General features: G+C 47.5%; 1 protein-coding gene and 1 long non-coding RNA gene across 3 annotated transcripts; both read left to right on the top strand.

The window, feature by feature from the left end:
• The first annotated feature begins 4,139 nt into the window (after positions 1 to 4,139).
• Positions 4,140 to 25,014, top strand: LOC142830644 (uncharacterized). The gene is made up of 3 exons (XR_012906080.2): positions 4,140 to 4,517; positions 23,368 to 23,782; positions 24,647 to 25,014. It is a non-coding gene; the product is annotated as an uncharacterized LOC142830644 (long non-coding RNA).
• Positions 25,015 to 28,054: 3,040 nt separating this feature from the next.
• On the top strand, positions 28,055 to 69,565 carry MKNK1 (MAPK interacting serine/threonine kinase 1). Of its 2 annotated transcripts, XM_075935913.2 has the most exons (14): positions 28,055 to 28,208; positions 31,981 to 32,043; positions 39,339 to 39,444; positions 44,978 to 45,079; positions 46,522 to 46,619; positions 48,154 to 48,233; positions 49,367 to 49,440; positions 54,734 to 54,838; positions 58,311 to 58,366; positions 58,493 to 58,588; positions 61,816 to 62,010; positions 62,448 to 62,612; positions 63,346 to 63,389; positions 67,667 to 69,565. In XM_075935913.2, exons 1-14 carry the CDS (start codon positions 28,182 to 28,184, stop codon positions 67,896 to 67,898), a joined length of 1,443 nt encoding a protein of 480 aa, XP_075792028.2. In that variant the 5' UTR covers positions 28,055 to 28,181; the 3' UTR covers positions 67,899 to 69,565. The 2 variants fall into 2 exon arrangements, with proteins under 2 accessions (XP_075792028.2, XP_075792030.1); XM_075935915.2 differs by lacking the exon at positions 39,339 to 39,444.
• Positions 69,566 to 121,896: the final 52,331 nt, after the last annotated feature.

The following is a 121,896-nucleotide window of genomic DNA, read 5'->3' as shown; positions in this document are numbered from 1 at the left end:
GGCGGGAGCTGGTCCGTGAGGGGAGCCAGTTTAAAAACCAGCTCCCTTCGTGCACCAGCTGCCTGTCCCCCGTGCAGCTGCCTCTGACACAGAGGGGGCAGCAGCTCCTGTCCAGAGGGGCAAGCAAGGTCTCAGCTCCTGGACCTGGCGTGAGCCAGAACTGAGCCAGACTTCCCGCTGGCCTACCTCTTAATACACTTTAAATGCAGAACCGCAGCAGGGATAGGTCCCCAACCCGTCACAAGCCAGGACTGAGGCAGGTTGCTGGCCAGCCTGCTAAAAGATTGACTGGCCAAGCGGGGGAGGGAAATGCGCGTAATCGTTAGCAGTCACTATTACGCTTTTGCTTATCGGTTAACCGACTCCACTATTACATCCCTAGTCTAGAGTTCTAATCCATGCTGTGACACGGATTCCCTCAAAGGCCCTGGGCCAGTCGCAACTGCTCTGTATTTTCCCCATGCCCAAACCCGGACGTGAGGTACCTCCCTGTGACAGGGGAGATCCAACCTTGCACCCCTAAGGAAAAGGTTAAGCAATTGGTTGAAGGTCTGAGACTTTGATTATAATGTATGGGCTTTGCTTTCCTTGTGGGGAAAGAGGCGATCCAGTCAGGCAGCAGTATAGCACTTCGGTGGGGCAGGCCTTAGCTGCTTACACCGGGCCCCGGTTTGGAACCGGGTGGAAGGATGGGCCTGGGTTCCCCAGACAACCCTGGGGAGGGGCTGAAGGTAGGAGCAGACTTAATGTGGGGAGGCTTTGAGGATTGAATGGGCCAGATCCTGAGACCTCAACCCAATGGAAGACTGGAGACATGCACCTAACCCACAGGGCTACCCCATGGCTGGACTCTATGTACCTGGAAAGGGCCAGACATAAAGCACATTCTGTGATTGTCCAGCTCTAGGGCTACACGTAGTCTACCCCTGTCACAGAGCTAGCGGTGGCTTTCTCCAGCGCTGGTGCTGGAGACGTACGATTGTGCAGCTGAGGCGCCAAGGTTTGATGGGGACTTCAGCGAGGAATTCACATCCTGCGGCATGGAATCGTACAGCTCTTTATCTCTACTGGCAAAGCCACAGGGCATCCTGCAAGGGCCTTCACTGTATAGAAATATCTTCTACAGGGTGAACCTCTCTAGTCCAGCACCTTTGAGACCTGACCGGTGCCAAACCAGAGAAGTTGCCGGACCAGGGAGGCCAGTATCGTCTAGCAGCATGACCAACACTTCCACTGCTTGCTAGGCTCTTGGGAGACATTTACGAGTAAATTAGTGCTAAAGAACAGCACAGAACACAGAGCCAGGACCGGTGGCTGTAAACAAACTTTATGAGACTGCAGAAAACTTGGCCATGCCCACGATAAGTGGACATCTGTCTAACTAAAATCATGCCGGACTATGGATGTTGCCAGACGAGAGTGCCGGATTAGAGAGGTTCAACGTGCACCTGAGACTTATCTGTCCCCCATTATCAGAGCATCTGAGCATCTCACCATCTTTCAAGTACTAAGTCATAAAAAGCCCCTCTGACAGAGGAGTGGTTTATGGAGCAGAAAGTGCGGATGATATTTTTCCCCTTTGCAGGAGAGTAAAGAGGCCAGTAGTCCCCGAGAATATATCCCCATCCCACACAATAGCTGTGTGCATCTTAGAGCTGCTCCCCATCATTAGTTTCACTTGCAATGTATTTTGAAGAGATCCACAGCCCGCTAGCCGTCGAGTGGCGGTTTGGACCCTCTGAATGATTCATCAGTTGGGTTTTCCTGGTGATTAAACCTCTGGGAACTGAGAAATGTTATTTATTTTGTGCAACTGTTGCATTCTTCAAACAGGATGAAGTTTAATAAAGACAAATGCCAAGTGCTCCACTTAGGAAGGAACATTCAGTTTCATACATACAGAATGGGAAGTGACAGTCTGGGAAGGAGTACGGCAGAAAGGGATCTAGGGGTTATAGTGGACCACAAGCTGAATATGAGTCAGCAGTGTGATGCTGTGGCAAAAAAAGCAAACATGATTCTGGGAGGCATTAACAGGTGTGTTGTGAGCAAGACATGAGAAGTCATTCTTCCGCTCTACTCTGCGCTGGTTAGGCCTCAGTTGGAGTATTGTGTCCAGTTCTGGGCACCGCATTTCAAGAAAGATGTGGAGAAATTGGAGAGGGTCCAGAGAAGAGCAACAAAAATGATTAAAGGTCTAGAGAACATGACCTATGAGGGAAGGCTGAAGGAATTGGGTTTGTTTAGTTTAGAAAACAAAGACTGAGGAGAAAAGAGAAATTGAGGGGGGACATGATAGCAGTTTTCAGGTATCTAAAAGGGTGGCATAAGGAGGAGGGAGAAAACTTGTTCATCTTGGCCTCTGAGGACAGGACAAGAAGCAATGGGCTTAAACTGCAGCAAGGGAGATTTATGTTGGACATTAGGAAAAAGTTCTTAACTGTCAGGGTGGTCAAACACTGGAATAAGTTGCCCAGGGAGGTTGGGGAATCCCCATCTCTGGAGATATTTAAGAGTAGGTTAGAGAAATGTCTATCAGGGATGGTCTAGACAGTATTTGGTCCTGCCATGAGGGCAGGGGACTGGACTCGATGACCTCTCGAGGTCCCTTCCAGTCCTAGTATTCTATGATTCTTTTGTACTATTCTGAGGCCCCTTCCTTGACTCAGCTCAGTTGGCTATTTGGGGAAAATTGACTCATGGTATAAAGAGGGGCTGGTCTACATATTGCTGAAAAGACCTGGCTTCTTGTCTGAAGGCCTGGAAAGAAGGTGCAAATTGCCTTTTCTAAAGCAACTCCATCTTACAGCCAGGGGGACGTGAGCCAGAGAAAGAGGTCACGGCTGGCTTAAGGCACACTGCAAGTTATTGGTCCCGCTCTGACAGGAAGGTGGCTCTCTTCCCTCCCTCGGTCTGAAGCGTAGCATGAGGACCACACTGCCTTGCTTGGCCAAGGGCTCTCAAACACCAGCGTGCGGTGACGGTTGGGGAATCCCTGCGTGCTAATGGCCGCCACAAGGACAGTTGGGGCATGTTCTGCTTATTTTTGTACCTCCCCATCTCCTCACAGGGATGGAGCTCAGCCTCACGTACAATCCTCTGGAAAACTGAGATTTACCGGATGGATCAATTCACAAGAGGTTTGTATAAAATGGGTCTGGTGTGGGCTCCTGGGGATGGAATTCCGCAGGCGGGTGTCGGGTGAAGCGTGCTGTTGGCCTCAGTTCTGATGAGTTTGCTTCCCTCACAACCCTTCTTGAGCATTGCAAGGCGTTGGGGAGCCCAAAACGCAGCGCCAGAGGCAACCCAATGAAATCGCTGAGTTCTTCATGGCTGTCGCCCAAAGTTAAATCTTGGTCTCGGTTAGCTTGGAAGGCGGCCCAGGCTTGACATAAGGGTTCGCGAACCTTGGCAAACCTTTCGATGAACCTGTTCCGACTTTGGGGTTGATAGTGGAATCCGAAAGCAGCTGTTGCTGGCTAGAGGACGCCACATGAACTGGGGGCTGTCCAAAGAAATCACGCACTGTCGGTGAGTGAGGACGTGGCAACTGGACCTTCAATTATGCTGGGCCCTTCTGTCAGACGGGAGCAAAAGGAAAGTTACTGTGGCCTGCAGATTAGGGCCTAGAATCCATCTCTCCACCCCCAACCACTGCAGCAGAGCTGCGGGCTGACCGGGCTACCGCCCAGGGCGCCCCATTGTAGAGGGCGCTGCGCAGGGCTGCCGGGCCGGGCGGGGGCGGCGCTGCGCATGCTCCGCACGCCCAGGGTCCGGGGCGCACGAATGGCTTGGGCCGGCCCTATACTGCAGAACTCCTAATGCGTGGACTACGTCTATACTGCTTCCTTCTTGCGCAAAAGCCTTTGCAAAGGAAGCGTGGATTCGCATATTGCCCGCACTTCATTTGCATAATTAATTAGGATCCAGTTTTGTGCAAGAGGCTTTTGCGCAAAAAGGAGCCATCTACACAGCTCCTTTTGCGCAAAAACAGCTCCTAATGAATTATGCAAAGGAAGTGTGGCAATATGCTAATCCATGCCTCGTTTGCATAGGCTTTTGCACAAGAAGGAAGCAGTATAGACGTAACCTTGGGGTTTGTGCGGCTGGGGCATTGTGACTGCCTCACTCTGGCTGGAAGAGATTAACACAGGCCACAGTGAGCCTGAGCAGAGCCCTGGCCAATGAGGAATAAGCTTTTAAGCAGCCAATCAGGGTGCAGCTTGCTGGGGCAGCCCTGTATAAAAGGAGCTGCTCAGCAAAGAGTAGTTAGTTAGGGCCTGACTGGGGAATATGTAGGATCTGGTTCCTGGAGAAGTGCCTTTGGGAGAGCAGTATTGGGCAGGTTTGGGGGGGCTAGACGGGGAGGCTCCCGCCTGATACCAGCCGGGCTGGACACCTTGTGCAAAGAATCACAGGGGAAGTGGCCCAGGGAACAAGAGGCAGTGAAGGGGAGCAGAGGAAGGCAGGACAAAGCTGCTGCCAGAGAGTCCCTGGGTTGGGACCCAGAGTAGTAGGTGGGCCTGGGTTCCCCTTTCCCTCTCGTACCCGGAAGGACTGTGGCTTGCCCCTGAAGTGAGCGGCTAGACTGAGGCTGTAGAGGGCCACAGTGGCAGACGTGCTAGATGAAGGACTCCTGATAACCCCCCCCGGAGGGTGAATGAGAGACCCCAGTAGTGGGCACTGCCCGGGTATGTCTACACTGCACACTTATTTCGAAAGAAGCTATTCTGGAAGAAATGCTCCGAAACAGCTTATTTCAAAATCAGGCGTCTACACTACAGGGAAGCCTCAAAATCTGTCCGAGACAGGCTCCCCTAATGTGGACGCGCCCCCTCAATGTCGAGCCGCAGGAGGCACTGGAGAGTAATTACTCTGAATGGCCCTGGGGAGGGGCTATTTCGAAATAGCAGCAGCGGCACGTCCACACTACCGTGGAATGAGGTTTCCAGAAGTCAGAATAAGCCATCTGTTAGTTTGAATTTAGTTCGAAGTAACGGAATTGCGGTGTAGGTGCATTGTTATTTCGGAGTAACAGCCATTAATCTGGAATAACGCTGCTGTGTAGACTCCGTGGTCTGGAAGCGACTCAGGTCTGGAGTGAGAGCGTGGAGTGCCGACAGGGAAGACATCTTCCAGAAGGGGGCGCCCTGCTGAGAAAGGACCAGTTCCCCAGAGCTACCAGCAGGAGGCGCCACAATGGTGAGTCCTGCTCCATGACAAGCATGAACTTTGCCCCTCGGAGGGTTAGCATTAGGCCTACACTTCAGGAACACGGCCTGTAGCTGAGCCTGGGACCCGTTAGCTCTATCTCCAGACAGATTCATGAACATGGCCGAGCTACCCAGAAGCTGGCTGGAGCTGCTCAGCGCTCATGCCTACGGCTGTGATTGCTTCCTGTGCTTACCTGGCCTCCCAGCCCTGCTCCTCACCTGCTAGTTGCTGGCGCTGACCCTTGGCAACCTGCTCCCGACTGCTCCAGCCATTGGGCCCCACTGCCCACCCCTCACTTGCTGACACTGGGAGAGCAGCTGTTCCTAGTGATCGGATGTTTATTCATCTGCCAGGGTGCACTCTGGGTTCAGCTGAGTAGTATTCACTAACTGCTGTCCTGGGAAAGGCCACCAGATGTTACTCTAGGAGCAATGCAGGCTTTTGAGCATGCCCCCGTGTGGCACGCCGTGCCACTGCACCCCCCTGCCTCAGTTTCCCCTCTCAGTTTCAGCACCCCACTCACAATCAGAGCCTGCAGAACAATTCTGCCTCACTCCTGGGATCTAGCTCAGTAAGTATCACCTGGCTCCCCCAAAGAGCCCCCTTTTGTCCCCCACTTACACCGGGAGCGCCACAGTTGGCCTTCTTGGGGCTGTCCATGGCTTCCCCAGCCCGAAAGCTCCATCCAAAGTTTTCCTGGGCCTCCTTCTGAGGACTGAATGATCTGGCTAAGTCCTTCCTCTCACTCTCCTTGATTGGGCTTGGAGCCTTCTCTTTGTTTTCCCCTTCTTCCCAGGCACCTGGCCACACCCTTTCTCCTCCCCAGCTGGGTTTCATTGCCCCAAACTCTGTCTGGGAACTAGAGGAACCTCATAGAATCCCAGGATTAGAAGAGCCCTCAGGAGGGCATTGAATCCAACCTCCGGCTAGAAACAGGACCAACCTCAACGAAATCATCCTAGCCAGGACTTTGTCAAGCCAGGACTTCCTCTCCCCCCGTCCAGGCCTTGTTTTAGTCCCTTACAGCATCATAACTTGGGGAATCCCATTCCTCACCTTCCCAGACACTAAGGCTATGTCTACACTGGCATGAATTTCCAGAAATACTTAAAACGGAACAATTTTCGGTGATAAGTATTTCCGGAAAAAGAGCATCTACATTGGCAGGATGCTTTTCCAGAAAAGCGTCTGTGGCCAATGTAGACGCGCTTTTCCGGAAAAAAGCCCCGATCGCCATTTTCGCGATTGGGGCTTTTTTGCGGAAAAGACTACTGGGCTGTCTACACTGGCCCTTTTCTGGAACAGTTTTCCGGAAAAAGGACTTTTGCCCGAGCGGGAGCAGCGTAGTTTTTCCGGAAAAGCAGCTGATTTCCTTCAGTAGATCGTCAGTGCTTTTCCGGAAATTCAAGGGGCCAGTGTAGACAGCTCGCAGCTTATTCCGGAAAAGCGGCTGATTTTCCAGAATAAGTGGCCCAGTGTAGACACAGCCTAAGGCTATGTCTACACTCGCGTCTTCTTGCACGGATAATATGCAAATGAGGCGAAGCGTTGAATATCGCCGAGCCTCATTTGCATACCTAATGAGCCGCCATTTTTTTCAGAGGAGGCTCTTGCGCAAGAAGGAGCGTCTACACTGCCCCTTCTTGCACAAGAAAAACCCTCTTGCGCAATGCCGTTACACCTACTACTTTTCAGGAAGAACGGCATTGCGCAAGAGGGTTTTTCTTGCGCAAGAAGGGGCAGTGTAGACAGCTCCTTCTTGCGCAAGAGCCTCTTCTGAAAAAAATGGCGGCTCATTAGGTATGCAAATGAGGCTCGGCGATATTCCACGCTTAGCCTCATTTGCATATTACTCACGCAAGAAGCCGCGAGTGTAGACATAGCCTAACTGTTCCCCGCAACCATCTGCCTCTTGCTCTCTGTCTGCTTCAGCTAGTCCTTTGGCCTCCATTTGCTTTCCCTGGCCACTTGGAGCGGGGTGACTGGCTTCCCAAATTGCTGACTCCTCTCACCTGATGTGACGTAGTGGGGGTACTTGCTGGGCTGTGGTGACCCCTGCTGTCTGGAGCAAGACCCAGCAGGGAAAACCTCATTATGCAAAGCTAATGCCAAACTTGTTGAACCAGTGGCCAGACACCCCCCATGGAGAGGAACAAAGGAAGGTGGAATGCTGCCCTGACTGGGGGGCAGGGCTGGAAGGGAATTTAGTTAGTTCTGTCTGAGAGCATGGAGGAGAGCCTAGGGGAAGGGGCTGGAGTTTAGGGGCCCAGTCTCCCCCATCTCAAGGGGGCCTGAGGCATCCTAGCCCAGCTCTGTGACCAGACTACATCTGTGCTGTGCTGTATCCTGGAGAGGCAATAAACTTCCTCTATTCCACCGGCTGGTGCAGTCTGTTTGTGCCATTTCGGGGTGCAGGAGACGGGGGACCCCCAACGCGCCGTCACACCTGAATGTGTCAGCGCTCTGTTACAAGTTACTCTGCAGGGAGCTTGGTTTAAGACCATTGTAGAGCTCCGTTATTAAAATAATCTTGGCTACCTTTTGTTTATTTAGTCCACGGTTACCAAGCATTAACATTCCAAACCTGAAAGTTTCTGGCATTCGCTCCCTTTGAGGGAGAATGGAAAACCCAATCTTATAAAGCCGCAACATCTGCTGCAATCGTTTTACAAGCTTTTCTGCTCGGCTATGCAGTAGGGGGCTGGTGATTGATTACCTTTACTCCCCCCGAGGAGCAAACCAGAAGTCAGTGGGAATTCAAAAAGGGTTTCCAGGGAAATGAAGGGCTAATTCAATTAGCAGTAAAGAAAAAGAGACACTGTTACAAGATGGAGCGCCTGTGTCTTCTTGGGCGATATGATACAAATTCCTGCCTGCTAATTTTTAAGCTTTTTGTTGTAGTGTTATTTCCCTTGCATGGTTGTCTTGTATTTTTCCTGCATCGGGTCTACGTCTACACTGGCACCCTTTTCCGGAAATGCTTAAAACGGAACAGTTTTCCGTTATAAGTATTTCCAGAAAAAGCGCGTCTACATTGGCAGGATGCTTTTCCGGAAAAGCACTTTTCTGGAAAAGCGTCCGTGCCAATGTAGACGCGCTTTTCCGGAAAAAAGCCCCAATCGTCATTTTCGCGATCGGGGCTTTTTTGCGGAAAAGACTACTGTGCTGTCTACACTGGCCCTTTTCCGAAACAGTTTTTTCCAGAAAAGGACTTTTGCCCGAACGGGAGCAGCATAGTTTTTCCGGAAAAACACTCACAATTTTACAGTAGATCTTCATTGCTTTTCCTGAAAAGCAAGTGGCCAGTGTAAACAGCTGGCAAGTTATTCCGGAAAAGCGGCCCAGTGTAGACACAGCCCAGGTGTAGTTCTTGCTTTTATGATAGATATGGTAGATGAACAAGGCTTCTGATTTTAGGTTTTAACCAATAAACCCAGCTAAAACACCCTTCCCCCCAATAAAAATAATCAGTGTTTATGCAATAAATTAGTGCACTTCAGAAAGCAAAATCCTGCAATCTGCATTATTGTTCCATGTAGATAAACCCTTAACTACAACAGCAGTGATATCGCTTGTAAACAAACTGCCCAGCAAAAGGGATGAAATTAACACAGATTTGGTAGCCATGTGATGTCTGCAGTTTGTCTGGTGTTATGTTAACTTCATCCCAGTTGTGTCTACGGCTACGTCTAACTAGCCCTATTCCGAAATAACTTAGTTGGCGTCTATGCTGCAGGCAGTTATTTCGAAATACTGTCAAGCTGGAGGACTTCTTACTCGGACTCCTGTAACCCTCAGGCTGTGTCTACACTGGCCACTTATTCCGGAAAATCAGCCACTTTTCCGGAATAACTTGCCAGCTGTCTACACTGGCCCCTTGAATTTCCGGAAAAGCACTGACGATCTACTATAAGAAATCAGCTGCTTTTCCGGAAATACTATGCTGCTTCCGTTCGAGCAAAAGTCCTTTTTCCAGAAAACTGTTCCGGAAAAGGGCCAGTGTAGACAGCACAGTAGTGTTTTCCGCAAAAAAGCCCCGATCACGAAAATAACGATAAGTGCTTTTCCGGAAAAGCATCCTGCCAATGTAGACGCGCTTTTTCCGGAAATACTTATAATGGAAAACTGTTCCGTTTTAAGCATTTCCGGAAAATCATGCCAGTGTAGATGTAGCCTGATTGTACGAGGAGGAAGGGAAGTCAGAGGAAGAGTGCTCTATTTCATAAGTACTGTGTAGGTGCTCCCAATTTCAAAATACGTTATTTTGAAATAAGATATACAATTGATGTACCTTAATTTGCATAGCTTATTTCAAGTTAAGCCCTGCTGTGTAGATGCACGTAAGGGCGTATCTGCACGGAGCAATATTCACAGAATACAGGCATATGCTTTCTAAAGCACATTCGTGTGTTTCACATAAATTGGTCCATGTAGACCCTTCTGGTGTGCACTGAAGGTTCCCTAGTGTGCTTTAATTAGTGCTGTTTGATATAGGGCTATGTGTATATGTAACCCAGGCCTGCTCAGTGTGGTGGTCTGTCCCCCTCTAGTGGCACTTAGCCCAGCTAGCGCATTATGAGTGTAGCGGCCTTTGCTAAGAGTCATGAGGCTTTCAGGTCATGCAATAGACTAGAGGCTTGTCAACTAAGTTTCCAGAGTCCCACATTTGATCTTGCCTGGGGTCTATCAGTATTAGATATATATATATATATACACACACACAAGCCCTGACTCCCTCTGAGTTTTGTACAGATATATAGAGCTCAAACATTGCTTAAAATATACTCCCTTCCCCAGCAAATGAACTGAATAAACCCTGCAAAACAGAAACCCTTTACCTGGAATAGGATCATAGACCACTAGAACTGGAAGGGACCTCGCGAGATCGTCATGTCCAGACCCTTGTCCTCATGGCAGGACCCAGTACCATCTAGATCATCCCTGATAGATGTCTATCCAACCTGCTCTTAAATATCTCCAGTGATGGAGATTCCATAACCTCCCTAGGCAATTTATTCCAGTGCCTAACCACTCTTGACAGTTAAGAAGCTTTTCCTAATGTCCAATCTAAACCTCCCTTTGCTGCAGTTTTAGCCCATTGCTTCTTGTCCTAGCATCAGAGGCCAAGGAGAACAATTTTTCCTCCTCCTCCTTCTGACACCCTTGAAAACCACTATCGTGTCCCCTCTCAGTCTTCTCCTTGCCAAACCAAACAAGCCCAATTCTTTCAGTCTTCTCTCATTGCTCCTGTTTTCTAGATCTTTAATCATTCTTGTTTGTCTTCTCTGGACCTTCTCCAGCTTCTCCACATCTGTCTTGAAATGCGGTGCCCAAAACTGGACATAATACTCCAACTGAGGCCTAATCAGTGCAGAGTCGAGCGGTAGAATGTTCAGACCTGGGGCAGGGAAGTGGGGTATGGAAGGGGCTGCTGGGTGCTGGCCGGGAGGCGCTTACCATAGGCAGTTCCCGGCAGATCCATCAATGAAAAGGAGGCTACAGCCCTTTTGGCCTTTCTTCCTTTCCCATTGACGTAGATAATTCACCCTCCCAAGAGGCAGACGCTGGGGTGTGGGAAGAATTCTTGTGTCACTCTCGCGCTGTCTTCACAGGGACTTAGCACGGCTTAACGACACCACTTAGCCGGGTGGACTTTTCACACCCAGACCAATGTCGTTTTAACAGACCTAATTTTCTAATGTAGACCAGGCCTTAATGACTTAGCCTTACTTCCTGCTCTGTACAGTGGGGAAAAGAGCACTTCACGGGGCGTTAGGACGGCGTTTCCGACTGTGAGGTGCTCTGATGCTACAGGAATGGGGCAGGACTTTCAAAAACTTGGACAGACTTTATGCTTATCCACCATGCAGCACCTTGCAGGCTCTAAGGAAACACCCCAGACACAAGGCATTGTAAGAGTTTGCACTGCTTTCTTGAGCAAGAACAATCCAAGAGACCTGCCTGCCATGTGTCCAGTCACAATCCTATTCTAAAGAACCCCTCTCCTTGGTCAGCATCCCTCGGATCTGGGAGATAACAGCCGTCGGTACAATTCTCCGAGAGCAGGCAGACCGCTGCGAAGAGCCTCTGTTGCTCGGGAAAAGGGGGCTCTACCTGAGTGGGTGGGTACTGAGCTCATGGAGAAATGCCGGGAAAGGAGGGGGTGTGAGTCATTGAAGAATCATAGGGCTGGAAAAGACCTCAGGAGGTCATCAAGTCCAGCTCCCTGCCCAAGGCAGGACCAATCCCAAGGCACAGCACACAGAGTCAGGATGCCTGGGTTCTCTTTCTAACGTGGATGCCGACTCCCTGTATGACCAGGCTCTGTATAACTCATGTCACCTCCGGGCCTTGTTTTTTCCCATCTGTAAAATAGGAGTATGCCGTTTTCCCACCATGGTAGGGCGCTGGGTGGAAAGAGTGTTAGGAGCACCACACCCGGCTTGACTTTATATCCATGGCGGGTTTCCATTGATTGGAGCATCCCGAAGATTCCTGTCTGTCCTGGCTTACATGTCGTGCCCACGCTTGGCCTGTCTGTCCTCGGGCAGGACCCCTTCTTCGGTGCGGCAGCCCCGTCTCGGGGTTCCCACTCCAGTCCAGCAGCAGTGTGACAGCCCTTTCTCAGGGGGTCCACTCCAGGCGGCAACCCTCTTTTGGGGGGCCCACTCTTACCTGGGGGGTCTGCCCCTCTGCCTCCAGGATGGCGCCTCTCAGTTCTTTTCCCCTCTCCGCCCCACCCCTGACCGTTCTGGCATGAAGGAGGCATGCCATGTGGCATAAAGGAAACAAGAACATGTGAGAGCCGGGCCCAAGGTAAGAACAATAAAGTCGCTTTGGGAAGGGCTGACACAGTGATGTGGTGACTCATCCGTGTTCTTGCTGTCACGCTGGGGATTTGGCTGGATGGCAGATGCCTAATTAGCGTTCGTTTGCAGAAGCTCTAGCAGGGCTGACTTCAGCAGCAGTGTCACCGGGTGCCAGGCCGGTCACCGTGAATGAGCGGACATGTTTGGGTCAGGCGGGGCCATGGACCCAACCCCGGAGCGCGCGCCGGGGGGTAGTCAGAGCAAACCGGAAAGGAAACCGGCTTTCCTAATGTGGGGAGGTGAAAGGGGTGGCAGGTGGGTGGAAACACAGACCCTTGCAAAAGACCAGCTGGGAGGGCGGCCCTGTGAACAGAGGGGAAGGCTGGTCTACTGCAGTGTTTCTCAAACTGTGCTCTGTGGAGACCTCTCCGCGAGGTTGACAAATTGAAACATCGATAGGTACAACACATACAATCAGTGGACCGCTGGGGCTCCGCTTAAATTTTTATGTATGTAAAGGGCTCTGGAGCCCAAAAAGTTTGAGAACCGCTGGTCTAGTGGCTTCAACGACCGCTGGGGCGTCAGGAGACCTGGGTTTGATTTAGGGCTCTGTCAGGGGCTTCCTGTGTCACCGTGGGCACGTGTCTTAGAGCGGGATTCACCAGAGTACCTAGATTTGGGCACCAAAAGCTGGAGTTGAGGTGTCTCCGGCCGAGCTCTGGCTGCACCAAGTTCCTGTCAAACCCTGGCGGTTCCTAAATGCACTTGGTGCCTACGTGTGAGGACACGGAGGGACACCCGCCAGAGGGAGGCGTGTCCTGCTGCCAAGCTAACTCCCAGGGCTACCAGCAGGAGGCGCCGGGGTGGTGAGTGTCCGACCCGCGCCACGAATATTGGAATTTCAGGGCCAAAAGGACAAAACCCATTGCACAGTCACAGTCTCCTGTGATGGTTCTAGCAAATGTAAGAGCCAACCGTGTTGTGAAGGAGAATCATAATGGCATTTGACGTGATTTGGTTTTGGAATGGTGGAATACTTTTCTCCTGTTTAGGGAGCTGTCAGCCGACGGTCAGGGCAGTGAGTCCCTTATGACCGGCTGAAGTTCTTTTAAATTGTGCTTGGTTCTGTTACAGCAACTGAAGGAGTCAGGTTAAAGCTTAAACAGTTACTATTTTATTGTTACAGGGTAAACTTAGTTGTTAAATGCTACTACTGTGTTACAGATAACACAGCCACTACAAAGGACAGGACAGAAATTACACTAATAAGTCACTTACAGGTACCACGAAACCCTTTGGTTCTCTGAGCTCTTATTAAATGCATGCAAAATAGACACATAGCAGGTATATATTCTCACCCCTGCGTTCCAGACTTGGCGTGGCCAGCGTCTTTCTCTCAATCCCTCGGGAAGAAGTAGGGCGAGGTTGGGCGTCCCACAGACCTTGGGAGACAATCAATACCTGCCAGCAGGTATAGATGATTGGAGCTCAAATGGGGTGGGCGGCTGAACCTCTTTTTATACCCCTTGGGTCATGTAGGCTTCTTCCTGGTTTCAAGTGGCCAATTAGGAAAAATGGCTTTGAATGCCAAGTTTCCCACGAAGGGTGCAAAGCATAATTTACACCTGGGAAAATGCAGACAATGGGCACCTCTGGTATGTGATGGGCGAAGATTCCTCTCTGGGACAGTGCAGGCGTGTCAATTACTGGTACTAGCCATCAGGGCGACGGGAGGCCCCGGGTCATCAGCTAGCCCATTTACTGTCTGGTTTCTGTTTATGGTAGAGTCAAGGACAGGCAGCAAACCTGTGTTCCCAGGGCATCAAAGGCTGACTGCCTTTCTCTTGCTCTCTGGGGGGAGGGGGGGGAAACAAGATGGGGCTCGTGGAAAAACAAGATGGGGTTTTGTGTCTGGCTACAGGAGCTAAGAAAAATGACACACGATTAGCCCCCCAAACAAGTTCCTCACACGTCTAGCATTACCGAGCTGATATCTGCCAGGCAATCAATTATTCATTTAGCTCTGAAGCTGGCTGGCTGCTTCATGAGGCAGGAAAGATGGTGACATGAGAAGAATTTCTTTTCATTCCCTGTAGAATGAAGTGTCTCTCTTATCTGCTGACTCTCCCACGGCCGCCTATGTCATTGGAGTTTTCTTCTTGTGACAGGCTTGTTCACCTGTAATTTGCCCATTCAAATCCAGGCCAGTGGTAATTGCAAGTTTCCACCAGCTCGTAGCTGTTGGGTGACTTATGTTTCTGAGGGAGGCAGACTAGGTGTCGGGTCAGGCCAAACTAGATTTATAAAATTGGATTGAGACCTTAGGTAATGATTGTAACTGGCTGCATGCATTGTTCGCTTATATCTGTGCCCCATGTTACAAGGTAATATTGTAATATTTGCTCTGTAACTGTAAATCACCTGTCGGGAGTGACGGGTGAAATAGCAGTGTGAGGCAGTAGGTGTTATCTCCTGCCTAGCACAAAGCCCACAGACACCAGACACCCCGTGAGTGGGACATCAGAAAACAAAAGACTTTGATTGCTGCCCCTCCACACCTATTCAGAGGAGTGTATGTAGATTTGCCCCCCATCAGCGTGAAATCTGGAAGGAGGGAATATAAATCCCTGAAAAGAAGTAACTCTCTTCTCTATGCTGGTCGGCGTCTCCGAGCAGATCTGTCCTTAAATCATTGCCTTGGTGCAGCTGCACTGATGGAGTTGCGTCCTGTGGCACCTAAGGAGGGCTGGGCAATAATTTTTTATGGGGGGGGGGTCACTCCAAGAATTTGGTAAGTGGTCAAGGGCTGCTCTTTTCCATGATATTCATGGGAGGGAGGTTGGGTGCAGAAGGGAACGCGGGGTAGGGGACTGGGATGCAAGAGGGGGTGCGGCGCCTGGGAGGGGGTTGTGACATGGGTTGGGGTGCAGGAGCTGGTGCAGGGGGTTGGGTTGGGTTTTGACTTAGGGCAGGAGGGGGTTGTAAGCAGTGTTCCCTGTAACCTGGGCACTTGGGCGGCTATTCAGGAGAGATTCAAATGCCGCCCAGCTGATTAGCAGAGCGCCCCCAGTACCCACAGCCGGCAACCTGTGTTTCTACTGGTGGTGCACATCCGCACATGCCTCTGTGCACACAACAAAATTTATTCTGCACATGGGTGGAAAAAATTAGAGGGCACATTGGTTGTGACCTGCGGCAGGAGGTTGGGGTGCAGGGTCTGGGGGGAGGGTATTGCTGCAGGGGTGCAGAGGGTTTGGGTTGTGGTCTGGGGCAGAGAGTTGAGGTATGGTAAGGGCTGAGGCACCAGATATAGGCTCTAATTAGGAGGCATTTATCTAGGTGGCTCCTGGCAAGCAACCCTGCAGGACAATCAGGCAGGCTCTCTTCCTGCTGTGCTCCCACACACCACTCAAAGCTATGTCTATGACAGCTCCCATTGGCTGGTTTCCAGCCAATGGGAGCTGCAAGATTATGCAGGGGGCAAGGCAGTACATGGACAGCCCCCACCCAGGAAGCACATGGTGTGCAGAGATGCAAATGGTCTCTGTAGCCAGCCACTTTGAGAGGCATGTGGGGACATGGCAGGCCTACTCAGGTCTCCTGCTGGGCCACAGGATGGGGGCATGCCGGATCCAGCCTACGGGCCATATTTTGCCCACTCTTGGCATAAGTGAAGATGCTCCTATGTCCACACCCGAGTGATATAGTTATATGGTTATAAGTCTGCAGTGTAGACCTAATCTGATGGGCAAGGATTAGTAACCCTAAATAAAAAATCCCCAGTGCTTGAATTGGGTTTGCCCTGTTGGACATCTAGAGCTTGTTGATTATAGAAGCTTCTATTACAGACATAAGTTTCAAAAGGGAACTCATTTGTTTGTGTCGGGTTCCCTGCTATAACCCTGTACATAACCTTTATTTCTTTACCTTTCATAAACGAACTAAAGGTCTATTCATTTAGGGTTGGCTCCAGGCGTTGTCTTCAGGGGTGAGATGTGAAATGCAATTGACCTGGGTCTTTGAGAACAGGGAACCACCTGAAGTATGTTAAAAACAACAGGTAGTCCTCTGGCACTGTAGAAGCTATTTTATGTTTAGCTAGAAGCCATCTTGTATATCAGAAACCATTTCAGCTTTTCTCTCAAGCACGTAGACCAGAGTGAACTTTCTGTCACCCTGTGAGAAGAGGCCTACAGGATGGGCTATTGGTATGTGTTAAATGGGCTGGTTGGGACAGGAGATGTACTCCCTTGTACCTGTCCGCCATCTTGTTGATAAGGCTTTGTTTTCCAAATTTAATTGAGGATTTCTGTAACTGGATGCCCTGACGTCAGACTGTTTGGCTAAGGGTATAAAGATACTAGGATTGATTGTATTAGCAGCCTTACTGGGCCTGGCTTCGCTGGGACCACGTTTGGCTCATGCTGTGCTTTATTAATTAATAAAGCTGTTGGTTAGCTGCCTAAACAGAGAGGAACATTTTTTTTTGTTTCAACAGCACCATAGGGAGTGTCTAAACTACATGGCTCTGTCGACGGAGCCATGTAGATGAGGCTGATCGGCAGAGGGAAATGAAGCCGCGATTTAAATAATCGCGGCTTCATTTAAATTTAAATGGCTGCCACGCTCTGCCGACCAGCTGACGATCAGCTGTTTGTCAGCCGATCGGGGCAGTCTGGACGCTCCCCTGTCAACATGGAAGCCCTTTGTCGACCTCCCCCTTATGCCTCGTGGGATGAGATTTACCGGGGAGGTCGACAAAGGGCTTTCATGTCGACAGGGGAGCGTCCAGACTGCCCCGATCTGCCGACAAACAGCTGATCGTCAGCTGGTCGGCAGAGCGCGGCAGCCATTTAAATTTAAATGAAGCCGCGATTATTTAAATCGCGGCTTCATTTCCCTCTGCCGATCAGCCTCATCTACATGGCTCCGGCGACAGAGCCATGTAGTTTAGACATACCCTTAGAGACTAACACAAATATAGATGTAGGGTCACGAGCTTTCCTGGGTGAAACCCACTTCTTTAGATGAACTGGAGTGGAAAAAACAGGAACCCAGAATTTATAGCAGAAAAAGAAAGCGGGGGAGGGGGGCGGGAAATGTACCTACCTGTCAATTGTAGGCCTGGTGCTAATGAGGCTAATTGAGTGGGCTGGAAGTGTCCCATACTTCGCTTTTGATGTAAAAATGAGGTGTTAAATGCAGGGAGGTCTGGCTTTATAATGCCACATCCAGTTAATGTCTTTGTTCAAGTCCAGGGAACAGTGTCAAATTTGCATATTAACGTCAGTACCTCACTCTCCCCCTGTAATTGGCTGGTGACATTCCTTTGTAGTCACAGACTAACACGGCAACCCCTCTGAGACTGAATATTGTTGTGATTTTTTTGGTGTAAGGGACCATCTGTCACAAAACCAAGCATGCCCAGGTGGCAAGATGGACCAAAGTACCCCACGGGGCTGTCTGTGACTCCGTATCAAGGCTGTTACAGAGCTTGGAGGGGGTTTACACTTGCTGATCCACTGGGGAAGATAGAGTGTAGAGATGATTCACAACCCATTTGGGGGTTTGTGCCCTGCTTTGTAACAGTCTGCCGAAGCTGGTACTCATGTGCTTGCACCACTGCAGGACAGCTTGACAGTGTAAAATGAGTTCATGATACACACGTATAGAATGGGAAGTGACTGTCTAGGAAGGAGTCCTGCAGAACGGGATGTAGGATTCACAGTGGACCACAAGCTGAATATGAGCCAACAGCGTGACGCTGTTGCAAAAAAACCTGACATGATTCTGGGATGTGTTAACAGGAGTGTTGTGAGCAAGACACGAGAAGTCGTTCTTCCACTTTATTCTGCACTGATTAGGCCTCGGTTGGAGTATTGTGTCCAGCGCTGGGCACCACATTTCAAGAAGGATGTGAAGAAATTGGAGAGGGTCCAGAGAAGAGCAACAAAATGATTCAGGGTCTAGAGAATATGAGCTGTGAGGGAAGACGGAAAGAATTGGGCTTGTTCAGTTTGGAAAGGAGAAGACTGAGAGGGGACATGAGAGCGGTTTTCAAGTATCTAAAAGGGTGTCACAAGGTGGAGGGAGAAAACTTGTTTTCTTTGGCCTCTGAGGACAGGACAAGCCGCAATGGGCTTAAACTGCAGCAAGGGTGGTTTAGGTTGGGCATTAGGAAAAACTTCCTACCTGTCAGGATGGTTAAGCAGTGGAATAAATTGCCTAGAGAGGTTGTAGAATCTCCATGCCTGGGGATATTTAAGAGCAGGTTAGACAGACATCTGTCAGGGATGGTCTAGACCAGTGGTCCCCAACCTTTTGAGGTTGTCGGGCGCCAGGGGGCGTGGCCATTCGCCCGCCGGGCGCCAGGGGGCGGGGACACTTGCGCGCCTGGGGGCGGCCCCCCCCATAGCTGCATGCCCGGGGCCGGGGCCCCCCCATAGCCACGCGCCCGGGGCCGGTGCCCCCTCCAAGGGCTGCACGCCCGGGGCTGGCGCCCCCACCCTCAAGCGCCGCGCGCCCGGGGCCGGCGCCCCTCCCTCCCCCCCCCCGCAACGCCGCGCGCCCGGGGCCAGCGCTCACCGTGCGCCATGTGCCCAGGGCCAGGCCAGCCCCGAGCACCTGGCGGGCGCATGCAAATGCCCCCGCGGGCGCCATGGCGCCCGCAGGCACCGTGTTGGGGACCACGGGTCTAGACGGTGCTTAGTCCTGCTGTAAGGGCAGGAGACTGGACTCGATGGCCTCACAAGGTCCCTTCCAGTTCTAGTGTCCTGGGAGTCTACGATTCTATGATCTCAGGCCTGGCAGGACCCAGATAGGAATTTCCATCAGGGGAACCAACACGGTTTGCTCACTAATTAATACAGCTTTGGAGAGCGTTAGCAGAAAGGCCACAGCGGAATAGGCCACCAAAACAGAACTTTCCCAGCAGCCTCGATGATGGCAAGTAACCTCCCCAAAAGCACCTTGCCTAGCTCCCCACCACCTCTGCGTGGAACACAAGAGTCCAATTCAAGGTCTCTGGGCTGTTGGGCCTTCCCACCATGGGCTGTGACTAACGAAGGGCAGTGCCGTAGCTGGGTTTGTGAATGACCACTCATGTAGACACACCTTTAGCTAGCCACACTCTCGCTAGCCGGCTAAAAACACAAGTGAGGATGGTGCCGTGCCGGCTTCAATACCAGCTGCACATATGGGTGCACAGTGCAGGGATCCCTGGAGCATCCTCGCTTCTATTTTTAGCAAGCTACCAATCGCACAGCGAGTATAGATACATTCGCACGAGCTTCCTGTGTCCGGCTGCAGCATGGATGTTCCCCGAGACATGGCCTCTCTCCACAGCAGCTGGGAAACCGATACTGTAGACCAAGGGTGGGGAACCTTTTTGGGGTGGGGGGCGACTGACCCACAGAAAAATCAGTTGCCGTGGCTGCAGAAAAGTGAGAAAGGGGAAAAAAAAACACCCACCTCCCTGACATGGCCCCCCGACTGAGAAGCAGACAGACACTCCCTTGTGAGGGGACCGTGAGGCAGAGCCTAGCAGGGCCCGGCCTAGTAGATTTTGTGGGGGAAAAGCCTCCAGGCAGCGCTTTCCTGCACCAGCTGAGGAGAGGAGGAGCGGCAGGGGGTGCTAAGCTGGAGCACCAGCACTGTTTCCCAATTCTGGGGGGAGCCCAGCGCCTCAGGGGCCGGTTCCAAGCAAGCCAGGGGCCGGATGCAGCCCCCAGAACTTGTGTTCCCCACTCCTGCTGTAGCTCCACAGCATTAGGCTTTTGAATGCAAGACACCGAACAGGGTCCTCGTTGCATCCAGGACTAAAGAGCTCAGATAGTTTCCCCTGAAATCCCTATTGAGTCTCCTAAACAAATGGCCTCATTTTCTGAGCTCGTAGACTCTATGCTCTACATCCCTCGCAAAACCAGGCCAAATCTATTGAGGTGCTTTCTTATAGACGCCCACGCCTGGTTTTAGGCAGCAGAGAAAAGGCAGCAGAAAATTCTGGCCATCAATTTTTTTTTTTTTGTATTCTTTGTAATTGCAATAGGTCGGCCATGGCGAGGCTGTTGCTTTTCGCTGTTGTCCACAGCAGAGTTGAAAAGCCACCTGCAAAACCATTAGTGGCATAAATAGAAGGGAATGGCCCTATGAAAGATTAGTTATTTTAGCACCCTCCGTAGAGGGCACATTATCAAATTATCGTAATTGTTCTCTTGGCTGCTATTTTGTCAGATTAATTCCTGGAATACTGTCGTCATCATTTCCTGGAAGCAGAATCCCCCTTTTTTAGGGAGAAGCATGCGTCAGAAAGCTACCGAGAGCAAAAAACCCAAGCACAAAAGATGCCAAAGAAAAGTTTCATTCTTGTATTTGTCGGGTCAGATTGCTACGACAATACTGGTGCTGCCAGGACGTAGCTGTGCTGCTGTTGGGTAGGCACTTCCTACAGAACAGAAGGGATTTTTCCATCTGAGGGAGTAATGGGGGTAGCTAGGTGAGGCCCACACAGGTCCACAGATGTTGGCGGAATAGAGTCCCGGGCTAAGGAGGTTCAACCTGTAAGAACATAAGAACGGCCATACTGGGTCAAACCAAAGGTCCATCTAGCCCAGTATCCTGCCAGTGGCCTATACCAGATGCCTCAGAAGGAATGATCACACGAGGAAATCCTCATGTGATCTCTCCCCTGTTTCCCGCTTCCAGAGAAACAGAGGCTAGGGATACCATTCCTACCCATCCTGACTAATAGCCATTGATGGACCTAACCCCCATGACTCTATCCAGCTCTTTTTTGAACCCTGTTAAAGTTCTAGTTTTCCCAACATCCTGTGGCAAGGAGTTCCACAGGTTGCCTGTGCGCACTGAGTGAAGGAACACTTCCTTTTGTTTGTTTTAAACTTGCTGCCTATTAATTTCATTTGGTGATCCCTAGTTCTTATATTGTGGGAATAAGTAAATAACTTTTCCTTATTCTCTTTTTCCACACCAGTCATGATTTTTTAGACCTCTATCTTATCCCCCCTTAGTCTCTTCTTTTTTAAGCTGAAAAGTCCACGTCTTTTTAATCTCTCTTCATATGGGACCCATTCCAAACCCCTAATCATTTTTGTTGCCCTTTTCTGAACCTTTTCCAATACAATATGTCTTTTTTGAGACAATGGGAGCTGCGATCGCCCGTGCCTGCAAAGACCCAGGTAAATGTAGCGGCAGCAGCTCACCCTGGTGAACCGCCACCGTTTTATTGCCCACCGTTGGCTTACAGGGAACACTGCTCATCACCATTGCTGGAGATGGCATTGCACCAAGAAACACTGGCACTTGAATGGGCTTGTTCTCCTCCGAAGTTTCTCTGCCTTCAGTCACACAGGCATAGCACACAGGCTGGCTGTGTCTAGACTGGCAAGTTTTTCTGGAAAATCAGCCTCTTTTCCGGAAAAACTTGCCAGCTGTCTACACTGGCCGCTTGAATTTCCGGAAAAGCACTGACGATCTACTATAAAATCATCAGTGCTTTTCCGGAAAAACTGTGCTGCTCCCGTTTGGGCAAAAGTCTTTTTCCAAAAGACTTTTGCGCAAAAGGGCCAGTGTAGACAGCACAGAACTGTTTTCCGCAAAAAAGCCACGATCACGAAAATGGCGATCGGGGCTTTTTTGCGGAAAAGCACGTCTAGATTGCTCACGGACGCTTTTCCGCAAAAAGTGCTTTTCCGGAAAAGCGTCTTGCCAATCTAGACGCGCTTTTCCGAAAATGCTTTTAACGGAAAACTTTTCCGTTAAAAGCATTTCCAGAAAATCATGCCAGTGTAGACATAGCCGCTATGTCTACACTGCAGCGATACTTCGGAATAACTGACGTTATTCCAAAAGAACACGATCCGTGTCTACACAGCAGTTATTTTGACATAATGTCAAAATAACGTCAAGCTGGAGGCCGTCTTACTCGGACTCCCGTCACTCTCACCTGATGAGGAGTAAGGGACGTTGGAGGAAGAGTGCTCTAACTCGGACTTCCTGCTGCGTAGGCAGCGCCAAACGATGAACTAGGCTATTTTGACTTAAGCTCCACAATTGACCTAGCTTAAGTTGCGTAGCTTATTTCAGATTTAGCCCTGCTGTGTAGACACGCCCATAGATGCACTTTGAAGTATATGGAGATTTAACCACTGTAGTGATCAGATGCAGACCACACAAGATGGAGAACTTGTGACGGAAGATTTGTCAGTTGACCATAAATGCAGCGGGCCGCGTAGGGTGTGTCTACACAGCAAAGTTATTTCGGAATAAAGGCCGTTATTCCGAAATAACTATGCAAGCGTCTACACAGCCATTCTGTTATTTTGAAATAATTTTGAAAGACGTCTTCTTCTGACTTCGGTAAACCTCATTCCACGAGGAATAATACCTATTCCGAAATAGCTATTTCGAAATAAGACATGTTTAGACGCTCCACTGCTGCTATTTCAAAATAGCCCCTCACCGGGGCCATTTTAAGTTATTCCTCCTGGGGCTCTAAATCGAGATGGCGTGTCTACATTAGGGGAGCCTGCCTCGGACTAATTTTGAGGCTTCCCTGCAGAGTAGACGTGCTATTTCGAAATAAGCTATTTCAGAATAACTATTCCAGAATAGCTGATTCCAAATAACTGTGCAGTGTAGACACAGCCATAGTTTGAGACTGAATCCATGAGTGGATGCTCCAGGCAAACAAGGATGCACTCTGCTAATTTTATTTTTATTGTTTCCTTGCTTTTCTTCTTCTTCTTAATCTGATCTACTTGGAGGGATATTTGGTCTACGCCATTTCTGGAGACATAACACAGCTCCCACTGACTTTAGACATACAGCTGTGAAGGCGAAAAGTTGGAAGGCTTGTGCTTTGTGTTATCTGTCAGATGCCGACATGCAAGCGCCTCTGTGGATCCTGCGGCCAAACTGGAAATCTCTACGAAAGCTGTGGTTTATTGTAGCCCAGCACCTGGGAGGGTGTGATATGAGCGGAGGTGGAAGTAAGCTGGCTGAGCTGTGGCAAAAGCCAGCAGGGAACTATTTAAAGAGCTGGAAGGGACCTGGATTTCAATAGGACAGTAGGCTCTGGCCTACACTATGAAGTTATTTCGAAATAACTCTCCATATTTCGAAATAACAAGCAGAGCGTCCACACTACCAAGCCCGTTATTTCAAAATAAGGGGCTGGTTATTTTGAAATAATAACTCCTGCTTTCCACGAGGAATAGCGCTAATTCTGAAATAGTAATTTTGAAATAGCGGACGTGTGGATGCTCCATTGCTGCTGTTTCGAAATAACGACTCCTCATACATTCAAAGTGATTACTCTCTGTGACAGGGCAGCACCTGCGCCCCGCACTAACCGGGCGCCATCCCCGGCACGCTGGGGTGAAGCGGCAGCTCCGCACCGGCTCCTGCCCTGCGCGGCTTGTTCTGCTGTGGGCGGGGCCAAGCGAGGGATCCGACCAGCTGCACCCGGCCGCGCCACCACGGCCCCAGCCAAGCAGGAACGATGGGGAACCGACCCAGCCCCACGGCGCCCTGGCGGGGCAACACCACCCGGCGGAGGAGGCGGCCCCGCCCTGCTACGGAGGACGTCATCGCGGTAGGACGCTCAAAAGGAGCGCCGCCACCAGAGCAAAGGGTGGGGGGGAAGACGCACAACAGGACGGAGGGCGGACAGACAGAGGCACCTCGGACCCCGTCTGCAGAGACCCTCGGGACCAAGCCGTCACGGCGATGCGGCAAGGGAGGTAGGAAGCGACCCAGAGCAGGGTGTTGGAACCCGGGGGGTTGGTGTGTTTAGGGGACTCCCTCCCCCACCAACCAGGGCTGGGGGAGCAGAACCCCCCCAGACCTTAAGGCCCTGGGTCGGGGCTCGGAGTGAGGGTGGGCCCGAGCCCCTCTACCTCTCCACGCCGACGCGGATGACACTAACACCCTACTGAGTGTGGACCGACCCTGCTGAACTCGGGGCAGGGCTCCTGGGTGATCGGGGAGCACCAAGGGAGGAGACCTCGGGTGAGGGAAGACGGAGTGGAAGGGCGGAGGATCCTGCGTGGCCCAAGGGGGGCGGGTCGTGCCGATGCCCCTCCAAACTCCCCAGTGCTTCCTGGGGCTTTAAGTCACGGTAGAACATCCACATTGAGGGAGCCTGCCTCGGACTAATTTTGAGGCCTTTCTGTAGTGTGGACACGCTATTTCGAAATAGTTATTGCTGGAGTTATTATTTCAAAATACATTAATTCCCTTGTCTAGATATGCCCTGCCTTTCAGTTACTTTCGCTGCTGGATATGAGAGAAAACTGGTGGAAGAGATGTGTAGGGGATGCCACAGGCATAAATATAATACGGTATTCACTTACTGGGAGAGTACTTGAGCCAAATAGATGCTCTTGAATGAAAGATTTCCGTGAGATAAATGTCCTTGCTACGTTCTATTGCATAACCAGAACATACGTTCGCTATTGTCTGAAAAGTTCAATTGACGCTGGCACTTTGCATTTTCAGAACTTGACTGGACATTTTCGGAAGCTATAGGAAGCATATTATGAATTTTGTTTCCTTGTTCATTACATTTATGTGTAACTATTATTTGCATTACTGTGTGCATCTAGGTTCCAACCCAGCTTGGATCCTATTGTGCTGATTGCCGTACAAACTGCTCTGCCGACCTTCCAATCTAAATAAAAAAGACAGAGTGGGGCAGAAAATAGAGGCCCCCAAAGGGAAAGTGACGGATCGAGGTCACACAGCAGCCGAGCCAGGAATAGAACCAAAGCCTCCAGACTCCTAATTAGGTTTTCTGTTCCTCTGCTGTTTATAACGATCTTTTCTGCTGCGTGATTTTCCCCTTGCAGGGGAAGCAACAAAGCTCCATATCGGGCTCTTCCATCCATACACGTTCCTGACTGCCAAGCGGCCTGTATTTCACATAACGATCATGCATGTAGGAGCCTGGTCACGCATGCCAGCAGCGGAGCCGGCCACCACCCTGGGGAGGGTTGCCAGATGTCCAGTTTTCACCCGGACTGTCTGTTATTCGGGTCCCCCAGCTGGTAAAAAAATCAGAAATGTCCGGTATTTCCTGTTTCCCTCGGATGGAAGCCTGGCGGGGACAATTTTCCCCTGCTGCAGGGGAGTGAGGAATGCGGGGCCATTGAAAGGTGTAGCGTCCCCCCCCTTTTTTGCTCAATAACTTTGGTCTGTCCTCCCCCTCCCCTTTTTTTTGCTCAACAGAATTTTTTCCCATTTTTGGGGAGGGGGGATTTGGTATTTTTTGTTAAACCATCTGGCAACCGTAACTGTGGGGCCCTAGGCAAAGTGTGTGTGGGGACCCCAGCTCCATGTCCTCAAAGGGGCAGGGCCTCAGGGAGTCAGTCCTGCCCTCATAGCTGCGCAGACTGGCGGAGTGGTGCGCCAGCTCTGTCTCCCCTCTCCCCTCCGTCGGCGGGTCGGCATTCCGCTATCTCAGCTGGATTCTCACGAATCCACTTGAACGCTGGGAAGGTTGCCGGCGTTTGTCTGCAGACGAGCCTTTTGGCCACTGGAAGCCACACGGGTGCCTGCCAGGCTGATAACCAGAACCCTCATCTCCCTCTCCAGCTGGATCAGGGCAGGAACCAGAATTGTGGAGTCAGTGACAGTGGCTGGAGAAGGATTTTGGGACAGCAGCACTGGAGTGTAAGGGCCTAGGTACCTTTAAGGATCTGGGTTAAGGGATCAGGTTCAGTACTGGCATCAGGCTTCTTCCCTTCTGAGCTGCAACAGTATATTATTTATTTGTACGGTCTTGGCATCTAGAAGCCTACTCTAGCTTCTAGGACCCCAGAGTGCTACAAACACAGAACAAAAAGGAAATCCCTTCTCCAAGGAGCATGCACTCCAGGAGACGGATACAAAGGCTGACGGGAGTACAAGACACTATATCAGGAGTGGGCAATAATTTTGGATGGGGGAGGCCACTCTACGAATTTGGTAAAGTGGTCAAGGGCCGCTCTTTTCCATGATATGAATGGAGGAGGTGCGGGGTCCAGGATGGAGGTTGGTTGCAGAAGGGAGCTTGGGGTAAGGGATTGGAGTGTAGGAGGGGGTGTGGGATCTGGGAGGGAATTTGGGTGAAGGAGGGGGGTTGTGAGCTGGGAGAGTGGACTGGAGTGCAAGAGGGAGGGCAGAGATTTGGGCTGTGACCTTGGACAGGAAGGTACTGTGACTTGGGGCAAGAGATTGGGGTGCAGGGTCTGGGAGGAGATATGCGTGAACATAGGAGGGGCAAATGGCTTGGGTTATGTGAAGTGGGGGAGGGCAGAAGGTTGGGGGGAGGAAGAGTCTGGAGTGCCAGTGGCAGACTCTGGCCAGGAGATGCTTACTTGGGTGACTCCTGGCCAGCAGCCCAGCAAGTTCCCTGTCTTCCCTGCCCTGGCAGGCCACTCAGAGCAGGCAGCTGCAGGGTCACATGCATCTGTGAACAGCTGCAAGCCTGAGGGGAGGAAGAGGGAGGGTCTTCAAACAGGCTGCTGCCATTGGCTGGAAAGCGGCCAATGGGAGCTGTAAGATTTTGCTGGGGAAGGCAGTGCATGAAGCCTCTTCTCCCCTCCTCCTAGGCTTGCAGCTGCTCACAGATGAACAGGCCCCACCATTGGCTTTTCTGAGTGGCATGCAGGGGCGGAGCAGGGAGAGAGCCTGACAGGCTCCCACTGTGACTTCAGGCCAGAGCCAGCAGCTTGGCGGGCAGGATTTAGCCCACAGGCCATATTTTTCCTGGCTCTGGACAATATGGTCAAAAGGATGGGCTGGGGCCTCTGCACACCAGCAGCCTCCTTATTAAGTTTGTTGTAGATGTCACAGCAAAGGAGGTTTTGAAGGACAATGAGTTGGTTTTGTGGGTGCTTATGGGGCACTCTTGACAAGCACAAAAGGCAACATGGGCATTGCACAAAGGTGCTGTAACAACTGGGCCATGGAGGCTGCCCTCGTGGGCTGAGGGCAAGCAGAAATTGACCTCTTAGGTAAGCAGGAGAGCCCAGGGAAGGGGAAGGTGAAGGGAGCCAATGGCAGGATGCAAAGAGAGGGGACAGGGTCACAGGCATTGCCCCAGCATCCACCACAGACTCGTCCAGGAACTCCCCGTTGCTAGGAACCCCAGACATTTTCTGTTCTACCTATGGGTGTCAGGGTATGTTGTCGAAGCCAAAAAGCCTGAGTTTAAAAAATAACTAGATATGCTCAGGAGCTTCAGGGGGTAGCCGAGTTACTCTGTTACAGGAAAAAACAGCAAGCAAATGGTCTGGTAGCACTTTATAGACTAACAAAACATGTAGATGGAATCATGAGCTTTCGTAGGCACAGCCCACTTCTTCAGATGACCAGAGTTATGGTTAGAGGATAAGGAAACTCGAAATAAATAGGAGAAGGGAAGGGGATGGTCCCTCCAGGGCTATTAGCCACGATGAGCAGGGATGCAAGGCCATGCCATGGGTGTCCCTAAATCACTGCCCACTGGAAGCCAGGCTCAGCTGATGGACCACTCACTAATTACCCTGGTCTGTTAATTCTCCCAGAAGACCCGTCACTGGCTGCTGCTGGCAGACAGGGTACTGGGCTAGACGGCCTGTTGGCCTAACCCAGGATGGCTCCTCTTCTATACGCCTGAGCTAGCCCCATCCCCCATGCCCCATGCTATTCACACCTCCCTCTGCTCCCCCCCAGCCGCACGTGGCGTAGCCCCCTGCCTGCCCCACGACTCAGCAGGGCAGGTGCAAGCCCTCTGCACCGCTGCCAGTGGGTGGGGAAAGCGCAACTCCCAAGAGGCAGCTGCACAGCCTGGGGCCCAGCTGGCCTGCCCAGACCAGCAGGTGGCGCCTAAACAACGCCCACCGGCCAGGGGGCGTGGCTTGTGGCTCCTCCCACAGCTCCTCACCCCTCCTAGCAGCACTGCGCCTGCGCGCGGCTGCCGTTCTCCGCGCGCCTGCAGCGACCCTCACCCCGCCCGCGATTACATCGGCGCGCGATTGCCCGGCCTGCCAGCGGCGCGCGCGCGCACCTCCCCGCTCCCCCCCCTCCCCCATTTCCGCCGCCGCGCCTCTTCCTCCCGTGAGCCTCCGCGGCGGCGCCCTGCCCTGAGGGGAGCCCCGCGCCCGCCCCGCTGAGGTGATGGAGGGGTGCGCGGCCGTCATGGAGGTAAGCGGGGCGCTGCTCGCCGGGAGCCCCCCCGGGCCGGCCCCCCCCCGCGCATCACCCCCCCGGGCCGGGCCCCCCCCCCCCCGCTAACCCCCCCCCCGGGCCGGGCCCCCCCCCCCCCCCCCCCCCCCGCCCCCCCCGAACACCCCCCCCCGGGCCAGCCCCCCCCCCCCGCGCACCCCCCCCCCCCGGGCCGGCCCCCCCCCCCGCGCATCACCCCCCCCCCCGGGCCCCCCCCCCCCGCGCATCACCCCCCCCGGGCCAGCCCCCCCCGCGCATCACCCCCCCCGGGCCGGCCCCCCCCCCCCCCGCTCACCCCCCCCGGGCCAGCCCCCCCCCCCCCCGCGCATCCCCCCCCCGGGCCGGGCCCCCCCCCCCCCGCGCATCACCCCCCCCGGGCCGGGCCCCCCCCCCGCGCATCACCCCCCCGGGCCGGGCCCCCCCCCCCCCGCGCATCACCCCCCCCCCCGGGCCCCCCCCCCCCCCGCGTATCACCCCCCCCCCGTATCACCCCCCCCCGGGCCGGGCCCCCCCCCGCGCATCACCCCCCCCGGGCCGGGCCCCCCCCCCCGCGCATCACCCCCCCCGGGCCGGGCCCCCCCCCGCATCACCCCCCCCGGGCCGGGCCCCCCCCCCCCCGCGCATCACCCCCCTCCGGGCCGGGCCCCCCCCCCCCCCGCGCATCACCCCCCTCCGGGCCGGCCCCCCCCCGCGCATCACCCCCCCCGGGCCGGCCCCCCCCCCGCGCATCACCCCCCCGGGCCGGGCCCCCCCCCCCCGCGCATCACCCCCCCCCGGGCCGGGCCCCCCCCCGCGCATCACCCCCCCGGGCCGGGCCCCCCCCCCCGCGCATCACCCCCCCCGGGCCGGGCCCCCCCCCCGCGCATCACCCCCCCCCCCGCCGGGGCCCCCCCCCCGCGCATCACCCCCCCCTCCCCCCCCCCTCCCCTCCCAGGTATCACCCCTTCCACCCCTCCCCCACAGGCCTGCAGCCCTTGTCCTCTCACCCGGGGCCGGGCGCCTGAGCACTAGTCCAATAGTCCAGGGTCAGTCTCCTCTGCTCCAGCCAGTCGCCCCTTCCAGTCCCCTTCACTGGCCCAGCCGAAGGATGTAGAAGAGCCGTCGAGTCCACTACTCATGCTCTCCCCCCCCCCCCCCCCGCTGCCGCTCTATTGGAAGCAGCAAGGAGGGGGAAGCAGGAGCCGGTGCTGGGGTAGGCCGGCTTAAAAGCCCCCCCCCCCCCCAGCACCCTCTGCATGGTGCAGGGCGGAGAGGGCAGGGGAAGTAGAGGCACAGCGGTGCTGCGGTTCTGCTTTTTTAAAGATAGTAAGAGCCAGGTGGCTGCGCACTCAGCTCCTACTACATTTAAACTGCAGAGCCGCAACGGCCCTTTACCAACTTATTATGTTCTCAATACAAACTATATTGAGTACACACAATCAGTCATTTACTCAATACTTAGCATTCTTAGCACAGCCCCAAACAGGGGTGCCCCAGCCTAAGAGGCATTGTGAGCTCGGGGGGGGGGGGCGCATGAGAGGGAGAATACCCAGGCCCGGTGTAGGAGGGGGACCCCATACTGTAGGGCAGATAAAGGTGGGGAGAAGAGAAGGTGCCCCGACCCTGGTGAGGGCAGGGCCTCCTGGTCTCTCACTAGGGCACCCAGCCCTGGGGGAGGACAAGGGGTGAGGGCGGGTCCTGTGAGGAACAGAGCTAGGGAATATGGGGCTTTACCAGTTAAGTTAAGGTTTTGGTTTGGTCTCTTCTACTCTTGGAAAGCTTTTCCTTTTGTGCTAAGATGAGACTTAAAAACAAAATTCCAGAACTGTAGCAACTATCTGGAGTGGTGTTGTGAATCCACGCCTATGAACTTAGAGCCTGATATTATCATTTGAGAAGCAATACAATAACCTATGTTGATGCAGTACAGCAAAATAGCTCTTTTTTGGGAGATCAGTACTATGTGAAGGAGCTTCTAGTCTTGGAGCCCCATATTTGGAACATAAAAACAACTTGGAAGATTCTTTTTGCTTAGTGTATAATTAACTACTCCATGAGAGCATCAGACCTAGGGTATTTTGTAGTTTATATAAAAGAGAGTGCAGCGATCAAAGATGATGTTTACTAATAAGACTATAATTCATTGGGGTGGGAGATGGGGAAATGTTCCTGTCTCTGTTTCACTATTAAAATTATGGATGCTAAAATGTGGTTAATTAAATAAACATGTAACTGCTGAAAAATTCAGAGGCCATAGGGTTACATGGGGGGAGTGCTGTGTGGGCTCCCCACATGCACTGGCTCCCACATTCTCCCTCCCCCGCTTGTGACCGAGGCAGCAGCATGAGGGAGCGGGTGCGCACCGTGACTGGCTTTTAAGCTAGCTCTCTGCATATATTGGGATCTTGCATGTAATTGTGATGGTTGACCAACGAGCCCATGTTTGCACTTTCACATCCCTAGTTAAAATAAATACTGTATTTTTTAGATATTTTAATCTGTTATTTTGAGTTCAGTATTGACTATATATTTCTCCTGTCTTAAAAATACAATGAGAATTGAAAAGCCTCTGGCTAAGGGGAGGGATCCACAAAAATATGTCCATAATAATGTAATCAGTGGTCACCAACCCCTTGATTGCAATTGACTGGTGGCTTCTGGAGCCTCTGCCAGTCGGTCACAATCTCTAGGCTGCTAGAAGTTCAGCGGTGCAGCAGTGCTCAATCAGGCTGCTTGCATCCTGTGACCCCATATCCCTCCCAGAAGCTGCTGACATGTTTCTGTGGGCCTTGGCATGATGTGGGAGGGAGGTGACTGTACATGGTGCCCCTGCCTCCGGGACTCTACCCACAGCTCCTATTGGCCAGTTCCCAGCAACATCAGCAACGCATGCCATCTCCCTATCCCCCAAGTAGCAAGCAGAGAGTTTCCAGAAGCTAGCCACTTAAAGGAACTGTATGGGGTCATGGCATGCAAGCAGTCTGCCTGAGTCCTGTGTGCTGCTGGCGAGGAGCTGCCTGGAGTAAGCATTTCCTCACATGCTCCTGTACCCCAGCCTCCTGCCGTAGGACCGAATGTCTTCCAGCACTAAACTCTCTCCTAGAGCCTTTGTCTTCTCTGGCACTGCACTCTGACACATTGCCCGAGCCTGGAGCCCCCTCTTAAGCCCCAAATCCTTCCCAGAATGAAACTAATATACCAGCTGTTCTAAAATAAGAAGTAGGCTGTTTGGAATTAACTATATTTCTACATGTTTTAAGACTGAAGTGTAATTGCAGAATATATTTTTTTTGAATTAAAGGGCAATGTTGTGTAACATTAACTGCCTTGGTGCCATAATTGTGATAGTTTTGTTTTAAATTAGGAAAAAGACTTGTAAGGACCCACAAAAGCTAATAACCCCAGGCCTACAGGAGAATTAATTTGGCTCTGAAAACAACAGTAATTAGAATATTTTTATATTTGGGCTGAATTAGATGGCCATCAAAGCTTTTTTTCAAATAGAGGCTACATGTAGCTCCGGTGTGGGCAAAATACGGCCCATCAGCTACACCCACTCAATGTAGGGCTTTACTGATTCACCATTCACATCCCTACCCATGGCCACTTACCAAAATTCTTGGAATGCCTCCCCCTTTCCCACCCCACACAAATTACTTCCTTATCTGGTATAGATGCTTATCTGAATGTTTCAGTGTATGTTTTGAAACTGAGCAGGTAGCACCTGCACTTTGACTTTCTTCAAAAATAAATTCTTGTTTATCCCTTCTAGATGCCGGATATTATGAGGCAAAATAAAATTGTGGAACTGAAGAACTTCCTCTGTTCTTCTAAGGTAAAGCATGTAGAGTATTAACATCACTCTTACTGTGGACAAGTTTCTCAGTACAGGCAGTCCCCGACTTACGCGGATCCGACTTATGTCGGATCCGCACTTACGAACGGGGCTTTCTCGCCCCGGAGGTCGAGGTAGCGTATTGCTACCTGCGAGCTCCGGGGCGAGAGAGCCCCGTTCGTAAGCTGGTCTGGTGCCCCTGGTCTGCTGGAGACCGTCTCCAGCAGACCAGGGGCACCGGGCGGGTTCCCGCGCTTCTGAGGCTTTGCCAGAGCAAAGCCTCAGAAGCGCGGGAACCCGCCGCTGCTGCCGCTTCAGTCCGGGTGCCTGTGGTCTGCTGGGGACGGTCCCCAGCAGACCACAGGCACCGGGACTGAAGCCGCAGCCGCGGGGGGGTCCCGCGCCTCTGAGACTTTGCCAGAGCAAAGCCTCAGAGGCGCGGCACCCCGCTGCCGCTGCGGCTCTGCTCCTGGTGTCCCTGGTCTGCTGGGGGGGGGGCGCGGCTAGTGTGCCTCTTCCCCCCCCCCCCCCCCCCCCCCCCAGCAGACCAGGCTTTTGTTTTGGACCCTGGAGCAGAGCAGCTGGGGCGCTGCCGATAGGTCCTGCAGCGCTGCTCTGGGCACTACTGGACCAACCCGGCAGCACCCCAGCTGCTCTGCCCCAGGTCCTGATTCAGCCGCTGCTGGTCAGTTTCAGCAGTGGATGAATCAGGATGCCTGGGGCAGAGCAGCTGGGGTGCTGCTGGGTTGGTCCAGTAGCGCCGAGGAGCGGTGCTACTGGAGCAACCCAGCAGCACCCCAGCTGCTCTGCCCCAGGCGTCCCCAAGTCAGCCGCTGCTGAAACTGACCAGTGCTGACTACAGGAAGCCCGAGGCAGAGTTGCTCTGCCCCAGGCTTCCTGGAATCAGCGCTGGTCAGTTTCAGCAGCGGCTGACTTGGGGAAGCTTGGGGTTCTTAAGTTGAATCTGTATGTAAGTCAGAACTGGCGGTCAGTTTCAGCAGCGGCTGAATCTGGACGCCAGTTCCGACTTACATACAGATTCAACTTAAGAACAAACCTACAGTCCCTATCTTGTACGTAACCCGGGGACTGCCTGTATGTTTGGTCCGTGTGCATTGACATTTGCATGAAGCTGTGTAGTCTGTTTTGGAGACAGACTTGTTCCTGTATGCATATAGTTTAAGCACTTGTAATTTTAAAAGCAGTGTTTTAGCTAACTTTAAAAGCATTCATAACAATTGTTCTGTTAACCTAGTTACTTATTCTCGGGGAGATGGATTAGCTTAACTACTGCAATGGGAAAACTTGTCCTGTCACTGTAGTGGTGGCTATGCCAAAATGCCACAGCAGTGCACCAGTGTAGTGGTTTAAGTGTAGACATAGCCAGAGCTTGTGCCTTACTGTGAAAAAATTTTTTTTGGCATTGTTTCTTGTACGCGTCAGTAGTTCTGATTGTCTCTAAAAGAATTCTATAAATGAAAACAAGTTGTAATATGAGAACTGGCTCAAAGGTAGTAAGTCTGTACACGTGAAAGGGCTATAGTTCAGACAAACTGTAGCCTTAACTGAGTAAAAAAAAAATGAAGAGAACACGTTGTTAGTATCACTATTTCAAAGTTTGAGTTGGCTCTGTAGATTTAATTTTTTTTAAATGTTCTTCAGTACCATGTTTGACTTGGTCATAGTTTTAGATGCTTTGGGTGGTTGGTTGTTTTTTTTGTGACTAAACTACAAATGTTTGGTGTAAAATAAATGAAATCTTGCTGGTTGGCCTTAAACTGAAAATTTTCAGCTCAGATTCTAAATTACTGAGTCTTAAATATTAATTTGGTTGTCGATTAGTCTCTTTTTAGTCATTTTGACTCCATCGTTTTAAATCAGTTATGACAAAGATTAAGTGGTGTTAGCCTGGCTGCAAAATATCAAATGCAAATAGCTATGCATAGATGGTATTTCCTTTCAATACCTCTTTATTTTACAAGCAAAACAAAGCCTGTGGTGTCTTTTACCTAAAATACTGTAGCTTTCAAAATGTTTAAACTCAGTGAATGTTTAAACTCAGTGATTTTTTTTCACATTATATATTGTGACACAGTGGGAGTTGCTCTACTGAAAATAATGGTAATTCTGTTAATATGCATTACTTTCAGGAACCTGTATAATTTCTATCACTATCACTATTGTTTCATCTATAACAAGTTTCAACTGTCAGTGGAGATTTTAGTTACTGTTTACTGCTAAACTAAACCTTTTTGTAAAGAGCATTGAACTTTCATAGTGGAAAACTATTAGCATATACAAATGACAGAATTGTAGAAAAGCTGTCTAATTGCGGTAAGGGAGAATTCCTTTACACTCTAGATAAGATCATTACTTCTTGATTGAGACAGTATACTTTAAAACATAAAAAGATGGAATCATGGGTCACTCCTCCTAAAGAATCAGAATTAAAAGTACAGACAGCTTGACAAATTGTGTTAAGCGAATGTTTGAAAGCAAGTTCGAATTGCAAGTTTAACAGTTATGACGTGAATAGAGAATCCGGGGACAAGTTTGGGTTGGAGGACAGGGGTGGGGTACATAATGAGAATAGTCAGTAACCTGCCGCCCGAGCCCAGTGCACTTATTCCATGCCCTTTTGCTGTGTTACATCGTGTACGTTGTGGGAGTGACCCACATATATAGCGGACCTGCATCACCCTGAATATACAAGCTGTGCCACATACATAGGTTCACTAGTACAAATGGGCTACATCTACATTGGCACCCCTTTCCGGAAAAGGGATGCTAATGTAGCACTTGGGAATAGGCAAATCCGCGGGGGATTTAAATATCCCCCGTGGTATTTGCATTAACATGGCTGCCGCTTTTTTCCGGCTTGGGGAAAAGCCGGAGAAAAGCGCCAGTCTAGATGTTATTCTCCGGAAAATAAAGCCTTTTCCGGAGGATTTCTTATTCCTACTTGCTGGGTGGTTTAAAGAGTCCCAGAGTCTTTAAGTGGGAGAGAGCCAATGCTTTCCCAGGTCTTCTGTGTCCTTCAGTGTCCTCTTTCTCTGCGTCCTTGTCCTCATTTCTTCTTGAGCTGCTTCTTGGGGGGAACATAGCCAGAGGTAGCAAGGTGGGGGGAGAGGGGGAGGCAGGGAGCAGGAGCCGGTGCTGGGGGTAGCCTGCTTAAAAGACAACTCGATTAGTTAATTAAATGCAATTTAACATCCCTGTCCCAAATTAGGCACACCCAGAGTATGGAAATTATAGTGTATCTGATTTGAGGGAGTCTGATCTGAAGAGCAGGAAATACAAGAATAATATAGGTGCACAAAATTTAAAAAAGCAACTAGACATTCAAAGTCCACTTCCTAGACAGCTTCCATCTCTGGTTATAGTTGAATAATAGGTTAGCTGATTAAATTAGAGTTTGAAGAGCTAACTGATGATTCATCTTGAGATCATAGAGTTCCCTGAGCAATCAAATTGAGAAAAAATCATAATGCTAATCTTTTCTAAGTGGCTGTCAAAACTGACTTATCCTGTATATTTTTTTCTGATTTAAAACACTTCAACAACTTTATGATTTGAGAATCAGAGAAACTGATCTGCTTAAGTCAAATTGAGTACTATTACTATTATCTTGTCTTTTTTTAAATAACTCCTCTTGAGTTGCAAAATTATTGTGGAACTTAATTTTTACTGGAAAATGATAAAGACTGCTTATCAGTGAATGTTCACTGGTTGATCCTCTTTAGTCCAGAGAAGGGTGTGGCCAGGTTTCCCCTGCTCCCATAAAGTTTGTTTACAGCCATCAGTCCTAGCTCTGTGTTCTGTGCTGTTGTTTAGCTCTGATTTACCCCAAAATGTCCTCTAACAGCTCAGTAAGTAATGGAAATGTTGGCAATGCTGTTAGACAATATTGACCTCCTGTGGTCCAGAAAATTCTCTTGTTTGGAACCAGTCATGTCCTCGGAGTGCCAGACTAGAGAGGTTCAACCTGTAGCATTGAGCTGCCTTTCCTGTTAAGCATTAAGGTGACTTTCCTGGGCTGACCACGGACAGGGGTTGCTGGACCTGGCACAAGCTGGGACTGAAGAAGCCCAGCTCAGTCCCGGCTTGCACCAGTCCGGGACCGCTGCGACTGCATTTTAAATGTAGTAAGAGCCACCTGGCTCTTGTGCCAGTCTGGGACCTCCCCCGCATTGCACCTCTGCAGCTGAAATGCAATAGGAGCCAGACTGCCTGCGCACCTGTCTCATACTATATTTAAACTGCAGACGCAGTGGGGGGTAGCTCCTGGACCAGCGTGAGCAGGGACAGAGAGCCTTTCCTTATCGACTAATCATGTAGTCAATACAATTTGTTTGACTACACAATTAGTCAATTACCCGCCTCGTAACTTCGTTACTGTTTAGGTCACCAACAGTAGTAGTGACTACTATGGTACTGTGATAGCTGAGATACAGCAAATAATGATTTGCCAGATATTAAGATAGATAAATGACCAATAGAAATGCCTTTTTTGTCATAATTTGAAACAAGTATCTTTACTACTTCTGCGGATCCTTGAATCCTACCCTGTATTGCATCAGTTGATTTGTTCTGAGCAAGATGATTTAACAGAATGCTGTAAAGAATGTGATTTCTAATTGAGTTTTTCACTCTGAACTAATGCATCACTCTACATTTGGCAGCCTGTGACGCATTCTGCTCAAGCATTTTCACAAGTGTTTGTAATAAAATAGCATTGTTCTTCTGTGAGTTCACCCTGTTAGCGTGTTCCAGCAAGATCAACAGCTGCTAAACAAATCCTATTTAGTTGACTCTCGTAATTGTGGCTCATGTAGGTAACTTCTTGGGTCTTGGCTGGAAATTCTGTGAGTTTTAATCCTGGGTGCCTAAAGTTGCAAACAAGTGTCAAAGTATGGAATTAATTTTAAATGGCTTGACTTTCAAAAATACTGAACCCCAAAAGTAGTAGAATTCTAGGGAGATGCAAGTTGTTCAACATTCATTGAAACTTAGCCCACTTTTGTTCAGGTGCCTAGCTTTGGATTTGAGTCTAGCTTTATGCAGCTTCGCTTGAATGTTTTTGCCCTCTGTAAACAAAGAAAAATCCCAGGAAGAAAAGGTTGTGTGTTTTTAAATCTATTCAGAATGATTGGACTACTCTGCCATGGAGGGTCACCTGCTTGGTGCTTATCAGCCAGCAGAAGTAAGATATGATTTTTTTTAAAGACAGTGCTTAAAAGATCTTTAAGTTGCAGTTCTGGAAGGGAGTCTTCTGACTTGTTTTTGCCAGTTACCCGTGAATATAGTAAAGTTATATTGTCCGATATATTATCTTGCATATTTAAGTGCTTAACACGCTGAGCATAGGTTTGTGCCAGCACTTTGTTCTCTGTAGAGTAGGGATGTTTAGGACTACTCAGTTAACCAGCTAACCGATAAGCCATTGCTTTTTGTTACTGGTTCTAGTTAACTGAAACCACCACCCCATCCCCACATGCTCTGCATTTAAAAATCAGACCGGCACACTAGCTCAGTCCCAGCCTGCCTGTCTATGTTTTAAATGAAGAGCATGCATGTGAGCTTCCTGCCCGGATTTGGCATGGACAGAGGCAGCAGCGTGGGGCGGCAGGAGGGAGCTTGTCTGTGTGAGGAGCCGGGTTTTTAAATCGGCTCCTGCCTGCTGCCTCGTGCTGCTCCCTCTGTATCGGCCCCTATCCACAAGGGGCCCGAGCTTCCTGCGCATGGAGGCTGCTTTGGCATCCCACGGAGCAGACTTTGTCTGTGGCGAGCCTGGATGCTCTGTGATCAGAGGCTACTCGTGGGATGCTGGAGCAACCTCTGTCCATAGGGAGCTGCTGCCTCTGATAGAGGCAACTGCGCGAGGCAGCAGGTGAAACCGGTTTGCACAGGGAGCTGACTTTTAAACTGGCTCCATTCGCGAATAGGCTTCCCACCTTCTTCCCCTCACTGCTGCCTCTGATGTTGAGGCAGCAGCGTGGGGTGACATGGGGCTCCTCGGGAGTGGAGCTGGGAGCACACTGGATGCCGGCCCTGGCCCCTGGGGGAACACTGAGTAACTGTGTAACCACTAAGAATTGTTGTGGTTACGTGATAATTAAAATAAACTCTTTCTAACATCCCTACTGCATAGACTTTTGATTTATTTCCAGGTGAAATTCAAAGCATTGCTTATAAACTATGACAGTCCAAAGAGTGTGGGTCCAGATTACTCTTCCTCTCTTTCTGTCAATGCCTTCTCATGACACACGTTATCTGGGGCTATTTTCCTGTTGGTAGCTAGAGATGAATTGTTGAGCACTGGTGGCCCATCTTTTAAGTCGAAGTTCCCTAGCTGTAGAAATATCTTGCTTATGATCTCCTAGTCTGTCAGAGCCTGGGTTGGACAGCCTTCAAGAATGGTTGCAAGGTATGTGTTTACTTGTGCAGGAGTGGGCAAAATGAGGCCTGTGGGCCACTTCCAACCTGCCACCATTATCCTGCAGCCTAACAGGAGCCTTGAGCAGGTTCCCTATCTTCCATGCCCTTGCACGCTGCTCAAAGGGGCTGGCTATGGGGCCCATAGGCTCTGCACCCTGTGAACCCCTTGGGGGTGGACATTCACCCCCAGCACAATCTTGCATAAGAATGACCATTCTGGGTCAGACTAATGGTCTATCTAGCACAGTATCCTGTCAACAGACAGTGGCCAATGCCACGTGTCCCAGAACAGCTAACCAACAAGTGATCCACCCCCTGCTGCCTATTTCCCAGCTTCTGGCAAACAAGAGAGGAGAAAATTTATACCATGAGGATCATTCCCTATCTTCAGTGGAGCTACAGTGATATAACTATGGCAGTCCGTTGAGGATCTGCTCCAGAGTATGCTGAGTGTGCTTTTTTGGAATCTTGGTCTTCTCATGTGTGCATGTCTGTGGAGAGTGAAATGTTATACCCCTACCCTAAACAGAAATGGGGATTTCCTTGGGGGAACATGGCTTTGTGGTTGAGGGCTGGCCCAAGACTTGCGAAATCGGTGTTCAATTCCCTGACTCTGTCCCTGATTGTGTGACCATGTGCAGTTAACTTAAGCTCACTGCACGTTAGCTTCCTGTTTGTAAAATGAGAATACAGTCCTTCTGCCTTCCTTCTTTGGGAGTTCCGAGGTCTCCTTCTACTGTATGTTGATATTGAACCTAGAGCAGTAAGGCCTCTACAATAGCCTTTAGGCACTATTGTAATATAAATAACAAAGGTAAACTATTTGTGACTCTAAATATACTTATGTTTCTTTTTAGTTACAAAATAATCCTACTTCAGCAAGTCCTGTTTTTGAGGCAAATGGTAATCAGCCTGTCTACCCAAACTCCCTTCTTCCAATGAAGTCAATCCAACACAGACCAGGTATTTACATTTTATTTCCCAGGTTCTTATGCTGGGGTCCATCACTGTGGTACCCAAGTGCTTTCCTTTCCTCCCTCCCTGTCCCCTGATTTTTTTTTAAAGTAATTATATATCCATCTTTCCAACCCAGGAGGTTAGCATTAAGGTATTTTTTGTTTTTGGTGTGTGTGTGTGTGTGTGGGGAGGGGGGACAGGGAGGGGTACTTATTTGTGAGGAAGCTTAGTTCTGGATGCAGAACTTAATGCAAAATTTTGGTCATTTTTATTTTTTTCAGTAGAGAGTTCTGTGACCTGAAATTCTGTTTGGCACTCATGAGTGCCATATTTGTTGTCAGTGGTTTCATTGATCCAGTGGAACGTAGCTGTTTGTAGAACACGTTTGTGGAAGGAGAAAGCATCATGGGGAGGACTTTAAATATGTGTTGAATGTTGGCTCTAATACTAAGTAAGTTCACTGTGTGCAGACATGTAACTAGAGCAGCAATGCCTGAGACTCAGGCAGAATTGGTGCTACAAAATTTATTCTCTGCTTAGTAGGATTCCTTGTATTATACCACAGGAGGAGAGCTCCACCTCTTTGGGTCCAATGAAAACTGCAGTGCCTCAGCAGAAGGGAAAATGAAGGCTGATGCTGAGATTGAACCATAGTTTCTTTCTCTCTGATCAATGGCCATAGTATGTCTTAGTTTTCACTAGTTTCGAAGGGGTAGCCGAGTTAGTCTGTAACAGGAAAACCTTAAACGGATAGTCTCATAGCACTTTAAAGTCATCTGAAGAAGTGGGCTGTGCCCACGAAAGCTCATGATCCCATCTACATGTTTTGCTAGTCTTTAAAGTGCCACCAGACTATTTGTTAGTTTTCACTGACCACCTGAGAGTGTTCCAGCAGAAGTCAGTGGAAAAATTCCCTTTGATTTTGGTGGAAGTAGGAGCTAGTCTGTACTGTAGACAGGATTTTAAGAAGTCCTCTTATTCCTGTGGAGTAAAAAGTGATTGTGATTGAATATTAGCTTCTTCTGAAACTAAATTTTAGCCTTTGTGGCTAAGTGTTGTGTAGGTGTTTCAAGTCTACCCTGTACATAGGAGTGGCCCTAGTGTGTCATACCAGTAGTTGAGCTAGTTCAGCATTCTGGCATTGACTGGAACCAGTACCAGCTACATCAGTGAAACTCTCCAGTAGGCAGTTGTAGGATATTCTGCCCCCACAAGTTTCCTCTTAAACCTGATAGAAGCCAGGCATGTTAAAATACTTGTAATTGAGTAACCCTGTAACCATTGAAGATTCTAGTGATTACATGTATCTGGCTCCCTGGGAGCTGATGAGCACCAGGACCTGGATCCTGGTGCGCACCACCTGATGGCCTGCACTGCTGCCTCTGATACAGTAATAGTGCTGGGCGGCAGGCGGCTCCCTAAGAAACGGACCAGGAGCTGCATGTAGCTGTTTGGGTACCCAATAAGCTTAACGGCTATACTCTTACATCCCTAGTAGAGGCTGACATATGGTCTAAAGCATGTGTCTGTATGCCTTCCAAAACTTTAACCACACAAATGATAAATTCTTTTTAAATTTTGCTAAACTCTTGGCCTTGACTATATATAAATTCCACAGGCTAATTGTGCACTGTGTGAGGGAGAGATTTTGCTTTTATCAGTTTTGACACTCAGTTTCTTTGAATGTCGCCTTCTGTTTTGAGAGAGTAAATCCAGAACTTCTGTTTCTCTTATCTCTTCTGCTACTCTCTAAGGCAGGGTGGGGAACCTAAGGCTTGGGGGCCAGATGTGGCCCCCAGCTTGCCTGGGCCTAGCCCCTGAGGTTCAGTGCACCCTCAACATTGGGGAAGACCACACTGTTGCTCCAGCCTCTCCACTGCCCCATGGTGAGGGAGGAGTGCACAAAATCTACTAGGCTTCTCTCCCCCACCTCCTCACACCAGGGTCTGGTATGCAAGGGGAATGTGGGGGAATGTATTTCTCCTTCTCAGCTGGGGGTTTGTTTAGGGTTTGGTGTTGGTTTGGGTTTTTTGTTTTTTATTTTGTTTTCCACTCGTATGTGGCCCCCGACTCATTTTTATATGGGTCAGCGACCCCTTACCCAAAAAGGCTCCCCACCCCTGCTCCAAGGTGTTTTTTTTTTTAAAAAGACAACTCTAAACTTTCAGTCTCTCCATATAAGTTTTCCCATGCTCCTTATCATTCCTGTCAGCAATCTCTGAACTGTCTCTAGTGCTGAGATGAGTTGGCAAGAAGAGAGTACTGTAATGGGGAGGAGGGAATAGCTTTGACCTATTTTCTATCCCATTCCATATACAGCTGTGGTCAAAACAGATGCAAATTGAGCAGAGGCCCTTATTGAGCTGTCTGCAGGGATGCCCAGAGCTCCGTCCTGTGTTACTAGTTCATTGAATGGGATATTGGTGTAAATTATTCCCTTCAAGGCATATAACTTTGTATTTATCAACAGTGAATTGCATCTTCTCTTCTGTTGTCCTCTCATCTAGCTTGGTTAAGTCTCTCTGAAATTCCCCACTCATCGATGTTGACTAGCTTGGGTTTTGTTATCTGTTAATTTTGCCACCTCAGTACTTCGCTGCCGTTTCCAAATCATTATTAAGTTACATAGTAAACACCAGGCCAGGTATAGTCTCTTTGGCACCCTGGAGTTAACCTCTTGCTGTGATTCTCTATTTCATCTCTTAATCAATAGATGAACAGGATAGTCCGACTCAAACCCACAAAGAATTGCCCATTAGTAGGGTTGCCAGATGGTTTCAACAGAAATACCGGACACACTTGACATTACATCATAATCTACATTACATCTTATTTAGAAAATACCGGACATTTATATTTTCTCAATTTGTTTCCCAAACAGAAAGTTCAAATACTGGACTGTCCGGTTCAAAACCGGACACCTGGCAACCCTACCCATTGGGAATATGACTGAAAAAATGGCTGATTATTTTTACCCACCTGTTACTCTATCAAGAGGTCAAATAGTTTCCTAAAAATGACACCACCACCACCCGCAATAAAGAAAAAGAAAAATGCTTAGCTTAGTATTAGTGTAAAAACCTCCAATAACAGGCCCAGAATCAACTGCTGAGAAGGTGGGGAGTCTTGTCTGTGGGACAGGGTTTAACCTCTGAAACCATAATATAAAATAGCTGAATGATGAAAGGCTTGTTCTTCTTAACACTTACTTCAAAGTACTCCCTTAAGGAGGTAATGTCCCCCTTGCCCCCCCTCAAAAAAAAAAAGGGGGGGGCTGGGGTAAAAGTCTTCTCATGTTAATGAAATTGTTACTTGGACTTAAGCCAAGGGTCAGCAATCATTGGCTCTTGGCCCATCAGGGTAATCCACTGGTGGCCACGCAACGTTTTTCTAACACTGTCCAAAAGCATGGCCCCTTGCAGTTTCAAGTGGTCACTGTTCCTGGCCACTGGGAGCTGCTGGAAGCAACGGCTTCTGAAACCTCAAACCACAGCCATTGGGAGCTGCGGGGGGCTGTACCTGTTGACCATCAGTGTCAGCAAAGTGTCTTGCAGCCTGCCAGTGGGTTACCCTGGTGGGCCAAGAACCAATGGTTGCCAACTCTGGCTTAAGTTTAGAGGTGGTTTATCAAAACAAAGACTAATGAGCACCAAACTTCACTGAGCTTCCTGATTTCTTAAAGTTGTTTCGGTGGAAAAGGAAACTAGATGTTGTCATACAGAAGTATCCTTATCGTATCACAGGCAAAATAAAAAGCTAATTATCAAATCTAGTGTCCCTGTTTGTATACAAATTCAATACAGAACACAAATTACAAGTGTCAACTTCTCCCTAATTCAGCTTATACTTAAATGACTAGTTCACTTTCTGGTATGCGAAAGCATCTCTCTGAAGCTTAGGTTTTTGTCTCATTGGGGTATATGTAAAGGAGTATTGATTTGAAGATGAGCTTTTTTTAGCACAGAGATGGGAAGATGATTGTCACTCTAAATGGTGCTTTAATTATTTCAATGAGTGGCATTAAACTGACTTTTTTTCATCAGTTTCCAAATCACGTTTGTCTGAATTTTGTATATAGCATATGGTAGTTATAAGTGACTTTCATAATTACTGTTGCTGAAAGGTGTTGGCAGGAAAAATGTTTTTCTTTGTATTTCATCCTGTGACTTCAACAGCACTTGTGTAGTCTCTTATTCATCATTTGCATAGCTTCTCTTATTGTGAAAAGAGCTTTACAAATGTCACTGGAGAGCAGAAAAATGATTATTTAAAAATGAATAAAGATATGTGTTGTTTATTGGGTGTTTCATTAGAAATTGCAGTCTTAAAAATCATGTTGCATATTGTTGTATCACACCTATCCTGTGGAAAGTATAATTCTGAGCATAATGACAATAGGAAACAGAGTAGACATTATGGGGATATTGTCAACTTAACTTTTAAAAAAGTAAAATAGTGAATTATTTTGCATTTCATTTTTTTAGAAATTCTGTCTACAAGAATTCTGAAAAATGGTTGCCAAGGTTGTGGCAAAACAGCACGTAATGGTTTTGAACACTGATTTTTAGCTAGCATGTGTAGGCATGATTGGAGGCATGGAAAAGCTTATGCACGCAGAGACAGTGAAAAGATGGCCCATTGAAAGAGAGAGCTAATGAAAAAGGACATGATACAAATACATGAAATAATAAGTGGCATAAAAAAAGGGAAATCTGATGCTTCTAGTTAGCTGTTCTCATAATGCAAGGGCAAGAGGATGTGTAATGAAATAGAAAAAAATATATACAATGGAAAATGGTAGTGAATGACAGCGGTTGAGTCAAAATAAGGGCATAATAAGATGGTAATGAGGACTGTACACAGTCAGGATAAAATTCACAATTGCACAACATGAGAATAAAATGTATAAATAAAATGTATAAATGATATGAACACAAGTGTTTCATGGCATAAGCAAACCACTGATCTGGGTTTAGAAAGAAATATCCCTTACTGACAGGTTATTGTATAGTTGTGATGGTTTGCACATTTCTGTGAAGCATGTCTACTATCAGAGCTGAGATGGACCAGAGGTCTGATTTGGTATGCTAATTGTCTAGTTTACAGTCTAGTCTACCTTTCTCCATTTTTCCCCTTAGTCTGAGACTATGCTCTCCTGTCCCAGCTCTTTGTTAGAAGCATGCAAGTGGCCTGTAGCAGACTGAGCAGTATTGCTGCAGGGCCAACTTAGTATACACCATGGTTTCAGGAACAGGATCTACTTTCACAGTATATGCATGCTAATTGTTCGTATTTCTCTTTGTGCACATTTCTTATTTATCAAACCAGCACTACTTTAGTATCCAAATTGTGGTGTTTTTTTTTTTTTTTTTTAAGCTTTCTTCTGATTGGGGGGAGGCGGGAGGAGGAGATGTCCATCTATACAAAAGAAGAAAAGCAGTGAACGTTTTGGATATTTTAAGAGCACATGTGCAACCCACATTTATTTACAACTAACATACGGTACGTTTGTTTAAGTTGCCTTTGTTCTGTCTCACAGAGATGGTCAGTAGTCAGCCTCTCCCCATAGTAGATAATGGGAAAAAGAAAAAGAAGAAAAGGAGGACCAGAGCCACACATCATCTCCCAGGGAAGTTTGAAGGTTAGTGTTGATGTAGTGCAGCTCTGATTTTATTCGGTCTGAATCTTCTTGGCTCCTTTCAGTTTTCCAAACAAAACAATTTCTTTTTGCCAGTGTAGTGAAAACTAATACTACTTCATCTTTTATTTCTTCATCACTCATTACTCTCCTCTTCAGTGCCTTTATTCCTTAAAGTGAGCTCTTTGTATTTCTGTTGTAAATTACTTTTTATAAATTACTTTTTAGAGTAAGCAGGGTGCAGAACAAACAGGTGTTTGTTTTTGAGAGTATCTGAGCACAAATATTTACTATTAAGTAAACAAATGCCTGTGAATGTAAACCATGTTAGAACAGCTCAGTGTAACTGAATGAATCAGTAATAATAATAATAATAATAATAAAACCTCTGTGGAAAATAGCACTAAGTGGGGGAAAAAACTAGTAGTTATGCTAAATACAATTTTAGTTTTAATATTTAAACTTTAGGATTATTTATTTTCATGGGTGGCATATGCCCTCTGTTGATTTGATAATCTAGATCGGAGGAGGCAGTGAAATGGCAACAGTTTGCCAGAGTTAGCCTCTAACTGGCAGCCACTGTAAATACCACTGTATTTATCTGTGTCCACACAGGTACTGGCAATTGCAGCTTTTGTTGGCCATGGATTGCCATTCCCAGCCATTGGGAACTGCAGGGGTTGGTGGAGCCAAGAGCCCATGGGGCTGGCAGCTGGGAGCCCTCCAGTACCTTTCCCTTCCTAAATCCCCAAGTAAAATGTGTAACCGATAGAATTTGGATTGGTTACACGGTTTCTATTTTTATACTTTTTACATCCCTAATCGCCGCTGCCTGTGGAGGCACAGGTACATACTGGGGATGTAAAAAATTGTGCAATGGGATAACTGTGTAACTGCTAAAAATCGCAGGGATTACAGTTTCCTGCACTATGGGCTCTGCAGTCTAAAGCTTAGCTGTAGGTTACAGAACCCTTGGCAAAGTCTCACTGGGAGCAGGGCCAGTAGCCTCTGCTGGTCTAGCTCCTGCGGAGATTTCACTTGCCTGCTGCAGCGAAGCCACCTCCCTGGGAGCAGGCTGAGTGTAGCAGATACGATTAACCGATAAGCTGATGCTTATCAGTTAAATGGTTATACTCTAATATCCCTAGTAAATACAGTGGTGGAAGCCTGCTGGGGCTAATTCTGGTGAATTGGTTCTGGCTTGTGGGCCTGTATTTGCCTGCTGCTGATCTAGAGCATGTTCTGATTAAGAAATGGTGAAACATTTTCCTCATGGAAAACTGAGGGCTGGCTTACTAATTTTTAAATCCCTAATTGGGTAAATACTGAGGATATAGGAAACTAGATGAGTCCAACATTAACTGAGGTAGAAACACTTCCTAATGCTAATAGGATTGCAGTTTCACTCCTGCTAATGTTAGCTTTGTGCTGGATTTCTCTGGCAGACTTGTACAAGTTGACTGCTGAGCTTCTTGGTGAGGGTGCATATGCCAAGGTTCAAGGTGCTGTTAGTCTGCAAAATGGGCAAGAATATGCAGTAAAAGTAAGTATAGTATCCAAGGACTGAGTGCCTTCATTTTTGTCTTCCTGTCTTATTCCCCACATTGAATCAGTGTGAGAGTACCTGGAAAAATTAAGCAAGGAATACTGGGGGTTCCCCAGCTTCGGTTCCAGTGCTAAGTATCATTGATAAATGTTGCGTACCATGCTCTCTGAAACGAACTGAAATATTTTAGCAGTGAACAGAGCTCATGCAAAATAATATCTCATATAATGGTTGGACTCCACTGCCTTTTTCCCATCCTATTTGGAATGGAATTCGAACAGCTGTTGTGTTCATTTCTAAAAGTAGAGGAGAAGGTCCATCGGAAGCTTTTTTTGTTCAACTTGTTTTCATACCTTGTGATTTGCCACTGTGCTTCTTCCTAATTGGACAGTAGTCTGGGGTATTTTATTAAATAGCTATGAGATTTTTGACAGAGCAGTTCAGTGTACAGAAAACAATACTACGTTTATTGTTGTTTCCCATCCTAAATATAGGAAATACCTTGATAAAGGTAAATGCTATGATGCAACAAGCTCTTCAGTGGCACCAACCCTGGGATTATGGAGTATTTGCATCCAGCTTTTAGAAACAAATTTCTTTCGTGCCTGTAGTTTTGAGCCAGCAATTAAGTGCAAGTGTAAATGATAACATCTAGATATCTCACTACTTGGTTGTGTTTAAACCCTACCTCACTCGTGGCACAATATTGGAGATACAAAAATTGGAAGCTGTTTTGAGACCTCTAAAAATCTAGCTGAAAGATCTTTGAATTTGAAAACTGAGGGTAGAGCATAACAGTTTTACGAGTAAACTACATTAAGGTACAGTACATATCTTGCCTGTGATACTGTCTTATAGGTGAATTATCATATTTTATATAGCCAGTAATATATCTTGCAGCTACATCACAAGCTTCCTTCCCATGCATCTATCATTTAATTACAACCTTTTTGCAACGCCTTTGTTTTTCCAGTCCTCTCCCTTTTGTTTCACCCTCTTTCCCCCCCCCCCCCCCCAGCAGTGCCTGAAGTGCAAAACTGTGTTGCAACTACCTGGTATTGGCACATACTTGCCAAGACCTGTGAACACACCACTCTTGACAAAGTTATTGCATTAGCTAACCAACTCTCATTTTGCAATGATGTGAAAACTGCTGATGCTTGTAATAACCAACTCTTCTTTTCTGATTGCTAGATTTAAGTCATGCCATAAAATTCTTGTGAAATCTCAAAAGGATTTCCCTTTCCGGACATACACAATTCAAATGTATAGGAAAAAACTTGTGGTAACTGGGTTTTGAATGTCTATTTTTTCTTCTCTTCCAGTCCTTAGATTGCCTTCATTACTGTAGTGTTTGAATACCTTTCAGTATTACATTAAGTGCTGTGACTAACACTTTTAGAGAAGCCATGGTTGTTTCCCTGGGACAGAGCATGACTAGAATTTAAACCAAGGATCTCTACATCCAAAACCAGAACTGTACATGTAGGTCACAGCCATTTTTAAATATAGATTCGAATTCTCTTAATAGATAATTGAGAAGAATACTGGGCACAGTCGAAGTCGTGTTTTTCGTGAAGTAGAAACATTGTATCAATGTCAGGGTAACAAGTAAGTATTGCTTATTTTTGTGTTTAGCAGGTATCTCTAAGAGCTAGTGGTGTAGAGAGGGACAGTGCATTTTTTCCTTAGTGTTTTGGGTGTGTAACTCATTTGACTACTTATACATTTTACCTAAAAATGTAAGAAAATGTTAAAATGTAATTTGTTGTTTCAAAACTCTTATTAGCGTCCAGATTAGCTTAGAGGTAATATGCTTGAATGTTAAATGGCTTTAATTCCAATAATTTTTCAAAAGTCCTGCTCTTAAATGACCTTGTATATCATTATCTCAGTATTTGCAGTGTTCTTTGTTGTTTGTTCTGCAGCAGGATTATAGTTCCACTGTAGTAGGTGGAAATACTGCAGGAATGGAGATAATGTTGAGTTATCAAAGGCAATTGAAAAAATAGCCAACTCATTACACATCTTTTCCCTGTTGCCTGGTGTTACAATTGCTTTTGAAAGGCCATTTCTAAACCAACTGGTAAACTAATTAGATTCTTTGAGACATGTTGTGTTTCCATTTCTGATAAGCACCTAATACAGTGCATGTGCATCCAGTACACAAGTGATAACTTTCATGACAGTCTTCCAAATATGAAATTCATATTTAGTGTGAATGCAGATTGATATTACATGTTGTAATTCTTAAGACAGCAAAGAATTTTTATACTTTCTGCCACAATTAATTCAGCCTAAATAAGCAATGCTAAATTTTGAGCTGTTGGTTATCCCGCTGAGCCCAAAGTCTATCAGACAGATGTTGCTGTCTCTTCAAGCAGTGTTAAGTTCCATGCTGTGACTTACAAGGGAGAAGAATGAAGAGTAATTATTTTTACCTTCAGGAAAGACCCACTGTTCCAAATTATTAACTGCAAACTATTACAGGTTATTTTCCTCTATTACCATTCAGCTGGTCTCTTTATAACCCTGACTAGGAGATTGCTTAATGTTTCAGGCATGTGAAATGAAATTGTTGGAATCTGACCCATATAAGGTGAACGTACAATTTTTTTTAAAATACCACTGGCTACAGAATAACCTTTTTCCCAATTAGTGCTTTCATTTTTGGCTGCTACTTGTGGTTCATATTTTTAGCATATATAAAAATCTGTTTAACACACTTTTTTTTTCTCTTTAAGGAACATTTTGGAGTTAATAGAATTTTTTGAAGATGACACTAGGTATTACCTTGTCTTTGAGAAATTGCGAGGAGGTACTGTACATCATGTTTGTGCATTTTTAAGAGTTAGCTCAAGCTGTAATTGCCTCAGTTTTAAAGAGATCTCATCAAAACAGGATGAAAGATTTATTTTAAATGCAGGATAAGGTGCATATTGATGGAGCTGGTTATACATTTGCAAATCTGTTTTATAGTTACATAATGAACCTTTTAACTTCGCTATTCTGGAAGCTTTGGAATATAATTGTCAAGTCAAATAGTGCCTATATGGAAAGAGGAAGAAAAGAACGAACTTTGTTTTGCATGATCTTAGCAGATCAAGACATCAGTATGTCATGTGGTCACTTTGACACAGCACACTCTGTGGCAGCATTTTTCCTCCTAATAATATTGTGTTGATGTTCATTGACTTTTTTTCTGGAAAGCGATGGGGAACTGTTGCAAATAATACCTTGCTTCTAGCTGATGACACTGAATTATAACAGCTTGCTTATGACTGTTTTGAGGGCTTGACTAATTAAGCATGGTTAGTCATTGGTTTTTAGCAACATGGAGACTGATGGATTAGTAAGGAGGATGTTTTAACCACCTCACAAGGGAATAAACTTTTTGTAGCTGCTAGAAAGGCAAAGGTAATGTTTGACTGGAGACAGTGTTCAACCATAGTTTTTCTTTAGCAAAATACAGGCAATTCCTGTATTCGCTTCCCAGGGAAGCGTCGCAAGTCAGGTGTCGTAACTTGAACCTCATTGACAATAGGCGCCATGCGCTGTCGTAAATGTGGGCCAAGGATGTAAGTCGGGGGTTTTCGGCCCCTTACGCACTTTAAAAATTAGTTGTCAGGATGGGGAGGGGGGGGGTCGCAACTAATTTCCTGTACTAGATTCAAGGGAAAACTTGTAACATCAAAAGTAATGACACATTTCAAAAAGTAACATGCTTCCTTATCCTTTTAAAATGCAATTTGATAATGCCCCAAAACTCTTTGATGTTGAATTGTGTCTGCAAAAGAAAACTGAATTGCAGTTTTCCCATATGAGTGAATTTAAATGAAGTGTCTCAAACAGAAGATGGGGGCAGACTTACATTAAGTTCATGCTTTCAAAGCATGAATATCCCTTGTGTATCCCTCTCTCCTCCCAAGCTCTTCCCAAATCACTTGTAACCCATTTTATTTATCAGCATGAAATAAAAGGTCCGTTTCTATAGCTTCTGGATCAGTTGGGGGGTTGTGTGGGTTTACTTGTGAGTAAGAGGAGCTGTTGTCTTCAGCTGACATCCCAAACTGAGGTTGAGACCTGATCTGTCAATTTGAGTAAGTGTTATGTCTGTATTTAAACTAGTATTGTCGAAGCACGCTTGAAATAATGTGAGTTGGCATTGAAATTCTAATTTCTACTGCCTGATATGCAATACTTTGTACTAGAAATGTAAGAGGTTAACTGCCCGCTGGAGTAGCCCCGGTCCAGGGCAGGCCCGCCCGCCCCTCCTCGCCACAGTTTACACACTGGCTCCCTGGGAGCCGGCTGCAGAGCCCACAGCGAAGGTTCCCCGGGAGTGGGGCTGGCAGCAGCCTTGATGCCACTCCCAGGAAGGCTTTGCTGTGGGCCCTGCAGCATAAAGTTTTTGAGCTTTGTACTGCAGAGTCCTCGGCCTGTGTAACAGTTATGATTTTTAGCAGTTATATGGTTCCCTTTTGACTGCATTTTTACATCCCTACTACACTCCATCAGATATTGGTTTTGTCCTCAGCAGCGTGTCTGGCATATCTAACTCTAATTTGGTTTATATGCAAGGTTATATTCAGCTGTCACATCACTTTGCAAATATATTTGTGTACGTCTCTAGCCCAAGCTACGTGGCTGTGCAGTTAGCCAGAGGTTTGCATAGCTAGTGCTTTCCTCTTGCAGGCATGCTTTACTATGATTGTGCTAATTGGTTAAAGAGGAGTCCTGCCTCCTTTTTGCTCCAGTCTGTACACTACAGACTCACAGCTACTGCTAATCTTTTTACCCCAGAGCTTTTAAACAAAAATGTCTAAATTACTTATGTTTAAAATCTAGCTTGCTGTGATTAATTTGCATGAATAACTCACTTGAATGGCAAGATTGAATTTAGGGTGTGTCTAGACTACAGGGTTTTGTTGACAAAACTATACCTGTGACATAACGTCGACAGAACTCAGCAGTTTTGTCGATGGCTGTAAACCTCATTCTGTGAGGAATAATGCCTTTTGTCGACAGAAAGCGTTATTGCATCTACACTGACCTTTGTGTCTACACTGTCATGTCAACAAAGTGGCTTGCTTTGTCTACAGAACTGGATGTAGTCTAGACGCTCTTTATCGACAGAAGCTTTGTCAACAGTATCGACAGTGGGGGGAGGCTGAGCTTGAGCTGTGGACCATCTGCACTGGACTGCACTTTGAGAATAACTCAAGGAGAGCAAAGGGAACATTAAGGGAGTGACTTAACAGTCTAAAAGGACCTACCTAGAAAACAAATATTTAAAAATCGACTCTTCGGTCTAGCAGAGAAAGATGTAACAAGATCCAGTGGCTGGAATTGGAAACTCAACCAATTTAGACTGGAAATAAGGTGATAATGTTTAACTTGAGGACAATTAAGTATTGAAACAATTCAACAAGCAGTTATGGTGGATTCACCATTGCTGGCATTTTTATGAATCTTTCTGTAATCTGCTGAATTAAACTAATACAGGAGATCCTCGAGATTCACGGAATCACTATTTGCAGTTCCACGGAATTGCTGGGGTTTCTTGTCCTGGCTGGGAGGCGGGAGGAACTCACCGTGGCTCTGGATCCCCATGGTAAGTTCTGTGGGAGCTCACTGCAGGGGCTAGGAGCCACGGCTCCCCAGTATTCTTGAATTTTGGCATTCACAGTAGTGCCAGGAGCACATCTACTGCGAATAGCAAGGGTTTCTTGTACCTGAAATAACAAGGACCATAGACATTCTGCAGAGCTTGTATGAGCTTTTCCACAGAGATGAAAAAGACAAAGGGGATGTCTTTTTTTTTTTAAGACATTTCTAACAGCTCTACAGTGAAGACAGTAGGTTATTAAGGGGTGATGCTTAACAAACTAGAAGCCCTTGCCAGCAGCAATGTAGAACTTCTACATGATTGAAATCTGTGCTAAGAGTAGGTTTCCTCAGGCCCTGTGAGGAGTCCAACACTCCAGGAGTCTCTATCCTTTCTCCAAGCTAGAATAAGTCTTGCTTTTTCTGTGAAAATACACCTGTCACATTCCCCTCACACACCAGAGGCTGGGGGGGCTTAGGCTAGTAGATTTTCACAGGCTTAGATTTGACAGTGTTCACCATTGAACAACCATTTCCCTTTCTTGTAGGGGTTGCCACTCTGCATAGGTGGCAACAGCTGCCTAGTTAAACATGGGGGAGAACATCACCCTCTATGTAATAGTGTGTGAGGTTTCCTGCCTCAGCATCTACCAACTCAAAATAATAGATCTGAAGGAGTAGCTCAGTGTATGAACATCAGCTGCCTCAAGGATTTCATATCAGCAGGTGGTAATTTGTCCTTGGTCCTCACTGCCTGATCTTTCTGGTAAATATAACAATCACACGGAGGGGGAGAAAAGGAATTTTAGTGCCACTTACTGTTCCTATTGGGCAACATTAACTATAAGCCTTGAAAGATTTTGTTGGAGGAAAATCTAAACCTATTTAGGGAAAAGCCTTTATCCTTTTTTAAAGGGACACTAATATTGTCCGAAAGCTGATCTACATTCAGAAGTGTTGTCTGAAAGGTCTTGTTCAGCATTCCAAGCACAGAGGGAGAAATTCTGCCCAAGTGTCTGTATCTCACCTTAACTTTAGTGGAAGTTCTACAATTTATTCATTTGTCAGGCACAGTTATACAAAGTTAGACGACACCCGAGTAATTCTGTACCACGTCAGGTATAGTCCCGCTAAGCTGTAGCAAACATTTGGCAGCAGCCCAGATGCTAGGATCTGGTTAGATCCATTTTTGAAATTCACAGCCAGGCCATTATGGCTTCTACACACACAGAATATTTGCATATCTTCCAATTTGGTAGAAAGTGGGTATCTTTTGTGCACTTTCAGTTCATTACTATGTACTAAATTTTCACTCTTGCAAAGGTATGCATCAGGTATGCCGACTTATCGCCTTTCTGTTTGTTACTTTGGGTTTTGTCCTTATTTGTCAAGCCAAGACTTAAAAACCTGTAGGGATAGAGATTCCACCCCTTCCCTAGGGAACCCATTCCAGTACATCACCACCCTCCTAGTGAAATAGTTTTTCCTAATATCCAACCAAGACCTCCCCCACTGTAACTTGAGACCATTGCTCCTTGTTCTACCATCCGTCACTACTGAGAGCAGCCTCTCTCCATCCTCTTTGGAACCTCAGTTATTTGCTAGTTATCAACAAGCTGTCCAAAGAATAATCGGACATAAAGGATTCTGCTGTTTCTCGAGGCTCAACCTCTCTAATCCAGCATTCTTTGGGCCAGCAACATCCATGGTCCGGCATGATTTTAGTTAGCTGAATGTCTGCTTATCGTGGGTGCGGCCATGTTTCCCTCAGTCCCATAAAGTTTTACAGCCACTAGTCCTGGCTCTGTTGTGTGCTATTGTTTAGTTCTAATTTGCCACTAAATGTCTTCTAAGAGCCCACTAAGCAATGGAAGTGTTGGTAATGCTGCTAGACAATATTAACCTCCTGTGGTTTGCCAAATTTTCTGGTTTGGCACCAGTCAGGTCCCAAGAGTGCCAGACTAGAGAGGCTCAATCTGTATTAATAGTCTCCGAGGGGTATCTGTGTTAGTCTGTAACTTTAAAAACAAGGAGTGGTCCTGTGGCATCTTAGACTAACATAAATATATATAGTCTCATGAGCTTTTGTGGGCAAAACCCACTTCAGATGAGCTAGAGTGGAGGAAGAAAATTCCTTTTTTTTTTTTTTTTTTTGTCCTCAAAAGCTCATGGTGCGCTATATATATATATATCTATATTTATTAATCTCTAAGGTGTCACAGGACTACTCTATTATTAGGTGGTTCATATTTTTATGGAAAACTGCATATTTAATAATGTTACAAAACCCATGTCACATGTTAATTCAGTAATTGCTAATAGTCTTCTGAATTTTAGCATTGGTTACACTGGGATTAGACCTATGCTAGTTACAAAGAGGTTGAAGCTAATGCATCTCCGATCCCAATGTACACAGGGTCTTTGGTGTTTGATACTGACAGTATTTGCATTCAGTAGCTCTGCTTCAAATAATCTTTTCTTCTGTTTGACTGCTACTTTCACAGGTTCAATCCTAGCGCACATACAAAAGAGAAAGCACTTTAATGAACGGGAAGCCAGTAGGGTGGTAAGAGACATTGCCTCTGCTCTGGATTTTTTGCATACAAAAGGTAAAAAAATCTCTTCTATGTGCTTCTACTTAAGGCTCTATGTGCCAAACAAATGACAGAATAAATCCATTAATATTCAGAATTAAATATTATTAAATTCACTAATCTTCCTAGTCTTATCAAATTTCCTTAATCTTCCCAGGCATTTTCTAGTAAGAGTTGTGTTTAAGTGGGTATTGCCTGTTGGAAGATTAAATCACCAGTCAGAGAAATGTATATTGAAAGATCTGTTTTGTTGTTGCTTAAGCCAGCATGTGATGACTATTGGAACATAACTGCTTTTACCTTTTACAGTCTCCTTCAGTCTTACCTGGATTCTTTTCACAATATTTATCTAGAATAGCTTTTCAGTTACAGCAGCTGATTTTAACAGTAAGATCTGTTCTCCACCCTAAGGGCTCCAGCCATACCAGGTAGCTGCATGCCAACGAATCCTCATGATTTCTTGAAAACATGCTGATTTCAATAGAACTTTGTTCAGGAGTAGAGGGATGTGCGCATCTTTTTGTGCCAAATTATCTCACTGCAAAACTTTGTCCCTATCGTTTTACAATTTGTGGGGGGTCAGGATTTCTCAAGCCCTAAATTAGAATAGGTTGTATATGCTTGCATAGCTTTAATATATTGACACAGAATTCAATGGGCACAATTAAAATAGTTACCATTTGGCTGTTTGGGCCTATCTGAAGTAAGTTACTTGATTGAAATGTGCTTTCACCAGTGTGTCTGAATTAGATTGCAAGTAACCAGACCTTAAATCTCTGTGTCTACAATGGACAGTATAAAACTATTTACTTCCTGCCTAAGTTCCACCCTACAAATCAGGATTGCAAATGCTGTCTGTCAAGAGATTGAGCATTCTGACCCCAGTTCAGCAAAGCGCTTAAGCATGTGCTTATCTTTGAAGTCCCAGAACTACTCCTGTGCTTAAATGTTTTGATGGTTTGGGACCAGAGTTCTCAACACCTTGCTGGATTAAGTAAACCCATAAAAGATAAAGAATCTAGTGGGATTTGTGGTCTGTTCTGCCCAGTTCATAAATTCTTAGTCTTTTTAGGTGTTTATACACATGTACAGGTACAGTATGTAAACTCATAACAATATGGTCTTTCATCTGTTAGTTGAATGTTCAACAGTTGAGCAGCAACAATATGGCAGACTTAAAGTATATAGAATATTGTGCATCTCTGTGCACTTCAATATTAGAAGTCAGACAGGAAGAGGAATATAGAGAAAAGATTAAACTGGTTAATCAGCTGATGGTACTGATTTATGGAGAAAGATGTATTGCTAATCTTCATAGCTTAGCAATATGACTCAAGTGAGGATAACTATATGTGAGTATTTGAAAGGTATAAATGCCGTGGGACAGACTCTAATGAGATTATAACAGTTTACAGCAGCGTTATGCTGTTATGACTTAGTGATGAGTAAATTGAGTAACAGGAAGTTCAGGTGGAGTATCTTGGGAAAACAAAGAGAAATTAAGGTTATAGTAAAATCATGTGTTAGTCTATATAAAGTTTATGGTCTTGTGCATAGCATTTACTGTTCATGATGTGCCACTGATATCAGTATGTTCCGCTTTCCTCACATTTGACCAGGTGTGAAGAGGTGAGCATGTCTAGCAAAAGTAAATGGCTTTGTAAAGCGTTTTTCATTTGATGTTGAGGTACTTCATTTTGGGAAATGTCACTAGTAAAATCCAAAACAGCTTAGTTCCCCACTTAGCTAATTTCTTGCTCTGGTAATTGTCGATCATTTGCTTTCCTTTGGAAAGGAAAGACAAAGGAAGCTTTTGCAAAATGGCTTCATAAACAGTGATTCTGCTTTTTATTTGTCCTGGTTTGAGTTTTGTAATTTGAGTGCGGTTCAGTGTAACTATAATCGCAGAATCACCTGCAGTAATATTTCATTCGATTCCCTATTTACTTTATGGCTCTACTGTGTGGTATTAAAATAATTACTAAGTGGCTCACACAATACTAAAGAAAACAGGAAATTAAAGTAGCATTATCACACATCATTTTGTCATGTGGCTGATGCTCTAAGTGACTTCTCAACTTAAATGTTCCTTATCAGGAAGACAACTGATCTTCCAGTTAGTAATATACTAAAACTTAAGGGAATTATAGTTTCCCCTAACACTCACATGCTACACTTGGGAAGGAACCCCATGGCTAACTAACAAACCACTGCATGAATATTTAAAAGGCAGCTGCTTTCCTTCCAAGGCACTGTGGAGCAATTATAAAGTGAATTTGTTACATAATGGACCCAAAAGTGAAAATGAGAATCTGCTATCCATAAAACCTTAACACAAAACAGCGAAGTACATTGTAGGAGCTGGGGATAAATACTGAGAGACTAATTAGAAAACACACATGTGTTGTCTTGAGACCGTCTTGGTCACAATCTTCTTCCACACACAGATGTGTTGCACCAGTATTAACTCTTTGAAAAATCCTTTTGGTTAGAAATGTAACTTTTTTTGTTTCAAACTGCAGGAAATGTCCTAATGTGCTAAACTAATAGACTTTGACTCTTCTCCTATCCTTACTGTCTTGTACTCCAAAATAGTAAATAACATGCAGGCCAAAACTTAGTCGCTTCTGAAAAATTGTGTTGCTGAGATAGTTGTGCATTTCAATAATGGTTTACTTCAGGCGGTTCATTTGCTGTAACTGCCCTTAAGTTTTAACGTTGGATGCAGAATTTCTGGAAAGTGTCTAAGTGCATGAAGTGTTTCAGTGCTATAAACCACCTCCAGCATATGCTGTTTGTATGGGTGGGTGTTTCAGGTTCCTTCTTAAGATTCACTTGTTCTGTGATACCCTCACGACATTAATTATCAATCAGATAAACAAACTTCCAAGTTATTCCCTTTTCTGGGCTTCTGGATACTTCCTGTCGTCTGTCTTGGACTGTGTACTCACATTAAATCCTCCTGCATCTTACATGGCACCAAGCAGGTTACGCGGTGTTAACAATTAACTGAATGACATTTTCACCTTGTAAACTCTCTAGTTTGTCTCCGGAATGTGGATCATCTCATCTCGTATTGGCAAGCTATAAAAAGGTGGCCCATACTAAACCTATGGGGTAAACTATCATGCATGCGTGTACATGTAACTAGTTCTTATTGCTCATGGGTTTCAATAAGCCACTTAATTCATCATTACTTTGGTGTGTACTGTGTAATTCCAAATGATCTCTTTACTTTACTGACTTTCATGCACACCATAATTCCATAAAATAAACACGGTGGGACATACACAGTGCCATCCAAATGTACACTGCAAGTTATCTATTTATTGTCAATGAAGAGCCATAGGCTGGATGATCTGGTATTAAAAAGCTTAGATTCAGAATGGGCCTATAAGACTTGCTTTTTAATGAAGAAAGGTAAAATGGAATAAAACTTTTAAGGCCCCTAACACACATTTCATCAGTGTCTTCTCATTTGTTTTAGGCATTGCACATAGGGATCTGAAGCCTGAAAATATATTATGTGAATCTCCAGAAAAGGTGCTCTTATTTTCTTAATACCTTTTTAAAGTGAAAATGTTCATGCCAGAGGGACCAATACCTGTGTAATTATTTTGTTAGAGATTATGGAAGTCAGGAACTAACTTTTCCCCTTCCCATTTTCAGGTGTCTCCAGTGAAAATATGTGACTTTGACCTTGGTAGTGGAGTGAAACTGAACAGTGCGTGTACGCCAATAACTACTCCTGAGTTAACTACCCCAGTATGTAAACCACTATTTTCTGCACCATTACTCGTACTATAAAGAAACCACTGAGCCCTCTAAAGAAGAAGTTCTAAAGGGCTTTCTGGAACGATTCTAAATATTGAGAGATCATACTAAACCAATTCTTTATCTCCACGCAAAGACTGTGGATTGCAGACATTCTCTATTTAAGGTAGTGGTGGACAGCCTGCAGGCTGCATGTAGTCCATCAGGGTTCTGTGTGTGTCTCTGAGATGTTTAGTTTCCCATTGCCCGTGTGCAGGGTTGTCAGATACTTTTGGCTTTCCTTCTGCATATGTTTTTTCCCCCCATCGGTATTACTAAAGTGACACAAAGTCACAGCACATGAAGTGAGGTGCATGCTAAGGATGTGAAGGACTAGTCAACTATCCGATAAGCAAATGCTTATTGGATAGTCGATAGGATAGTCACTAGTCGCTTCTCCCCCTTCCCCCCTTTTGCTGCCTCTGTCAGAGAGGTGTTCAAAGCGGCAGTGCCGCACAGAGCCGGGGGTCAGCGGGGGAGTTGTAGGGCTGTTGCTACATTTCAAAGGTGGAGGCACTCTATTGACTAATAGAATAGTTGATGCAAAATGGATCAACTATTCGATTAGTCAATCACCCAATACTTAACATCCTTAGTGCATGCTGATCGCACATAGCATTGATTATGAACCATGCACGTGCTCTGCATCCGATCCAAGTGCTGCTACTGTTCATTCAGCACACCCTGCAAATTCTAGGTAGTTGGAAAAACTACCCTATTCCGGGAGAGAGTTTTGATTAGGGCAACCTTGCAGTCCACTGAGATGCAGGATCGTTCATGCTGCCCACTCACTAGCGTAGGTTGCCTATCACTGATTTGAGAGAAAGGAGAGGGACCTCATGTAAACGTCTGAGAACTATCCAGTTTTGCCCACAGCTTTCTTCTTGCACGTAAGTATCGTGTTATATTTGCAAGCATTTTGTCTGAAATGAAATTGTAAACTTTCTGGGGTAAGGAGGAATGTTTGTGTCTGTACAGCAGTTTGCATGATGTATTCCTGACTAAGGTCTCTGGGCACTGTTTTCAGACAAATATTAACTAGTAAAGCAGAATAAAAATCAGATTGTTTAAAAGCACTAAAAGGTGCCCATTGCAATTCTAGTTATAATGAATTTCCAATTGGAGAGAAGCTCTATTTGGGGAAGAAATCAAATCACCATATTACGTCTCTCTTAAACAGCCCTCCTGTATATACCAAAGCAGGTGGTAGGGAACTTTTTTTGTCAGGGGCTGCTGATCCACAGAATAATCATTTTGGGGGCTACACACATGTGAGAAACAAAAACAAACCCTCACTGACGTGGTCTCTGACGGAGAAGGAAAAAGACACCTGCCACGTTCCCCTCCCACACCAGAGGCAGAGGGGCTTAGGCTAGTAGATTTGTGTGCTCCAGCCCAGTGGCAGGGGGGCTGAAGCACCAGCCTAGGCTCCCCAATACTGGGGGCAGGGCTGAGCCTCAGGGGCCGCATCCAGGCAAGACAGAAACAACACGTGGCCCCCAGTTTTTAGGGTTCCCAATCCTGTGCTAAAGGAGGAAAGAAACACAAAACAGTAGAAGATCCACTCTTTGAGCACGCATCTAGTAGCTCAGACTACCCATCTCTAACCTAGTACTTCAGATTTTCCATTTGAGGAGAGAGAAGACAATAGTCATACCTATTAACATGCTGTGAATGTTTTGTTTCTTTCATTGTTTAGCACAACATAGCTAGCATATACAAAGAATATTTCTTGGGCAGCTGCAAAAAAGCTTAGATGGTATACTGCTCATAAAAGGGAAGCTTCCTCAGTCCTGAGAGAATACAAAAATAAAACGATGGTAAAAGTGCCATTGTGGTCCATCTGCTACTGACTGTGAAGGAACGGTTTCACCTTTTGATTCTATTTGATTGCACATACTTCTGCAAGCAGCTTTTTCACATGATTTATCCTTCTCAAATGCCATCATGAATCTTGCTGCACCGCCGTCCAAAAGCCAGTGGTGTAGTTAACAAATGATAGCAATAACGTCCTGCGAGCATTAGTTTGCTTGCTTGCAGTCTGTTAGATTCTGGAATTTGCAGCCAGGAAGACTGCTTGAGTCATCATGCTGTGGTTCTCCAAAACATCTGACTTAAAACCTACTAATCCTCTTAAGCCAACTAACATTTTTTGTGTTGCCTATTCTAAAATGTGTGGTGCTTGTATCAAACGCTCTAGCTCAACAGAAATCAGTCTCAGTGGACTTGTGAAATGTTGTGTGTGTTCCTGTTAGTTCTTAGTTGCTCAGCAACTAGTATAGTAGCTGATTATTTAACTATTTGTCTGCTTTTTAGTTGCTCGTTTTAAGGGGTGTGAAATCTGTCATTACTAAAATTTCCCTTCCTGCCTTATTTTTTGAGTAAGGAAGCTTTGCATAACTTCTGTTTTTTATGGGCAGAGATCGGGTTTAAAACACATTTTTCAGTACATACTTATACAATATTCACTATGTATTTCCCAGTATTTTTGGAATTGGTAGCTGAGCCAGCCTCGGAAGACTGAGCAATTAAATTATCTGCAGAAGATTGCATTTCAAGCTACATTTACTGCTTTTCCACTCTCTATGCAGTTATAACACATCCCAACAAAAACTCAGAGTTTATTTTTGGCAGTGCAATGGAAAGAGAATCTGCAGCGGGAGTTAATTTAAAAAAAAAAAAAAAAAAAAAAGACGACGATCCAAATATATCAGTAGACTTATTTTGGCATAAGGATAATTAGTTAAATATGCTTGCATTTTTTAACCATAAACATTAAATGAGCTTTAAAAAAAAGTGAAAGTGCTGGCTGCTTCTCTTACCCTTGCAACCTATGAAAACTAGAACTGGATGTCTCATTTAGCATTTTGCATGCTCAAAGAACTTGGTAAACATTAAGTCTCTCTGCATCCCCGTTTTATTCTTAAGGGATGCAGAAGCACAGTAGTTCTGACTTAACAAGCTGACATTGCCTGTGTCGGTTCATGATTAAAATTCAGATCATCCTGATTCCTAATCCCATCTTCAGACCACTTCTTACAATCATTCCAATATTACCTAAGTGGTTCAATAACAATGGCAAGTCTTATCCAGTTTCATGGTCCCTTTTTTGCATGTTGCATTGATTGTGCTGATCATCACTACTCCCACTGAAAACAAATCTGAATTCTGTTTACCAGTGTGGTTCCGCGGAATACATGGCCCCAGAGGTGGTCGAAGTCTTCACAGAGGAGGCCACGTTCTATGACAAGCGCTGTGATCTGTGGAGTCTGGGTGTGATCTTGTATATCATGCTCAGTGGCTACCCTCCTTTTGTGGGGAACTGTGGCACGGACTGTGGCTGGGACAGAGGAGAAGTCTGCAGAGTCTGTCAGGTGACTGTGGGGTGGGGAGGAGTTTTACATAACCATGTGAACTTTACAGGGCTGGCTGGCATGAGACTGGGCTGCAAAGCAAGCGATTCTGGGCTTTCCCAATAACCCAATTAGTAATCCTCTGAGAGAGTAAACTTTTACAGAGAAGTGGGGAGGGTGAGGTAGAAAAGTCAGTTACGGATGCTAATGTTCTGAATGCCCCTCTTACCTATACAGTCTGAGAGTTGGCAACCCCTCTTCCTCTCTGGGCCTCTGGTTGTGTTGTCACTAGCAGGGTATAAAATCAACTGCCAAAGCCCTCCAGCTAAAAGTGTGAAATTGGGACCTGCCGTTTCGAAGGGTTTAGCATTTTGGGGTTTGGAACATTGTAAAGGGCGGGAACAAAACCTCTCTTGCTTCTAGTTAATACTTAATGTAAATGAATATTCTTTTGACAGAATAAGCTCTTTGAGAGTATCCAGGAAGGCAAGTATGAGTTTCCAGACAAGGACTGGTCTCATATATCCAATGATGCCAAAGATCTCATCTCAAAGTTGCTAGTTCGTGATGCCAAAGAAAGACTTAGTGCTGCTCAGGTTCTTCAGCATACCTGGCTGCAAGGGGTAAGTATCCTTTTAAAGCCTTGCAGATTAGCTTTCCCAATTCATACAACAAGCTGCCACCTTCACACATGGCCACTATGTCCATATATGTATCATAGTGCGCCTAGTTTAATCAAGTAGATAGAGTCCTATTAATATCACATATACAGCAGCTTGAGGAATAAAACCATTGGATTCTATCTAGATTTTAGTGTTAGGCTCTTTTTGCTCTCCAGCATTACAGGCCTGTGCATTTAAATATCTTTCCCTGTGCTGTTCGGCGCCAGACCTAAGAAACTGGGGGAGAGAGGTTATGGGGCGAGGGGGGGAAGAGGCATATGATCTCTAATACAGTGATTAAAGAATTATAGGTAATGGTTTGGAGGATCTTTAATATTTTGGAAGATCCTGTGTGTAAGACTTCAATTCAGGAAAACACATACATCACATTCTTACTGGATACAAACAGTAGCTTGTTCTGCTGTTGTAGTCATACTATTTTGAGAGCTTCCCAATTATTAAAAGTGCCTTAAAGTTGCCTAATTGTTGAATCCCATCTTTTAAGCCGGGGAGGTTGAGAAATTTGTGGAGTCCTATTAATGTCTTTGGAAAATAGAAAATATGTTTTCTAAATATGTTCTAGTTGTAATGATGGCGAGTGGGGAGAATTTCACTGGGAAAATCTTGATGAGCACAAATGCAAGTACTGTACAGTGAAGAAATGGATCTAACTTTTTTAATTACACTTTTATAGCAGGCTCCTGAAAGGGGATTACCCACGCCACAAGTTCTTCAAAGGTAACTTTCCTTGTTATGTTACTTCAGTTGAGACTAACAGATCCTCAACAAGACAGGCTTTGGACTGGAACCCTCAGGGCAAGAGGTGTCAAAGTAAAGATAACATGGACCTGCACAGTGGAAGCAGAAGTGAAAGCTGCCCAAATGACATGGGAAGAAGCTCAGAGTGCAGCAGGAGACTACCAAAATAGGGCCTTTACCACTGCCTTCAGTGTTCCACATGGAATAAAAATAAATAAGACCTGGAATAAACACAACTATGACATAGTTGGCATCACAGAGACCCGGTGGGATAATACACACGATTGGAATATTGGTATGGAAGGGTACAGCTTACTCAGGATAGGAGGGGGGGGAAAGGAAGGAGGTGTTGCCTTATACATTAAAAATGTATACACTTGGACTGAGCTGGAGATGGATGTAGAAGGCAGATTTGTTGAGAGTCTCTGGGTTAGATTAAAAGGGGTAAAAAGCAAGGGTGATCCCATGTTATGGGTCTGCTATAGATCACCTGCCCAGGCAGAAGAGATGGATGAGGCTTTTTTAAACAACTCACAAAATCATCCAAAACGCAGGATTTGGTGGTGCTTGGGAATTTCAACTATCCAGACGTATGTTGGGGAAATAACACAGCAGGACAAAGATTATTCAATAAGTCCTTGAACTGCATTGGAGACAGATTTTTATTTTAGAAGGTTGAGAGAGCTACTAGGGAAGGAAGCTGTTTCTAGATTTGATTTTTAACAAATAGGGAGAACTGGTTGAAAATTTGAAGGTGGAAGGCAGCTTGTGTGAAAGGGATCATGAAACAGTAGAGTTCATGATTCTAAGGAATGATAGAAGGGAGAACAGCAAAATAGAGACAATGTATTTCAGGAAGGCAGACTTTAATAAACTCAGAGCTGGTATCTTAAGGTCCCATGGGAAGCAAGACTAAGGAAAAACTGAAGAGAGTTAGCAGTTTTTTAAAGAGACACAATTAAGGGCCCAAAAGCAAACTACTCTGTTGCACAGGAAAGTATGGCAAAAGACCACGTTGACTTAACCAGGAGATTTTATGATCTAGAAGTCATATACAAAGTGGGAACTAGATCAAAATATGATGGATGAATATAAGCAAGCAACACGGTTATGCAGAGGCAAGACTAGAAAAGCAAAGGAACAAAACTAGCTCACTCTAGCTAGAGACCTAAAGGGTAATAAGACATTTTGTAAATATATTAGAAGCAAGAGGAAGACCGAGGGCAGGTTAGGCTCATTGCTTAGTGAAGAAAGAATAACAGGAAACTTGGAAATGACGAAGCTGCTTAATGCCTTCTTTGTTCGGTCTTCACCAAGAAGTTTGATGAATGGATGGCTAACATAATGAATGCTAGTGGAAATGGGGCAGGTTTAGAAGATACAATAGAAAAAGAACAATTTAAAAATTACTTAGACAAGTTGGATGTCTTCAAATCACCAAGGCCTGGTGAAATGCATCCTAGAATACTCAAGGAGCTGATAGAGGAGGTATCTGAGCCTTTAGCTATCATCTTTGGAAAATCATGGAAGTTGGGAGAGATTGCAGAAGACTGGAAAAGGGCAAATATAGTGCCCATCTTTATAAAAGGAAATAACCAGAAAACTACAGACCAGTCAATTTAACTTCTGTGGCAGGAAAGATAATGGAGCAAGTAATTAAGGAATCCATTTGCAAACATCTGGAAGAAAATTAGGTGATCGGTAACAGCCAGCACAGATTTGTAAAGAACAAATCATGTCAAACCAATCTGATCGATTCTTTGCTAGGATAACAAGCCTTCTTGATAAGGGAGAAGTGGTGAACGAAGTATACCAAGTCTTTAATAAGGCATTTGATATGGTCTTGTATGACCACCTTCTTATTAAAATAGGCAAATACAATTTAGATGGGGTTACTATAAGGTAGATGCATAAGAGGAAGCATAACCATTCTGAGAGAGTAGTTATTAACGGTTCACAGTCATGCTGGAAGTGTATAACAATGGGGTTCCACAGGGGTCTGTTTTGGGACCAGTTCTGTTCAATATCTTCATCAGCGATTTAGATGGCACCGAGAGTACAATTTTTAAGTTTGCATATTATACAAAGCTGGGCGGGGTTGCAAGTGCTTTGGAGGATAGGGTCATAATTCAAAATGATCTGGACAAATTCAATAAATTGTCTGAGGTAAATAGGATGAAGTTTAATAATGGACAAAGTACTCCATTTAGGAAGGAATAATCTGTTTCACACATACAGAATGGGAAGCGACTGTCTAGGAAGGAGTACTGCACAAAGGGATCTAAGGATCATAGTGGACCACAAGCTAAATGAGTCAACAGTCAAAGCAAACATGATTCTGGGAGGCATTAACAGTGGTATTATGAGCAAGAGCCGAGTTTGGTTTAGAAAAGAGAAGACTGAGAGGGGACATGATAGCAGTTTTCAGATATCTGAAAGGGTGTCACCCGGGGGGTGAGAGGATTGTTCTCTTGGCCTCTGATGATGGACAAGAAGCAATGGGCTTAAACTGCAACAAGGGAGGTTTAAGAAGGTTTTCCTAATGTCCAACCTAACTGCCAGGGTGGTTAAACACTGCAATAAATTGCCTGGGGAGGTTGTGGAATCTCCATCTCTGGAGATATTTTAAAGCAGGTTAGACAGGCATCTATCAGAGATGATCTAGATCCGTGTTTCTTAAATTGTGTTCTGGTATGCTGTGGAGAATAACAGTTTAAAAATGCAAAAGCGACGAGGAGTCCTGTGGCTCCTTATAGACTAACTGAAGTGTAGGAGCATAAGCTTTCGTGGGCAAAGACCCACTTCGTCAGATGACATGCATCTGACGAAGTGGGTCTTTGCCCACGAAAGCTTATGCTTCTACACTTCAGTTAGTCTATAAGGTGCCACAGGACTCCTCGTCGCTTTTGCAGATTCAGACTAACACGGCTACCCCTCTGAGTTTAAAAATGGCTGCCCTTAAAGGGGCAGGCAACTTTTTTCCTCAGCAATCCTTGCTCAACAAAAAAAATCCTTGATGTTCATCAGGAAAAAAAATAAAATTGTTTCGTATTCCTGGGTCTTAAAAAGTTTAAGAAACACTGATCTAGATGGTGCGTGGTCCTGCCATGAGGGCAGGGAACTAGACTTGATGATTCCTCAAGGTTCCTTCCCGTTCTGTGATGCTATGAAAAAAGCAGGAGAGCGAGAGAGATTTAGTTGAGCTGATACTTTCTGACTAATGTCAATCTCACTATCTGGGCTACGAGGGAGAGTGTTAGGAGAGCTCCTTTAGCGAATGCACAGGGCTTTTTGCACATATGGTTGCAATAATATATTACTTGTGTTAATGTTTGGGATTTTTTTAAATCTAATCTTGATTAGTTGTAGGAGAGGCAATAAAGGGCCTTCCTGTGTGTTGAGATGGCTGGAGGGATTTGGAGGGCGAAACGGGATTTGTGGGGCACAGAATATGTGAAGGTGCACCTCATCTAAAGGAAGCTGCATTTCAGTGATGGATGAACGATTGCTGTACGCACAGGGTCCGAGCCTTCTGCTATTGAAGTTGGTGGGAATTGTGCCATTCAGGAGGGAGTAAGGTCAGGCCTAAGACAGAGGTTAACAAATTCTGAGCAATAGGCTTTGTGGCAGAGGGGGTTTGAGAGTCTGAAAACCCAGGTCCTATCCCCAGCTCTGCCACTGGATTGCTGGTTTTTTTTTTTTAGGTAAGTCACGTTACTTTTTGGGGCTCATTCCCCTTTATAACGAGCATTTCCTTTCCTCACTCAGCTTGTGTATAGTGTCTGTTTATCGAGAGGCTGGGGTCTCTAGATGTTACCATAATATAAGTAATGACAGCAGGGAAAACGTACTTCTGATGCGCCTTTTAAGTTCTTACTTTTGTGGCTCCCATTATTACCTTACCGTCCTTTAATGTATTCCTCTGCACTACGTTGTGTCAGGTGGGAAACTGATATCCATGTTTTACAGAGGAGAACTGAGGTACAGAGAAACCATGTGACTTGCCAAAGGTATTAAGAGTCTGTTGACTTTAACCTAGGTCTCTGCAGTACCATGGTAATCCCCTAACTATGGGATCAGATCCAGTATTACAATGTACAGCACTAGTTGTCCTAACCAAGCCAAGTGTGAAAAGGAAACCTCCCAATGTCTTGCTTACTAAACGAATGTTTCCTTAAGGCGGCCTGGTGGGGGCATAGTTGGGTTCAGTGGTTTCTGCGCACACATTGTACAACCTGGTTCTCCTTTTCCTGCAGAAGAGACAGCAGCACAAAAGACCTGACGCTATTTGCAGCAGAGGCCATCGCCCTGAACCGTCAGCTGTCCCAGCATGAGAACGAGCTGGAAGAAGAGCAAGAGAACATCGCTCAGGCCATGTCCTCCATGAAGCTTTCTCCCCCCTCCAGATCCCGCTTAGCCAAACGCAGAGCAATGACCCAAGCCACCAAAAATAGCGACTTCCAGCCTGTCACTCAGGCAGCCCTTTGACCTGCAGACACTAATGGGATTGGTCAGTTTTACTTCCAGTATTTTAAAGTCTGATGGACATCGCGGTTTAATGAGTTTTAGTAGGAAGCTCATTAGAAAGGGACTTGTACCTTTAAATGGATACAGTCTTAGGAATGGTTTTGCTTGATGGATTTGGGAGAGTAAGACAGTTTGACTGAAATTCTTTTTAAACTAGAGGAAGTGAGGTTGCTACTATTTCACCGGGGACAGTAAACCACTAAGCTTTCCTTCTTTTCTCTTAAAGAGCACACTTTAAAATGTAGACTTGAGGGCATTTGGAAAAGCTCTTCTCTTGCTTTCCATATCAGAGCACAAAGACTTTCTACCCCCATGCACCCACCCTTGTGTAGGAAACCATGGTGCTGCTCCTTTAATCAATTGGAGATGCTGCTAATTCCGTTCAGTCCACTAAAAGGCTGAGAGTGCACTTTGTCCTTAGCACCTGGGAAGTGAAGAGGATGCTTATGGCTGGTTGCTGCAACTTGATGAGCACTCTCCACTCCCATTGGCTCCAGTTGGAGTTAAGTACATCCTGCAAGATGCTGGGTAGGTTCAAGCTTGTAACAGGATCAGATCCTTGAAAATGAAGGCAAATGCTGGAAGAAGATTATCATCTTTTTTTTGGGGGGGGGAGGAGATGGAGTATGGGCAATCAGGTGCTTTCATCTCTTGACCGTCTCCGAACGAGCATGTACTCCTGCTTATCTCAATGCCTCATATTCTGTCAGTACATTTAAATGTCTCCTTTTCTTGCCAATTACATTCTTAAATCTGAGTCAGTAGTCCTAGCAGAGAAACTTTAAACTAATATGTTTCCCTGCATCACTGTCTGCAATGTACCTTTACTCATGAAGCGTATGGCTCTTAATTATTTTTTCCAGTATTACCCTGATTACGTTTCTTGCTGTAGGAGGGTGAATGCACAGGTTCCAATCAAGTAGTATTTGGGGGAGAAATCTGAGCTTTTCCAGCCAATGGGAAGATAGTGTGTGGACGACAGGGAATAAGAGGGCATGGTCATAAACTTGCAGCAGTCAAGCAGGTGGGTAGGGTTTAGATGAGAACGTTGGTTCAGCATACGTAATGTTACAACGTGGTAACAAAGATGGTTCAAGAGCTGCTTTGGAAAAGCATTGGCCTAAACTTTCAAAAGCCACTTGCAGTTTTAAGTATCCAACTTGAAATACCTTAACGACACTTCATTTTCAGGAAGTGCGGAACCACCCATGCTGTGGAACCTGGCCCCTTTAAGTTGTCTCGGGCTGGACACTCAAAAGTGCTTGTCATTTTTGAAACCTTGTGCAAATGTCTCGTGGCAAGTAAAACGTATGCCTTCCAGTGTCGGGATTAATAATCCCAAACAGCTAGAGAATGAACATGGGGAACCAATCCATCAAACCACTGCAAATGGAGAAGTCTGAACTATGGCAGATTTCATTGCCCAGTCTGTCAGTGCAGTTTTACATTTGTCTTTTGAGAAGAGTGTGTATTTTTATATATGAATATTTTTGTACAACATAGCATATCAGTGAATAATAAGATGCTGTGCTATATTTAAGGTATTTTATATATTGTCAGAGGTAAAGGATTATGAAGTGTATTTAGCATTGTTTATTAAAATTTTAAATTATAAATTTAACACATTACGTAACTTACTGTGTTTTTGGTCTGATTTTGGAGACTTTGAAAATTCAGGAAGCAACTTGCTTACCCCTCTGTGACATTCTTTAACGTGTGTACTGAAAATTAAACTTACTTCTATCTTGTCTTACTTTTTTTAATCCATCTCTGGCGGTATTCTCTTTCATGGTAAAACTAATCAACGAATTCCTAGATTTATGAGGCCACAAAGAACCATTGTGATCATCTAATCCAGTAATCCCCAAACTTTCCCTCATGCTCCACCCTCATCCTAAGAAGCGGGATGCAGCTACTGGATGGGGGAATGCAGATAGAGGTAAGTGGGCTGAGGCTGGTGCAACAGCTTGGGGGCTGGAGCCAGGAGCAGGGCTGGGTGTTGCTTCTTCCCTTCTTGTGGTGGGGGCTGGCCTACGCTGTAGCCAGGCCCTCTCAATGTTCCTCCACTTGCCTGCAGTTTAGGGGCTTCTGATTTAGTCTAATCTCCTGTGTTACACAGACCATAAATTTTACTTAGTGACCTACTGCCTCAAACCCAGTGCCTCTGTCGATACCTCTTTCCTGTAGACACACAGAGCCACACTGCCAAGGTGAGCAGAGCCCAGTTGAGCAGAAGACACACACTCTCTCTCTCTCTCTCCCTCCCCCCTCTCCCCCCACAATGGGGGGTTGCCAGTTATCAAGGCATGGAGTTGCTGCTGCTCCTAGATCTTGCTGGGAGGGGAGGAGATTTTCTTCAGTATCTTACAGCAGCAACCTGCTCTTGTGAATACCGGTTGTACTGTCATTTTATGGTCATGTTGGTTGATAAAAGTGTTCAGGCTTTTATGATCAATGTTGACTATTTATTACAGCTATTTTATATACCCCAGTGGGTGAAAGATTACTTTGTATTTAGGCAGGCGAGAATTCTAACCTGTAGATATAACTCCAGAAGACATTTCTCAACTGTCTCTTTACATTTGACATAGTACCCTTAAGTGCAGGTGGACTACATATATTCATCAAAGCAAAACTTACAAAAAGATTATAAACATCTGATCTGTGGCATCAAGTTCTAGTTGGTACATATTAAGATTTGGAGGAGGCAAATTTTGAGAGAAGGGATGCAGTGATCTGAGCTAACTTTGTCTGATGCTTATTTTTTAGGTTTCCAGAGGGGGAAAACACGTTATTTTGTGAAACTGGTTGTAGATTTCCCCGCGTACAAAGCTAGAAACTGGCAATCTCATAAATTTTACTTTAAACAATGCTCTTTACTCCACCAAGTACATTAAATTTTGAATGTTGTCCCAAAATTTGAATGCTTTAAAAATGAATGAAAAAACCTAATTCTCCCTCCTGCCATCCATCTCCAGCCTTTGACACACAGAGGCTAATAGCCATCTATGGACTTAACCTCCGTGAATTTATCTCATGAAAGGACCAAATACTGTCTAGACCATCCCTGATAGACATTTATCTAACCTACTCTTAAATATCTCCACAGATGGAGATTCCAGAACCTCCCTGGGCAATTTATTCCAGTGTGTGACTATCCTGATAGTTAGGAATTTTTTCCTAATGTCCAAGCTCAACCTCCCTTGCTGCAGTTGAAGCCCATTGCTTCTTGCTCTATCCTCAGAGGCCAAGATTAACAAATTTTCTCCCTCCTCCTTATGACACCCTTTCAGTGTTATAGTCCTAGCCTTCACAGAATTAATGATTTCCAATGTTAGGTCCTAGTGTTTCCTAAGGAGTTTGGTGTATTTAATATATTTCTGCCATTTATTTCATTCAAGTGCTAGTAACTTCAGTTTTCTTGCTTCCTGAAGATGGCAAATGAAACACACAATTAGGTACTGGCTGAGTTGCACCCTGGCTGTATCAGTGGCTGTTGTCTTTGCAAGCCATACTCTAGGGTGGCTTACTGGAAAGTGCTTCCATTTCCTTGCTGAATCACATCAGAACCTGTGGAACAATATAAAAGAGGCTGAGTCACCACTGAACCACTCAGGGTAGTAGTAGAGAGAACTCCCTTGACCTGTTGCAACACATCAAGTGCCATCTGGAGGATTAGTGTTTCTACAGATGGGTAAGAGTAACAGTACCCACCCCCTTTCAGATCTGATAGAAGTCCTGGGAATGATTCAGCTGATCTTATGAGCAGCTTCTTCTTTCTTAGTAACTCAATTGTCCCTTCTTTCAAGGGATGTCTTGCTTTAGTTCCACATGCCACACCCATCACGGTGTCCCTTTGCTTCTCAGAATTAATAAGGAAAGATTATAGAAAGTTATTCCTCTACAAAGTGGAATCGGCTATCATTTTAACTTTCCTGCATTACCTTTCTCTCTTTGTGTTTGTCACATGGTATTTCTCATTTGTGCGTCTTAGTAAGTAAAAGCCAACAGGATAAGCAGTAAGAATCTTATTGGAACATAGGCCACACATGCTCAGACCCAAGCTCTATTTAGTCTTCCAACAGCGGCCAGTGCCAGGTCCTTCAGAGGTAATGAAGAAAGCAGGCAATCAAGTGCTGTCACCGTCTCCTAGTTTCTGGCAAACAAGCTAGGGATACAGGCTCATCTGTTTCCTTGAGTAGTCTGATGCTTAGTTATAAGCAAACACCCCCGTAGACAGCATTTAATTAGTTATTGATTGATGCTAAAAGAATAGCAATCCGCCAGAACTAATCTCAAAGTACCAGATTACATTCTTTTAAATCCTACAGAAGAGAACATTTTGTAAGACTTTTTTTTTTCCAGGCTGTGCGCATCATGCCTCTTCAGGTGACCTTAGCACAAATATTCATGATCAGTCCTAGCAAAGCTTTTTAGAAGGGTTTGCTTTCCATACTCTTCATTGCACAAAAGGGTGCTAACATTCCTCGGCGTACATTTTCTCTCTCCCTCCTATGTCCGCAGTGGAAAGGGGGGGTTATTTTTGCAGGAGCTGTGGGAGGGCTAGGTTTCAGTGTAAGGGCAGCTTGGTTAATTTCCAGTGATGATCATTTATCTTTGGACGATTCCAGTGGCAGAAACCGGCTTCGTTTGACTTCCATGGAAACACACTGCCATGGCAACCAAAAGACCTGACAATGCCGAGGAAATGTATAATTGCACCAAGACATACTCACAGCTCCCTTTTCCCTTGCTGCTAGATTTCATTTGCCACTAAATACGTTTCGCTTGCTCGTATCACACTGCTGGGTGCAGCAGAGAAGTGTCATTTCTGTGGAAGGAACAGTTTTGAAAGCAGCAGTCTTCTGTTGGGGGAGATTTTTGCTTCTGACGAGACAGCTTCATAAAGTGAAATTTGTCATCTATACAGTTGGCCAGTAGGTTCAATGGGTGTGGTAATAATGCTTTATTAAGCAAATTGATGGTAATGAACCCTGAGAATAAGGGAATAGGTTTGTCATCAGGCCTTGTATTCACTGGCTGTGGCATGCAGTGTATGTGTCGCTACATATAGCAGTGAAAATCAAGGTGCGTCCACAGTACAACGTGCGACAGTGAAAGCTTGTGGCAGTGAAATAAGCAGCTGCTAAAAATAGCAATTTACTCAGGAGAGTCACTGCTTAGACATGTAGGCTACGTCTAGACTGGCATGATTTTCCGGAAATGCTTTTAACGGAAAAGTTTTCCGTTAAAAGCATTTTCGGAACAGAGCGTCTAGATTGGCACAGACGCTTTTCCGCAAAAGCACTTTTTACGGAAAAGCGTCTGTGGCCAATCTAGACGCGCTTTTCCGCAAAAAAGCCCCGATCGCCATTTTTGCGATCAGGGCTTTTTTGAGGAAAACAAATCTCAGCTGTCTACACTGGCCCTTTTGTGCAAAAGGGACGTTTGCCCGAACGGGAGCAGCATAGTATTTCCGCAAGAAGCACTGATTTCTTACAGTAGGAAGTCAGTGCTTTTGCGGAAATTCAAGCGGCCAGTGTAGACAGCTGGGAAGTTTTTCCGGAAAAGCGGCTGATTTTCCAGGAAAAGCTGGCCAGTCTAGACACAGCTGTAGAGTATGTCCCTTAGAGTTTTTATTCTCTTCAGCTAACCAGTGCCTCATCTACACAGCTGCTCTTACCATGCTGGAGATACGTGCAGTGTATGTATTTCACCCGCCACTTGTAAGTGTAGACAGTGCCTAACAGGGAAGCATAGAATACAAGCTCTGGGGCTAGTCCTTTCTTGCCTATGTATTTGACATTTTTATGCTAACCAACCATCACTGTAATATATAGAAGTTGTTCAGATAAGCTCAATAGCTGTTTGGACTGGAAAACAAATTCTACTTAAGAGGGGGGGAAAAATCAAGACTTTGATATTTGTTTCCTTCTGATAGGAAACGCAAGCAAGATCTTGCACGTTTGTCATGCAAACATACCCAAGAGTAGCCTGGTGGCTGAGAGATTCAACTGATATGTGGGAGACCCAAGGTCCGGCTCTGTGCTGAATCTGGATTTTTGGTGGGTCAGATCCCAGGTAGCTGTCTTCACCACCGGCTTTTGGCTGTTCTGGCGAGGGGACGTCTCATTTTTTGAGCTCAAATAGCAATTGCAAAATCTCTGGAAGAGTCTCAGACTCCTAGCTGCAGGCTTCTTGCTGGGGAAAACATTTGTCTTGTATTCCCCTTTGTCAGCTTATGTCTCCATTCTTATGTTTTGCACTAGCCCTTGGAGCACGGGATGGAGCACGGAATGGCCTTATATTTTTGCATAATAAATCACCGTATGTGGCCCCTAGGCGCTACTGCCATAGGCATGGAAGAAGGGAATTTGGTGGAGGGATATGTAAGGAGAATGTGAATGGTTATGTAAAAGAAAAGGGGGTGAATTCTAGCCATAAAAGGAAGCAAAGAAATTCCAAAGGCTACCAGTGGAAAATGTTATAGTTATAAATATTTTTCTGCAATAATAAACTTTTGCATTAGGAGCAGCATTATTTAATGATGAACTAATTGATCAGGAAAACCCTAGGGCTGTGTCTAGCCTGGCCAGTTTTTCTGGAAAATCAGCCGCTTTTCTGGAAAAACTTGCCAGCTGTCTACACTGGCTGCTTGAATTTCTGCAAAAGCACTGACTTCCTACTGTAAGAAATCAGTGCTTTTTGAAGAAATACTAAGCGTCCATGCCAATCTAGACGCTCTGTTCCAAAAACGCTTTTAACGGAAAACTTTTCCGTTAAAAGTATTTCTGGAAAATCATGCCAGTCTAGATGTAGCCTAGGAGTTCTTGGTAGAACGTCCACTTCATTAGAGCCAGAAATAGCTGCTCAGTGAGCGCAGTCTTCAGAGATTAGGGCCTTTCATAAACGATCTGCAGTCAGGTCTGTTGCTTCCACCTGGCATTTGTGTGGCCACCCTGTCACTCTAGAGCAGTGGTCCCCAACCTTTGGAGGTTGCCGGGTGCCAGGGGGCGTGGCCGTTCGCCTGCTGCACGCCTGGGGGCGGGGCTCCCCCCATCAGCGCGCCCGGGGCTGGAGCTCCCCCCCTCCAAGCGCCGCACGCCCGGGGCCGGCGTCTCCTCCAAGCGCCACGCACCGAGAGCGCGGGTGGCCAATTCGCGGCGCTCCCGGGGCCGGCACCGGCACCATGCGTGCGCCACGTGCCCAGGGCCAGGCCAGCCCCGAGCACTTGGCGGGCGCACACGAATGCATGGCGCCCGCGGGCACCGTGTTGGGGACCACTGCTCTAGAGAGATCCAGGCTGCTAGCAGATGGGTCTGTCACTGGGAAACTCTTCTGAGGGCAAGTTACAAAAACAAGTGGCTTATTTGTGGCGACCACTGGTAAGAGGGGTGGCTATTGTGCTTGGAGAGATGAAGCAACTAGAAACGGAAGTGAGACCTTCAAGCAGCTTTAGCAGGAGCCTGACTTACAAGCGGGACCTTAGCACTGTGGTGTAAAATAGCGAAGAGACTGGAGCTATAATTGGGGCCCTACACGCCGCTTTGTGTTGCCATCCTATTGGCTCTCAGCGCCTACACTGCATCCGGCTGGCGTGCTTGGAAGAACTCAAACAACAGGTTGGTGGTTTAGCAGATGTTTATCCCACCAGGTTAAGCCATGGAGGCAGCAGGAGCAGGTGCTGGAGGAGAGGGGAGGCAGAGGCAGTGAGCTTCAATCCCTGCTCGCCTCATGCTCCCTGTGGCGCCCCCCCCTTGTGGCTGCAAGGGGGGGGACAGGAGCAGGTGCTGGGGGGAGCCGGCTTAAAAGCCGGTTCCATCCCAGCACTGTCTCTGGGGTGCTGCCTCTCCCACACCCTGCTGCCTTTATTAGAGACTGCAGGGAGGGGATAAGGGAGGCTGCTGTGAAGCAGCCCTTGTCTGCAGGGGCCAGGGGCAGCCCCCCCACTCAGAGATGGGCTGCTGCCACCAAGCAGCCCCTGTTCATGGTGGCCAGGGGCAGCTCCAGCAGTTGTCCCCATCCATGGCCAGCCTTGGCTGCTGCAAACAGAGGCTGCTGGACTCAGCCCGAGCCAGGACTAAGGAGTCCCCACTCACACTGGTCTGGGACGCTGCCCTTCTGCATTTTAAATGTAGAAAGAGCCCGTGGCTCTTTAAAATGCAGAGCCGCAGCGTGCGTGGTTCCCGGAGGCAGCACAAACCGGGCCTGCTCCATCCTGGCTTGAACTGGCTCCTAGAGCTACCCTCATTGTGGCTCTGCAGCGCGGCCCTTATCGACTAATCGTATTGTTGATACATCGTGTAGCGAGGTAACCGCTCTTTAACATCCTTCAACTCTGCTGTGCCACGCAGTCGATGCATGGGCAGTCACCACTACACACCATTCCGACATGCACCCCCATGTCTGGAATCCCACATCACTCAGAGAACTGCTAACTGTTTGAGCCAAGGCCGAAGTATTGAAGTCACTGGAGTCTTTCAAGCACCCAGCACAGTGACCGCTTGCAGCTTTTCCAAGGTACTGGATCCCTGTGGCGGGTCTGATTTTGCACAACCCCAAGTTTGGTTTCATTTTAAAACTTACTTGCTTCTACAATCAGACAAATACCAAGCATCATAGCACGTGATCACTGAAAGTGTCCATCCTTTCTTTTTTTTAACCATATAATTAATTAGCATATATATATATTGCACTTATATTTTCCCAGGTGGCCCTGGTAAATTCCTGGCTTCCTGTGCACTTGACTTAGTCTCGTGGGTTCTCTTTTATAGAAGTCCTGAATGCTCATATCTACAACTGGTGTAGGATGCTCTGCTGCGAAGGTACAAAATCCTACAGAAAGGCTAAGTACTCATTGCCTCTTCTTCCCGGGGGTGTTGTGAGCATAAATTTGTTAGTGTGTTTAAGGCATGCAGAGACTACCCGGAGTGTCTCATTGAAAACCACTACAGAAATTAATAATTCTGTATGGAGTGCAGGATGGGGGCCGTGGCTAATTCACGGGCTACACGTGGAATGATGATAAAAAGAGTAAACTTTAATAGCTTCTCATTCAGTGAGCACTTTCCTTCCTGTGCCCTGTGGAACCTTTTGTAATAAAAAATGTGATGTACATGTGAGATGGAATAATAATTTTCAGCATCCCCTTATGATTCAGTCAGGATCTCAAGGAGTTCCTTCGGGTACACGTGCCTGGCCTCAAGTCTTAGTAAGCAGAAAGGCTGCTCATTTCTCCTTTTTTTAAAAATAAATAAATAAATAAAGGCAGTCGGGCAGTGATGCTCAAGTCTCAGAGGCTAGACTTCTAACCTAACAGGCGAGGGAGTCTGGAACTTGTAGCTGTCGTGGGTGGTACCGGAAGCAGAAAGTACCATAAACTGCTACCTTTAGTTTCAGATCATCTTCTGCTTCGTGGAAGACTAACCCGTGGATAAGGGCCATAGGTGGGTCAGGAAAGTCCCCTCCTTCCATATAATGGAAGGGAACCTGAATTTGATTCAGGCCCATCTCTCTAAAATCACATCTCTAAAGAAGAGGAGGAGACCTGCAACCTTATTTATTTGTATTCCCATCGCCTCAGTCTCAGATCAGGCTGTTATTGCTCGAAGAGCTGTTTGAACCCAGCTTGAAAAACATACTGCATGCCCCATGGAGTGTAGAATATCAGTCAACCTACAGCTGCAGGGAGGAAGAATTACAAGGAAACAATGAGACAATATTGGTGTGCGTGATCAGTAGTGGTGTTGGTGCAGCAGCTTGAAGAGGTGTTGGTGGGTTGGGTTTTTTTTTTTTTTGGTAGTTATTACACACAGGGAAGCGTTAAGAATAAAATAACACCATTTAAAGCAAAGCTATCTAAACACCTGATTTTACACCAAAGTATCTTAAAAAGACAATGCTGCACTGGAGAAAATATGCAATAGCTACACCAGCCTAATTGGATTTTGCTAAAGACCAGAAAAAGATACCCTAATTATTATCTGATCAATCGTATCTAGGGCCAGGTCTACACTAACGGGGAAGGTCAAATTAAGATATGCAATTCCAGCTATGTTGATTATGTAGCTGGAGTCGATGCACCTTAATTTGAGTTTCCTTGCCACCCTTGAGTTTCCCTGCCACCCTGCCAACCCACTTAATCCCCTGGTTAAAGGAGCAAATGCTCTCTTTAGTTTCTCTTACTCCTTGCAGGAGCAGGAGTACCAGCCACCAACATAGGCACTCTGAGTTCAATTTAGCAGGACTTTATTAGACTTGCTAAATCAAACCCCAGGTGATGGATCACCGTAGCGTCCATCTACCCACTGGTGAAGACCAGGCCTATGTTCTTGAGGGGCAGAGACTGTCTTTTTGTTCTTTGTGTGTGTGTGTGTGTGTGTGTGTGTGTGTGTGTGTGTTCAGCACTTAGCACAACAGGATCCCTTATCCATGACTCAGATTCCCAGGTGCAACTGCAATACAAATTAAATACTAAACACAATTTAGCAAATAGACTATATGAGATGAGGGGGAATTGTATTTTTTCCCTTTTCCCAAATTTCACAATTTTGTTGAAATTTTGAAATTCACAACATTTTAACCAGCTCTACAAATGGTTGGAAAAAGGGACATTTTCTGCCTAAGTTTTCCCATTTCTGTTATGAAAATGTGTAATTAGATTTTTTTTTTAACTTCAATCAATGACCCCTACTACCATGGGGAACTTCTGAGTCTCAAGGTTCAGATAAGAGTACAGAATAAGCTGCTTTCTGTCAAAGGTTCTGATTCTCCCCACAGTTGGAGGCCGAGGAAATCGTTGTCCAACGCAATGAAAAGTGGAAGAGCAGTTTGTTTATAATCCTTACCAGGAAAACTGGCAAATTCCCATGATGGTGTGTGTCAATTTCAGGCTTGGCAGGTTATTATGCCAACAGACAATTTAATTATTCATATAATGTCAGCATGCAACTTGGAAAGAGATAAGCAGCAGAGCAAAAGAGCAACTCCCAAGAGAGGAAATGAATGTGAGAAGGAAGCAGAAATAGTCTATAAGGTGCCACAGGACGCCTTGATTTTTATTGAAACAGACTAACAGGGCTACTTCTCTGACGCTTGTATCAAGGTAGCGTGTTCTCACTTACATGGTTAGTAGTTCGTCTTTTTCCTCTTGCCGGTCATTTGGCAGTTTTCACAGCATAGTGCCTTTTTCCACCCTTTTGGCCCTCACTAATTAATCAGTGGAAGCAAAGAGCTACACAGGCAGTCCCTGACTTATGACGGGTTATGTTCCAAACACCTGGTTGTAACTTGATTTAGTCATAAGTCGGAAATACCCTTAAATACGCTGCCCGTGCTGTTTGAAAAACTTGAGATACATGGGTCTCTACTCAAAAATGTTATAATGGGGTTAATGGGAAGTTGGTCATAAGTACGGATGGTCATAAGTTGGGCCACGTTTACACTCGCGGCTTCTTGCAGCACAAATATGCAAATGAGGCTAAGGGTGGAATATCGCCGAGCTTCATTTGCAGGTCTCGACAAATAATGCAGTCTACTCGCCTGTGGCGAGTAGATTGCAACCCGGAAGAGCCGGGTTCGGGAGATCTGTGCATGTGCAGATCACCGGACAGAGCAGCTGGCGAGCGGGACTTGCTGCGGTTCAGCGAGCCCTGCTCATTTGCATACCTAATGAGCCGCCGTTTTTGCAGAAGAACAGCGTAACAGCATTGCGCAAGAGGGTTTTTCTTGCGCAAGAAGGGGCAGCGTAGACAGCTCCTTCTGGTGCAAGAGCCTCTTCAGCAAAATGGTGGCTCATTAAGTATGCAAATGAGGCTCGGTGATATTCCACGCTTAGCCTCATTTGCATATTTCTGCTGCAAGAAGCTGCGAGTGTAGACGTAGCGTTGGTGTGTTTGTAAGTCGGGGAGTGGCTGTATTTAAGGATCCTTTCTGCTTCCAGATGAAGTAAATGAGTTTGAACAATTATTTGTGTTCACGTTTTCCAAGCCGTTGGGTGAGATGGCTGTCAACCACCATGTTTCCTTCCTGTTCTGTACCAACCATTGATAAATAAGGCAATACAGTCCTTTCCATCTGTACCCTATGGAATTCGAAGCAAGGGAAGCAGGAGGATCTAATGTCCTGGTTAATTAAACTTCGTCAAACTATGTTATCTGCAAAGGAAGAGGAGGATTCAGTGCATAAAGTCTTAGCCTGAGACATGAACTAACACCTGTGTGGCGCGCTCCAGGCAGCGTTCAATCCCTGGCTCTGAAAACCACTTCTTCTGTGACCTTAAGCAAGTGTCTCTGTCCCTCAGCATCTCATCTGTACAAAGGCCATAACAGCACTGCTCATCTTTATAGTAGGGTTGTAAGAATTAAAGACTGTGAGGTGCTCGGAGATGATAAGAACGGAGACCCTGTAAGTACCTCGAACGGAGAGTAAATACCAGGGAGTCGTATGGAAAATACAAGCCCTTTCCCTCACAAATGCCCTTCTTATCCATGGGTATTGGATGTTAGCTCTCTGATAACATGCATCCACGGCTGCACCGCAGTAGCCTTCTCTTCACAGAGTCTGAGCTGAGAGATTTCATGCGTGGTTCCCTTTGCCAGCAAGCGTTTTCCCATCAGGTGAATCTCTTGTGCAACCGAGCCAACCACCGCAGCCCAGATCTGTGCGTCTTGGAGACATGGGCATTGATTTTGCCTTGCGCCTTCTACAACTGGATGGACTTTTGCACGATGGCATAAAATGTCACCAGTAGTGGCGAGGGTGCAGAATTCACTTTTCCCAGTCATTTCTGGTGTCCACTTTGCACAGCCATAGGGACGCTCTTACGGTCATCTTTAAAGTTCAGAGATTTTCTAGCTCGGGACCTAAGTGAGTACGCAGCGCAGAAGAGACTCAGAGCCAGGGAGTGTGTCTCCAACACATGCTTCTGCCTGAGTCCTGCCAACGTGCGAGCAGCCTCATTTTCATTTCTTTTCGGGGGGCCGCTCCCTCGGCTAAAAGCCCCACAGTCTACCAAAATCCTGCTTCAGCTGTAAGCTTTTGCATCCCCTTTAAAAGTGCTTATATTTTAAATCGGATTCTAAATTACTCAAAGGATCTGCTGGGTAATGCATTTAAACCACTGACCATACAAAACTTCAAGGTTGCCTGGGCTTGGCTGAAAGTATTAATAAAGAATGATTTGGTCTCCCAGCGTTTTCCCCCCATTAATGTCCGAACTAAAGACTTGCAATGCTACCAGGACTGAATTATTAACAGCGGGCGCTGTCTGTTCACACACGGCCACTTAGCCTGGGTTGTATTTGTGATGTGCATTTAACTCCACGGTGAATCTTCAAGGAATGATGCCAAACTTTTATAGACGGCATCAAAGTCAACAATTCCCCATCACCACCTACTTCAGGGAAGTTTTCTTTTCTTTGCCTCTTCCACGGATGAATTTTCGATCCTATTCGCTGCAGTTCAAATATTTGAGCCTTGTGATTTCCTAACGAGGGAAGCTACCGGTCAACTTTCAGCTTTGCAGGCATTTGATTGCAAACCAACACGGAATGTCATTGGAGGCACGCAACAAAGTGTTAACGGAAGTGGGCAAGAAGAAAGTAAATGGAATGAAAAGCCTGACCCGATGTTCCGGGGTGGAACATACGTGAGAACAAGGCGCTTGCAACAGATGCAGCCGTGCCTAAGGATGTTCTCCATTGCAGTCTCTGCAGTGTTGGCAAGGGAAATTGCTGGCTCTCCAAAGCAAACAGCCACACTAGGTCTTTCTGTCTTTGTGAGCATGAAAAAGGGATTGCAAAGGGCGGGCTAGGCCAGAGAGTGAGTCACATGAGTGGCTGTCCATCTCAGTGAGTCGCAATAGTGCTGTAACCAAGCCCCTCTCCTGGGAGAGGTAGCTTTGCTAACTGCGCTTGCATACCTAGACTTCGCAGGGTGTGCCGAATGAATCCTAGCAGCGCTTTGATTGGCTGCAGACGGAGCGCACGGCTCTCTCAGCCAATGCTGTGAGAGCAAGCACCTCGTGTTACGTGTGTGTCGCTTTAATAACACTGGTAGAGGGGAAAAAAACTACACAAACAAGTGGTATCTGGCAATTCTGTACATAGACAATGGTAACAAACTGTCTTGTGGACCACATATAGAATTCCCATGGGGTGTAAGTTGCCTACCACCGCTACAGAGGTAGCGGGGTTTGTATTTTTCTTCCGATTGAATGTGTCCCCAAAAAGATGCATTTTTTTTTAATCTCACAGCTTCTTGCAAATGGAATAATGCCCTTTGATTTAAGTGGATTATGGCTATTTTAGGATGATTTAGTTCAGAGAGGGGTTCGTGAGGATGCATCTCTATTTTAGATCAACTTTTCCGCCTCTGGCAGTCCCCCCAAATCTATCCCATGCGGCATTGTTTTGCGTCTGGATTGATCTGCCTGTTCATCTTCGCTGCTGGGGCGTCCTGGTTGTTTGCTAGTAGAGTAGCTCCCTTCCAGTGCTAATCTCCTGGTGGATGGCTAGGCCTTTTGATCCGCTCAGGATTCCCATTGTTCACGCCAGATCTTTTTCATTCCCGTGCCTTTCTACCATCAACTTTCCCTTTCCATTGTCCATAAACATGCATCCTCCATTGAACCTCTTGAAATGGGCCCTGACATTGGAACCTTTGCTGACTGCAGGCTGAACGGTGAGTCACGTGTCTACATTACAAAGGAGACAAAACTATTGTTTGATTTGTTGTTCACTAACCCTTAAAAGCTACGAGCCAGGCGAGAGAGCTGGGTGGCCAGCAAGAAGAGAAACCTTTCCCGTCTCCAGAGCTCAGACAGTGCGATGATTCCTCATCACGTGATCATTTCTCCCAGCAAGAAGATCATTTCAGTTACAGCAAGACCAACACCAGAGCTATGCATTTTGGAGCACTCGAGAGTAGCCCAGGTAGCTGTGAGCAACTGGTCTCTTGCAAGCGTGGCAGAAGTCTAGGCAAAATAATAGATGGTCTTCCGGGTTACAATCAACTCGCCACGGGTGAATAGATTGTATTATTTGTCGAGCCCTGCTCATTGGCATAATTAATGAGGCTGTTTTGGCTCAAGAGGCTTTTGTGCAAAAACCCTCTCTTGTGCAAGAGCTGTTCTACCTGAAAAAAATGAGGAAGAATGGCTCTTGTGCAAGAGGGGGGTTTTTGTGAAAAATTGTTGTGCAAAAGCCTCTTGTGCAAAAACGGAGCCTAATTAATTATGCAAATGAGGCATGGCCCTATTCCATACTTCGCATCCTTTGCATATTTTTTGCACAAAACGGGGACGGTGTAAACAGCCTCTATGTTTTTCCTGCCGGGCAACATAAGAATGGCCATACTGGGTCAGACCAAAGATGCATCTAGCCCAGTAGCCTGTCTGCTGACAGTGGCCAGCACCAGATGCCCCAGATGGGGTGGACTGAAGATAATAATGAAGTGATTTGTCTCGTGCCATCCTTCTCCAGCCTCTGACAAACAGAGGCCAGGGACACCATTTTATCCCCTGGCTAATAGCCTTTTATGGACCTAACCTCCATGAAATTATCTAACTTCTCTTTAAACTCTGTTATAGTCCTAGCCTTCACAGCCTCCTCTGGCAAGGAGTTCCACAGGTTGACTACCCGCTGTGTGAAGAAGAACTTTCTTTTATTAGTTTTAAACCTGCTACCCATTATCTCAGAATGACATCACGTGCGCTCACTCTCTGGTTGCGAAAGCGGCCAGAGAGGGGGATTGGCGAGTGTTGCACGCATGGGGCGCAGCTCGCTCATTGGTATTCAAAATGATTCTGCAAGTTTATTTTAAGCCAGATTGAAAAAAGAAGCTCTCGGAAAGATTTTATTTTGGGTCAGGCGACGTGTTTCTTTTTGACCCCAAAGGAACACTTTGGGAGCTTTTTCAGTCCCCACAAATTTCAAGAAAATGTGAAGCAACCCCCAATTATTATTTTTTTTAAACTGCCAGCAAACTAAACCAAAAAAACCCAGTGTTTTTTCTCAGCTCTGCTGGGAGGTGGGTAGGCGTGGTTATGACTAGAGCGATGTATCTATTTCCAAACGGAGTGTGAATGTTTTACGCGCTCTCTCTTCCGCCCCCGTTCTTTGTAAGCGCTTGTCACTAGATGTTAGCAGCATGAAGTGCTCTGTGTACGCGTGGCTCTTCCCTCCGCCTCCCAGAGTCTGCGGGAGGATTTAGATGAAATGAACCCTCCCCCAAACCTACATACTCCCTGGGGATACACAAAAAGACTTCTGTCTGTTTAACGGGGGAGGAGGGGACGGCTCTGGGTGAGAGACCGCTCCAATTCAGAGGACGGCTCGGGGATCAGACTCAACAGCGCGCATTAAAATGGGATTCGGCTGGTTACCATGGCAACCGCTACCCCTGCCTCACAGGAGACATGGACTCTGGGAAGCAAAGGAGCACATCTCCCTTGAGAGTCGTAATTCTAGGGCGGTCGGGAGTGCAATATGTACCTAGAGGGGAGTACGGGATGGAACCCATTGACTTCAAGTGATGGGTGAGTTCCAAAGAGCAGCCGCCTTCGCCTTGGCACCTGTTTACAGCGGTTTCGGAGGAGGTAGCAACTCTGCTTGCTTGAAACCATCTCCGCTTGAAACCATCTCCTCTTAAGTCTTTCTCCCTTCCCTTTCTCAATTAAAAAATGGCAGGGGAAATGAAGTAAAGAGGCGTTGCTTACGTCTACACTATGGCTGTGTCTAGACCGGCAAGTTTTTCCGCAAACTTGCCAGCTGTCTACACTGGCCACTTGAATTTCCGCAAGAACACTCGCTTCCTACTGTCTGAAATCAGTGCTTCTTGCGGAAATACTATGCTGCTCCCGTTCGGGCAAACGTCCTTTTGCCCAAAGCTTTTGAGCAAAAAAGCCCCGATTGCGAAAATGGTGATCGGAGCTTTTTTGCTCAAAACTGCGTCTAGATTGGCACGGAGGCTTTTCTGCAAAAGGTGCTTTTGCGGAAAAACGTCCGTGCCAATCTAGGCGCGCTTTTCTGCAAATGCTTTTAACGGAAAACTTTTCTGTTAAAAGCATTTGCGGAAAATCATGCCAGTCTAGATGTAGCCTATGAGTTTTCTCCACAAAAAATATGCAAACGAGGGACTCATTTGCATGAGGTGCGGTCTCATTTGCATATTTCCCACCTATCCATTTTTGCGCTAGGGGTTTTCGTGCAAGAACAAGCAGTGTGGCCGTTTTCTTTTTATGCAAAACCCCCTTTTTCGGCAAGATCCGTATGCCCCCCAAAAGGAAGTATACCGAAAAGGGGGTTTTTGCGCAAAAAGAAATGGCCACACTGCTTCTTTTTGCGCAAAAACCCCAGTGCAAAACCGGATCAGCAGAAAATCATAGAATCATAGAATAATAGGACTGGAAGGGACCTCGAGAGGTCATCGAGTCCAGCCCCCCACCCTCAAGGCAGGACCAAGCTCCATCTACACCATCCCTGACAGATGTCTATCTAACCTGTTCTTAAATATCTCCAGAGAGGGAGATTCCACCACCTCCCTTGGCAATTTATTCCAATATTTGACCACCCGGACAGTTAGGAATTTTTTCCTAATGTCCAATCTAAACCTCCCCTGCTGCACTTTAAGCCCATTACTCCTTGTCCTGGCCTCAGAAACCAAGAGGAACAAATTTTCTCCTTCCTCCTTGTGACACCCTTTTAGATATTTGAAAACCGCTATCATGTCCCCCCTTAATCTTCTTTTTTCCAAACTAAACAAGCCCAGTTCATGAAGCCTGGCTTCATAGGTCATGTTCTCTAGACCTTTAATCATTCTTGTCGCTCTTCTCTGGACCCTTTCCAATTTCTCCACATCTTTCTTGAAATGTGGCGCCCAGAACTGGACACAGTACTCCAGATGAGGCCTAACTAGTGCAGAGTAGAGCGGCAGAATGACTTCACGAGTTTTGCTTTACAACACACCTGCTGATACAACCTAGAATCATATTTGCTTTTTTTGCAACAGCATCACACTGTTGACTCATATTCAACTTGTGGTCCACTATGACCCCTAGATCCCTTTCCGCCATGCTCCTTCCTAGACAGTCGCTTCCCATCTTGTATGTATGGAACTGATTGTTCCTTCCTAAGTGGAGCACTTTGCATTTCTCTTTATTAAACCTCATCCTGTTTACCTCTGACCATTTCTCTAACTTGCTAAGGTCATTTTGAATTATGTTCCTATCCTCCAAAGAAGTCGCAACCCCACCCAGTTTGGTATCATCTGCAAACTTAATAAGCGTACTCTCTATCCCAATATCTACATCATTGATGAAGATATTGAACAGTACGGGTCCCAAAACAGACCCTTGCGGAACTCCACTTGTTATCCCTTTCCAGCAGGATTTAGCACCGTTAACAACAACTCTCTGACTACGGTTATCCAGCCAATTATGCACCCACCTTATCGTGGCCCTATCTAAGTTATATTTGCCTAGTTTATCAATAAGAATATCATGCGAGACCGTATCAAATGCCTTACTAAAGTCTAGGTATATGACATCCACCGCTTCTCCCTTATCCACAAGGCTCGTTATCTTATCAAAGAAAGCTATCAGATTAGTTTGGCATGACTTGTTCTTCACAAACCCATGCTGGCTATTCCCTATCACTTTATTACCTTCCAAGAGTTTGCAGATGGATTCCTTAATTACCTGCTCCATTATCTTCCCTGGCACAGAAGTTAAACTGACTGGTCTGTAGTTTCCTGGGTTGTTCTTATTCCCCTTTTTATAGATGGGCACAATATTTGCCCTTTTCCAGTCTTCTGGAATCTCCCCTGTCTTCCATGATTTTTCAAAGATCATAGCTAAAGGCTCAGATACCTCCTCTATCAGCTCCTTGAGTATCCTGGGATGCATTTCATCAGGACCTGGTGACTTGCTGACATCTAACTTTCCTAAGTGATTTTTAACTTGTTTTTTAAAATATGCAAATGAGATAGTGACTCAGGCAAATGAGTCCCTCATTAGCATAATTTTTGCTGAGAAAACTTGTAGTGTAGACATAGAGCCAGACTGGTAGAGCCCTGCAAATCTACGGCGATGCGCTTTGTATCTGCGGGTACCCACATTCCCAGACGAGCCGTGGGGTGTGCACGCTCACATTGTTGCGGCTACAAATTTTGTATCCGAGCAGGGCTCTCCAGATTGTTCTTTAAAACTTAGAAGGCACAGAGCTACTGTGGAGACGAAGGCAGTGCTAACAGCCTAGGCAGGTAGAAAGTTTTCAAAACCATAACCCTTAAAATTACGTCCTTGCCTGTTGGCTGCGTGGCCACAATGCCCCTGGGGTGTGTTTAGCTTATCTTTTCGTCTACAACTGTGTGCGCTTGATGTCTTGAGGGCAGGACCGGATTAAGGGGGGGGCGAGCTGGGCAGCTGCTTGGGGCGCCAACCTATGGGGGGGCACCTGATGGCAGCTGTAAGGTGCACAGCGCGCCGTGCGCCTGGGAACGGAGCCACACATGCGTTGCGCGCCTGCTGCCCAGGGCGCAGGAATGGCATGAGCCGGCCTTGCTTGGTGGTGGGGGAAACCCCGGTCTGATCGCTCCTCTCTTGCTACTTAGCTCTACACAGGCAGGGTGCTGCTCTCTTCTGGGTGGCTGGAATATGGCGGGGCTCACCTGCGTCAGCCCCTCCACCTGATTATGACACGGGCTGGTCAGGTTTCTGCAGGCAGTCGAGCACCGCTACCTCCTGAAAAGGATGCTGGCTGTGCTTTTAGGGAGAGAGGGGCTAGGGCCCAGGAGCAAGCGGATCTGGATTCTGTTCTCAGCTCGGCCACTGATCCGGCTGTGTAATTTGAGGCAGCTCTCAATGCTGCAGTTTGTCCATTGTCAAATGGGGACTTGTCTTCCTGAGTGTTTGGAGATCTAGGGATGGAAACAGCGGTGGAAGAGCTAAGCATTGCGGTGCGGACGGAAGTTACTTGTGGGGGGCGGGTACTCCTCCTTCCTGGGGTGCTGCTGTTGTCCCTTCTCTTTCTGGAAGGGGAAAATAAAACCGGTTTTCCTTAACTGGGAGAGGCAGTGAGGTCTAATGAGTAGGGCATTAGACCAGGAGGCACCTTGGTTCTATCCCTGCCTCTGAAATGGTCTGCGGCGTGTACCGGGACACGTTGCTCCCCAGTTGTGTGTGTCTGTTGCTCTTATAGGCCGGGAGCAAGATCTGCAGGCCGAACCGACAGAACGGGGGGCCTGTATTCTGCAGAACGGACAAGCCACTCAACACGAGCCCAGCATGATGCTGTAGCCAAAAGGGCTAATCCGAGCCTTGAGTGGCTGGTCAGGACAGCAGGAAGGCAATTGTCCATTGGCATTACGGCACTGGAGAGACGGGCGCCAGAGTACGTTCTAGCAAAAGGATGCCACACAGAGGGAGAGCAGGCAGAAGAGCCACAAAACCAGTGTAAGGGCTGGAGAAAATGCCTTACAAATGAAAGACTTGAAGGACTCCGTCTGTTTAGCTTTTCATCAAGGAACTTGAGAGGTGAGTTGATTACAGTGTATTAAGGACCTTCACCGCAAGAAAATACCAGGTACTAAAGGGCTCTTTAATCTAGTGGAAAAAGGCAGAACAGGAACCAATTGCTTACAGCGGAAGCCAGACAAATCAAATGAAAAATAAGGCACCGTTTTTTTTAAACAGTGAAGGTGATTAACCCTTGGCACAAGCTATCAAGGAAAGAGGAGGATTTGCCATATCTTGAGATGGAGGCTGGATGCTTTTCTGGGAGTGACCTAGACAAATTGAAGGATTGGGCCAAAAGAAAACAGATGAGGTTCAGCAAGGACCGGGGCAGAGTGCTGCACCTGGAAGGGAAGAATCCCAAGCATTGTTACAGGCTGGGGACTGACTGGCTAAGCAGCCGTTGGGCAGAAAAACACCTGGGTTACGTCTAGACTGGCATGATTTTCTGGAAATGCTTTTCACGGAAAAGTTTTCCATTAAAAGCATTTGCGGAAAAGAGCGTCTAGATTGGCACGGACGCTGTTCCGCAAAAGCACTTTTTACGGAAAAGCGTCCGTGCCAATCTAGATGCGCTTTTGCACAAAAAAGCCCCGATCGCCATTTTTGTGATCGGGGCTTTTTTGCACAAAACAAATCTGAGCTGTCTACACTGGCCCTTTTGCGCAAAAGGACTTTTGCCCGAATGGGAGCAGCATAGTATTTCCGCAAGAAGCACTGATTTCTTACATGAGCTCGTCAGTGTTCTTGCGGAAATTCAAGCGGCCAGTGTAGACAGCTGGCAAGTTTTTCCACAAAAGCAGCTGCTTTTGCGGAAAAACTTGCCAGTCTAGACACAGCCCTGGGGTTACAGTGGATGAGAAGCTGGATAGGAGTCAACAGTGTGCCCTTGTAGCCAAGAAGGCTAATGGCATATTAGGGTGCATTAGGAGAAGCAGTGCCAGCCGATTAGAGTAGTGATAATTCCCCTTTAGTTGACACTAGTGAGGTCACTTCTGGAGTATTGTATCCAGTTCTGAGCCCCCCATTACACAAAGGAAGTGGACACATTGGAGGGAGTCCAGCGGAGGGCAACAATAATGATTGGGGGGCTGAAGCACCTGGCTTCAGGAAAGACTGAAAGATTTGGGTTTGTTTAGTTGGCTGAGGGATTTGGGCTTCATCTCTACAGAAGAGATAAGGGGGGATTTTGAGAGCAGCCTCCAACTACCTGAAGGGGGTTCCAAAGAGGATGGAGAGAGGCTGTTCTCAGTGACAGAATGAGGAGCAAAGGCCTCAAGTTGCAGTGGGGGAGGTCTAGGTTGGATCTTAGGAAAAACGATTTCCCTAGGAGGGTGGAGAAGCGCTGGGATGGGTTCCCTAGGGAGGGGGTGGACTCTCCATCCCTAGAGGTTTTTAAGTCTCATGTTGACAAAGCCCTGGCTGGGTTGATGGAGTTGGGGTTGGTCCTGCTTTGGGCAGGGGGCTGGACTAGATGGCCTCCTGAGGTCTGCCAGCCCGGGGGTTCTATGAGAGACCAACGCAAGTGATTGGGTTGAATAAAGGGGCAAATGGGTAATATTCAATCGCCTGTGCAGTAGAGCTGCTCAGATTAGCTCAGCGGTTCTCAAACTGTGGGTCGGGGTCCATGTTCCCTCTAGTCTTTACCATCCCTGCATGGATTATTTTCCATCCATGTGTGGAATAAATGTTCATGTGCACTGAGGCCTGGGTGAATGTGCACCACCAGCAGACACAAAAGCGTTCTGTGGGTTCTCTGCTAACCAGCTGGGCAGCATCTGAATCACTTCTGAGCCGCTGCCCAAGAGCCCGGCTTACAGGGAACACTGCTTGGGACCCCAGACTGTATTGTGATGACCCTTTTCTAATGGTGTTGCCAGGGCTGGCATTAGACATCCTGAACCCCAGCCCCCATTATCCCTCCATGGTGGAAGCCAAAACCCAGGACTTCAGGTGATAGAGTTCCAATTTACAGCCTGCCTGCCTGGGGCTGATGCCCTTGGGTTTTCGCTTTGGCCCCCTTGCAAAAGGTGGTGGGGCGCAGGCTTGGAGTTAGATCTCCCCAGGGGGCATAGCGCAGTCTGCAGTGCCAGGGCAAGCAGGGAGCTGCCTTAGCACCCCCACTGCTCACCTGATCCCCCTGCAGCCGCGAGCCCCAGCGCCTCACATCCCACCCCCCAGGAGTGGGTTGCGACCCGTGGTTTGAAGACCACTGATCTAATGGTCCCTCCCTTTGGGCCTTTGAATCTAGGAAAGTGGCCTTTGTGTACTGTACCCAACACACGTGCATTCCGAAGCAGGCTCGTAATAGGAATAACAAGCAACCGAACAATAACGAGTGGCAGAGTTACTCCACAATATCTGCCTTTGTGAATATGCAAATGTAGTTAAATGATCGAGGAAAGCTGAATCACAAAATTGTCTTGGTTCTTGTATTCTGGCAACTGCACTTCAGGCTTCAATGATTTCTTAACACTTCACGCCTTGTAAAAAATGAAGGTGTTCTTGGTCAAAATACGGCCGCCTTAGCAACAGGAGCTATTACTCACTGTTCCTCGCCGCTGTTACCTCTTCTGCTGAGCTGCGGGGGGAGACTGCGAGGGTTTTTGTGATTTAATGATCAGGTTGGGAGAATAATGAAAGGAGAGTGAGCGAAGAGATTGTCCAGCAGACAAGGTTAGAGTTCATTGATACAACAGAGAATACACCTTTCATGGTGGTGACTGATACAAATGGCTGTTGATTTGCTGTATAAATCCCGTTTTCGGAATGGATTCCTGACCAATCATTGATCACCGATTAGTGGCTCAGGGACAGAAGCGATAACAATACGTAGTCGTTATTGTTAAAACATAAGCCTGTGAGTCCAGAAAACTGGGCTTTTATCCATCTCAGCCACAAATATACTATGTGACTTTGGGACAGTGTATTTAATAGCACATTTCCTATTTGAGAAGATGAATACAGGCAGTCCCCGAGTTACGCGGATCCGACTTATGTCGGATCCGCACTTACGAACGGGGCCCTCTCCCTGGTCTCCAGCAGACCAGGGAGAGGAAGCAAAGCGGCGGAACACGCGGGCAGCAGGCAGCCCAGACGCGTCTGGGCTGTCCGCCGCCCGCGTGCTCCACGGCTTTGCTCTGCTTTGCTCCCCGTCCCCCTGGTCTACAGACCAGGGGGACGGGGAACAAAGCAGAGCAAAGCCGCAGAGCCCGAGGGCAGCAGGACAGCCATGGCGCGTCTGGGCTGTCCCGCTGCCCCCGTGCTCCGCGGCTTTGCTCTGGGCGCCTGTGGTACAGCAGCTGGGGTGCTGCCGGTTGGTCCCGTAGCGCCGCTCTGGGCGCTACGGGACCAACCCGGCAGCACCCCAGCTGTTCTGCCCCAGGCGTCCTGATTCAGCCACTGCTGGTCAGTTTCAGCAGTGGCTGAATCAGGACGCCTGGGGCAGAGCAGCTTGGGTGCTGCTGGGTTGGTCCAGTAGCACCGAGGAGTGGCGGCGCTACTGGACCAACCCAGCAGCACCCCAGCTGCTCTGCCCCAGGCGTCCCCAAGTCAGCCGCTGCTGAAACTGACCAGTGGCTGACTACAGGAAGCCCCTGCCCCGGGCTTCCTGGAATCAGCCGCTGATCAGTTTCAGCAGCAGCTGACTTGGGGATGCCTGGGGTTCTTAAGTTGAATCTGTATGTAAGTCAGAACTGGCATCCAGATTCAGCCACTGTTGAAACTGATCAGTTTCAGCAGCGGCTGAATCTGGACACCAGTTCTGACTTACATACAGATTCAACTTAAGAACAAACGTACAGTCCCTATCTTGTGCGTAACCCGGGTACTGCCTGTAATTCTTCTGACCAGAGCCGGTTGGGGAGTTTCTGCTGATGTGGTTTTTGTTTTTGTTTTTTTTGTTTGTTTGTTTGGTTTTTTTGGGGGGGGTTTTTTGGAATTGGCAAAGCAGTTTCCATAAAATTCAAATTTTTCAGCTGGAAGATTTTGATTTTGCGGCAATACTTTACTTTTCTTTTCCTCGGGGGCAACCATCATGAGACCCCTTGTCTTGAGTTGATTCAACTCAAATCTAATCATTTGGTTTACTCAGTCTAACATTAAGCTGCATTGGTGCTGCATTGTCTCATGACAGCTGCCATTCCGGTGTCTCGTGCTCCTGTCTCTTCTTGCTAGCTGGGTGACAGGTCCCCGTGAAGCAACAGTCTCCACTCTGAGCTGTGTGGTGCATTATGGGGGTCAGATATTGGGGGGGATAGCTAAGTATTTCTCCATTTCCAAATCCTTTTTTTTTTTTGTTCCGCAAAATTTGTCTTCATTCGGGATGAAAAAAAGTTGAAATATTCCAATGGGGTGGAAATATTGATTTTTTGTTTGTATAGCTCTCATGTTGACTTATGTGACAAAATTGTGTGACAGACCCAAGGCAGCTGGCTACAGCAGCTTGGTGGAAGGCAAATCTACAGGAAACTGGGTAAATTAGTTTTCTGTTCCCTGAGTTTACTGGCCAGGAACTGCTAACACCTAATTAAGGCAGGCACCTGGGGCTAATTAAGAGCTTGCCTGAAACAGCAAACTTAGCAGGGCACCTGCAGCCCATTAAGGCCTGCTGGGGCCAGTTTAAAAGGCTTCCCCTCAGGAAGAGCAGGTAGGAGGCCAAGAACTGAGATGGGGAGGTGCATGGAGAAAGCTAAGGACTGGGAGTGTAGACGAGGGCTGTGGGGGAGCTAGGTACTAGGGAGAAGGTACTGGGAGGGAGTGTTTGGGGAAGTAGCCCAGGGAAAGTCTGCAAGATGGGGAGTGAAGGAAATGCTGCCAGCTGGCACTGCTTTAGGGTCCCTGGGCCAGAACCCCGAGTAGTGGGCGGGCCCAGGTTCTCCCAACCTTCCCCATGCCACTACAGAGTCTGCCTGGGGCAGCATGACAACGGGGTTTCACCCCAAACTATGGACTAGCCTAGGATGAGGATGGCTCAGTCCACGGTGACCTTCACCTCTAGTAAAGGGCCAGAGGCTCCATGGAGGGTCACTGCAAGCGTCTGAGGCAAACACTACTGGCCAGGAAGTGCAGGACCCTAGGGGCATGGCCAGCGTTTTGCCCCAGTTATGAGGTCAAATGAATTGCTTCAGTTAAACGACTGAAGTTTACACCCCGGTAGATTTGGCCCAGTGCTGCGAAGCACGTTGATGAAAAGTCCTTTCTCTTGCATACGACCGAAGGTATCGCACTCAGCCAGGCTAATCGTCTCCTCTCGTGCTTGCCTTTCCCTCAGGGCAATGTCAAGCTGTGGTCTGGCTGGTGAACCAACATTAGATGTTATACTGGGAGACTGTGCCCCGAGGATTATGAGAGAGCCCAAAACAAAGAGTAAAAGGGTCCCACCTTGGTCGATCTCGCTGTTCAGCAATGCTGGCTGTTGTCCCTGAAGCTGTAAATAGCTCTAACAGGAAACTAACAACTCACCTGGAATTAAAATGTCCAGTTGGGACTCACTGTTAAAATCTTTCTCCTCCCCCTTAGGCATTCAAGTATCGCCACTCTCTGATTCCCTTCAAGGTGGGAGAACTCGCCTTAGAATTGGGTTGCTGGATTATCACTCATGAGCACTGATGTTTGTTTCCTCTCTTGGGTCTTGTCCATCTCCTGATGCCTCCATTAGCTTTGCCTGGGTGACTAGTATCTAGCAATACACCTTGTTGCCGTTCAACCTTGTGGCAGGAAGTGCAATCATGAGGGAATCTGGCAGGCCCGTGCACCAGCAGGTATTGCTCCTACAGCTCCCATTGGTTGCAATGCCTGGCCAATGGGAGCTGCAGAGCCAGCACTTTAGGTGGGGGGAGGGGAGGGCAGTGAGCAAACCCTCCCTGGCCACCTGTGCACCTAAGGGCTGCAGGGATCTGGTAGCTGCTTCCTGGGTGCTGTGGGAAGTGTTGTCAGGACCCCAACCCCCCACCTGCACCTCAACCTACTTCCCCAGCCCAGAGTCCTCTCCCACATCCAAACTCCTCCAGAGCCTGCACCCCAGCCCAGAGTCCCCTTCCATACCCCACACTTCTGTTCCTCGGCTCCAGCCAGCACCCTCTCACCTCTCCTGCTCCCTAACTCCCAGCCGCAGCCTGATGAAAGTGAAGGAAGGTGGGTGAGCACAAGCAACAAAGAGAGGGGGAGGGCTCAGGCGGAGGAGGGGTGGGTCTTCAGTGAAGGAGCAGCGGGGTCTCCGGAATACTCTAACTCAAAGTGGGGGTCCTGAGGTTGCCAAACCACTGTGCTTATACGCCTTGAGAAGTGACGTAGATAAGCCCAGGATCACATATACACTCACCAGACCCTCAGCTTTGTTTTTCAGTATAAATAGGTCCACAGCCTCAGCGTTTCAAAATTCTCTCTCCCTGACTTTGGAGGAAGGTTGGTCCCTCCTGGGACATCACTAATTAGGATCTGCCAAAGCCTCCCAGCCCAGAGTGGATCCCACTGTACTTTGAATGAGAAAACCAGCAGGAATAACAAAGTTTGTATCAGCCCTGGAACATGCTAAAAGAGCTGTAAAGTGTGGGAAGGGCCTGGTGTGACGGACCGGGCCGTGTCTGGGCACAGCTGAGGGCGTCCGCTCAGGGCGAATTGCTCAACTTCGGGGCTCCTTACAGCCCCCAGACTGGTGACCTTTCCAAACAGGCCACAAACCAGTCCCACAGAGCGCTTCAGCTGCCTGCCTGAAGCCTTCCGAGCAAAACCCCTCCGACACCCCAGCAATATCCGTGCCCCAGATGTCCCCGGGCCTCATACACAGGTGGGGGGTCTTAGCACCCAATCCCTCCTACCCCGAACAAGTTCTGTCCGGTTCCAAGAAACCAGCCACAGATCCCTGTGCAGGTGGAGACATGTAAATCTGTGCCTCAGTTTCCCTTCTGTGTAAAAAAAACGGGGATGGGAGGATAATGCTTCCTTTGCCTGCTTTAGTTAGGCTGTAAGCTCTTGAGGCAGAGAGTGTGTGTTCACAAAGAGGCTTGCATAATCACTGGTGAAAGTAATTTACCATTTCTTACAGGCGCTGTCTTGTTGCAACCCAGGTCCCCGTCAGCTCTTTCAATAGCTCCTGGCTGGATTTTGCCATCCCCTTCTGTGGGTTACCCTTGCTTCCTCACCCCACTTCCCAGCTCCTGCCAGCCCAGACAGTGCGGGGCTCAGAACGGGACTCAGGTGGCAACGCAGTGTCATTGGATCTTGCAAGCTTCAGCAAGATACAAGCCCTACAGTCACTCTGATGACTGCTCACCTCCTTGTTCCAGGCATGAGGCCCGTGCAGCATGAAACTCAATGAAGACCTCCACTCCCCGGGGCAAGGGTCTTTGTTCTGCAATTCTGCCCTTGCCTGATCTGCAGCCCTATGGACCAGCTGCTCCAGGTCGGGAATGCACAAGTGCTCTGTGTCCTTGCAGGAAGCATGGTGTTGCAATAACAGTATCACGCCAAGGAACTCCCAGGCTGTTTCTACACTGGCATGATTTTCCGGAAATGCTTAAAACAGAATAGTTTTCGTTATAAGTATTTCCGGAAAAAGAGCGTCTACACTGGCAGGCTGCTTTTCCGGAAAAGCCCTTTTTCCGGAAAAGCATCTGTGGCCAATGTAGACGCGCTTTTCCGGAAAAGAGCCCCGATCGTCATTTTCGCGATCGGGGCTTTTTTCCCGAAAAAAACCTGGTCTGTCTACACTGGCCCTTTTCCGGAACAGTGTTCCGGAATACGGGCTTATGCCCGAGCGGGAGCAGCGTAGCTTTTCCGGAATAGCGGCTGATTTTGTACAGTAGAGCGTCGTTGCTTTTCCGGAAATTCAAGGGGCCAGTGTAGACAGCTCGCAGCTTATTCCGGAAAAGCGGCTGATTTTCCGGAATAAGTGGCCCAGTGTAGACACAGCCCTCGGCGCATTGTCTCCAAAGCGGCTCTCCTCACCCCTTGTTTTTCAGTCAGACAATGAGAGCGGGTGAGATTTCGCGCCGGGGCCGGGGTGTTCTGAAGCACAGCATGGCTGTCATGTCAAACTCGTCTTCGCTGTCACCGAGGGGGCCGGCCATGGCCACAACGGGGAGAGAGCAGAGACCCTGCTGCTCTTGAAATGCAGGTTCCGCCTACTTGAGCGGAACACTAGGGCTATGTCTACACAGGCTTCTTGCGCAAGAACTGTTTTGTGCAAAAGGTCTTCCACAAGAGCGTGTCCACGCTGCCATGTGCTTTTGTGGAACAGATGTGGACGCTCTCTTGCACAAGAAAGCTCTGATGGCCATTTTAGCCACAGGGCTTTCTTGTGCAAGCAATTCATGTTGTCTTGAATTTCTTGTGGAAGAGCTCTTGCGCAAGAGGAGTTATTCCTCGTGGGGAGAGGAATAACTCTTCCGGAAGAAGCCCTAGTTTCCGACGCTGTACTGTAAATTTACTTGTGCAAGAACGCACATGCAGTGTAGACACTCTACAAGTTTTTGCGCAAGAACAACCATTCTTGCGCCCAAAGCCTGCAGTGTAAACGTACATAAGAACACAACATAAGAACGGCCGTCCTGGGTCAGACCAAAGGTCCTTCTAGCCCAGTATCCTGTCTACCGACAGTGGCCAGCACCAGGTGCCCCAGAGAGGTGGACCGAAGACAATGATCAAGCGATTTGTCTCCTGCCATCTCTCTCCAGCCTCTGACAAACAGAGGCCAAGGACACCATTTTATCCCCTGGCTAATAGCCTTTTATGGACCTAACCTCCATGAAATTATCTAGCTTCTCTTTAAACTCTATTATAGTCCTAGCCTTCACAGCCTCCTCTGGCAAGGAGTTCCACAGGTTGACTACACGCTGTGTGAAGAAGAACTTCCTTTTATTAGTTTTAAACCTGCTACCTATTAGCCTAGGAGTGTGGAAGTTACCACCATCTGGCGCTGGAGGTAACACATCCGGGGTGGTGTTTGGACGCAGATGTCAAGGGCTTTGGGACCTTTGAGGACAAAAGGCACTGTGCCCATATCAGAGCTGTACCAATAGCACTGGCAGGCAGATATGACAGAATGTAGGACAAGAAGCAAAGGGCTTCAATTGCAGCAAGGGAGGTTTAGGGTGGACATTAGGAAAATGTTAGGGTGGTGAAACACTGGAATAAATTGCCTAGGGAGGTTGTGGAATCTCCATCCCCGGAGATATTTAAGAGGAGGTTAGACAGACACCTGTTAAGGATGATCCAGATGGTGTTTGGTCCTACCGTGAGGGTAGGGGACTGGACTTGATGACTCTCGAGGTCCCTTCCAGTTTTAGTGCTCTGTGAATTAGGGATATAATAGTATAGTCGATTAACCAATTAACCAATAAGCAATAGGTTACAGGTTAATGGTACAGACTACATGCATTCTCCCCCCCCCCCCCCCACACTCATCCGGCTGAAAATTTTTTAGGATCGCTAGCAGCTCTGCTCAGTCCTGGCTTGCACTCAATCCAGGGCAGTTCTTCATTTAAAGTGTATTAGCAGCCCGGAAGGCAGACTGGCTCAGTTCTGGCTCACGCCAGATCCTGGATCTCAGACCCCACCACCCTCAGGCAAGGCCTGCTGCCACCCCATGGTGATGCCTCTGTATCTGATAGAGGCAGCAACGCGGGGTGTCGGGGGCTCCCCAGGAGTGGGGCTGGAGCACACTGGCTGCCACCCCTGGGGACTATAGACTAGTCGACTAACCCGTACAAATTCATGAAGTTAGTCGACTATTCAATGAACCGATATTTAACATCCCTACTATGACTATAACCTTAGTAGGGACGTGACGTGATGGTGCGTTTTTGAAGACAACGCAGTAGATTATGAGCCTGCAAATAACACAACATGCACCTTCCATGCCTCTGAGCACTCTGGTTTGGGTTCCTAGATCAGCCCAGTTTGAGCGGCAGTACAGTACGCTGGATCCAAAGGGAATTTGGCCCCTGAACCTTGACCCCGGATCAAGGAATCGACATCCATTCTGCCCGGTAGTTTCTCGAGTTTCATAATCTTTAATGGTTAAACAAGGCCTTGGTAATTCACTTGCTTTCTGTTCTCTGCTACAGGGCTTCTTATTCCAGTGTACCACTTTTTCAAGGCATGGCTGGCTGTCAGACTCCAAATCTCTAGGGGCAGCTGATGCATGGTCCTTTTTCCACCACTGACACCCAAGAATTGAACCGCTGTGAAGTAATAATGCAGCCGCTTCTTGTCTGCTGTGTCGAACATGGAGCAGGAGAACAAAGAGATTGCCTGATGTGGAAGACGGACCGCTACGGAGGGGCCAGAGGTGACGTGGTTGGTTTCATTATCCCTCACGAATAACAATCGAATCCCTCGCGGTCACCCAGCCCTTTCCCTGGCAGATCGCAAAGCGCTTTACAAAGTTGTAGGTGGGGAAACTGAGGCACGGCGTGGCACAACGGCTTGCTCGACGGCCAGTGGCCAATCCACAACTAGAATCCAGGTACCCCGAACTCCAGTCAAGTGTTGTACCTACTAGACCACTCTACCTCCCTGATAGAATCATAGGACTGGAAGGGACCTCGAGAGGTCATCGAGTCCAGCCCCCCGCCCTCAAGGCAGGACCAAGCTCCGTCTACACCGTCCCTGACAGATGTCTATCTAACCTGTTCTTAAATATCTCCAGAGAGGGAGATTCCACCACCTCCCTTGGCAATTTATTCCAATATTTGACCACCCTGACAGTTAGGAATTTTTTCCTAATGTCCAATCTAAACCTCCCCTGCTGCACTTTAAGCCCATTACTCCTTGTCCTGGCCTCAGAAAGCAAGAGGAACAAATTTTCTCCTTCCTCCTTGTGACACCCTTTTAGATATTTGAAAACCGCTATCATGTCCCCCCTTAATCTTCTTTTTTCCAAACTAAACAAGCCCAGTTCATGAAGCCTGGCTTCATAGGTCATGTTCTCTAAACCTTTAATCATTCTTGTCGCTCTTCTCTGTACCCTTTCAAATTTCTCCACATCTTTCTTGAAATGTGGCGCCCAGAACTGGACACAGTACTCCAGCTGAGGCCTAACTAGTGCAGAGTAGAGCGGCAGAATGACTTCACGAGTTTTGCTTACAACACACCTGTTGATACAACCTAGAATCACATTTGCTTTTTTGGCAACAGCATCACACTGTTGACTCATATTCAACTTGTGGTCCACTATGACCCCTAGATCCCTTTCCGCCATGCTCCTTCCTAGACAGTCGCTTCCCATCTTGTATGTATGGAACTGATTGTTCCTTCCTAAGTGGAGCACTTTGCATTTCTCTTTATTAAACCTCATCCCGTTTCCCTCTGACCATTTCTCTAACTTGCTAAGGTCATTTTGAATTATGTCCCTATCCTCCAAAGAAGTTGCAACCCCGCCCAGTTTGGTATCATCCGCAAACTTAATAAGCGTACTCTCTATCCCAATATCTACGTCATTGATGAAGATATTGATGCTTTAAGGGTAATGCTAATCGTTTCTGCCTACATAGATCACGTCAATTGTGCTCTGTCCAAGGAGAGGCGAAATAATGGACAGATAGGAGGCCAGTATGATTCTATGTTAGCTCTCCCAGGCCGGGTTTACATTCAGCGGGAACCGAGTGCCAGTAAATACTTTCAACACCCTGGAGTGGAAGCCGTATGCTCCGGCACCCCCACCAGGGTGAAGCCTGAATTCTCAGTGTGCCCCACTCCTATGGCCCTGAGACCCCTGATCTGGACCCCTGCCACTCAGCAGGGTGGAATTCCTAGTCCTGCCAGCCCACCGCTGGGCAGAAAGACTGGAGCTCAAAGCTGCCCCTGTCCTTTGCTGGGCCCTGGAGTTTCCATGGCATGTTGGGGGCACCATGCAGGCTCCAGGAAATACTCTGAGAATTTAAGCCCTGGTACCCACACACATTTATCTAACCCTTCCACACTGTAGGGCAGTGGTCTCCACCCTTTTTACACCCAAGATCACTTTTTAAATGACAGACCAAGCCAAGATTTACCGCCCCGCCCCTTCCTTGAAGCCCCGCCCTCTCTCTTCTCCTTCTCTCCATCACTTGCTATCCCCAATCCTTATACAGCTACATTAAAAAAAATTCCCACCATTCCTTGCAGCTACTCACCTGTGCTGTTGCTCGGTGAGTAGCTGCTTCTCAAATGAGGAAATCTAATGTAAATGTACTGCGCAGGCGCGCAGTTCAGAGAGGGCTCAAGAGCTGCTCTTAGAGCCTCTGAGATCTACCGGTAGATTGCGATCTACTGGTTGCTGACCACGGCTGTAGGGACACACACCTTTACCCGGTTCCTAGGGCTGAAGGTGCAACCCTGTTCATTTATACACCCACCCGTACCCAGTTCCTAGGGCTCAGGGCGTATCTGCCTGCGGGTTTTGCAGGCTCTTTAGCCACCGAAAGAGCCTCACACAGTAATATCCTTATCCTCTATTTATTGACAATTCCCAAACAAGCAGAACACACATGCTAAGCACACAGTGTCATGCTCACCCATCCTGCTGAAGGCAGGCAGACTTCCCCTGTTGGCCAGGCAAGGTCAGTCTCTGGATCTTAGCTGCTGCACGTCACGGTTGTGCAGGAGAGTCCTGGCAGCTCTTATCTTACGCTGGGTCTTGGAGGTGAGTTGTTCTTGTTGGGGTTCCTTGTCTCCCTTTGGTCGTCTTCCAGCCTTTTGCTTCCTTCCTTCTGCTTCCGTTACTTCTGATCTTCTTCCTCCTCCTTGGACCCCAGTTTATCTAATGAACCAGAGTCTTCCTGAACCAATTATTTTAGTATAATTTTACTCACCAATCGTAACAAAATTATCTAACCAATCGTACCCCACCACCTTCATTGATTTACACCTAGCAAAATTAATTATACAACAGACAGAAACAGTTACAAACCAGAGAGAGATCATACCGTCAAACAATCAGAAAGCGGCGGATTTAGGGCAGGGTGAGCAGGGCAGCTGCCCCGGGCCCCGCGCTTCCTGAAGCCCTGCGCATGCGCCGTGTCAAAGGAGGGGCCCTGCGAAATTTCACTGTCCGGGGCCCCACGGCACTTTCATCCGCCCCTGCGTAGTGACAATGATCATAGAATGAGGATTCCCCAACCTCAAGTCTTGATAAGCAGTTTCTTGCCAGACCGAATGGTGTGACTTCAGTTTTCTTTACCCATCTTGAGATCTGTTTCTTTATCTGGTGACAGTGGGGGGAGCTAGCAGGGCAAAGTCCCCTCCTCACAGCCTGGGGTGACACTTTTTAATACACTTTGGATGGAACTGTGAGGATGTGAGTCCAGGCTTTACAGTCAGGGGCGGCTCGTGACCATAGGCCGACTTGGCCGTCACCTAGGGCGCCGCCTTCAACGGCTCCCGACGGTGACATCACGGGGCGCCCAGGGTGCCCGATGATGACGTCACCCCATTGACGGCCGTGCAAGCGGGAGCGCCGATCACGTGTTCCGCCTGGGGCGCCGGCTTCGAGCCGCTCCTGCTTACAGCTAAAGGCTGCTGCTCTTCAGTCTGGCTGCAGAAGGTGGCTTTGGTTCAGGCCTAGCCAGGAGCAGCCCGAGGCCGGCTGCGGCAGCTGGCGCCCTAGGCAGAGGCGCTATTAGCACCCCCGCCTGCACGTCCGTCAATGACCGTGACATCATCACGGGGCGCCCGGGCCAGCAGCTCCCTAGGCAGCTGCCTAGTTTGCCTAGGCTCACGGGCCACCCCTGGTCCTAGCACAGGCCTTCCAACATGACTACAGAAAAGCCATATTGTTACAGCCCTGGGCACAGGACTGAGCCTGTAAGGAGCCGAGCAGCCTCCTTCCCGACAGGATCAGGCCCGTGTGTGGTTTGCAGCAGGGGGTTATTTTTAGGAAGGAGTTGAAGAAAAGGAAAGAATCTTGGCATATATTAATGAGATGTGCAAATGCTGGGGGGGAGGGGAGATAGTCGGGGGATAAAACAAGTCTCCGGGGTTGAAGCTTGGGCCGTGCTCAGGCTCCTGGAGTTGGTTTGGCATCGTGGCTCTCCCTTGAAACATCCTCCCCATACTGCTGGGCTTTCACCTCGCAGGCAAAATCAGGACAGGGGGGAGAGCCCACCAACGCGCTACTCCTGAAAGGGATGCGGTGGCGGGGGAAATGATTGTGGTGTCACAGCCCAAGGAGGCGAACTGCAGGTGGGGGAGCGTTGTGCGATGGATTTCACAGAGCTGACCTCTGCCATCAAGGCAGCAGGAGGAGAGCGACGGGCAAGACCAAGAGAAGAGGAAAAGCGAGCTTCAGAATTTCCATGGAGAGCTCAGCTGTTCGGCGAGGAAATGTGCTAGTGAATTAGTACTTGTGGCAAAACACTCGAGCTACCTCTGGGACAGCGATACCATCTGTTTGCCTCCTCCTGCTCCCCCAGCATGGTACAGTGTGCGTCATTGCTGAAACAAGGAAAAGACAAAACTATACTCCGGCGAAAGAGCTTGGGCGGGTGCGCGTGTGCGTGTGTGTGCGTGTGTGTGTGTGCGTGTGTGTGTGGGGGGGGGCTAGATTTCAGGAGCTCGGGGTCTAATTGCCAACTGCCGCAACGTCCCTGTGTGATCCTGAGCAGATCACTGAACTGTTTGCTGCCTCAGTTTCCCAACTCTACAAGGACCGGTGTTTCCTTTCTTTTTTGAGGAATAATGTTAGTTTGAACCACAGGGTTTGGTTCAAACTACCACGTCCAGGAGTGCACTCCCTGGTTCGAATCAGCTGGCGAGCGGAGTAACGCACCAGTGTGATCATACTAATGAAGCCTGGGATATTTAAATCCCCGCTTCGTTAGCAATTTCAGCTGCCTACATTTGCATCCCTAGCTCGGACTAGGGAGCAAGTGTAGACGTATCCTTACAGATTAAGCTCTTCTGGACTGTCTGGAACTAAATCCAGGCTGCGATGCTGAAGTCAAGGCGAATTTCATCATTGACTTGAGTGGGAGCTAGATTAGGCCTGGTCTGTACAGCACCTAGCACAACGAGCGGCAGGGCATTACCATAAAGTAAATCATTATTGTCCCATTGCACAGAGGTGGTAGAATCAAACCTGCCTTTCTACTGATCATCCCAGGTGAGTGCCAGTTGAGCCTATCCAATAGCATGCTACCATGGCTGCGGCACGTGTCACTTAGCCTACAGGGATGCTATGTTAGGAATGTGGTTGTGAGTATGTAGACCTCATATTGGGACTGTGTTTTAGACCTCCCTTCGTGGTTGCTCCGGGTCTGCCTAACCTTGGCCAGGGATCTTACGCTCCCATGGCCCAGCGGGCGCGTTCTCTGTGGATGCGGGACTTTGAGTCTCCAGGACTTTCCTCCTGACACTTTCCAGGAGTGTTAAATTCACTCCCAAAGGAGTTCCCCCAAAGCACAATGCACCGTTCCTGGCCAGCTGCCGGTTAGTTTCACCATCCCCTCACCGTTAAAGGGTCCTCCTCTGACGTAACCTCCCGCCTTCAACGAGCTGCTTGGCTTGGCCTCCAACAAATACCTCACCAACAGGAGTCAAACTCCAGGGATTTTCCTGGGCCCTTAATTGGTGCAATTCTCAGTGTTATTTGTATCCCTTTCCACAGAGCGGTGGTGGTGATGTTTTCATGGGTGTTTCATCGAACCGACAAATCAACCTTTCCTGCCTCTGGCACAAGCATGACGATAAATGAAAGTGGATTTAAAAGTACCACGTCAGGTGAGGGGGTATAGTTCCCGCCTGCGCGGCCACACACAAAAAGTTCTTCCCCCTCCTCTGGAGAGCTGTACAGCAGCACTCGTGAGGGAGGCGGCTGCTCCGGCGGGTAGGGCCGGCTAAGGCAGCGAAGTGGGGAGCCAGGACATGCCATGGCCACGTGGAGAGGGGGAGGTCTACTCCAGTGGCTGGGACTGCCATATGGCAGGGGTGGCTGGGGCCGGGAACAGGACCTGCTACGTGGCAGGGGTGGAGCGGGGTCTGCTCCGGCAGTTGGGAATAGAACATGCTGCATGGCGAGTGGGGGCAGGGAAGGGGAGGAGGAGCAGGCAGGGTCTGACCCAGCAGCCGGGAACGGGACATGCTGCATGGCAGGGGAAGTGTGGTGGGGGGTGTTTCTGCTCTGGCAGGTGGGAACGTGTGAGCGTTAATAAATTGGGTGCCACGGTGGTACACATCCAAACCAGCGCACGTCACCTCCAAACTCACTCCGCTCACGGTTGGAGACTCTTAGAGGGAACATCGCTACCGAGTTGTTCTAGCCACACACAAACAGCAGTCTCCGCCAGCCTTGAAGAAGAGCATTAAACCATCATCAACCCAGCCAGGAGTTTTGGGAGCGACGTGTCAACAGCCGCATTCTTCCTAGGAGTTCCCCAGCTCTGAGTCAGTGCCAAGACACAGCCAGCCCCAACGGGGGACGAATTCCTGCCTTGCTGCCTTCTAAAACCAGATCCTCCCTCCTTCCTTTCAGGCATGATCATGATGCATGAAGCTCTGTGTGCCAGTCCCATCGTGCGTGCCGTGGCAGGGCCAGTGAACACTGCGAGGCCCGGTCTCTGCAGAAGGGTCGTGGTGCAGCAAGGCAGATTTTGATGTCTCTTGGGGCCGTGTCTTGGGAAGCCGGAGTGACAGGGTGTGAAGGGGCACCCTTGTGTGGCCGCAACTTCTCTGCCCAGCTGGCTCTGGGAGTGGAGAGGTCCCAGGTGTCTTTTTTGGTGGGTTGCCTGAGATTTAGGCTGCTTCTTATCCCCCTTTTTGTAGCTGTTGTGTGTGTGGAGGGGCGGGGGAACCAGGCCTGTCCACTCCTCTGGGTCCCAGCCTAGGGACCCTGGAAGTAGCAGTTGCTTTGCTAAGCATCACTGCGGTCCCCGGCTAGCTCACTCCCTGAGTCGCTTCCCCAAGAGCTGCTCTGTCCAGCCATGTCTCTGGATTCCAACCAGTTCTGAAGTCCAGCTCCTGCTCAGAGATGTCCAAGGTGCTTCTGTCCTCCCAATCAGTCCCCAGGTCTGCCTGGGTCGAGCTCCAGTGAGGAACTGCCACTTTTATATCTTTTATATCCGCTTGCTGGGCCCTGATTGGCTGCAGCAGAAGCAGCCACTCTAGGCTGCCTGGAGGACCTCTTTTCTGCTCTTCTCCCTGGGACCAGGTGTGGCAAGGCCTCTAGCTGGGGCTTCAGGCCTAGTCCACCCTGTCACACGGGGCATTGCACAAGGGAACAGGGTGTGGCATGCAGGAAGTGGAAACCTCCCCTCCCCCAGAAGTGAAGGCTGGGTAGGGCAAGGAGAAGTAAACCACGGTCTCCTGTGTTCACTCTGTGCTCTTTGTCTGCCAGTCTGAGCTGTGCGCTAGCCCATTGGCTACACGGCTGCCATGGTGACGGCCCACTCGCTGTCCTTTTCTGATCCTGCAGGGAGAGTTACTACAGAGCATAGCTCTGGTCGTGGAGTTCTCCTATCCCCATTCTCCTTGACCTGCAACAGCAAGAACCTTCCCCCTCTCCGCAACCTATTGGGACTTATTTTACTAAATGTGTCGGCCAAAGGGACTGGCCAAAACCCAGGGCAGTTTTGTAAACACTCAGGCAGGCCTTCCAAATCAAACTGCTTGGCCACCAGGCCTGGCCTGAGAGCAGTGGTTCTCAACTCGTTTCAGTCCACGGACCACCAGGCCAATCAAACAACGTTCGTGGACCACCTCCTTTTTGAGACATGATAAAAAAGAGCAGACAACGAACATTTTGGTTTGAAATTCATTTCTTACTAACAGATTTTTGATGCCTGCCCACGCCGTGTGACTTTGGACAATGTTCCTGTGGACCACCGAAAAAGTCACCATGGGCCACCAGTTGAGAACCACAGCTTTAGGGCGAGGTGAACAAGGCGGTTGCCTTGAACCCCGTGCCTTCTAGGGCCCTGCGCTTCTCAGTGCCCGCCCGCCCGGCTTCTCTCTTGCTGCCCTGTCTGGCAGCCGCCTGGCCACACGGCGCAGCCAACCACAACATGCCGCCTTGGGCCCTGCAAACTCTTTGGCCGGGTCTGTTGGCAACACCCGTGTTGATCACGTTGGTCAAGCCCACAAAGTTGGGTGGGGAAATGGGTGAGTGTGGGGGAAGGGCAGACGATGTTGGTTTCTCTAGTTAAACATGGATTTGGCGAAGGCTAGCAGGCTGAGTTTTTGTGCTGTAGACCTGAAACCAATGCGGAGGGAGATTGGGGTCTGGGTTCAGCTGAAATGGGACCATCACAGTTTGGGTATGGAAATGGTTCCAGTTTGGGCCCATAGAAACCACACATACAAACAAGCACTATGCTTACTCCTTGGTAGCAGTAGTAATTAGTACTTGTAGCATGGTGAGCCCTAGTCATGCCCCGTCCACCAAACCGGTTTGGTCCCTGTAGCTCCTTTGTGTAGCTATTTCTATTGTCACCCCATTGGCCTGAGCCAGAGCAGCTCCTCGAAGTTCAGGATGTTCCCGATGGGAGCAGACACTGATGATGAAGTCTCGTATTTTCTTAAACCCAGTCTTGGTCATTTCCATGGCATGTACAAAGTCCTGCCTCTGCGGGTGCAGAATGAACCAAAACAGGGGCTCAGTCTCTCTGCTTGCAGCCCAAACACTCGTTTGCCAGACCTTGGAGGCACCCTCTTAGGTTCTTCCAGGATCCTACACTCCCCTTGTCCAGACTGTTTCAGTTTCTCCCAGCCTGACTTCCTCCAGCTTTGTCTTGCCTCTATCTGGTGTGTAGGTGCGCACAGATGTGCACACCAGCTCCACCAATCAGTGCTCAGTCCCCTGCATCTAAACTCATGGGCCGTGTGGTTCAGCATCTGCTCAGCGTTTCCAAGTGCCTGTCGTTTCGAGGTGCCGCTGCTGTTATTTCAGCCAGCTGCTTCCAATGGCTTCTTTATACGTATTTAAAATACAAGGCACGAACCACACCTCCCTATGGTAAGATTTCGCCTAACCCACAGCAGTATAACGTGCCCCATAGAAAAGCACCCGCCCCATGCTCCCTTTCTGAAACCAAGAGACGTGTCTGACGTGTAATCTCCAAAATCCACTGGTGCAACCTGTTCGGGAGGTGGGAAGCAGAGCGAGGACTCCTTGATTTCAGAGAATCCTAGAACACTAGAACTGGAAGGGACCTCAAGAGCTCATCAAGTCCAGTCTCCCTCCTCTGCCCTGACATGTGATTGTCCAACCTGCTCTTAACTATCTCCAGTGATGAGAGATTCCACAACCTTACTAGGCAATTTATTCCGGTGCATATGTAACCCTCTTCTGTCCAAGGTTCAAATCCACCTGGTAGCAGTTACACTTAACCACCCTGACGGTTAGGAAGTTTTTCCTAATGTCCAATCTAAACCGCCCTTGCTGCAGTTTAAGCCCATTGCTTCTTGTCCCATCCTCAGAAGCCAAGGAAAACAATTTTTCTCCCTCCTCGTGACATCCTTTTAGATACTTGAAAACCGCTATCATGTCCCCTCTCAGTCTTCTCCTTTCCAAACTAAACAAGCCCAGTTTTTTCAGTCTTCCCTCATAGCTCATGTTCGCTAGACCTTTAATAATTTTTGTTGCTCTTCTCCAATTTCTCCACATCTTTCATGAAATGTGGTGCCCAGAACTGGACACAATACTCCAACTGAGGCCTAATCAGCGCAGAGTAAAGAAGGAGAATGACTTCTCATATCTTTCTCACAACACACCCATTAATGCCTCCCAGAATCATGTTCCTTTTTTTTGCAACAGCATCACACTGCTGGCTCATATTTAGCTTGTGGTCCACTATGACCCCTTGTTAGGATTGAAAGTTTTATTCTTTTTATATTTCTTATCTTAGGTATAGTAATATAGTAGTAATGTAGCAATGATATCGCAATATAAAATAGTGATAGAGATGTAGCCGTGTTAGTCTGGGGTAGCTGACACAAAACACAGGACTATGTAGCACTTTAAAGACTAACAAGATGGTTTATTAGATGATGAGCTTTCGGGTTTTGATCTGAGGAAGTGGGTCTGGCCCACGAAAGCTCATCATCTAATAAACCATCTTGTTAGTCTTTAAAGTGCTGCATAGTCCTGTATTTTGTTTCATCGCAATATAAGGCATATATATATATATATATATATATGAACATACATTTAATATTTTACAAATTAAGTCCTTTCAGTTGAAGGTCTATTTTCTTTGTTCTAAAGTTTAGTAAATGTCCTAAAGCAGTGGTCATCAACCAGTCCATCGGGATCGACTGGTAGATCCTGGAGCCTCTGACAGGTGATCTTGACTAGTTTGACCAAGAAGCTATCAAGTGCTGTCATTTCAACTGCCCCTCCTCCCACTGATGCTCATCTTCTGCCCTTTGCCTTGGAGCTGCCCCTCCTAGTGGGGAGCCTCCTGCTTGCTGTGCAGGGCAGGGGAGGGAGAAGAGGGTGCTGATGTCAAGGTGCCCCCTCCCACTCTGTATCCTTTCTCCATAGAGTAGGGAGGGGGCACAACAGGTCTGGGGATAGAGCAAGTTTGCTGGCTGCTTTAAAAAGTGGTCCAGGGCCAGGGCAGAAGTGAGCCTGCCTTAGCCACACTGCATCACCAATCAGGAGCCACCAGCAGTTCCCAGCTGGAGCCCACATCCCGAACTGCTACCCCAGTCATGAATCTCCTACTGCACCCCAAGCTCTTGCCCTAGCCCCGAGCACCCCTGCATCTAAACACCTTCCAGAGCCTGCACCTAGAACTCCCTCCTACATCCCAACTGCTCCCCCTGAGCAGCTCAGAGCCCCTCACACTCCAGAGCCCTTAATCCAAGACCAGAGCCTGCACCCCCATCCCTCTGCCCCAGCCTGATGAAAGTGAGTGAGGATGGGCAAGAGAGGGAGAATAGAATGAGCAGGGGCAGAGGCTTGGAGAAGGAGCAGGAAGGAGGTGGGGCAAGAGTATTTATATTTGAGGTAGATCTTGGATTGCACTTAAATTCAAAAAGTAACCTCACGCTTAAAAAGGTTGGAGACCCCTGTCCTAAAGTATAAAAACAGTTCTGGGTATTGTGGCTGTGTTAATAAGATTAGAAGAATTCTGTTGGGCTGTGTCTACACTGGGCCACTTATTCCAGAAAATCAGCCGCTTTTCCGGAATAAGCTGCGAGCTGTCTACACTGGCCCTTGAATTTCCGGAAAAGCAACGATGCTCTACTGTACAAAATCAGCTGCTATTCCGGAAAAACTATTCTGCTCCCGCTCGGGCATAAGTCCTTATTCCGGAACACTGTTCCGGAAAAGGGCCAGTGTAGACAGCCCAGTAGTCTTTTCCGGAAAAAAGCCCCGATCGCGAAAATGGCGATCGGGGCTCTTTTCCGGAAAAGCGCGTCTACATTGGCCACAGACGCTTTTCCGGAAAAAGGGCTTTTCCGGAAAAGCAGCCTGCCAATGTAGATGCTCCTTTTCTGGAAAAACTGAAAATGGAATAGTATTCCGTTTTAAGCATTTCCGGAAAGTCATGCCAGTGTAGACACAGCCCTAATGTTGAATGCCAAGCCTTAATTGCTTGATTTACAATGCCTCTTTTGCTTTGCCATGCAGATCTGTAACCTCGGAAAGTTCTTGTGTGTGAAAGGAGTGTTAATGTGTTGAGATAAGATGCAAAGTTATATGGCTTTAGAACCAGATGGCCGAAGAAAGGCGGTGAGTGAGCATGGACAAGTCCAAAGGACAAGACAACCTGACTGCAGAGGAGCCATCGATGTATATACCCCCTACTCACAAGAAGATTTGATAATTAATTGGCAGATTGATGACCTTAAAGTGGAGAAAGCACCCTGGAAGGACGACTGATTACAGGATGAGCCTTGGAGAGATGTTTTGGGAACACTTACATCAAAAAGATAACATTCCATTCACATACTGACAAAGCACAATCCATGGATTTCAACAAGAGAAATGGAAAAGCAGGGTACTTTGCTATGGAACTTGGGTTCGTCTGTCACACTATCTTGAGAGGAGTATCAGATCGATCGACCGACAAGGCCTTGCTCTCCCCCGTGCTTGATCTAGCTGGCCACTAGATTGACAGACTCTGGACTGGTGACTATATCATCTGGTGGGACTGTGTATGCATGATGTGTTGTGTGTGTGTGTGTGTGTGTGTGTGTGTGTGTGTGTGTGTGTGTGTGTGTGTGTGTGATTGAAAAGCATATGCAACTGTTGTATTCTCAATAAATGCGGCATACTGTCTTTTCCCCTATAAAAGATCTCGTGTGCTTTGTTTAAGCATAACAGCCCTAGCTCCCTTTCTGCCGTACTCCTTCCTAGACAGTCACTTTCCCATTCTGTATGTGAAACACATTGTTCCTTCCTAAGTTAGTACTTAGATTTGACTTGGATTCACCCTGCACAGGTGGGAGGAAGCTGTCAAGAAGCAGAGACTGAGGCTGTGCGGTGCTGAATCCTGCCTGGGAGTTGTTTTCAGGATCGGACCCCCAAACGGCTTTTGTGCTTTAATTGGGTACAGTGTGTTCTATGGCTTTGAAGGCTATTGCCTGCCAGGTGCTTGGAACGTCACAGCAGAGAGCTGCTCCCCAAAGGGGCTATTTGTGTTTCTTATTTTCTCCCTGGCTCCGGCGGCTCCCCCTGGAAGTCTCCCAAATCTTGGCGCTGATTCATGTCGCTCTGCTCAGAGCTAAGAGCAGCACCTGCCGAATGCCCAGCGGTGCCATGAGACGTTCGGGGCTCGGTGCTTAGGAGATTAGCATCTGGGCCAATTAAACAAGGCAAGGGGCAGAGCATCCTAAGGAGAGGAGAGCAGTTCCTGGCACGGGGGCTGCTTTCTGCAGACTCCAGGTGGACAAGGATATGTCCTTTCAGGGAAGAAAGCTACTTGCAGCAACTCACTTTTCCAGTGCATTTGGATGGGGGAAAATCCCAAGAAATAGAATGCTTTTTGGTGGTGCCTTTTGTCTTCAGGGCTCGTGTAGCATTTCCTGCGGGTGTATGTGTGCAAAGGAAAACGAGAGCACCCTTTCATCTTGAATTTTACTCAGAATAAGACCATTCTCTTCTCTCAATCCCCCTATCGTATCATAGGGGGCATTGCAACTGTCAGTTCCAACCTGCTGTATGAAAACAGCATGCTGCCCACTTATAAACCCCCTAGTTGTGTAGGATCAGCTAGGTGTTTGCATGCATAGACACGCAGATTGGGCTGACTGTTGGACTGAGAATGGGGCTTCTATTCCCCCTGGAATTCTTTATCTGCAGTTGCACATAACGGCTGAGAGAGACACAAAGAATCCACAATTCATTTCCAGCCTGTGGGAGCTGTGGTTATTAGGAATCTCTACTAGGTCTTAAAAGCCACATTGCTTTGCAGTCTTGCAAAGATGCTTTGGATGAGCAATGTTTTTAGTTTGCGAATAGCAACCAACTGAACCTATCCACTGTTTTCCTGCTTCCTTTTTCGGGAATTTTTCCTCTCCTACTTCCTCCCTCCCTCCTTCCCTTCCTTACCTGGTCAGAGGACAGTTACAAACGCCCGTTTCTGTTTTTGGAGAGACTGATGGATTTGTTTTGCCAACCTTTCCTTCCAGTCGCCTCTTCCACATTGGGGGACTTGATCTAGACGTTGCACATTAAACCCAGATGTCTCCTGCTGTCATGCGAGCAACACAACCAAAGCAGCAGTCCCGTTTACAAAAAATAATGTAACCAAACAACATCATTCGCTCCTTTGGCATCTATAAAAAGCAAAGTGAGGGCAGCAAAGACTTTCCTTCAAACAAAGGCTTGGCTCGTCACCCAAATTGCTGCTCCGTTCTCACCTGGCCCGGAGAAAGCAGCCGCCTGGCTCAGACCGGCATAGATCTTGTTTGTGACACTTCCAGCCTCAGCTCACCGACCTTATTTTTCGAGTGAATAGTAAAATTTGCCAAAAATCATAGGTTTTGTGGGAGGGGAATCAGAATTATTCATGAATCAGGTAAACAGATGTGGTGGCTTTTTTTTTTTTTTTTAAATCTCTTTTCCAAAATTCAGAATGGTTTGTTTCAGCCCTCGCCACATGGCCTGAAGCAAAATGAAAAAATCATTTGGTACTGAACAAAATCGTGTGTTCAACGAGACGTTAAAAGCTTGGGTTTTCATGTCCAAGAAAGAAATTCCATTTTGGACTGAACCAGTGATCGTCCCGATGGTTTGGTTTGGTCCCGGAACCGAAAAGCATCAATTATTCTCCCAATTCTACCTCCACTCAGGTTGCTTGGACATCTCATCCCTCGATTAGTTATTTACCTGCTCGGTGCCTCAGTTTCCCTCACCTTTCCAGAGGCACAATGATAACGATCTCTATTTCCTGCTGAAGGGTGCTGTGTTAAAGATCAGGATTATTAGGTATTCCCAGTTTGGGAGAGTAGATTAAGATTAAATTCCATCCTGAAACAGACCCCTTTGCCTCTGGCTGTTACTTATAGCCACATAAATTCCTCAGCCAGAAGTTGGGGGACTATTATGACCAGCAAGGCCGACAGCTACCATTGGCCCCAGGGCAAAGGGGGGCGGGGGGGCTGGCTCTGTGCCCCCGTAAGGGGCGGGGCCAAGGGCAGTCAGCCCTGAGTGCTACCAAGACCACAGGGCTGGCCCTACTCCTCGCCCTCACTGCTGCATGGAGCAACACTCTGGTGCTCCCATAGCAGTTCAAAGGGGCTCGGAGCGCAGTGGGTGAGGCTGTGTGGCCTCCTATGTGTTGCAGATCTGACTAGCCAGCATCTTGGCAGAGCTCCTGTCCAATTCACTTGTGTATTAGCTTAAATCCCAATGGTTGTTAAATGGATAAAAGTGTATTTGGTGTTTAAACTTCAGGAGGACTAAAGGGGTGTTACCGTTCTTGTTTACACTTACCTGTATTCTGTTACTTACATGGTCCATATACATGGAGGGAACCCCGTCACTATAGAACCCATCCAGCAAGAGCGCATGTGATCACTGTGTGTGACGAGCGGAGATCAAAGTCTCAAAATGCTTCCCTCGCTCTCGGTCCTCAGAGGAAAAGTCCACGTGGGTAGAGACACTGCCAACTTGTTTTCAGTGACACGAAGCTGTCCGTGGGGATTTGAGGAAAGATCCAGGCTCTCTGGTCTGTTTGGACTCTGACAGGGAAAAGACCAGATGCAAAGTGGGGATCCCCGAAATTGCCTAGGCACCCTGAAAAGCCTTTTAGGAGACCTCACTGCCAGCATTGGAAATTACAGACTGACTCAGCCGTGCCTACGTTTCCCCTGCTTTAACCTCTCAGTGCCCCTCATTTCCTTTGGTTGGGTTACTATGAAATTGGCTGTGGTGTGAGATCTGGAGTACCCATTGATCAAGGGTAAGTGTCTGATCCCTCGGGACCAGAAGCACCATAACTGTGCTGTGATTGTTGGTGCTTTATAGCTCAAGCTGTAGTGGCTCCTATACTGAGGTCCCAGGTTCAAATCTGCTTGGTTGTTACATGTACGTATATATATGTATATATATCCTGAGGCCTAAGCTACACAGCCTTTTAAGCTGGCTTTATAGCTCAAGCAGTAGAGGCTCCTACTCTAAACTCCGGGGCTACATCTAGACTGGCATGATTTTCTGCAAATGCTTTTAATGGAAAAGTGTTCTGTTAAAAGCATTTGTGGAAAAAGAGCACTTTTTGCGGAAAAGCGTCCGTGCCGATCTAGACGCGCTTTTGCGCAAAAAAGCCCCGATCGCCATTTTCGCGATCAGGGCTTTTTTGCGCAAAACAAATCTGAGCTGTCTACACTGGCCCTTTTGCACAAAAGGAACTTCTGCCCGAATGGGAGCAGCATAGTATTTCCGCAAGAAGCATTGATTTCTTACATGAGATCGTCAGTGCTCTTGCGGAAATTCAAGCGGCCAGTGTAGACAGCTGGCAAGTTTTTCCACAAAAGCAGCTGCTTTTGCGGAAAAACTTGCCACTCTAGACACAGTCGGGAGGTCCTAGAGTCAAATCTGCCCAGTGATGGTTACAGATGTTCTATTTCAAAATAATCCTAGGGAAGGGATGGCTCAGTGGCTTGAGCATTGCCTTGCTGAATACAGGGTTATCAGTTCAATCCTTGAGGGGGCCATTTAACAATTGGGGCAAATCCATCAGGGATGGCTCTTGGTCCTGCCATGAGGGCAGGGGACTGGACTTGCTGACCTCTCAAGGTCCCTTCTAGCTCTGTGAAACAGGTATATCTCCATGGGGGGGGGGGAAAAATCATCACAAAGTTCAGTCTGGCTGGTGGCAAGAGAGACTCTCTCCAGCCTAAAGGGACTTCCTCTCACTTTGTGCTGAGACTTGGGGAGGGACCCTGGAGTTCACAGTGCCACTTGCTGAAATCAAATTTTAGACCACACCGCCAGCGTGAGGCGTCTGTCCTGTTTTCTGACAGCCTGGCCTGAGAGAGGCACTTGTGGCCAGGAGCCGCTATAGACATTGTGCACCCTGCTCTGGACAGTGTTAGCTCTTTGAACCCTGCATTCCTTCCTTAATCTGTAGACACTGTGGCTCAGATCCTCAGCTGCTGCACTCCTGGGTCGCGCCATTCGTTTTGATTTGCACACGCTGGAGACCAAGTACGTTATCTACCCTGAGCATAGAATCATAGAATACTAGGACGGAAGGGACCTCGAGAGGTCATCGAATCCAGTCTCCTGCTCCCATGGCAGGACCAAGCTCTGTCTAGACCATCCCTGATAGACATTTATCTAACCTACTCTTAAATATCTCCAGAGATGGAGATTCCACAACCTCCCTGGGCAATTTATTCCAGTCTTTGACGACCCTGACAGTTAGGAACATTTTCTTAACGTCCAACCTAACCCCCCCTTGCTGCAGTTTAAGCCCATTGCTTCTTGGTCTATCCCCAGAGGCCAAGATGAACAAGTTTTCTCCCTCCTCCTTATGACACCCTTTTAGATACCTGAAAACGGCTATCATGTCCCCCTCAGTCTTCTCTTTTCTAAACTAAACAAACCCAATTCCTTCAGCCTTCCCTCATAGCTCATGTTCTCTAGCCCTTTAATCATTCTTGTTGCTCTTCTCTGGACCCTCTCCAATTTCTCCACATCTTTCTTGAAATGCGGTGCCCAGAACTGGACACAATACTCCAGCTGAGGCCTAACCAGCGCAGAGTAGAGCAGAAGAATGACTTCTCGTGTCTTGCTCACAACACACCTGTTAATGCCTCCCAGAATCATGTTTGCTTTCTTTGCAACAGCATCACACTGCTGACTCATATTCAACTTGTGGTTCACTATAACCCCTAGATCCCTTTCTGCCGTACTCCTTCCTAGACAGTCGCTTCCCATTCTCTGTGTGTGAAACTGATTGTTCCTTCCTAAGTGGAGCACTTTGCATTTGTATTTATTAAACTTCATCCTATTTACCTCAGATCATTTCTTCAATTTGTCCAGGTCATTTTGAATATGACCCGATCCTCCAGATTAGTTGCAACCCCTCCCAGCTTGGTATCATCTGCTAACTTAATAAGCGTACTTTCTATACCAATATCTAAATCGTTGATGAAGATATTGAACAAAGCCAGTCCCAAAACAGACCCCTGCGGAACCCCACTTGTTATACCTTTCCAGCAGGACTGTGAACCATTAATAACTACTCTCTGAGTACGGTTATCCAGCCAGTTATGCACCCACCTTATAGTAGCCCCATCTAAGTTGTATTTACCTAGTTTATTGATAAGAATATCATGCAAGACCGTATCAAACGCCTTACTGAAGTCTAGGTATACCACATCCACCGCTTCTCCCTTAGCCACAAGACTCATTATCCTATTAAAGAAAGCTATCAGATTGGTTTGACATGATTTGTTCTTTACAAATCCATGCTGGCTGTTCCCTATCACCTTGCCACTTTCCAAGTGTTTACAGATGATTTCCTTAATTACTTGCTCCATTATCTTCCCTGGCACAGAAGTTAAACTGACTGGTCTATAGTTTCCTGGGTTGTTCTTATTTCCCTTTTTATGAATGGGCCCTATATTTGCCCTTTTCCAGTCCTCTGGAATCTCTCCTGTCTCCCATGATTTTCCATGGGCATCCTGTGTAGTGTGATGATCACGATGGTCCCTTTCTGACCTGATACTATGTGTTCTCTTCAGACAAGATTAAATATGCTTTCACGGTGAAATTCAGCCCATTCTGAGGCCTGGGCGCCAGTTCAATCCCATCATGACCGTGTGCAATTAATCTGCTACACAGAGGCAAGCTGGGTGCGACTTGAGTGATGCCACAGGCCTTTTGCTAGTTGTCAATATATTTGTGTCCCTTCAAACCACCTGAAAAATATACTAAGCCATGCCTGATGCTTAACCAGTGCTTCCTCTGTGCCAGGGCTGAGCTCCGCCCCCTTCTGGGCCTGGCAGTTCTTAGCCCCGCCCCCTTCTGGGCTGGGCAGTTCTTAGCCCCGCCCCCTTCTGGGCCGGGCAGTTCTTAGCCCTGCCCCCTTCTGGGCCTGGCAGTTCTTAGCCCCGCCCCCTTCTGGGCCGGGCAGTTCTTAGCCCTGCCCCCTTCTGGGCCTGGCAGTTCTTAGCCATGCCTCCTTTAGGCCTCACAGTTCTTAGCCTCTGGGCCTGGCAGTTCTTAACCCCGCCCCCTTCTGGGCCTGGCAGTTCTTAGCCATGCCTCCTTTAGGCCTCACAGTTCTTAGCCTCTGGGCCTGGCAGTTCTTAGCCCCGCCCCCTTCTGGGCCTGGCAGTTCTTAGCCCCACCCCCTTCTGGGCCTGGCAGTTCTTAGCCCCACCCCCTTCTGGGCCTGGCAGTTCTTAGCCCCGCCCCTTCTGAGCCTGGCAGTTCTTAGCCCCGCCCCCTTCTGAGCCTGGCAGTTCTTAGCCCCGCCCCCTTCTGAGCCTGGCAGTTCTTAGCCTCTGGGCCTGGCAGTTCTTAGCCCTGCCCCCCTTTGGGCCGGGCAGTTCTTAGCCCCGCCCCCTTTTGGGCCGGGCAGTTCTTAGCCCCGCCCCCTTTTGGGCTGGGCAGTTCTTAGCCCCGCCCCCTTTTGGGCTGGGCAGTTCTTAGCCCCGCCCCCTTCTGGGCCTGGCAGTTCTTAGCCCTGCCACCTCAGCTTTCTGCATTCGTTATGCGTGTCAAAAAATGGCTTGAGCCCTGTCATTCTTTCCTTGCCAAGTAAGCCCTGCGCTCAGCCGATATTGCTTCCCTTTTTGTTATGCTCTGACAATGGAGCCAGTGGAACTTAAATGAAGTGTGTATCTCACGCCCAGTCTTGTAAGCAGTGAAGCCTACAGATGGGCCCCCTGTAAGCAGGCTGCCTGCTCATTTGTCAGGCTTTCCCCCCACAGAGCCACACTCCTCACAGCTCCCAGGGCATCAGACTGTCAGTTGCGTGCTGGAACAGAGCTGCATGAGGTTTCGTTTGAACTTTTAAACTCATAAATTCCTACCTAATGTTTCCCGGAGGCTCTCCTGGCGGGTGTTCTGGGTTTTATTAGCACCATCTAAAAAAATGGAGCTAAACAGAAGCCGCAAAAAGTCAAGTGTCAGCCAGGGAAGTTTTATTGTCTCCCCCCCCCCTTCTCTCTGAGTCAACAGCTGGATGTTTTCTGCCTCCCTCTTCCCCCTCCCACTTTTGCCACTTGAGGGGGACGTGCCCAGCTCATCTAGCAAAAACGTAGTGCGAGGCTCTGTCTTATCCACCCATTTATCCCCCCTTCCCCCATCCCATCGATCAGTCTTGCTCCACACCGCAGAGTGTTCAAAGCACAGCAGTGCAGGGCAGACAAAGGATGGCGAATGGAGGCAAGGAGAAATGATGACTTGCCCAAGCTAGTGGAGGGGCAGTGGGACCGAATTGTAGGAGTGGGGTTTGACTTGTTTCACGCTGACAGCCCCTCGCCCTGTTTTGGAATGTTGTCCTCTCCGACGGTTTGGCTTGGAAACACAGTCTGAGCGTTTGTGTACTGGGCTGCCCGTGAAGGGAGGGTGCAGTCCCGTGAGATGCTGAGTGACCTCACAGCTTCCACGTACTGGCCTGGCTGACTCTTCCCCTTGGATTTGGCATGTAGAGCAGAACAAGGAGCAATGGGCTCAAGTTGTGGTGGGAGAGGTCCAGGTTGGATGTTAGGAAAAACTATTTCACTAGGAGGGTGGGGAAGCCCTGGAATGCACTGGAATGGGTTATCTAGGTGTTGCATAAATTGCTAGTTTCGTCCAATTTGCCTCAAGAAGAGAGTCACACTTTCAGGCTGGGTCCAACTCCGTTTATTGTTTGCAAACAAGGTCGACAAAGGAGCTTAGTGCTCAAAGCAAGGTGGACCATGGACAGCGCCCGAGATGAAACTTTTATGGATTCTACGTTCCTCCTGGCCAGCGTGTCTCAACGTGATTGGTCACTGCAAGTTTACTCAGTTCCCTGGCAGAAAGTTTAGCAGCTTCTAAGGCATGCGCAAGCAGCTAAATGATATGTGCTGTTTTGAGCTTAAGCAGTGGAGGGGAAGAAGCACACTTAGCTTTTACTACATAGGGAAGTAGTGGAGTCTCCATCCCTAGAGGTGTTTAAGTCTCGGCTTGACAAAGCCCTGGCTGGGTTGATTGAGTTGGGATTGGCCCTGCCTAGAGCAGGGGCTGGACTTGATAACCTTCTGAGGTCTCTTTCAGCTCTATCCTTCTATGATTCATCAGCTCAGGACTCAGAGGGGCTGGAGCTGTGGGTTAGTTTCTTGGGGCATGTGCTCCAGGGCCGCTCAGGGTGAGCCTGAGCTAGCTTACAGACATTATTTGAACTTCTTTGGGATTGATTCTGGAGTGTCCCGTGACAGTATTGATCTGGAGCCAATCCCTAGTAGCGATGGGAAATATGGCACGCAGCCGTGCGATGGTCCTCCTGTTATTCCTCTCACAGGCTATTTCTGGGGGCCATGAGATTTAGGGTATGTCTACACTGCTTGCTTATTTCAAAATAAGCCATTCTGGAATAGTTATTCCGCAATAGCTTATATTGAAATAGCACGTCTACACTGCAGGGAAGCCTCCAAATTAGTCCGAGGCAGGCTTCCCTAATATAGACGTGCTATGTCAATTAAGAGCTCCAGGAGGCACTGGGGAGAAATAATTTAGAGAGAATAACCTGTTGTCATAACCATGAAGGATGGGCAGTAGTCTGGGGACTAAGGGGTTAACTTTATCAAGCCAGGTAGCAGGCAGCCAATAGAAATGCAGATAGGGATTTCAAACTAGGCCAAAGGAATTTTTGGTTTTTCCCTCCTTTGTCTCTGAGTAGTTTCTCTCCAGATATTGAGGCGGACAGACAATATGTCTCTCTCCAAGAAATGATTCTTGATTATCTGTAAGTATGGTAAAGTTTAGATAAATCCGCTTTATTGTTTTATGGTTTGGGAATGGGAATGGGATGTCTGCATTTATTATACATTGGTTTTCCTCTCTTTTGTAACTAAGTTTTGTTCCCCGTGAGTTTATTAAGTGGTGGCTCTTACCATCTAGCCAATCTAACTGGCTGTGTCTACACTGGCATGAATTTCCAGAAATGCTTAAAACGGAATACTATTCCGTTTTCAGTTTTTCTGGAAAAGGAGCGCCTACATTGGCAGGCTGCTTTTCCGGAAAAGCCCTTTTTCCGGAAAAGCGTCTGTGGCCAATGTAGACGCGCTTTTCCGGAAAAGAGCCCTGATCGCCATTTTCGCGATCGGGGTTTTTTCCGGAAAAGACTACTGGGCTGTCTACACTGGCCCTTTCCCGGAACAGTGTTCCGGAATAAGGACTTATGCCCGAGCGGGAGCAGAATAGTTTTTCCGGAATAGTGGCTGATTTTGTACTGTAGAGCATTGTTGCTTTTCCGGAAATTCAAGGGCCAGTGTAGACAGCTCGCAGCTTATTCCGGAAAAGTGGCTGATTTTCTGGAATAAGTGGCCCAGTGTAGACACAGCCACTATGTTTGTAACAGGAGTATTGTGGTGATAATAAAAGTTCTTTCTTTTTTATTAACCTGGAATTGGTTAATTTTTGCATCCTGGTTTTACTTTAGGGCGCAGATTTCCCAAGTGATCTCTTCCCTAGTTTTCTTACCATTACTTGGGTGGTGGCAGCAGATTTTTATCCCCAAAATCTAGGTTTTCAGGATTTTGGGGGGAAGTTTTATACCAAAAAGAGATAAGGTTTTGGGGTACTTTTGTGGGCCCCCACTTCTGTATTCATTGTGCCTGGGGAGGGTTGGAGTGTCTGGCTTTAGATTAACCTTCTGTCTGCCTCTCCCCAAAACAGCACAGAAAACAAAAGCAGGCTTAAGCGTTATAGACCCCATCTATAGACAGGTGTTTGTCTAACCTGTTCCTAAATCCTCCAGCGATGGAAATTCCACAGCCTTCCCAGATAGCTTGTTCCAGTGTTTCCTGTCAGGAAGTTTTGCCTGATGTCTAATCTAAATCTCCCTTCCTGCAATGTCAGCCCAATGTTTCTTGTCCTATCCTCAGTGGAAAAGGAGAAAAATGTATCACTGTCCTCTTGTCTTCATAACAATCTTATATATACTCGAAGGCTAGTGCGTCTCCTCTCAATCTTCTCTTCTCCAGCCAAAACAAACCCAATTATTTCAGGCTTTCCTTGTAGGTCATGTTTTCCAGACCTTTAATCATTTTTTCTGTTCTCTGGACTTTCTCCAATTTGTCCTGAAGTCTCAGAACTGAACACCAGAGATCAATGGAAACCGTATCAGTGTTGAGTAGAGTGGAAGAATTAATGCCCAGGTCTTGCTTACAACACGCCTGCTAATACATCCCAGAATATTTGATCTTTTCCCTAACAGTATTACATTGTGTGACAGGGTCAGGTCAGAGGGTTACAAAAAGGTGCTAGAAGGACAGTATGGCTATGTCTACACTCGCGGCTTCTTGTGCGAGTAATATGCAAATGAGGCTAAGCGTGGAATATCGCCGAGCCTCATTTGCATCCCTAATGAGCCACCATTTTTTTCAGAAGAGGCTCTGCCCCAGTCTCTCAGGCCAATCTCTCATCTCCGATTGGCTGGCTGTTTCCAGCCAATAGGAGCTGAGAGATTAGCTGAGGTCAGTTCTTATTGGCTGGTTGCTTCTGGCCAATAGGAGCTTAGAATTGGGCTGGGGAGATAGCATGAAGCAGCCCCCTCCCTGCAGAGCAGAGAAACGCAGGGACTGTGTTAAATGTGGCAGCCACATGTGCCTGAGGGTCATGCAGGGTGGTCCATGGGCCAGATCCTGTGGCTTGGCGGGCCAAATCTGGCCCCGGGGCATATTTTGCCCAGTCCTGGTCTAGTAAAAAGAAAGAAGCCGTGTGGTGGGACACAACAAACCACTGAGGCTGAACTTTATCCACCAGAAGCGCAGGACCCAGGGCAAAGCCATAGCTTTGCTACAGTTGTTAACTTGTATTTAGGCTGTGTTCCACGGTAACCACCAGATTGTTTTTCTGAAGCACTCCTTCCTACG

The sequence above is a fragment of the Pelodiscus sinensis genome, chromosome 9, assembly GCF_052426305.1.
Source record: "Pelodiscus sinensis isolate ZL-2025 chromosome 9, ASM5242630v1, whole genome shotgun sequence".
In the NCBI taxonomy this organism is placed as follows: Eukaryota; Metazoa; Chordata; order Testudines; family Trionychidae; genus Pelodiscus; species Pelodiscus sinensis.
This window is presented reverse-complemented; position numbering and strand designations above follow the sequence as displayed.

Coding starts and splice junctions, on each gene's coding strand:
- MKNK1 (XM_075935913.2), top strand. CDS start 28,182: ATGGAGGGGTGCGCGGCCGTCATGGAG. Junction 28,209..31,980: donor GGTGCGCGGCCGTCATGGAG/GTAAGCGGGGCG, acceptor TATCCCTTCTAG/ATGCCGGATATTATGAGGCA. Junction 48,234..49,366: donor TATCAATGTCAGGGTAACAA/GTAAGTATTGCT, acceptor TTTCTCTTTAAG/GAACATTTTGGAGTTAATAG.